Source organism: Calliphora vicina, chromosome 5, assembly GCF_958450345.1.
Source record: "Calliphora vicina chromosome 5, idCalVici1.1, whole genome shotgun sequence".
NCBI lineage: Eukaryota > Metazoa > Arthropoda > Insecta > Diptera > Calliphoridae > Calliphora > Calliphora vicina.
In genome coordinates this window covers 15,617,227-15,739,122 of record NC_088784.1, presented here as the reverse complement: position 1 = coordinate 15,739,122, position 121,896 = coordinate 15,617,227, and the positions used below count along the sequence as shown (strand labels likewise).

The window sequence follows — 121,896 nt, the reverse complement described above, 5'->3', positions numbered from 1 at the left end:
ATGACAAACTATATATACCCATCTCACGAAGGTGAAGGGTATAATAAAACTAAATATTTGTTTTCAATCATCCTAATTGAAATAAGTTTTTGAAACAAATAAATGAATTCAAATATTATTTATTTAGCGGTTACGTCTCCTTCATCAAATATTTGCCATGTGTGACCCTACTTTTGTGTTGTTTGCATATTAAGTTCGTTTAGCTGGACGTTTTTCTTTAATTTAATTTTATTTATTTCATAACATTATCTTTAAGCATAAGTTTACTGATTTCTCTTGTCTGTTTTTTTAAAATTAATAATTATAATAAAATAAGTATGTAAAAAAAAACTTAATTTAACATAAAGTAATTTAAATAAGTATTTTAAAAAAATGGCGTCTTTTTGTAATTCACTCCAAATGCATTTAATTCGAACGAACATTAATGCCGCCAAAACTACTTAAACATGTGGACAATTTGCTGCCATATTGGTAGGATAATTCACCCTTGCAAGCATAGGCGCCCAACTTATGGATGGCAGCATAATCGTAACAATCCACGGCATTATCATCATTACAATCTTGAGAGTATTTGCGCATGTAGTTCTGAATGGTGTTGGCAGCACAGTAGGGATCATTGACACAGTTGGCATAGGCTAAATAAAAAAAGGAAATTATTATTTTTTTAACTATATTGAATATTATATTAAAACTTACCAGTTTCAGAGGCAGGATCTTCATTGTTAATGGTCAGTTTACCGCCATCGGCCCAGTAAGCCCAGGTAATGCGGAACAGGCCACAGACACCACCGCCGCAATAGGCTGTTTGATTGCAGCCACTAATGGCCTCACAAATGCAACCCAAACAGACATCGGTGACGGGTTTTTCTAAAAAGAAAAAATAAATCATGAAAATACAACATAATTTAAATCAATTTCTTAAATATAAACAAAGAAAAATACAAAACCACAAGAATTTATAAGACAGAATAAGACTAGCTATATATTTAGATTAATAATGCGTGTTATCAGTTCAAAATTCCTCACGCGTTTCATAAAAATCTGTGGTTAAGAAAAAACCCTAGAAATTCTTTACTCATACTTTAGAAATATTCATTTGCATTTCTTATTTAAAATTTCTTTCACTTTTTTATTTCGTTTTTAATATTTTTCCATACAAGTTTATTTTCAATATAGAGTAGATACAATTGATTTCATATGATATTTTTAAAACGTTTCGTCATTTCATTTATCATCCATCTACTTGTTTTTGTATTTAATATTTCAAATATTCTCAAATAATATAATAAAACGTTTTAATTTATTTGTCACATTAAATCTGTATCTAATTATTTAAATGTCTGTATTTTATGAGGGATTTAAATCATATTAGAGGAATTTGAAATTCATTAACAAAAAAAAAATTAAATAAAACCTGCTTTGATTTGTCGTAACAAGAAAGCAATAACATTTTGAAAATATTTTCTTATTAATAAATTATTTGTTTGTTCAGAACAAAAAAATATAGAAATAAAGAACATGAAATAAACAAATTGAAACGTAAATACGTTTTTTAGGTCATTGAAAATTGATAACATTTTTAATTTGTTTAGCAAAAGTTTAAAAAGATAAGCTTGGATTCAATACTTTTCTATGAAGAATTACTAGGAAAAAATGTTTAATTTGAATTTCCTAGAAATCTTAAGATTTTCGATTAATTAATATAGCAATAAGTTAGATAATAGCTAACATATAAACCGGTAAGGTATCTGGAGGATTTTTAAATAGAATTTTACTAAATAGAAATCGACCCTAGAAGCTAGAAATTTAGCAAATAAAAACCCAAGATTGTACTAGAATTTGACTAAATAAAGCTGCATGATTAAAGCTAGAATTTGACTTAATAAAACATGACTTTTGTATCTAAAATTTGACTAATAAAAGAACCTCAATTTAAGCTAGAATTTGACCAAATACAGCAGCACTATTGGATCTAGAAGTTTACTAAATAATGCAGCAAAATTTAAGCTAAAAATATAACCACGATTGAAGCTAGATTCAGTCGAGAATTTGACTAAAAAACACGATTGAAGCTAGATTCCGTCCACAATTTGACTTAGTAAAGCAGCATGCTTTAGGCTAACATTTGATTAAATAAGGAACCGTGATTGAAGCTCGATTCCGGCTAGAGTTTGATTATAAAAAACAGCGTAATTGAAGCTGGATTCAGGCTAGAGTTTGACTAAATAAAGAACCACGATTGAAGCTAGATTCAGGCTTGACTATTATTAAAAAAAAGCGTCATGATTGACTCTGAATTCAGGCTAGAACTTGGTTAAAAAAGTAGCATGATTGAAGCTAGATTCAGGCTAAAATTTGATTAAATAAAGAACCACGATTGAAGCTTGATTGAATTTGATTAAATAAAGAATAACGATTAAAGCTAGATTCAGGCAAGAATTTGTAAAGCAGCACCATTGAAGCTGGATTCAGGCTTGAATTTTACTAAATAAAGAATTACGAATGAATCTATTTTCAGGCTACAATTTGACTTAGTAAAGCAGCTAGATTCAGGCCAGAATTTGACTTAGTGATGCAGCATGCTGTAGGCTAAAAATTGATTAAAAGAGGAACCGTGATTAAAGCTAGATTTAGGTTTGAATTTTACTTCATTAAGCAGCACGATTTAGGCTAGAATTTGATTGGAAAAAGCAGCATGATTGATGCTCGATTCAGGCTAGAGTTTGACTATAAAAAACAGCATAATTGAAGCTGGATTCAGGCTAGAGTTTGACTAAATAAAGAACCACGATTGAAACTAGATTCAGGCTTGACTATTATTAAAAAAAGTGTCATGATTGACTCTGAATTCATGCTAGAACTTGGTTAAAAAAGCAGCTTGATTGAAGCTATATTCAGGCTAAAATTTGATTAAATAAAGAACCACGATTGAAGCTTGATTTAATTTGATTAAATAAAGAACAACGATTAAAGCTAGATTCAGGCTAGAATTTGTAAAGCAGCACCATTGAAGCTGGATTCAGGCTTGAATTTTACTAAATAAAGATTCAGGCTAGAGTTTGACTAAATAAAGAACCAGGATTGAAACTAGATTCAGGCTTGACTATTATTAAAAAAAGCGTCATGATTGACTCTGAATTCAGGCTAGAACTTGATTAATAAAGCAGCATGATTGAAGCTAGATTCAGGCTAAAATTTGATTAAATAAAGAACCACGATTGAAGCTTGATTGAATTTGATTAAATGAAGAACCGCGATCAAAGCTAGATTCAGGCTAAAATTTGATTAAATAAAGATTAAGCTAGATTCTGGCTAGAATTTATAAAGCAGCACCATTGAAGCTGGATTCAGGCTTGAATTTTACTAAATAAAGAATGACGATTGAAGCTATTTTCAGGCTACAATTTGACTTAGTAAAGCAGCATGATTGAAGCTAGATTCAGGCCAGAATTTGACTTAGTAATGCAGCATGCTGTAGGCTAAAAATTTATTAAAAGAGGAACCATGATTAAAGCTGGATTCAGGCTAGAATTTTAAAGCTAGATTCAGGCTATAACTCGAATAAATAAAGAACCACGATTGAAGCAAAATTCTGGCTACAATTCGAATAAATAAAGGCTAAAATTTAATTAAATAAAGAACCACAATTGAAGCGAGATTCACGCTAGAATTTAATTAAATAAAGAACCACGATTGAAGCCAGATTCAGGATTGAATTAGACTAAATAAAGAACCACGATTGAAGCAAGATTAAGGCTAGAATTTAATTAAATAAAGAACCACGATTGAAGCAAGATTCAGGTTTGAATTAGATTAAATAAAGAACCACAATTGAAGCAAGATTAAGGCTAGAATTTAATTAAATAAAGAACCACGATTGAAGCCAGATTCCGGCTTGAATTAGACTAAATAAAGCAGCACGATTGAAGCCAGATTCAGGCTAGAATTTGACTAAATAAAGAACCACGATTGAAGCCAGATTCAGGCTAGAATTTGTTTGAAAAGAGCAGCATGATTGAAGCTAGATTCAGGCTAGAATTTGATTTATAAAGAACCATGATTGAAGCTAGATTCATGCTAAAATTTCGCTAAATAAATAACTACGATTGAAGTTTGATTTGAACTATATATAGGACTTGGATTGAAGCTAGAATTGTATTAAATAAATAACCACAATTGAAGCTCTAATTGTACTGTATAAAGAACTATGAACAAAACTGTTATTGTAAGACATAAATAAATTTAATTGAAGAATTAATTGGACTGTATAAAGATCCATAATTTAAGCTGGAATTCAACTGTATAAAGAACCATGATTGAGTCCGTAATTGTACTGTATAAAGAGCCATGATTGAGTCTGGAATTGGACTGTATAAAGAAACGAAATTGTACTGTATAAAGAAGATCTATTGAAGATGGAATTGAGCTGTATAAAGATCCATAATTGAAGCTGGAATTCAACTGTATAAAGAACCATGATTGAGTCCAGAATTGGCCTGTATTTAGAACCGTCATTGTACTGTATAAATAAGATCTATAGAAGATGGAATTAGGCTGTATAAAGATCCATAATTGAAGCTGGAATTCAACTGCATAAAGAATCATGATTGACTCTGGAATTGGACTGTATAAAGAACCGTAATTGTACTGTATAAAGAAGATCTATTCAAGATGGAATTAGGCTGTATAAAGATCCATAATTGAAGCTGGAATTCAACTGCATAAAGAACCATGATTGAGTCTGGAATTGGACTGTAAAATGAACCGTAATTGTACTGTATAAATAAGATATATTGAAGATGGAATTAAGCTGTATAAAGATCCATAATTGAAGCTGGATTTCGACTGCATAAAGAACCACGTTTGAAACTGTAATTGTACTGTATAAAGAACATCAATTGAAGAAGAAATTGAGCTGTATAAAGACTCATAATTTAAGTTGGAAATCAACAGTATAAAGAACCATAATTGAAACTGGAATTGGACTGTATTAAGAATCAAGATTGAAACCGTTTTGTACTGTATAAATAATATCTATTGAAGAAGGAATTGACTTGTATAAAGTAATATAATTTAAGCTGGGAGTCGACTGTATAAAGAACCATAAAAGAAGTTGGATTTGGACTGTATAAAGAACATCAATTGAAGAAGAAATTGAACTGTATGAAGATCCATAATTCAAGTTAAAATTCAAATGCATAAAGGACCACGACTGAAGCTTAAATTGTACTGTATAAATAATCAAAATTGAAACTGCAATTCTACTGTATAAAGAACTTCAATTGATGAAAGATTGAGCTGCATAAATATCCATAATTGAAGCTGGAATTGAACTGCATTAAGAACCGCGACTACGAAATTGGACTGTATAAAGATCCACAATTAAAACTGTAATTGTACTGTATAAATAACCTAAATTGAAGAAGGAATTGAACTGTATAAAAATCAATAATTGAAGCTGGAATTCAACTGCACAAAGAACTACGATTAAAGCTGGAACTGAACAGAATAGAGAACCACAATTGAAACTGTAATAGTACTGTATAAAGAACTTCAGTTGGAGAAGGAATTGAACTGTATAAAGAACCATAATTGAAGCTGGAATTGGACTGTAATTGTACTGTATAAAGAACAGCTATTGAAGAAGGAATTTAGCTGCATAAAGATACATAATTGAAGCTGGAATTGGACTGTGAATATAACTGTAACTGTAATTAAACTGTGTTAATAATCACGACTTAAGCTCGAATCGAACTGTATATATAACCACTATTAAAGCTGGAGTTGGACTGTGAAAAGAATTATGGTTGTATCTGGAATTGGATTGTATATCAAACCACGATTTAAGCAGGAATTGGAGTGTAAAAATATCCACAATTGAAGATGGAATTGGACTGTATAAAAATCATTTATTAAAGATAGAAATGGACTGTATGAAAAAACACTATTAAAGCTGTATAAAGAACCATGAATTAAGCTGAAATTGTACTGTATAAAAAAACCGCAATTGAAGCTTAAATTGAAGTTAGAATTTTCTAACTTTATAACCATTTCATAAACTATTCACTGTTTTAGAATATTAAGACAAATTAATTAGCTGTCATTTGAACTAAGCAACAATTTCGTGCTCGTATAACAAAAACTAAAAATACAAAACCAGACAAGCAATAAATCATTTAAGATTATCTACCAAAGTCATTAACTTTTATTACAATATATTGTGCCAAGCAATTGTTTAATTGTCAATATTGACGACAATTTCCCATTTAACATGTTTTTAGCTAAGTTGAATTGTAAGTAAGATCAATTGCATTTCCTGTCAATTTCTCAAGAGATATGAAAACAAACGCCTATATTTAAATTTAAATAACAGCTGAAGAGTAACTGCTTTAAAGAAACTTCAATTAAGTATCAATTCTCTAAACTACAGCTTATATGTATATTGAACGGCCCTGAACCCTAAACTACAATAAATAAATAAATAAAAAAATGAATGAATGAAAAATAAATATAGTTAGTTTCCTCATGTCTAAAGCAAACGACTGTTTGTAGAGGTTTTGCTACAAGGGAGTGAGTGAACAAGTCCCAGTATGATGAGTCTGTTTGTGATAATGAATTTGAAGCTGACAACCAACTAGTTTTGCAACATCCCAAGAATATTTTGCTAGCTAAAATTAACTGTTGTTTTTTTATATTTTATTAATGCTTTTTTTAAATCTTGTTTAAGTGTAAAAATAATCTAAAGATGAATCAATTTTGTAGCAGAGTTTTAAAGGTGGACTAGTTTGTTGGATTATTTTGAAATGAAATATGAATAAATTTTAATTGCTTTCATCATGGATGGAGGGAATTTTCAAAAACAATATTCTATGAAATGATTAATGATGGTGTTAAATTATGGGGAATAGTTTAAGGACATAAGCCAAGGTAAAAATTTAAAGGGGAAAATCATTTTTATGTTTGTCATTCAGTTTTTCCATTTGAGACCCCATAAATTATATGTTTTTGATCGTTTCAGAAAGCGGAATCAATATAACCATTTCCCTCTATCCGTCTGTATGTTGAAATCTAGTTTCCGTTGACCCCAAATAACTTACATGCTTGAATCATACATCAGTATATCCGTTATAGTCCCAGTTCGAATGCTGTTTAAAATTGAGAAAATCGGTTAACAAATGGCTGAGATATGAGCAAAAAACCACTACTACCTCGAATTTTGAACTTTTATTTATATCTGAATTACTTAGTCATTAATATAGACAATATGGATATCTAATGATAGATATTTTAAAGATCTTTCCAATGACATACATAACGACATAGTAATTCGAACCTGCAATGGGTTAAAATCGAGAAAAATATTTAAACCGAAATTTTTAAGCAAAAAAAATTTCAATCTAGCCCCCAAATAACTTACATACATGATTCAGACATCAATGTATCCGTTATAGTTCCGGTTTGGCTGCTATTTAAAACCGAGAAAATCGGTTAACAAATGGCTGAGTTATGAGCAAAAAACCACCACTACCTCGAATTTTGAACTTTTATTTATATCTGAATTACTTAGTCATTAATATAGACAATATGGATATCTAATGATAGATATTTTAAAGGCCTTTCCAATGACATATATAACGACATAATAATTCGGACCTACAATGGGTTAAAATTGGGAAAAATATTTTTTTAAACCGAGTTTTTTCAGTAAAAATTTTTTTTCAAAAAAAATATTTTCAATCTATCCCCAAACAACTTCCATACATTATTCATACATCAATGTATCTGCCATGGTCCCGATTCGGTTCTTATTTAAAATCGATAAAATCGGTTAACAAATGGCTGAGATATAAGCAAGTAATCACGACTACCTCGAATCTTGAACTTTTATTTACATCTGTTTTACTAAGTCATTAATATAGACAATATGGATATCTAATGATAGATATTTTAAAGACCTTTCCAATGACGTATATAACGCCATAGTAACACGGACCTACAATGGGTCAAAATCGGGAAAAATATTTTTTTTGAACCGAATTTATTCAACAAAAAAAAAATTTTTTAAAAAAATCAATCTAGCCCCCAAATAACTTCATAAATGATTCAGACATCAATGTATCTGCCATGGTCCCGCTTCGGTTCTTATTTAAAATCGAGAAAATCGGTTAACAAATGGCTGAGATATAAGCAAAAAACCACGACTACCTCGATTTTTGAACTTTTATTTATATCTGAATTACTAAGTCATTACTATAGACAATATGGATATCTAATGATAGATATTTAAAAGACCTTTCCAATGACATATATAACGACATAATAGTTCGGACCTACAATGGGTTAAAATCGGGAAAAACATTTTAAACCGAAATTTTTCAGCAAAAAAAAAAATTTTAAAAAAAAATTTCAATCTGGCCCCCAAATATCTTACATACATGATTCAGACATCAATGTATCCGCCATGGTCCCGCTTCGGTTCTTATTTAAAATCGAGAAAATCGGTTAACAAATGGCTGAGATATAAATAAAAAACCACGACTACCTCGATTATTGAACTTTTATTTATATCTGAATTAGTCATTAGTAATTCAGATAGACAATATGGATATCTAATGATAGATATTTTAAAGACCTTACCAATGACATATATAACGACATAGTAATTCGAACCTACAACGGCTTAAAATCGGGAAAAATATTTTTTAACCGGAATATTTTCAGCAAAAAAAAATTTCCAAAAAAATATTTTTAATCTAGCCCCCAAATAACTTACATACATGATTCATACATCGATGTATCCGCCATAGTCCCGATTCAGTTCTTCTTTAAAATCGGGAGAATCGGTTAACAAATGGCTGAGATATAAGCAAAAAACCACCACTACCTCGATTATTGAACTTTTATTTATATCTGAATTACTTAGTCATTAATATAGACAATATGGATATCTAATGATAGGTATTTTAAAGACCTTTCCAATGACATATATAACGTCTTAGTAACACGGACCTACAATGGGTCAAAATCGGAAAAAATACCAAGTTTTTTCAGCTTAAAATTTTTTTTCAAAAAAAAATAATGTTCAATCTTTATTTCGGCACAGCCGAACTCTTAATCTTTATTTTACTCAAACATAATGATAATTTTTAATTCTATCCAGCTATAAATTTCAGATCTGTGCTGGCTTCTTTCAACCAATCTTCATTAATTCTTTCCCCTTCCCCGTGTTGTATTTATTTTTGAAAATTTCTCACTACATTCTAAACAAATAAAATATAAACTTTATTGAAAAGTAAATTTAAACAATTTTTATTGATATTTTATTTATTTGTTTTTTTTTAGGAAAAAAACAAAATAAAAATGCAAACAATTTAAAACCAAAAAAAAAGATTGTTTGCATTTTGACTCACTCTTAACATAGCTGGCCAATTGTATGAATTTCAAAACTTTTTTTTTTCACATACAAATACTTTTTTCCATTATCAATGTAATAATAATAATAATAACACAATTGTTAAAATATAAACATTAACAATAACATGTCATGCATGTTAATTTAAATGAAATTTGCTTAAAAAAACCTCTAAAAATTATTAATAAACAAATCCCCCAAAACAATGTCATAATAGGATTCCAAATTATTAAAAAAAAAATACAACTAAAATTCAATTAAATCAAATTTCATTTCAAAGAAAAAATAATACCGTAAGTGAATATTATATTTCTTTTAAATAATCAGCTTATCTGCTACAAATTATAACATATAACATATGACCTATTTTTTTTTCAATTTCAATTTTTTGTTAAACAAATATGATTTCATCATTTCAATAACGTGAGTTTACTATCTCTATCTAGTCTTATGGTTTTTACACAACCCACACTTAATATTTCTAATATTTCATTATAAATTTAATTGATTGTTTGTAAGAATTAAAAAAATATCTAAAGTTCTTTAACCTTTATTGGTTACAAATCATTATAAATTTGAGATTTTTTAATTTATATTCTTTAAAAGAATATTCTTGGAAACTTTTACTTTATATGGAAAGTGTTTTAAAATCGTTAACATATTTTAGCATTATTAAATATACCCAGTAAACCAATATTGAAAGTAAGAAAAAAACTGAAAACTTTAACTCAGGGGCCAAATTACCGCATTCGTGATCGAATGAGCTATCGTATCGAAAAATGATTTCGATATCGAAATTATGATAAAATGTACTAAATTTCTTGCTCGATATCGAATGCCATAATCTCAAATAAGAAAATTACGATCAATTTTACTCTATATCGAATGCGGTAATTTCACCCCAGTATTTTAAAATTTAGAATTTTATTTCTCAGCTTAATATTGTCTTCCAGCAGTAAAAATCAGCAGTTTGTCAGGAGTAATAGTATGATAATGCAGTACATTAAATTTTTTAGGCCATATACTATTAAATTATTATAAACTAAAGCATACTTTTAGGCTGCTTTACAAACAAATTATTTCTAAATTTATTTCGAATTTTTTTAAAGTTTTTTGCGATTTTGATCTTAAAGATGAAGTTTTTTTGATTTTATATGTTCACCATTTCTGTTCTTTATGAGAAGGGCTACAACTTTGCCTCAAAGAGTAAATCAAAGTTCCAAACTGTTTGCAAGATATGAGCCTGTGAAAATTATCACTTTTTTGCAATAATTCTCAGGTAAATTCTCAGCGAGTTGTTAGGTTTTCCCTAATTAATTTGCCACGTAAAAAACATAATGTAGACATCAATGGATAGAAGATTTTGTCTACTTTCCAATAATGTATATAACTTTTGACAATGAACAAATTCATGGAACACTTTTTTGAAAAATATGACAAAAAATGCTTTTTAATGAGTTTTGGCATAGATACAAATTTTTCAAATTGAAATAACATTTTTGTTTATGAATATTTTGTAATGAAATTTTACACTTATATAGATTCTTATATTGAAAATGGAAAAATGAAAACAAATTTTGAAATTTGTAATCAGGAATACCGCAATTCCCAAAAAAGTATTGAAAAATTCCAAAAATGGATTTTTTTCGTTTTTTGGCTATAATATCCATACTAGGGGCGGGGTTATCGGAACCCTTTAAAAAATAATTAAGAACGTAGTGAGCCATCTAAAATAGATTATTATAATTTGATATTGACTATGCGATTTGAGAATTTTTGCTCTAAAGTTGAATTTTACATAAGAAATAGGTATTTTTTTAATGGACCTGGTCCCCTCGGTATCAAAAATTATAATTTTTTTTCCATTTAAAATATTTGATGTAATGTTAGCTTTTCAAAAAGTACAAATTCATTATACATCCTCTCAGAAATTTTTTAGATAACTTCAAAAGAATAAAAGTACTTTTTTCCCCAAAAAATAGCGAAAAAATCGCCTTTTTTATTTTTTAAATTCAAATGCATCTAACTTTGGACCAATTCTTTCTTTATTTGATATATACATCTGTTGTTAATCATATAAAAAAGTGGAGAAAATCGGGAAATATTTGGAACCACGGTCATCAAAAAAATGGAGTAGGGTGGGTAAAAATGTTGAAAATTTAATTTTCAAATGCAAATATCTCCTAAGCTATAAAAGATAATTGATAGCTACGACGAGGTTTTATATAGTGATCGATGAGAAGATTCTATATATGTAAGTTTTTTGAAAATGAACACAAACGAAGAAATAGGATAATTTTTAAAATTGAACATACCCAAGGTGTCCTACTTTAGGGACCCCTGGTCCCGCTCGTGGTGGGGTCATGAGGTCCAAATTCAACACTTAAACACGACAAAAACTTAAACACGACAAAACGACAACACTTCCTCTTTGCGCATGTGAAATTTCATTCAAATTGGACTAAGGGTTTAGAAGTTACAGATTTATTTCCATCTTTTTTTTCTCATACCACTTTCAGTGAAAGTTAGGAGATTTTTGAATGGTAGTAGGTTTTAATCTTAACATGGACCTAATACTTTTTACTGGGTTGATGAATTGATTAGCAGACAATTTTTTTTTGTGAATAAAATCCCCACAATCACAAAATTTCATTGCGATCAAATCAATTTCGTAAAATCTCAAATTATTTATTGTTGATGCACCAAATGTTGCCAAATACATCTTATTTTTTCCACTAGTAAAATTAATGTATTCAAAATCAACAACAAACTGAAAATTTACAGAAACTTGCCATTTTGTAATATATTTTTTTTGTACACTGCATTGCCGACTACTGCATTACCAAAGATGAAGCTAATTACAGCGAGTTATAACTTTTGAAGCCATTAATGATACTAATGGAAAAGATAAGTTATACATATTATATATCAATGTGTAGCAAATTATGTCTTCTTTTCAATAATTTATACAATTTTTAAGAATTAAAAAAATTATAAAAGACTTTTTGCAAAAATATGGAAATAAAAAATGTTAGCTGATTTTTTTTGAAAATTTTAATTTTTAAAATGCAATAAAAGTGTTGTTTATGAATTGTTTTGAATAAAACTTTATAGTTATATAAAAATTGTTCATCCAAATGCTAAATTGAAAAAGAATTTTCTTATTTATTATTGACAATCCTACAATTCCCAAAAAACTTTTCAAAATTTCCAAAATTGTGATTTTTTGGATTTTTGGATCTATTGAAGGCACCAAGTTCCGGGCTATGAAATCCCTTTGCACAATATTGAAGAAAATATTGGGTTATACAAAACAGATCTTAACTTTTTGAAAGCAGCTATGCGATTAGAGAAAATGTTGTCTAAAGTTGAAATTTATATAAAAAATTGGTCTACTTCGAAAGGCTCTGGACCAGACAGTAATACGAATTTTGATATTGTTTTGCTTTTTTAATATTTCCCGAAATGTTGTCTTTCAGAAAAATTCAAATACATAATTTATACTATTTTTATTTTCTGTATAATTTGAAATTAATTTAAGTATTTTTATCGAAAAAAAATGGCGAAAATACTCACTAGAGGTTTTTAAAAAATACTTTATAAGGAATATTAATAAATTTGCTGTTAATTCAAAAATAGACATTTCCCCTTTTTCACATGGTGCCCATTTTCAATACCGAACAAACCTTATAGCCGGACAGCTTCTTTCGTTTGGGCCATATCGTATTTTCAACAGACAGACAGATGGAAAGACGAACGGACATATTCAAATCGTACTGTACAACTTTTATTTAAACCCTTAAATAAAGGTAAAAATATTATAAAACTTTTCAAATGTGCATAGCAGTAGTATAACACTTTCAATTGTAACTATTATACGGTAAAAAACATGTCTATCCGTGTTAAAAATTATTGTTTTATGAATTGTAAATTATATAACAGTTAAAGTTCTAATAAAACAGTTTAATATATAACTGTTATACAAGTTAAAATAGAACTTTTGATATAAAACATTAGAACTTGTAATATAACACTTATACTGAGTATATTAACTATTAAAACTGTTTTTTTTTTTCAATAAAATTTGTAAAATTTAAATTTCGAATTGTATAACAGTTATAAATAAGCTTAAGAATTTGTGAGTAAACGAATCCTTTAAACGGCTTAAATTCATTATAAATTTAATATATTTTCCTATTGTTTAATTTAATAAAGATTTTGTAAGTATAACAGTTGTAAACATAACTGTTATAATGTAAATAATATCATTTTTACCTCGTTTGTCACAATTTTTACGTTAACAAAATAACAATTTAACTGTTATATGAAAGAAATTTATAAAAAATTCAAGTTTTTTGCAAATGTGCCCAACATTTTAATTGTTTTAATTGTATAACAGTTCAAATTATAAATGTTATAAAAAAAATTGTAAGTTTTTCTTTTTAAAAATAAATCTAGAATTAATTTATTGCATTGCATAACATTAACCTAGACAATTGGTTAATTGTTAAGTATAACAGTTTACAATAATATGTATTATAGTAAATTTGTTTGAATAATTAAAATCTATAATTTCTAATAATCAACTTTAAGCCTTTCACAATTATTAATTTTTCATTCATTAAACAATTTCCTAATTATTTAGCTAGTAAATATTTTTTCCATTATTAAGATTATTCTTAACGTCAGTACTTTAGCTGAGTGTAATTATGTTTATTAATAAAACTTCATGATTTTTTTAGTGTGAAAGATAGAAATCTTTTCAAATTACTTTAGAAAATCCGCTAATTGTATTCAAACATACAAACAAACACCGGTTAATTTGCACGGTATTGTTAATAATACTAGACAAACTATTATTCCCTATAATATTAACAATAATAAACAAATAAACAAAAAAATCTTAGAAACAAGTTTTTTTTTTCAAATACTAATAATATATATGATGAATAGAAAAAAAATAATAACAATAAAACATGCAAACTCAAATATACATAAATAAGTTAATAAAAAAAAACACGGATTTAATTGAAAAACGGAACCAGTAAATATTAAAGATTTGATTTGAAAAAAACCAAATACATAAGAATATTTAAGAAATTCTTAGAACACAATATATTTTAAAATAAACTTCTTGTTATTATAAATTGAAAAAACCCACACGGCTTATTTATTTGTTTATTTATTATAAATTAATTTATTTATTTAAATTTTATTTCTAAATAGGATTTATTTACCTGATATATCAGCCTGGGTTAAAGTAATCATAGCCACGGCAAACACACTGGCCAATAAACAGGTATACAATATTTTATTTGCCATTTTATTTAGTATTTTTTTTTTTAATAATATTTTTTTATAAATTTAAAATAAATAATTTAAAGTATAATAATAAAATTCTGTTGTTATATATAAAAAGCCTTGAGCTTATAAAGATGTTCACTGTTTGTTAAACTGATTAAAACTAATTTAAATGTTTTTTATACTAGAGATTTTTGTATGCTGGCAGCTTTGTGTTTAAGTAAACAGCTTTAATTTAAGCTTTAAGTTTAAAAATAACGTAAGAAAAGCTTTATTTAATATTTAATGCGGTTTTTAGTTTAGAAAACGAAAGAGTTAAGACACACGCTTGAAATAGAGTAAGAGGGAGAGAGAGAAAGACAATAGGGTAGAGATAAGTGTTACCAAGTTTTGAATATGAAAAATAACAGCAAATGGGAATAAATCTTGTAAACATGTAAGAAATTTAAAAAAAAAATTAGTTTTATGTATAAAAGTGATGAAAAAGTCGATGCGATCGTAACAAGGTATTATAGACTTATTTTTCGCTATAGATGAAGTATTTTCTATAGAATATCAAAATTTTTTTTCACCAACATTTTTTTTTTTTACAAAAACAATTCTTAACAAAATATTTCTTTTCCAAATTTTTTTTCATAAACAACATATTTTTAATAAAAATAAAACAATTCATCAAATATTTATTTTAATACTTATTTTCATAGCAATTGGACCAGAAAATCATGCTTTTATAAAAAAAAATGGATTCTGAACATAAATCATATTCTGTAATTATAAAATTGGTTGAGTGCTTTAATAAAATTATTGTAAATGCAAAAAGAAATAGAAATTGGACCAGAAAATCATGCTTTTATAAAAAAAAAATGGATTCTGAACATAAATCATATTCTGTAATTATAAAATTGGCTGAGTGCTTTAATAAAATTATTGTAAATGCAAAAAAATTAAGTAAAAAATCTAAAACAGGAGGTCGCAACCGAATTTTGTCACCAAAACAAGAATACCCCATTTATGCCTGCTACAGAGCAATAAAGGAGCTAAGTGTGTCCGCAAGTGTTGAAACTCTTCGTCGGGGATTGAGAGACAACAACTTGAAGACCTGGGGGTAGATTGTCCAAAAAACCGGCAAATTTAAAAAATAGGTTTCTGGTTTAACCGAAAAAGTGTGTTTTTGAAAAAACCGGTTTCGATTATTTTTATTTTATTTGATGGAAATTTAGCATTTTTGAAATCTTTATGCAATTATTTTATATCTTTTACGAAATATTGTCAAATGCTTCAATTTTCTATAAAATAAATCAATATTTTTAAAAATGGTATCAATGTTTTTCATAAATATGTTTGAATGAGCTTTAGAAAATATATTTCATTAAAACCGGTTAACCGTCTTACAAAAACCGGTTCGTCAAAAAACCGAAAAGTTAAAAAAACCGAAAAGTTACAAAGATGAAAAAACCGGTTGACCGGTTTTCGGTTTTGGATACTCTACCTGAGATACTCAGCTGAGAAATGGAGAAATGTTCTTTGGACAGATAAATTCAAAGTAGTTTTGTTTGGAGAAAAGGATCGCGTTCTTATCTCAGTGGACCCTCTAACGCTGAATTCAATCCAAAATTCACAACAAAAACTTGCAAAAAAAATGGTTTCAGGACAATAAAATAAACGCCAGCTCAGTCCTCAGATTTAAATCCAATCGAGAATTTTCGGAGATATAAATACCACCAACCAGTAATGAAACCTTGAGTATATTATTTTCTATAGAAATTTATGAGTATATCAATATTTTCCTTAAAAAATATTGTGTATAAGATTATTTTCTATAAAAATCGTGTTTTCTATTTCGATCAATTCTGTATGACTCAAATAATAATGTTTACAAACATTAAAATGAAGCTGACTAGGTAGTATTCAGGTATGTGATCATTTTGAAACCGAAAGAGTAATGAATTTTGTTCGATTTCAATTATAATTTTTATAGACCAATAAAAATCATTCCGTCCGGCCGAAGGAATTAATTTGAAGCCTAAACCTACACAATATCGTTCCAAATAACTGCATACGTGGCACTTCCTTAAAAAAAAGACTTTCACTTCCATATTTTAACTGCTAAAGACATCCCCACATACATATTATCAACAATAAAAACACAAATAGTTTTTGTTTTGCTCAAATTACTTTAAAAAAATCAATATCAAATCTTTATTAAAAAGTGCTGATGTTTTTCACACTTTTATTTAAACCACAGATATATATTTGTATACTGTGATTAAAACATATTTTTTTAATGACATGCTGTGTTAAATCATTTCTTAATCTCTTCAATAAACTGTTCTTTTATCTCCAGCTTAGATCTTGTTGAAGGCAGCAATATCAACGGATTGTACGAAATCCTCGAATTCCTCAATCTTTTCGGTCAACAAATCAATGGAAACTTTCTCATCTTCAATGACGCACATAATTTGCAATTTGTTGATACCATAGCCGACTGGCACCAATTTGGAGGCACCCCACAACAAACCGTCCATAACAATGGTGCGTACGTGATTTTCCATTTCCTTCATGTCGGTCTCATCATCCCAAGGCTTGACATCGAGCAACACGGAGGATTTGGCAATTAAGGCGGGTTTCTTGGATTTCTTAGCAGCATAGGCGGCTACACGTTCCTCACGGATCTTGGCAGCAGCAGCATCATCTTCTTCATCATCGGAGCCGAATAGATCGACATCGTCATCATCATCGGCAGCGGCTGCGGGAGCAGCAACGGTGGGTTTAGCACCGGCTACTTGTGGCAAGGCAGAACCACCCCAGGCAGCCTTTTCGCTGGCCTCGAAGGAGGCAATGTGGCGGTACCAACGTTGTACGTGTGCTACATCACCGGTGGGGGCCTTGCCTAAAGCCTCGAACACAGATAAATCAGCCTTGGAAGGTTCATAACTAGAATTCACAAGAAGAAAAAAACAAAATACAAGTTAATAAAATGCCGACGTGTGAAATCATTGTTTTATAGAACATAACCTCATTTATGTGATGGCATGTCTAGCGTAATTATTTTATACACTTACCCTTGGATGTAACTGTTGTCGGCCAAGAAATTGTTCAATTCCTTAAGACCTTGTGGGGTTTTAACATCACCGAAAGCCATTTTGTTTATATTTATTATTAAATTTACTTAAAAAACTTAAAATTAATCTGGTTCGTCAGCTAATATGCTTGCTGCTTGCAAAAAATTGACAACCGGAAAGAGACGAGCTTTTTAGAGATGATTTGCCAAGGCCAAATGCAAACTTGGCAGCACTAATTAAAATGTAATTGGCAACACGAAAAAAGGGAATAGGTAAATTAGCGTTTTTTGTACATGTAAAACAATGAAAATTAGGCACATGAAATAATGGTAAAGGAATTTATAATTTTTAAATAAAATATGTTCTTATTAGAATAGTTAATTAGAAAAATAATGGATAACTTATGCGGCTTTTATAATATTTCACAAATCTTTAATTTTTTTGATTTTGTTAAGCAAAATTAAATAACTATAATCTGATTATCAGTTTTTTTTTTATAATTTCAAACATAAATTTTACTAGGGGAAAATATAAAATATACAAATTATATATCAAAGTGTAGGAAATTTTGTTTACTTTTCAAAAATTTATGACATTTTTAATAACTTATTATTGCAAAAATAAGGAAACAAAATATTAGCTGATTTTTTTTTCGGAAATTTAAAATTTTTATAATGAATTTTACTTTTTTATTAATCTTTTTAATGAACTTTTACAGTTATATAAACATTTTTGATTAAAATGCAAAAGTGAAAAGATTAATTAGGATGTAATATTGAGAATTACCCAATTGACAAAAATGAAATTTTTTGAGATTTTTGTCTCTATTCAAGGTCAAGACGAAAATACAAAATATTTGAATAATATTGGGGCATACAAATTTTTTGAATACAGCTATGAGATTAGAGAAATTCGAAATTTTACTATACAAAATTAGGTTTATTCGCAGTAATACAAATTTTTAAATAATTGGAGCCCTTGAGACTCCACCCCCTTAGGCTTTAAAGTACAAATACAAATATTTAATTTTATTAAAATCGGACTTTCCGTTAAAAAATTTCAGATCCCTTTCCATTTTTTTTATTTTAAAATCCAAATTTACTGGATATATTTTAATTAAATTTGTTATTGCATAGTTGAGTTAAAAATTGTAATTCTCCTATTAAAACAACTGTATTTTTATTCAATTATTTACAAAAATCTAGTTGAGTTAAAAATTGTGATTCTCCTATTAAAACAACTATATTTCTTATTCAATTATTTCCACAAATCTAATTTTTTCCACTTATGGTGAGTTTATTTCACAAATACAACCCTGTCACCATTAACTCTACCACCGACATAAACTTGTCAGCACTTTTTTCGCATTTTAGAGGTGAACCAGTGGTGAAAAGAAAATCTACAAGAAGAAGCAAGAAATTTTCTGCTGTTTTGTATTAAAAGAAGGAGAAAAATTGCAAAAATATATAAAACTAATAATAAAAAACACAGTGTTTATGAAATATAACATATAATATATACAAAAAATACAATGAATATTTAAAATAAATTAAAAAGAATATATAAAAACGTTAAATTATACATACAAAAATTGGAAGAAAAAAAAAACGTAGGCCACGAAATAAAAAAAGTGCACAAAACGATACAAGAAAAAAATAGCAGCAGTGTAAAAAAAGGCTTTTTTTAAGCAAATATTACAACAAAAATCTTGTACGTATTCCTGGCTAATAATAAAAAAATAGTGAAAAAATATGGATTTATTAAAAAAGTTACAAAAAAAATAACAAAAAGTGTAAAAAATTATATATAAAATTAGTTTTTTTAAAACAAAATTCTAATTATTGCACATAAAGTAATGTAAAGTGAAAAATCCTAAGGATTTTTTTAAAGATTTCTAATATTTTAGTTTAAGTTTATCATTTTTGTAGAAATATAATTCTCTGGAGGATATGATACCTCCAGCATCACTATAGATGCTTGCGCTCTAAATCTGAAAAAAGGCCATTATAATTATTTTTTTTTCTTATTAAGAATAGAACAAATAAAATTGAGTGGAAACCAAAAAATAAGATGTTGGTTAAAGATGAATTCAACAAGAAAAATAATTCAACTATTATAGTTGAAATCTAATTTGAAGGTAATTTAATTTAAATATTTTTATTTGTTCGTCGTATTTTACGAGATAATGTATTTTTTGCTTGTCAAACCAAAAAAACAAATATAATTCTGCTGCGCAAAAAATTTAAGCTCTGCAACAGAAAATAACTTCAAACCTGTCACTTCACACAAACACATGCGATTCCTATGCGCATGATATCAAGCTCACCTCCTGGGTCATCAAGAATCTTCAAGCACCTATGGTAAATTTACATTAGTCGCTTGTCAAGCGACTTTCACGGCAGCGCTGCGTTTCACGGCAGAGCAAAGAAAAAACAAATGCAAAAAAACGACTGCTTTTAGTTACGAATAGGGGAGCAAAACATAATAATGTCAGAAAACGACATACTGTTGCCAGATTTGAGTGATATATCGGCCTTTTGGCGATTTTTTATTGTAAAAATTTGCTAATATTTCAGCCTTTTGTGGGCCGATCTTCCAGATTTTCAATAGTAACCGAACCAGAATCATATCTGAATAGCCGCATTTAGCCGTCTAATGCGGAACGAATGTTTAGCCAATATAAAATTAATATTGCCTTTCCCTGCTGTAGAGGCATGTTTAATAACAACATAACAACACTCTCTTTTCTTTTTTGTCTCCCTTTTCTTTTTTTTGTGAATGAGTGCATATTTTGTGTTTGTGTATTTCATGTGTTGTTGTTGTTTTAAGTGTGGGTGGTTAAAAATTGTACAATCAAGATGATAATGATGATGTTAGTTGACGTTTATTTAGTATTGTTGTTGGTTTTTGTGGTAAAGGTGGGCTAATACCATTACATTACATTATATTGTATGTATGTATTAATATTTATCACCGAATCGTAACTTTCTTTTTTGTTTTGTTTATGTGTTCTTTATTTTCCTTTTTCCTTAATTCCTTGTTCGATTGCGTGAGGATGCTGCTGTTTTTTTGTTTTTCCTTCGTTTCTATTTCCGCTCTCAACCTAGTTATTTCATCATATTTTCATATTTTTATTTGCGGTGTGATTAATCCTTGGTTTTAGTGTAGTTATGAGTTTTTGTTAATTTTTTTTAATGTTTATGTTTTTCGTTTAATTTATGACTTGTTTACCTTGATTTTCCAAGTTTAGAAAAAAGAATTGTGAAATTTGTTGTATGTGAATTTTTTTTTGTTTTATTTTAATTATGACGTCAAATAATTGTGAATAAATCGGGCAATAACAAAAAATTCTACAATATTTTTAAAAGAAAAGGGGAAGAAAAAGATTTCTGAGATATTTGACATATTTTCATTAGTTTAAAAATTAAGATGGTTAATATTATTTTGATAAATTTAATTTCGAAGATAAAAATTTGGAATTATGTATTTGGCAATTACATGTTCACCAGCTACCATAAATAAATATTCTAAATAGGTTGCTATTAAGTTTTGTATAAAATTTGCAATCAAAGATTTTAAATTCACCTATGCCCCTTGCTCCTTATTGAATTAATTCCTTTTATCATTCATTTACAAAATTTCCAATACATTTTCTAAGCTAAAGCTTCTTTATGGAGTAATGTAATTCCTTAATGAATCATTTATGTGTTCTTTAATTCAAAACTATAACAAAATTGCTTAATAAAATGTATTGAATGATTCCAGTTTTCTTCAATTCATCTTTATTACAAATTTTGTAAATGATTAAAAACCAAAAAATTTAATGAATTAAAATTTGGATTAGATTTTTTTACAAATTGAATTTATGAACTATGTCTATTTTGAATTAATTCTGCAATGAAGGAATTCTATTCAAATAAAAGTCTCTCTATGTAGCTAATGACATTTTTTGTAGGGACTGGTTTTATGGAATGAATTGCTGACATTTTTTATCTAGTGAATTATGTATAAACTGAATTAATTAATTCGAAACTTTGATTCTAAACAGCCAGTTCATAAGGAGTGAGATCGAAAAAACCTTAAAATTTTGAACCCAAGTAATATTTGATTTTTTTACAGTTACCTTTGAAAATTGTGTCAGTTATTATGTTTAATGTCAATTATGTTCATTTGTTGTTAATCTGCTTAAAATGAGTGACGAGAAAAAAGTGCGTACTGAAATTATTAAATATTTCAACAAATTAAAAATTGGCCAAACAATCAAAGGTCTGTCGTCAAACTGATTCCAATTTTATTATAGAGTATCGGGAGAACTTGTCCGTTGTCAGCGAATGGATGTTTAGTATCATGATCTTTCTAAAACCAATTAGTAGAAAGCATTTTCAATGGAGTTCCCAACACATCAGTGCTCGAACTATTTGGTACGAAAAGTTAAAGTCAATGCAGGTTTTTGTAAGTTGTAATAATAATTTCAATCAAATAAAAAAAAACAAATCTGTAAGTTTAGTGGTTTCTTTTTATACCCTTCACCTTCGTGAGAAGGGTATACATATATAAGTTTGTCATTCCGTTTGTAATTTCCACAATATAATTTTCCGACCCTATAAAGTATATATTCTGGATCTTTATAGATAGCGCAGTCGATTAATCCATGTCCGTCTGTCTGTCTGTCTTTTGAAATCAATTTATTGAAGACCCCAGATATCTTCGGGATCCAAATCTTTAATGATTCTGTCAGAGAAGTTTCATATTTAAAATCAGCAAAATCGGTCCACAAATGGCTGAGATATGAGGAAAAAACCAAGACAACCTCGATTTTTGACCTATATCTGGATTACTAAGTTATTAATATAGACAATATGGATTCTAATGATAGATATTTCAAAGACATTTGCAACGGCGTATATAAGACCATAGTAAGTTGGATCACAATGGGTCAAAATTTTTTAACCCGAATTTTTTTTTCACCAAAAAAAAATTTAAAAAACAAAAAATTTTAAAATTAAAAAGTTTAAAATAACAATTCGAAAAATAAAAATACAACTTTGGAAAAAAAAATTTTTGTTTACCTAAAAATATTTAAAATTTGTATTTTTAGCTCTCTTGTTTTTTTTATTACAGCTTCACAGCGATGTTGCATTGCAATTAAAGAATCTATCGTTTTCTTTTGAAATATTTTGCCATTCCTTTAAAAACGCATTTGAAAAAGCTTCCTTCATGGTTTACTTTTGAGTTCATATTTTACGATCTAAAATATTCCATAGGTTATCTATGTGATTGAGATCTGGCGATTGGGAAGGCCTCTTCAAAAAGCAGTTAACTCATTGGATTGAGGTAATCACTTGTGCTGGAATCTCCAGATTTGGTGTATATTTTCCTCAGCGTATGGATACATAACATCATTTTAGATGGATCTGTATCCCATAATTGTCATAGTAACTGTTATGATATGAAACGGAACCGTGCTCTGAAAAACAGACTCATGCCATAATATTGTCACTTCCAATATTATTTATCTTAGGGCAAATTGTCTACCATCACTGCCGTAATTTGTATTTGTATTCATCCGAAAAGAAAACTGTATTTTCTGTCTCGAAAAGTTTAAATATCCTTTAAAAAAAGTATACAAGCAGTACGTTTTTTATAAATAAGAGGTTTACGCTGCTTCTATCTATTCGAGAACTAATTTCCAATTTTAGATTATTGATAACCTCTCGGGCAGTAATTTTTTGTAAATTTCTTAGACTCTCTTGCTTTTAATTTAGCTTTTCTTGCAGTAGTTTTACGATGTATTCTTCCCAAATGTTGAGCTTTTACAGGACTTGTCTTACGATTTTTTTTTTATAATTTTTGAAACCGCTGATTTATTAATTGAATATTTATCACAGATAGTATTTTGCTTTAATCCAGCAATAAAATCGTTTTTTATATTGGTTTATAAATTTTCGCAATAAAAAAATCGAATTTTTTTTCGGTTTAAAAATATTTTTCCCGATTTTGATCTATTGCAGGTTCAACTTTCAGTTTTTCTATAGAAAAATTTGTATACAATAATATTTTTTATAGAAAAATTCAGTATAGCAGTGTTTTCTATGGAAAATCTTCATTTTAACAGTATTGTCTATTGAAAATCTTTAGTATAATAGTATTTTCTATAGAAAATCTTGTTTATAAAAGTTTTTTTGTAGAAAATCTTCAGTATACCAGTATTTTCTAAAAAAATCATCATTATAGTGAAAAAGTACTATTTGAATATTATATTGATAGTGAACATAAATATCACTTTTCCATTTCTGATTTACATACATTTTGTATTGTAAAGATTTAATATACATACATAACACAGTGCAACAGTGAAAAAAACACACGATCATGACTATATAGGTTCGACTCTACTACCAAAGGGTAGTAAAACCCTATACTCAGTTTGTCCATTTTGGTGACCGATTTTTTTTATGGGCCCACAAAGTTTCTGAAAATCAGTTGGGCCTCTAAAAAAGGTGTCATCAGTTTTTGGTTAACAGCTAATTCAGACTTTGTGATACGGCTTAACTTTATATGGCAATAATATAACTAAGATTCCGCCAAATAATTTTTGTTACAATTTTCTTCCAAAAAATAGCTTTTTCGTGCACTTTTGTTGAAAAAATATAGGAAAAAAAATTTTTTTTTTTACTTTTTTTAGAATTACTTCCAGGTTCTCCTAATTTTTCATTAACACTATTTAGGAAAGTTGTAGCTACGGTAAAGTTGAACAACACTTGAGAACATATCAATGCATTCTGAACGTGTCTAGTCACTCTAAATAGCACATAAAGATCACTTTGTACCTTAACAATTTTCGTTTTTACTATTTTTTTACGCTAAAACAAAGATTTTTTATTAAAATAGTATGATCAAGTCCACACTTCTATGTTGTGCTGTATTATTTTCTCGGCTGAGGTGTTCGGAATGGGGATCAGTGAGTGGACCCTCAATGTCACACATTTAAAAAAAAATCGCCAAAAAGCCATTTATGATCTGAATGAGCTGAAATTTAAAATGTAGATAGTCCTTGAGAAGATCTACAAAAATATGCTTTTAGCTGTAGGTATCTCTTTTAGTTCAAGAGATATTTAAGTTTAATTTTTTTTTTAAATTTTGCTCGATCTTTTTTTTTGTATTTTATATATGATGGGCCTACGAAAGGTCGAAATTTGTTTTTTATATACGACGTATATTTGCGATAAAATTCTAAAGAAAATAAAATCAACCTGATAACAATTATTTCGTCCCTATAAAAAGTTACACGCATCCAAAGTTGAAGCATCTTTTTATATATTTCAACTTTGTAGGCGTGTGTTTTTTAAGTTTTTTCCCAAAAAAGTCCCCATATTTTTTCTTTTATAAAAAACTAATTTTCTTCGTGGCTATACACATTTTTTTATGATCTGGAAAGAGAACTTAATGCAAAAACGTATAAAGTAAAATTTGACTAACTTAAGCGGACATTGTACCCCCCAGCCCTATCCAAACTTGGCAAATTTTGAAACAAAATTTTAGGTTTGAGTAAAAAATTCTAAAAACGCATAGCACCGATCCTCAAAAGCTCGTCATATTTGTATAGCCATATATATTGTTTATATACTTACAAAACGTTTTTACTATCTTACTGTAAATAACGTCAAAGTGGGCTATTTTTAAAAAAAACTCAGTTTTTGGAACACATTTCCCCGTTTTGGTAATTTCGATGTTTGAAAACAAAGAATGGCAACAGTAGTGATGCCATTGACTTAAGATCATTTAGATCTACATTACTTCCAAATTTTATTGTGATGTCTGTAACTGTTCAAATTTTACATTAATTCAATGTTTTTATTTTTCTTGATGGAAAATCACTATTTTATAATATAGTTAGTTTTTAAGGTAAAATACGTCCGAAAAAACTCAAACTTAATTCATTTCACTAAAATGTCAATCTCCAAGTCACAAGGTTTCCACCGATATCAAAAACTTATATAAAAAGCATATAATTACTCTTCAGAAGCTCCACAAACCATGCCCACTTTAAAAATGTTTAATGTTTTTTCATATCTTGTATCAAGCCGGTCTTGCGTGATCAAGATTGGATAAAGTGATGCGCCCGAATTATACCGATAATGATTTACCCATTCTTCGTTATTCCAGCACAATAGAGAAGTATACACTCGAGCATACATTTTTAACAAAAAATTTTAGTTTTAGAGTCGAAAAATAGTAAAAAACTAAAATTTTTAAGCTACAAAGTGATTTTTGACAGCTATTTAGAATGCCTAGATATGTTCGGATTGCATTGATATGTTCACAAGAGTTATTCAGATTTACCAGAGCTACAACTTTGCAAAATATTGTTATTGAAAAATTAATAGTCCCTGGAAGTTATTCTAAAAAAAGTAAAAAAAAAATTTTTCTTCCTATATTTTTTCAACAAAAGTGCACGAAAAAGCTATTTTTTGGAAACAGATTTTAACAAAATTTATTTGGCGGACTCTTAGCTATATTATTGGCATATAAAGTTAAGCCGTAACACAAAGTCTGAATTAGCTGTTAACCCAAAACTGATGACACCTTTTTTAGAGGGCCCACTGATTTTCAGAAACTTTGGGGGCCCATAAAAAAAAATCGGTCACCAAAATGGACAAACTGAGTATAGGGTTTTACTACCCTTTGGTAGTAGAGTCGAACCTATACTATAATGATCTTGTGTTTTTCCAAAAGTCTTCATTTGTTGCATAGTGTAATTATCTAAAAATAAAGCTACACGTATCAATGAATAAATCCAATTTTAACAAGTTGGAGAGCTACATTCGGCTGTGTCGAATCTTATATACACTTCACCAAATTATACTTCAAAATAAAAATTTTAAATATTTTTAGGTAAACTAAATTTATTTTTTTCGAATGTTTTTTTAAAATTTTTTTTCTTAAATTTTAAAATTTTTTTAATATTTCGCAAAAAAATACTTTTGGTGAAAAAAAATTCGGGTTAAAAAATATTTTTTCCGATTTTGACCCATTGTAGGTCCAACTTACTATCTTATATACGTCATTGCAAAGATGTTTGAAATATCTATGTATCATTAGATATCCATATTGTCTATATTAATGACTTAGTAATCTAGATATAGGTCAAAAATAGAGACAGACAGACGGACATTGCTTGATCGACTTCGCTATCTATAAGGATCCAGAATATATATACTTTATAGGGTCGGAAAATTATATTGTGGAAATTACAAACGGAATGACAAAATTATATACCCTTCTCACGAAGGTGAAGGCTATAAAAACAATGGTAACATACATACCTCTCAATACTAATCACAACACCTTTTACTTTTTTTCCTCACCAGTAAACAAATTTTACTCTTATCAATAAATAATTTAAAATCTAACAAAAAAACTAATAATAGTTTCAAAAAAAAACTACCCCCAACTCCCCCCTATCATTCATTAGCATAGACATGTTTAAGCATAAAAAAGAGTAAAACAAATGTCAGGATCTCACCTTAAGTGGAGCAAAAAAGCAAAACAAACAAAAAATAAATAAATTGAAAATAAAAACCTGTTTTTCATGCAACCCCCAAAAATATACACATACATATACATTTAATATACATACATATTATTAAACATTATTGTGGATAAATTTTTATTTTTTTACAGTTTTCTTTTGTTTACAGCTTCTTCTACTATAATTATAAAACTCTTAAATTGAGGCTTTTGTTTTTGCTGTTTTTTATGAGCTTTGTTGGAATACTCTCCTCATACATAAACGTTTGATTGAAACATTTCCGTTTCCGTTTTGCTATGTAATTTTCATAAAATAAGGAATTATACAAAGAATTTTATATTGTATTTTATTGTTGTTTTGTTTTATGTTCAGTTTATTTGCTCCAAATACTCTCTAACATATATTTAAACATACATACATATGTATATATACATACTTCTATATAAAATACCGTTTTAATTATGTATTTTTGTTTTCATGTCATTAAATGATTTTCCTGTTGCTTTATTTTTTTTCCTCATCTCTCTCTCTCTATCTCTCTCAATAAAATGTAACTATCACCCATTTGTGCCGTATTTTATAATGATATGAGAAATTGTTAACTATTTTTAGCTGGTTTATTAAATTATTTCATATTTGTTGTTGTACATACATATTATATATATATGTGAACAACATACATGGATTTTTTCCGTTAGTTGCTTGCATCTACTTACATTTTTATAATGTTTATATTTTTTTTCTATTTATTTTTTTCCAGTCTTTAATTTCCTTTTTTAATTAGATTTGCTGTGGCAATAATTAATAATGCATAGCCAAGCAATAATGTCAATAGACTCAACCTTCTTCTACTCCTTTGTATATTAAATTGCTGGCAACTACTATATGTTACAGAATAGAAAATTAAGTTTATTATAGATTGTGTAAAATATTATAGAGAAATAATATTGCTGGAAAATAAGATATTTTGAAAGAAATCAGAATGGAACGTTATATTTCCCTTTAATTAGGTCAAAGTTGGGCACTAAACACAAACGTTTTGAGTTAACAGAGAGACATATTCAATTTAAAATTATATTTTCACCACAATTATGGACAAAATGGACCAGGATAAATGAAATAATTGGCTTATATCCAACTGTTTTCTAAAATTTAGTTGCTATACAAATTCGACCCAATATCGTTCCGAATTTCTATTTATGTATATAAGTTATTAGAAAGGTATTTAAAATGTCTACCATTTGATATCCATATTGTTTATGTTTATGTTAATGACTTAATATTCCAAATGTTTCAAAAATGATAAAAAATAGGTGAATAGGTTAGGAGCTATGAAAAAACCCAGTTCAAAGAAAATAGTAAAAAAAGAAGGACAGAATATAAATATAGACAGGGATTCATATAGTCCCATTACCTAAAAATAGCCAGCCTTTTCCCCTGAAAAAGCTTAAAAGATTTAATAGATAATATCTAGCTATATTCCCCATCATGGACTCTTTCCCCAAGCCATTTTTGCCTGAGACTCTGTAATATAGGACAGTTACACAGAATTTGTTCCACTGTTTCAAGATTCTCAATATCCTAGCACAACCTACAGAAGTCCTGTGCTACCATAACCCATTTAGCAATGAAGGCTCCAATTGAGAAGTGCACTTCTTCTAAAGACCTGAGATTTTTCATATCTAACCCAATTAGTTGGCTAAAATAATCCTGGACACTCTACCATCCGTCCTACTACACCAAGAGTCCCTGGAATTGTTCGAAGATCAGCCTATAATAGTGGCATATAGGAGGTTTAATACCCACGTCCTAAACCCTGCCTGGCCAGTACATCTGTCATCTCATTTCCCTGTATGTTATTGTGTATAGTTCCATTAATGCTTCTAGAACTCTTTTACTCTTCTGCACTATGCTCGAGTGTGCCATATGGAATTTCAAAGCCCTCAGTGATGCCTGACTATATTCATAAATTGTCACTACAGAACCCTCTGAGCCCTTTCAAGTCCGTGGCTTTTCATATCGCTAGGATCTCTGCCTGGTAGACGCTGCTTTCCTCTTTGAGTCTGTATGACACTTTGATGTCCTCATCTACTACATAAACCCCGGTTCACGTGCCTGATGCTATTTTGGATCCATCTGTGAAAACTACACTCCTTCATACAGCTGTTTAGATCCTACCCACTCGTCCCTACTTGGAAACACAATTGGAGTTCAAATACCGAAGTCTAAAGTCGTTACCCTATTGCCCGAAATCCCAGTAGGGATTCTAGCCTGACGAATTAGATCTACCTCATACAAAATGTTCGGTCTTACCAGAGAACATTCAAAGAGTCTAAGCAAATTCCTAGCCGCCACACTTGCCGCATATTCCTCAATTGGCAGTAAGTTAAGGATTATATCCAATGCTGTCTGTGGTGTGCTACCGATGGCACCAGTTATGCCAATGGAAAAACATCTCTGAACTTTACAGAGTATCTTCCTATAACTTCTTTTTTCCAGTCCCTCCCAACAAACCTTGCAACCATAAGTAATAATGGGTCTTACAACATATGTGTAAATCCAGTTTACCATGCCTGGTCGTAGTCCCCAATTCTTACCAATAGTGTTCCTGCAGGTGTGTGAAAATAAACTTTCCCTTGATCAGAATCACAACGTCGTCCGCATAGGCAACTATGTTCCTACCTTTAGGTTCAAAGATATTGAGAGTAGAGTTCATATCAGGGAAGACAATACCGTAACCTGCTGTGTACCTCTGTTAACCCGTCGTCTTAGGCTTGAGTTGATAATCCTCACCAGGAACACCTTTACCCAGAGTTCAACAAACTATTCCCTTATTGCCTCTATCCTAATTTTATTAAAGGCTCCTTCTATATCAAAAAACACATCTATTATCTAAGCCGTGCTCAATGCAACCCACAACTTCATGCAGCGCACTATCCACTCCTACCCTTAAGGTAGGAGTGCTGAGCGTTGCTAATGAGGTTGGTATCTATATTGCTCCTAATATAAAGATCTATCAGTTGCCCAGACGTCGGGTTCAACCAAAGTAATCGCCCTCGCCTACACGGCTACTTTGGAGATCCTTCAAGAAGGGCCTTGCACATTATTGACCGATATGGATCAAAGTCGGCCGATGCCATAACAAGCGACGAAAAGCCTGCTCTGGACTGGGATAAGGATATAAATAATCCTTGCCGTCACAATGAGAGAGGCAAAGCAAGATTTACTACGGATTTTATAGCATCAAGCTGCACATCTACCGTGTTGAATCACACCCAGTAGCCGTTGACGTAACGATCATATATGATCCAGATCATGGTGAAGGTGATCCAAGTGAACCTTCACCACTCTAAAGCAGCTTCTGCTGCCCTGCTCCTACACATTGCTAAATATGGTGCCCCTGGTGGTCGTCCCTAATTTCAGTTACTGTACAACCAGGAAAGTGAGTTTCCATAAAAAGGGAGAGTGTCTCTGAGCTAAACTTCGTCCATGAGTCATGTATGTAAGTTATATATAGTCCTGCTTAGGTTGCAATTTAAAATCGAGAAAATCGGCCATAAATGCCTGAAACTACTTCGATTTTTTTAAACTATTTTTCACCACAAATTTCTGGTTGGCAATTTGGCAACACAAAATGATAGCTGCCAGTTGCTATCTGTTATACCATTTTGGAAACAGACAATGTACCATTAGAACCATTAGAAAACAACCAATATTAAGAAATGTTAGAAAATCTAAATGAAAAACAGTAAAATTTTACAGTATTAAAGAACTAATTTGTATTTTTTACTAAATTTATAGCTTGACAAGTTAAATTTTGTAACTGTAACAATTTAAGAAGTCCTTAGACCACAACAACAACAAATTTATCTTTATTTGACGAGAATACATATCTGTCATAAACATAGATGTAGGGTAGTTACCATTTATCGCAACCACTTAAAAATACTCGTTTGTTTTTCATCTTTTTTTATATTATTATATTGTTTCTTCTCCAATTCAATACAAAATATCTTGTCTGCCCTTAAAATCACATCCAGTCATAGTCAGTTTTATTGGTTGTTAACACAACAACACAGCACAACACCAGTCACATACTCGCACTTACATCATAACGTTCCTAGAGATTTGTATGCGATGACGAGTATGTTGTACGTAATATGTAGATGAGGACGATGACGGTGATGATGAGGATGGCAGTGATGATGAGGACGATGGTTAAAAGCTGCAGCAGTAGTACGGTTACCTTCATTGCTGCCACCTACATCCAATACTTGTAGCAAACCCAATACAACATGTCTCAATTTCCTTTTTTTTTAGTATCTTCGGGCATTGAAGCAGAAACAACATGTTTCACTTAGAGAACATTATAGAACATGTTCTCCATAAAGTGTTTGCTATCAAGTGTAGTGTGTTGGGTGTCTGTGGTTATATCCAAATGTGAAAGAAAGTTTAAAGGCGGCATTGTATTTAAAAAATAACAAACCATTGAGGTGTATACAACGTTGCTTCTTAAATTAATTATGGGGTTCGGTTATATTCTAAACGAAAAGTAAACAATTTCTTGTTTTTTTTTTTGCTCTCTCTCTTAATAAATAGTATAACAACAAATTTAAATACAAATTGGAAAAACAAGGAAACAGGAAGTTGTAACTTTAATGTCAGGCAAATAGATAAAAAGAAAGACAGACTGACTGTTAAACAAATCAAGAGAAAAACGCAAAGAGTAAAAAAGAAATACAGTGATGATTATTAAAAATTCAAATAAAGTAAAGGAAAATTGTGTTAATTTGTGACTATTTTAAGATTATTTTAACACTTTCCTTAATTTAACCTTAAATTGAGTTAGCTGTTTTCCATTGCCAACTAGTTTAAATTTTTGTGTTTATAAATTGTTTTAAAATAAATTGTTTTTTTTATTTAGTTCATGTAAAACCGCTTTTTTGTATTATATCAACGATTTTTTCTTTCTTTTTATTTATATTTTGTTCTTTTTTTTTAATATAAACAGCCATATTTGTTTGTTATTTAATGCGATTTCTTTTTGGCAATTGCTGTTAATTATTTGAATTATTTTCATTTGTACTTTTCTTTCTCATACATACAACCTACCTCCCACCACCTACCCCACTCTCTCCCACACACTCTCTTAGCATCTGTTGCCATCTTAAGCAAATGTTGCAAAGGTTCAAAAACATCTGTACTAAAAAAAAAAATAAAAAAACCAACATTTTATAACAAAAAAAAATACAAAAACTTATTAAAAAAAACGTGTTCGAAATAATAAATGTTATTGTTCATTTATAATGTGTGTTCAAAAAGAAAAAAATATGTATTTTATATAATAAAAATTATTGTTTTATTAAGAAAATAACAAAAATTCAATAATTAAAACAATAACTTGTTTAGAAGTTTTCGTAAACAAACGCCGCTCACACACATTTTCGAAAATTTCATAATTATATGCAGTAAACAAAAATAATAAATTCTCTAATAATGCACATTGTACAAATATATTTTTCTTTTAAAACAACTGTAATTTGCTGTAATTCAAATATAATTTTAGAATATTTTAAATTAAATTGACAACCATGTAATTGAAATTTGTGCAAAACAATTTAGCAAAGAAATATTTTAAAATAAATGTGAGTTACATGTTTTGTTCATATCAAAAAAGTATTGGGTGTATAACTTAAAAAATGCCGAATTCACAACAGATGGCGTATCTTTTGAACGCGGTTTTTGATTTTAATAACTTATATGTCATTTTGAAGGAAACATATCTGTAATTTACTCTCACTTAGTTATTGAACATTATAATGTAAACAAGAATGCATTTTTTTGCATCGAAAATGTGGATTTTTGTACCAACGAATCGTCATATACGGGAAGTTTTGCTTTACTTCTTTAATTTGAAAAAAGTTCGGCTGAAGCACACATTCCCAGCGATTGGGAATGTTACTACGTGCGAGAGATGGATTTTCCAGTTCAGAACCAGACAAAAAATATTGTTATCAAACTCAACAAGAGCTTGCAAAATCATTGGGACATACTCAAGCAGCAATTTCATAACGCTAGCGAGCATCAGGATTCATCCAAAAAGCAGGGAAATTGGGTACCATAGGTATTTAAGCCGATATACCTTGAAAGAAGATTTTGCATGGCGAAATTATGTTTGAACGCTATAAAAGATAATCGTTTTTGCACCAAATCATTACTTGTGATGACAAATGGATCCATTACGATAAGCCGAAGCGCTGCTGAACTGATTTATTTGAATCGAGCATTGGCTCGGCCACATGTTGCAATACTTGTTAAAAACTATTTAGAAGGAGGAGGTTGGGAAGTTTTGACTCATCCGCCTTATAGGCCAGACCTTGTACCGTTCGACTACTATTTGTTTCGATCGATGCAGAACGCTCGCTCTGAGATACGCTTCACTTCGGAAATGAGTATCCGAGATTTGCTTGATTCTTTCTTGGCCTCAAAAGCATCCATATGTAGCCAGAATGATGGGAAAGGTCATAGCTAACAATGTCCAATACTTTGAATAAGTTTATATTGTAAAAATTTGAAAAAATCCCGCATTTTTTAAGTTATACGCCCTCTACAAAATAACGATTAATAATTGAATCCTAAAATTAATAGCGAAGTATTTAAAACATTTTATATTTTCAATATTTAAAAGGAAATTTATGTATTGTTGAAGTTTGAAATGAAAAAAAAAATTTATGTTTGTAATTTCAACCTTTTTCATTTGCGACCCCATTAAGCAGATTCTGTTGAAATCAACTTTCCAAAGCACCCAAATAACTTTCATATATTATTGATACATCAATATATCCGCTATAGCCCAATTAAGATTGCTATTTAAAATCAAAAAAATCGGCCCACAAATGATTGAAATATAAGCAAAAACCCATGTCATCCAAAATTTTTTTAAGAAAAAAAATAATTTTAAAAATTTTTTTCACCTAAAATTTTTCCACAATATTTTTTTTACCATGAGATGTTCTTGTATTCGATTTAAATATACAGGGTGGGCAAATTTGAGTTTTCGAAACAAATTGACTGTTAAATGTTAAAATGAACAATAGATATTTTGTGGCACCATTTAGCTAATGTCCACATCAGTTTTCTGATGATCTTGTTCTCTTTATCAAAAGATAGTCCGAAATTATTTTCCAAAATTTCGCATGGGTTTAAATTCTTCGACTGGTCAAGCCTGCAAATAATGCAAAAGAGGACCCTCAAAATGGGGTTTATTTGTTGATATCTCTGTCAATATTAGTCTTTAAATTACATTATAATAAAGCGTTTAACTACTGTTTAGTTTCAACAATTGCCTAACATTTTTATTTTTAACTTAATGTTATCATACAATAAAAAACCGTGTCCAACCTCTGCAGGGAAATTAAAACACGATTTGTGTTTCTAAGCATGAGAATTAATAGTTTCAATTTAATACATATGACTTAATAATATTGATTAATTTATTTAATGATTCAACACCGTTCGATTTATTCTTGAAAGTGCAAAAATTGCATAGAAATAAATTTAAAAATAGCAAAAAAAAAAAAATTAAAACCACTCGTACAATACTAATAAAAACATTGACATTTGAAAGTAAAATTTATGTAATTTGTTTTGTTTTATTCTTTCCCTACTCTTTGAATCGCCTCTATAATATTTCTGTTTTTTTGTTTAATTTTTTGTAAAGGAAAGAAACATTTAAATACATTTATTTTTATATTTGCATTCTTTCTAATTACAGATAGAACAACAACAACCATAACAACAAGAAATATATACAGTTTGCAAAAAATAAACAACAATTGAGAAGAAGAAAAAAAAAGCAAACATAAACAAACAGCAAATAAAAACAACCTTAAAAAAAGAGGGCAACAACAAGAAGAAATAAAAAAACAACAAAATTATAAGGAGGAGGAAAACAAAAAAGAGTATTATAGTAGTGTAAACATTAAATAAACAAAAAAAGCTCTTAAATATACTTACAAAACGACATACCAAACTATAGAACTATAGAACATTTAGTTTTGTTTTTGTTTGGATTTGAAACGTGAAAAAAGGCAAATATCTTTCAGCAACAATAATAAAAACGTAAAGAACATCTAGCAACGGCCACTACTGCTGATACAATTCAGTAAAAAAAACTTGTATTAGAAAAGATATAGCAACAACAACAAGACAAAAAATCATACTAAATATGTATTAAAAACGAAAAGTATGTATTTAACAAAAACCTGTCAACGTAATACCAGCAAACGTAACATCATCATCATCAGCAGCAACAAACAGAGAATCACTAAAGAAAAGTATTCCTTTGATAGTCGACGTAAATCTACGTAAAACATCAAAAACAAAATACAAAAACAACTACATTAGGTCTTTATATAAAAATAGCCCAAGTCTATAAACAGCACGATAAAACACAGACCATAATATACAAATTTTTTGAAATTGAAAACTACACCAACAGCAACAAGAAAATTAACAAGTATCAGAAAGAAGGTGTTGTTGGAAGAATTTCATTTTCGCGTGCTCTCATTAGTGCATCATCTAATTTGATTGTTAAATAATTATTACCCCCTACACGTCGTTTTGTCTTGTAGTGCTCTCGACGTCGTCTTCGTCGTCGTCGTCATTGTCGTTAATAAACTCTGCTGCTACAACTTATTATTCTTCTTACACAGCAGAAAATTAAATATCCAAAACATACGCTAAAAGAATTATATTAACTACATACAACAAAACTATATTTGAAAAATAAACACTAACTAATACACTCTATTATAGAAAATTAGAGAATATATTGGAAAATAGAGAATACGATTTTTTTTTGGAAAGTTTGCTGCACAAGCAAACAAACCAACATACTCTTTTACGACAAGTGAATTCAAAGAAAGTAACAAAATATTTTCTTAAAACGGTTATTTTTATAAATTGAAAAAATTACAAATTTCAAAATGAAGCGTCGTAATGCCGATTGCGGCAAACTACGGAGACCTATAAAGCGTAACAAAATAACGGAAAGCATGTATGGCAGGTGAGTTTATGTACAAATGTCATGATAATTGACAAAATATTTAAAATCCATAATTTACTTGTCATCTAGAATGTTGTATATTTTCGAAATATTTGTAAAAGGAAACCAAATTTGATAGATATATTTAACAAGTATGAAAGCTTTATTTGGCTGTGGCGAATTTTTTATACTCTTCATCAAAGTATACTTTAAGATAAAGATTGAAAATATTTTTTGGTGAACAATTTTTTTTTTCAGAAAAAAAAATTATTTTTCCCGGTTACGACCCATTGTAGGTCCGAATTACTATGTCGTTATATACTTCGTTAGAAAGGTCTTTAAAATATCTATCATTAGATATCCATATTGTCTATATTAATGACATATTAATTCAGATAGACGTGTGTACGTAAAAATAGGTAAAAAAATCGAGGTAGTAGTGGTTTTTTGCTTATAGCTCGGCCATTTGTGGTTCGATTTCAAATAGCAATTGACCCGGGACTGTATGGGATATGTTGATGTATGATTCATGTTTGTAAGTTATTTGGAGGATACGGAATGTTGATTTCAACATACAGACGGACAGACAGACATGGCTATATCGACTCCGCTATTTATAACGATCCAAAATATACTTGAACTTGCTTCCAAATATCCCACAAAAAAATCATCTTTATTTTACAATTAATTAAACCCCTTTCTTTTCTATTGACCCTCTGACTTTAAAAATTTATTTTCAATTTGTTAATGTTTGCTAACTAACTAATAATTTCAAACAAAATATTTTTCTCTCAGCCACAATATTATAAACAAATCCATATATAGTGCTTTAAGTATATTCACACCTTATCAATTTGATCTACATAAAGTGAGTAACACAAGTATAATTATAATAATTAGTTTCATTTATAACCTATTTAAGGAACAATTAAAATTAGATCATCACTCAGCCAACATTATCGGTAGTAAAATAGAAAAGAATTTTTATTTTTATTTTCATTTCATTTGCTTGATCTTTAATATCAGACAAATTTATAATTGATGACACGAGTAAGATTTGGCTTATCTTGGAATGCTTAAGAAAATATTTAAATTTCTTTATAAACAAAATATTTACTTACTACTGTGTTATTTGGAAGAATATTTTTTTTTGTTTTTAAGAGTAACAAATTAAATAGGGTTTCATAGAATATTTAGAAGAAATTTTAATCAAATATTTTAGGTAACAATCTTACGAATTTTGCAGGATGAAATAAACAATGCAAAAGAATAAAGTTTAAACATGAAAGTTGCAAAATTGTTAATTATTGATTTTGTCCGTTTGTAACATATGGAAATATTGGTCGAAGAACCAAAAAGTATATATATCCTGAGCCCTCATAAGATTCTAAGACGATTTAGCTATGTCCGTCTGTATGTCCTTCTGTCTGTCTGTTGAAAACTCGATAGGTCCCAAACGTAAGGAGCTAGCTGTCTGAAATTTTCCACAAATACTTTCTGTTGATAAGGTTTGTTTGGTATTGAAATTTGTTCAAAAAAATTTCAATATTTTATTTTTGAAAATCAAATATAACTAAAAAATATTTAAATTTTGTCCATTAAGAAAAAATATTGTTGTTTATTATTAAAACCTATTCAAAATTATTTTTTGAGGAAAATATTTAAATAATTTTTCTTATAAAAAAAATTGTGAAGAATATTTTCAAAAATAAAATATTGAAATTTTATATAAACAATAAAAAAAAAATTTGAAGAATATTTTCAAAAATAAAATATTGAAATTTTATCTAAAAATAAAAAAAAAAATGTGAAGAATATTTTCAAAAATAAAATATTGAAATTTTATTTTTAAAATAAAGAGTTTTTTGTTCGATAGAAAAATTTTAAAAATTGTAAGTTTAAAAAAAAATATCTAAAAATTTTGGTTCGAAATATAATTAATGAAACTTTTTTGTTAGAATGAAAAATATTGAACACTTTTTCTTCGAAAGAAAAATATTGAACATTTTTTCATTTAATATATATTGATCATTATTTCTTCGAAATAAAAATATTAAAAATATTTTGTTGGGATGATAATATTGAAAATTTTTTGTTCGATGATAAATACATATGAATGTTTTTTAATAAATAAAAATTGAATAATAAAATTTTGTTTAATGAACAAATTTGAAATGTTTTGAAAATTTTTTCGAAAGAAATTATTGAATTTTTATCTGAAAAAAATAGAATATTGTTGTTGACTATTGTATAATATTGAATAGACACATAATATTGAGTAGACATAGAGGGGAAACTCTCCTGTCAAAGACCTAACTCAGTTGTCAGAAACCTAAGTGGTGAGAATGTATTTGTAGAAAAAACTATGTGAAAACAAAAACAACACTCGTATGTGTTATTATTTTGAGTAATTTTTTTGTTTGAGTTTTTTTCTAGTTTCAAAATTATTGAAAATTTGTTGTAATGAAAAATATCATACATTCTTTGTTCCAAAGATGAACAAATTTTTTCAGTAAAAAAAAACATTGAAAATGTTTTTGAATATTTGTTGTTTAAGAAAATTTTTGGTTTAAGAAAACCAATGAAAATGTTTTGTTCGAAAGAAAAATTTTGAAAATTTGTTCGAAAGACATATGGAAACTTTTTGTAAAGAATAATACTGAAAATTCGTTCAAAAGAAAAATATTAACCTTTTTCTAAAGAAAAAAATTCTAAATACCAATTTAAAAAAAAAATTGTTCTAAATGAAAAATATTAAACATTATTTGTTCGAAAGAAGAAAATTTTTTTTGGTAAAAAAAAATATTGAAAATGTTTTGAATTTTTTTCCGAAAGAAAATTATTGAATTTTTATCTGAAAAAAATCAAATATTGTTGTTGAATATTAAAACCATAGATTAAAACATTGAAAATTCGAAAGTTCGAAAGAAACATATGGCAACTTTTTTTTAAAGAAAAATATTAAAAATTTATCTAAACAATAAAGTATTGAAAAAAGTTTAAATACCAATTTAAAAAAAATATAATCTTTAATCTGTAACAATATATTTCCAAATACATACACCATTTAAATAATCATTTATTTTATAAACAAAACAAACTAAATCTACTTTTAATTGCTAATAAATAGACTTACTTATTGATCCATTAAAATCAACTAAATTTCATACCCTCATACTTAGTCAACAAGACGTGCATTATTTAAATACTTTAATGTATTGACATATTCTTTTTTTTATTTTTGTTTGTATGTGTATTTGTTAAACAAATGGCTTTTTATTAACTTGCACGGTTGGCCTTACATTCAAATAACCATTAAATATTTACCTAAAGCAAACAAATTATTGATACTAAAAGATTGATGCGACAGTGTCAAACCAAACCCAACCCCAATCTATACAACATTATGAACAAGACGAGTACATGTCTATACCGCTATATGTAACTTTTTATTAGTAAATTATTATTACATATTATTTATGTCGTTTTTTTTCGCTCTTTATATTTTTAGCACAACCGTATTGTATATGAAATTTTTGGTACTATGGGCAATTGTGATAACTGCAGATTTTATGTTTATGTTCCGTTTTGAATTTTTATGGCCCTTCTGGTTACTACTGCGCTCCGTACATGATTCATTTAAATACAAAGGATTGGTATGTAGCAATATTATTTACTAAAAATGTTTATTTTGAAACTTGAATTTGTAAATTTTCTTCTTTACTTATAGGCATTTTCGGTATTGTTTGTTTGTATTGCTATAACATCCGATTTGGTTTGTTTATTCTTTATACCAGTTAATTGGTTATTATTTGCCGCCAGTACATATGTTTGGGTACAATATGTCTGGCATACAGGTAATTAAAATAATTTTTGATTTATTTTATTTGTAAATTACAATTTCTAATATTGTGTATTGTTTTGTGTGATTTTTTTTTAAATAGATAAAGGCATTTGCTTGCCCACCATTATATTGTGGATGTTATTTGTATATTTAGAGGCTGGTATAAGATGGAAGGATAGCAGACATATGCCACATTTAGATTTATGTAGACCATTTGCAGCACACTGGTAAGCAAATAAAATATTTAATAAATTGAAAATAATCGCTCGGAGCAATTCAAAACAAAAATATTGAAAATTTTTTGTTCGAAAGGAAAATGTTGAAACATTTTTGTTCCATAGAACCTTTTTTATTCTAAATACAAATGTAACATTTTTTTATTGTAAAGAAAAATATTGAAAATGTTTGTTCGAAATAAATTATTGAAAATTTATTCGAAAGTAAAATAATGAAAATTTTTTATTCAAACGAAAAATATTGAAAATTTTTTGAAAGGAAAAATATTAACCATTTTTTTTATTAAAATTTTTGAACCGAAAAAAATATGGAAATTTTTTTCTTCGAATGAAAAATATTGAATTTTTTCTTCAAAAAAAAAAAAAAAATATGGAAAATGTTTGTTGTTTAAAATCATTGCAGAATCAACCAGGTACAATTATTAGAATGTTCTCAATAATAATTTCGCTAAAATGTCAAACAAAGGAAAATTTAAAATATCAAAATAAAATGTCTAAAAAAATAAAATTAATTCCGGTTTTGTTGAAAAAAATCAATTTGAAAATTTTATTTCTGAAAAAAAAATTATTTTACGAAATAAAAATGTGAAAAATTAATGTTTAATGCAAAAAGTTTCTAAAAACGCGCACAAATCAAATGAAAACATAAAGTGATAACATCCAGAGTTTGACGTTGTAGGGGTAAATATTGACAACCCTCTCTATTAATTGTACCTGGTTGATTCTGCCATGGTTTAAAATAAAATATTGAAAATTTATTGAAAAATAAAATAATTTACATTTTTTTTTATTAAAAAGAAAATATTGAACATTTTTTGTCCAAAAGAAAAATATTGAAAATTTGTTCGAAAGGAAAAAACAAACATTTTTTTATTCAAAAAAAAATATTGAAAATTTCTGACCCGAAATTTTTTATTTGTTCAAGGGAAAAAATATTAAAAATTTTTTATTTAAATTTTTTTGTTCGAATGAAAAATATTGACCATTTTTTGTTTTATAATTTTCTAAAAAAATCTTTTTACTGAAAATTTTTCTTTAGCAAAATTACTTAGATACTGAAACTTTATCATTGGAAAGAATTACTCCTTTGGAAAGTGTCTCTAAGTAACTTTTTATTTTTCTTTGGAATAAATGACTCAGTTACTGCATATTTTTCTTTGGCAATAATTGCTAAGATACTGAAAATTTTTCTTTAGAAAAAATTGGTCAAAATTGTTACTGACGAATACTGATATCTTTTTTGTTAACAGGATTAGGCTAGCTAGGTTGTTAAAAATAATAAAAATTTAAAATATTTTTAAAGAAAAACTATTCAAAATGTTTCTAAACCATATTTTTAATTTTTTTTTGAAAAAGAAAAAATATTGAAAATTTTTCTAAAAAAAATATTGAAATTTTTTTTTACACTCTTTTAATTAAAAATTGTTTTAAAGAAAGAAAACCATATTGAAAATTTTTATAAAAAAAATATTGTAAATTTTTTTTAAAAAAAAATATTGAAATTTGTTCTATAAAAAAAGTATTGAAAATTTGTCTAAAAAAAAAATATTGACAATTTTTCTAAAAAATATGTACAGAAAAATATTTTCAAATAAAAATTGAAAATATTTTTAAAGAAAAACTATTCAAAATGTTTCTAAACCATGTTTTTAATTTTTTTTTTGAAAAAGAAAAAATATTGAAAATTTTTCTAAAAAAAAAATATTGAAATTTTTTTTTACACTCTATTAATTAAAAATTGTTCTAAAGAAACAATATTGAAAATTTTTATAAAAAAAAATATTGTAAATTTTTTTTAAAAAAAAACTTTTTAAAGACAAAATATTGGAAATTCTTCTAATGAAAAATTATAGAAATTTTATCTAAAGAAATTAAATTGAAAATTTTTTTAAAAGAAAAAAATACTGAAATTGTTCAAAAAAAATTTTTCATTCAAAAATATTGAACTAAAAATATTGATATTCATATAAATATTTTATTTCATTAATGTGTTTTTATATTTTTAGCATTGGCTATCCAGTGGTTACATTAGGTTTTGGCTTCAAAAGCTATGTAGGCTATCGTATGCGGCAACGTAAACAACGGGAGGTCTCAAAAGAAAATGAATTTTATATGCAACTATTGCAACAAGCACTGCCACAAGAGGAACCCGCACCGTCTGAAGACACACAAACTTTGGTGGCCACAAATACTTCCAATACGAATGCCGTTGCTGCTGTAGTTGCAGCAGTTCATGGTAGTGGTGGTGGTGGCAGTGGCGGTAATGGTGCACAAAATCAACATATACATAATGGTAATACGACGTTAGCAACAGGAGCTTCTTTAACCGCCGCACATACACAAATATCAAATTCTATAGCTACAGCAAATGGTTCTGCTGTGGCCTTAGCACAAAATCAACAGCAGCTGCAACATCATCATCAGCATAATCATCATCAACAGCAGGAGCATCATCAGCAGCAGCAACATCACCAGCATCATACTAATAATCACAATGGTAACAGTTTTACAACAAATGGTACCGCTTCAATGGCTTCATCTGCTAATCTAACGGGTGTTGCCAACTCAAACTCCTCCTCCTCCTCTACTACTACTTCCTCCTCTACTTCTAATAATAACAATAATAATAATGCAACATCTTCTACGTCAGCCTCATATTTATCTACTACGCTAACAACAGCATCAACATCATCATCGTCTAATGATGATAAAAGCTATGTACAAATTGGTGGCGGTAGTGGTGGTAATTTTATATGTATTATAAATGCTTTAAAAATCTAAAATCAAAACAAAATTTCTCGCTTGATTATTTGTTTAATTTTGTTTTAAGTACAATATTTTATTTTTATCATGTAAATATAAATTTATGTAGAGCTTTTATTTGCCAGATATTTAATTTGAGTTTCCTAAAGAATTTCAAATATTTAACCATTTAAATTTAAATATTTTATAGCTTACACTCATATTTAAGGCATGCTTCTTTTTTTGAGTACATAGTTTATTATATTTTGCTAAAAATCAATATTGAATTTGTTTCTAATTTATTATCACAGTATCATCGAATGGTCATATAGGAGCAGCAGGCAGCGGAGGTGGCGGTAAAAACCATCGACGTAGTATGGATAAAGAAAATAAACACAAAGGTAGTTCATCGTCTAATCATAATAATCTAGCTGCTAGTGGTGGTGGTGGTGATAATGAAAGCCATACAAAAACCAACAACAAAAACAACAACTATCATCAATTGAATCAGGGCAATGAAAGCAATACACATCATCATCAGCAGCAGCAGCAACAACAAAATCATAACAACAATAATAAGGAAAAATCATCAGAATGGGATAATAATAGTTATCATCAACAGCCGCAGCAGCAGCAAAAAGATAAAGATAAACATGGTGAGTGAAACAGTCAAAAATATTTGCCTAAAAGCTATCAAATTGTTTCGTTACGAATCTGAGCATTTTTTTTAAAGAACATTTTTCACGAACTGATATATTTTGTTGGATAAAATCTTCAAGGAAACTAAGAAAGTAGTAGTAATGTCAGTAAGGCCTCTGATACACGGTTGTCTTACAAAGTTGTCAGTAAAATGTTCAATAAAAGTTTAACAACCATATGTTTAAACATAAGTTCTAATGGTTGTGTTAACCACTTTCTGAGCATTTTTCTGACAATCTGACAACCGTGTACACGTAGCTTAACTCAGAAATTTTTAAAATCTTATTAATTTTCTAAAAAATTGTCTTTATAATGATTTTTTTAAAAGCTTTTATTTACTTGCTGAAATTTGGCATCATGCATTCGTACTTATATTCGGAATTTATTTAAAGCTGTTACAATAACCTCTAGATCATGCATAAACCACCTGATGATGACAATTCAATATTTTTGTAGAAAATCATATAAATTTGGAAAATTCGAAATTACGTTCGAAATTTTTTAAAGCTGTTAAAATAATCTCAAAATCATGAGGATTCTCAAAAAAATAATTTTATTTTTATTTCAGGCCAATTTCTTACAATTTCCAATTTCGAACTAAAAAATTTTGAAAAAAATCTAAATTTTCATGATTTTTTCAATGTAGTTTCAGAATATAAGCTTTTCAAAAAAAGCTATTAAAATAATCTCTAGATCATGCGTAAACCTGGTAAAAATTCAATACTTTGTTTGAAAATTCTAAATAAAGTTCGATAATTCGAACTTTTGTTCGATAATTCGAACTTTTGTTCGATAATTCGAACTTTTGTTCGATAATTCGAACTTTTGTTCGATAATTCGAACTTTTGTTCGAACATTTTTTAAAGCTTTAAAAAATAATCTCTAAATCATGAGTATTCTTCAAAATCAAATAAATTTCGAAAATTTGAACTTATGTTCGAACAATTTTTAAAGCTCTTAAAATCTGGAGGATTTTTTAAAAAAAATAATATTAATTTTATTTGAGACCAATTTCTTAAAATTTTCAATTTCGAACTTTAAAATTTGGAAAAAAAAAATCAAAATTTTCATGCATTTTAAAATATAAAAAATAAATAATTGGGGTTGTCATAGAATCCAATCATTGTCTTAATCGGAGTGTTCTTAAAAATCAAATAAATTTCGAAAATTCGAACTTATGTTCGAAAAATTTTTAAAGCTGTTAAATTAATCTCATTTAATGGGGATTCTTAAAAACTAATTTTAGTTTATTTGATGCCACAATTTCTTACTTAAAAATTTGGAAAAAAATTCAAAATTTATATACATTTTAAAATATAAAACATAAATAATATATTTAAAGCTGTGAAAAGAATTACTAGATCATGCATAAACCAGATGACCATTCAATACTTTGCTAGAAAATTCGAAACAAAATTCTATAATTCGAACTTTTGTTAGAAATCTTTTTATTTTATATATGTAATTTAAAATAATCTCAAACTCATGAGGATTCTTAAAGAAATAATTTTAGTTTTATTTGAGGCCAATTTCTTACAATTTACAATTTCGAACTTTAAAATTTTGAAAAAAATCCAAATTTTCAAGCATTTACCAAGTAGTTTTTTAAAATATGTTCGAAACTTCGGAATATTCTAGCTCTAAAAAGAGCATAAATAAGCTCTAAAAAGAGCATAAATAAATAATAAATTAGTTTTTACATTTTAATTTCTCTCTTTCTTTTTAAAGAATCCCAATCAAAATCGAATAAAAAGTCGAATACTTCCACTGCGTCAACAACATATAATGTTAATGGCAATGTTAATTCGCATTTGGATACGGAAGATGTTGTAACCGTGGAACCGGTGGAGAAAACTAAAGGTAACAAATAAAATTTACTTTATATTTTCATTAAAACTTTATACAAATCAAACGATCTCTACAACTACTTATAGGACGCCGTAATCGTTCTAAGAAGGATAATGCTTCCAAAGACAATCACCATCATAACCACAATAATAATAATAACAACAACAACAACAACAGCAGTAGTAGCAACAATAACAACAATAATAATAATCATTCTCATACAAAAGACTCTTCTAACAAAGAGAATCATAATACAACTAAGGATACTCATCATAATCATCATCACAATTCCGATGCCTCATCGGTGTCCTCTTCCTCATCCAGCACATCGTCTTCTTCGTCGTCGGGTGTGTCCGGTAATTCGGCCACCTCAACCATATCTCATTTAGCTTCTAAGGTTGTCTCAAAGATCTGTGAAACGTGTCTTAAACTGGAGGCCGATGTGAAAAAATATCGCTCGGAAATCAGTCACATGAAACAGATCGAAAACGAGTTGAGACAAAAACTGGACACGAATATGACAACAAAATCCTGTTTGCAGGCCAAACAGAAAGAATGTGATGAATTGGAGAAACGTTTGCACGAATTGACCAACGCCCGACACAATGACATGATGCAATTACAGACCGTCGAACGACGCTTGGCCGAGGAGAGGCGGCAAAAACAATCGTTAGATGCTCAACTCAATAACGAGAAGAAGGCCCGTAAATTGGCCGAGGAGAAAGCATCACGCCCGGAGTGCAGCTCACAATGTAAACAGAGGAAACAACAGATGGAGGAGGAGATTAAACAGCTAAGACGTGATTTGAAAATGGCCGAAGATGCTAAACAAATGGCAGAGCAACATGGTCGTAAATGGGAACAAGAAGTCTGTATTGATATTTATATATATTTTGTGTTTTTCTTTTATTATTTATATTCTATTGTGTTTGGTTTAATTACAGCTTCGTATGTTTGAGCAAGAAATACGTAATCGTGATTCCATACAGCCCGGTACTGATGTATTAATGAACGCATTGGCCGCTATGCAAGATAAGAATTGCACATTGGAGAAAAATCTCTCGGCAGAGACGAGAGTTAAGCTGGACTTATTCTCAGCTCTGGGGGATGCCAAACGACAATTGGAAATATCAGAAAGTAAGTATTGTGTGCAAATAGGTATCTCTCGTGACAAAAACTTTCACAACTATTTTTCACCAACTTTTTTTCGTTTTTTTTTTCTTCATAAAAAAACATTATTTCTTAAACTCAATTTATTTTTATTCTATTAAGGCCTACGTCGCTCCAAGGAAGATGAGGTTCATGATCTTAAGGCAAAAATTGCACAACTATTAGCGGTCATGCCCACTGATACATTATGTTTGCCAGCCTGTAGCTCAACTGGTGCCAGTTCAATGCTACGCATGAATGATACTCCACCGCTACAGACTGGCCCAGGCCCAGCTTCCCCTATGCTAACCAGCCTTAGTGCAGCTCAAGCCCAACAACAATTAACAGGACGTGTTATTGTATCTGCTTCGGCATCCGATTATGTGCAACAAACTATGTCCGGAGAATATGTTGTTACCACACATGCACAACAGCAGCAGCAGCAGCAGCAACAACAGCAGCAGCAGCAACAACAACAGCATCAACAACAGCAGCATCAGCAACAACAGCATCAGCAACAGCAGCAGCATCATCAACAACAGCAGCATCAGCAACATCAACAACAGCAGCAACAGCAACATCAACAACAGCAGCAACAACAACAGCAGCAATGTGCCGGTGTTGTACCCGTTTCTGTGGCCACTTCGGTTTTAGTAACATGTCCTCAAGTTTCTAATGGCGTTGGCAATGCTAATGGTTCAAATTTAGATCCCAATGCTACAGTTTACACACCCAAAGCTGGTCCCAATAATAATGGGGGAAATGTTGTCGTTGTTGGTGGCTCCGGAGATGCCTGATGTATGTTTAATAAAAATGTCCATCAACATTTACAAAACAGTAGTAGACGTCATGTTTGAGATTATTTTAATTAAACGAAAAGAAAATGCAAACTAAACTACACATGAGTTAAAGTGTTTAAAAAAAAACAAAACAAATAAATGATTTGTAATTTTCAATATGAAATACTCTATTCCAAAGTCGTATACAGTTAATTTTTTTTTTCAAAAAATACTGTAACGGACACTGAGAATAAGATTTTGTTTTTCTTAGGGAAAAGAGTATATCAATATTGAATTAATAGCAAAATAAACAAAATACAATTATAAAACAAACTTAAAAGCAAAAAAACCAACATGATTACAACATGATGAATAACAAACAAAATATCTTATTGAAAAATAAATCACACACACACAAAAAAAAGAAAATAAAACAAAAAACACAAATTTGAAAAGAAATGAAATAAAAACTGCATTAAAAAAAACTAAATTATTTGAAATAGTTGTTTTCATGGAAAAAATATCTAAATGTCACATAAATGTTTAGTTTATATAGGTATCTACAGAAGTTTTGCTCCAAATAAGTTTTATGTATACGGAATTCATGTCACCAAATTTTGTAATGATCGGTCCACAATTAGTCATAGCTTCCATATAAGACTCGCTTCCGAAAATCACTTTAACGTGCATAAATCTCCTAACAATATTGGTATACACATAAAATTCAACATAAATAACTTTCATATATACATAAATCACAAGACCTAATTTCATGGTGATCGGTCCATAATTGGTCATAGCTTCCATATAAGGCTCAATTCCGAAAATCACTCACGAATATACATCATTTAATTAGAGTTACGAAATTGTACTTGAATTCAAATATAACGATTTTAACGTCTGATTCAAAGTTGCATAATGCTTTCAAATAGCAGTGCCCAAACTTTAACATATCTGTGGGCATTATTAACATCGAATAAAAGCTTTCAGTTGACCATTGATCGTAAGTATGGCAACGCTGTTTGCTGCGACCGTATATTCGAATATTCAGTTAAAGAACATTGTAGAAAGTACACCACAGATGGCGTATGTATTAGAAAGCTCTAGACAGTTAAAGAGCAATCTAGAATGCAGATGGCAGTGTTATAAATAGTGGCAGAGGTTGCAGTCGTGAGTGAGTTTATCAGAGACGCTTTTCGAATAAACATCAACTGAGTGCTGTGTTTTTCAAGTGAATTCGTGTACATTATAAAGTGTGTCTGTATTTCTGCGAATTTATAAACGTGTATAAAAAACATTGAGTGACTATTTAAATCTGTTGTTGTACATTTTAAATAAATAAAGAGTTGTTACAATATTCAAACTATGTATTTTCAAATTTGCAATCAAAAGTATCCGGTTTATTTAAAGGAAATAAACCAGCGTTTTAAAAAGGTTAAAACGTAACAGTATTATATGGTCGGGCTTACATACATACATTTGCCCAATTCACAATTGATGTCGTAGTGTTGTAGCATTGTACGTCATAAATATGTTTCAAACTAATTTTTCGAAACAAAAACAAATCATTAATAAAAAAAAATTACGACATACAACGATACAACTCTACGAAAGCAATTGTAAATTGGGAAATTATTTCTTGTTTATTTGAAAATTTACATGATTTTAAATTTTTATATTCATCTGAGCATGTTTACTTTTACAAGTCTATGAAGATTTCTCTATGTGTATTTTTCCGATAACTACAGCGATAATATTTTGTCATCGCTAACACATGGCTTGTGGGCAGAAATCAGCGCCGATCAAGTGTTAGGCTAGCGGCGGCTGACTCTCAACTGTTGGTGGCGGCTCAAAATCAGCTATATGCCGGCTAAAGAAAAATTGCTCAAATTAAAAATTTTAAAACTGAAATTCCGCAAATTTTATGAAATTACTTGGGAATTTATTGCAAAAACCGGCGGATATCTTTAGCTCTTATGAAAAACATTATTGGCGTCAACCGATTTTAAAATTCAACGGCGGCTATACTCAGCCGTTTTACAAAACGTTGGGCTTAGTTCTCTGCTTGTTATTATTTTGACAATTGGAAATATTTATTTTCAAGCTACTTGATTTATTTTGGTAATTTTACATAAATAAAACTTTTTTTTACAAATAATTGTAAAAAAAACTAATACAATGGCCCCAGCGATACCAGATAGGTGAGTTTTATTTAAATGCTTTAAGAAAACCTATTAAAACAATGCTTTTGTTTAAGGTGGAAGGATTACAAACCCGTTGGAGAGAAGATAGAAGGCACGCGATTCATTGCTTTTAAAGTGCCGTTAAAAGAGGTAAGTGCTTCCAATGAATAGTTAAGAATTTTCTTTAATTATTGTACTTCAATCTTATGGTAAATTTTTAAGATTTGACTATGTGGCATGATATGGTGGTTGTAAATTAAATTGTGTGTACATGTAAAATATGAAAGTATCTAGCTAGAACTCCTGAGGATTTCACAGCCTTTTCAAATGGAAAATTATTTTGTTGACTTAAATTAAAGCAGAGATATAAATTCCAGAATTTTAGAACCAATACATTTTGTTTTGATGCTGGGATTCCCCAAATTAAAAAAGAATGCAATAAATAAAACGTAAAAACCATATACATACATTTATCAAAATACTCATCAAGCCTATGATAGTATGTAGTGAAAATTATAATTATTTGTATACCCTTCACCATGAGTGGCAAGGGTATATATAAGTTTGTCATTCCGTTTGTAATTTCTACATTTTTCATTTGCGACCCCACAAATACATATATATATTCTGGATCATTATAGATAGCGGAGTCGATATAGCTATGTCCGTCTGGATGTTGAAATCAGCTATCCCTAGCCCCCAAATAACTAACATACATGATTCATACATTAATATATCCGCTATAAAATTACTATTAAAATAGATAAAACGGGTCCAGAAATGACTGAGATATAAGGAAGAAACCAGAACAACTATTTTTGGACTATTTTGATTTATATCTGGATTATTAATGGCCAGCCATAGCAATGTCGATTACTGAATCGAAAACCATTTTTTGACATGCATTTCCATATTACAATATGATTGGCTGCGCGGACTCTGACAATGTGATAAGGGTAATAGGATCGGTGGAGGTTTTTTTTATTTTAAATTACGGGACAAAATCCTACTTCAGGCTACTTAACTCTTGCACTGCTTTTTCACACGGAAATTAGCAGGTATCTTCTCGACATCTAGGTCAACCGGGGAATGCTATGTATCCCTAAACCGGGGAATGCTGTGTATCCCTAAGCGAAACATTCTAGGATAACGCTTATATGGATCCCTGGGCATGATGGAAATCAGTGTAATTGTATAGCAGACGAATTTACTTCTTTTTGTTTCCTTTATAATTGGAACACACTCTAGAAGACAGGGCCTACGATTCTGCCAATGGCCGGCTCTGGTATACTTAGAGGAACGTATCCTTGGAACACCATTCCTATTGTGTTTCTTAATCAGAGAATATGGTTGATTCTTTTGAGCAAAAAAATAAAATAAAACAAGTAAGAGTGCTATATTCGGCTGTTTAATTTTTTTGAAGTTGTTTTTTTTCATTTTATGGAAAAAAAATTTTCGATTGTCATTCGAATTTTTTTTTTTTTTTTTTGTAATTTAAAATTTTTTTTTTTTTAATTTTAAAAATTTTTTTTTTTTTGAAAAAAAAAAATCGGGTTAAAATTTTTTTTCCGATTTTGACCCATTGTAGGTCCAACTTACTATGGTCTTATATACGTCGTTGCAAATGTCTTTGAAATATCTATCATTAGATATCCATATTGTCTATATTAATGTCTTAGTAATCCAGATATAGGACAAAAATAGGTCAAAAATCGAGGTTGTCTTGGTTTTTTCCTCATATCTCAGCCATTTGTGGATCGATTTTGCTGATTTTAAATAGCAAAATTCTCGAAAGCATGTCTGACAGAATTATTGAAGATTTGGATCCCGAAGATATCTGGGGTCTTCAGAAAATTGATTTCAACAGACAGACAAACGGACATGGCTTAATCTACTCCGCTATCTATAAGGATCCAGAATATATATACTTTATAGGGTCGGAAATGAAAAATGTAGAAATTACAAACGGAATGACAAACTTATATATACCCTTCTCCCGAAGGTGAAGGGTATAAAAAGACCTAAGCTTTCTTTCTTTTGAGAAAAAAGGTCAAAAAAGTTTTTGATTTTGGAAAAAAATTTCCAATTTTTTTTTTATATAAAAAATCGAATTTTGTTCAGAAATATGAGTGATCACAGATCGAGATCTTTTTTTGGGAAATATGAGTGATCACAGATCGAGCTCCTTTTCTTAATTAAACGTTTATTGGCCTAGTTATTAGCGATTTTAGATATTGTAAGTTTTTATATAAAAAATCGATTTTTGGACAGAAATATGAGTGATCACAGATCGAGCTCTTTTTCTTGATTAAACGCTTATTGGCCAAGTTATTAGCGAATTTAGATATTTTGAGTTTTTATATAAAAAATCGATTTTTGGTCAGAAATATGAGTGATCACAGATCGAGTTCCTTTTCTTATTTAAACGCTTATTGGCCAAGTTATTATCGATTTAAGCTATTGTGAGTTTTTATAAAAGTAATCGAATTTTGCTCTGAAATATGATTGATCACAGATCGAGCTCCTTATCTTGATTAAACGTTTATTGGCCAAGTTTTTAGCGATTTTAGATATTTTGAGTTTTTATATAAAAAATCCAATTTTGGTCAGAAATATGAGTGATCACAGATCGAGCTCTTTTTTTTAATTAAACGCTTATTGGCCAAGTTATTAGCGAATTTAGATGTTTTGAGTTTTTATATAAAAAATCGATTTTTGTCAGAAATATCAGTGATCACAGATCGAGATCTTTTTTGATTAAACGCTTATTGGCCAAGTTATTATCGATTTAAATAAATCGAAAAAAGTGGGCGTAAAAGTGGGTTGGGCTATGACCAACATTTAAAAAAAAAATTTCTAAATCGGTCCGGCCGTTCTCTATTGATGCAATTACCAACGAACGACATTTGATTTTTATTTACATATATAGATATAGATTTCTTAATATTTTAAAAACCTACTAAAACATTAAATTATTTCCTTTTTTCCAGCACGTTTCAAACCATGTGGAGAGTGAAATTCGCTTAGATGGCAACATACTTTTAAAACAGATTCCAAATTTGGGTCTTATTATAGATCTAACTAATACCCATCGTTATTATGATCCCATCGTAAGTTTTTATTGATGAATATAAGAAAATATTTAATAAATTATTTTATGAAAATTTCTTTTAGATTTTTCAAAAGAAAGGTGTCAAACATATAAAATTAATGACACCAGGTAAGGAAACACCGCCTAAACGTCTGGCAGATGAGTAAGTTTGTTAAGAATATATGTATTTACAATGATTTTGTTGCTTTATTAAACTATTTCTGTTTCTAAAATTTCTTAGATTTAATATGATTGTTAAACACTTTATTGAAAGTAATACAGATAATGGTAAGTAAGCTATAAAATTTATTTTATAATATTTAAAATATTCATATTCTTTAGATAAATTGATTGGTGTCCATTGTACACATGGTGTAAATCGTACGGGTTATTATATATGCAACTATATGATTTCACATATGACTATCGAACCAAAGGACGCTTTGGAGAGTAAGTACATAATTCGATCTTTCTTATTTATAAATGATTATCGGATCCATAAGTTGTTTCGATGACAGTAGACTTGTTACAGGGGAAGAGTTTTTTAAATTAATAAATAATGATTACTATATCAGACAGCTGCATTGTTATATTGTATATTTTAACTAATTCTCTATACGTATGATCATTTAAACAGGATTTTCGAATGCACGTGGTCACAAAATTGAAAGAAACAATTACATTGATGATTTGCACAAACTCCTAAAAACTAATATACAAAATTCAACTATCGACAATTGGAGGGACAGAAATCCACAAAGTTTTAATCCAAACCAAAATTCAACTATCGACAATTGGAAGGATAGAAATCCACAAAATGTTAACCCAAACCAAAATTCAACTATCGACAATTGGAGGGACAGAAATCCACAAAATGTTTACCCAAACATGGACGAGCAAGCTGGAAGTTATAATCAAGGACAAAATAGCTATGGCAACGGATATGATAATTATAGAAGATCACCATCTCCACCACCCTTTTATCGACGACCAGGCCCACAGTATGACCCTTATTGCCGACCACCAGCGCTTGCAGTACAAGGCGTAGGCCAATTGAGAAGACCTACTGCTAAATCCTATCAGCCACCACGATTAGAAATAGATTATTATAGTATACGGCCCACGTATAGTAGTAACCAACATAATAGACATCGGCAGCGTATTGCACACAAGCGCAACGACAAGCCTAATGATTGTACAAAGTGATGCAAAATTATTGGATTCTTGTCTAAAACTTAACAAGATGTAAAATAACTATTTACATACATACATACATACATATTTATATGTGTAAAATGAAATTAAACCATTATTTAGCTATGATCATGTTTTGAGTTTCTTTTTTTTTGGATTCATATTTAATTTAAAATTTTGTTCTTAATTTTAAAAGTGACGGCAATTTCTATTTTTAAATAAATTGTAACAAGTTTACTTTATAAAAAGTAATTTGCAAACTGCTGGTTTTATTTATGCACAACGTTTAAGTTTAAGGGCCTGATTCAGAAACAAATTGTTGGCAACAGCCAAAAACCATAATTAATAATCTGGCAACCCCAGACTTTTTGAATTAAACGATATATTTTGTTCTCCTTTTTGTTATGTTAGTTCTTTATTTTACCTTGATTAATAAACATCGTTAATAGAATTAATAAATTGTTTTAATTATAATTGTACCAACGTACAATCATAACAGTGGCGACGAGGATTATTTTTTTTTAAAAAAGGAACTCACGTGAATCTCGGGAATGAATAATACACTGGAAAGTGTCATGACCAAACTGTTGGTGCAACAAAATGAGGCCGCATCGCGTCAGCAGAGTCTGATCGAATCACTTGCTAGTATGATACGGACATCATCGTTGGCAGACACTTCACAGACAGTTCCCAGTACGGGGCAGGAACAATTGATGGATGTATTGTCCAAAAGTATCAATGAGTTTTGTCATGATCCAGATTCGGAATTGTATTTTTCAAACTGGTACAGCCGTCACGAAGCACTTTTCTTAGAAGACGCCAAATCACTTGACGACGCATCGAAGGTTCGGCTAATTCTACGAAAATTGAACCAGCAAGTGTACGGAAAATATGCAGATTTTTTATTACCTAGGAAACCACATGATCTCAAATTCAATGAGACACTTACTACACTTTCCACATTGTTTGATCGACAAGAGTCGCTTTTCAACGTACGATATAATTGTCTTAAAAATGTGAAGGATGAAAATGAGGACTTCATTACGTATGCCGGTAGAGTGAATAAGTTATGTGAACGTTTCCAGAGTAATCAAATGACCTCGCAACAATTTAAATGTCTTATGTTTATAGTTGGATTACAATCACATGATTACATGGAGGTTCGTAGTAAACTTATATCCATGCTGGATAGGACCACTGACATTACGTTAGAGGGATTGACTACCGAAGTGCAACGTATGATGGTACTTAAAAACGACGTAAATCTGGTGGAGACACATACACCACAGGTTAATGCTGTATCTTACAGGAAATTTAAAGATCAACAAACCAGAAACAACGTACGCACTAAAGACGTTTCTGGTGAAGATAATAATGATGGCCCAACACGTCCTTGCTGGCAATGTGGATCAATGCATTATGTCAAAGATTGTTCCTATACACAACACGAATGCACAGAATGCGGTAAGATAGGTCACAAGGACGGTTATTGTAGGTGTTTTCGGGGACATAATACACAGAGACACGACAAAAAGCATCATGCATCGTATAAGCAATCACAACATAAAAAGGGAAAATACAACAACAACAGTGAACTGCGTACAAATGTTGTTACTGCTACACTAATACAGCCGCACATTGTAAAGGCAATTCACAATCATGTAGAACGACGCAAATTTGTAACAATCAGCATTGCACAGAAACAGATGAAACTTCAATTGGACACAGCAGCTGATATAACGATAATTTCGAAAGCAAATTGGATTATTATAGGCAAACCAGAATTGCAGAGATGTAAACAAAATGCTTCAGACGCTTCTAATAATTTAATACCTATAATTGGTGAGTTTGTAACGGAAGTACATCACAACGATCAAAGTCAGATTGCAACATTGTACGTTACAGAACTGGAAAATTTAAATGTGTTTGGTACCGATTTAATCGATAAGTTCAATTATTGGAGTGAACATTTGAATTTTATTTGTAATGCAATATCGGCAACTGGTCATAAGGAGGTTATTTTTAATGATATTAGGCAACAATTTCCTGAAGTACTTCAGGACAGAACCGGACATTGCACACAAATTAAATTAACATTACACGTCAAACCGAATTCAATACCGGTATTTAGACCAAAAAGGCCGGTGCCTTACGCGACACTTCAATTGGTTGAAGCCGAACTTAATAGATTGGAAACGGACGGTATAATCACACCTATAACACATTCTGATTGGGCTGCACCAATAGTTGTTGTACGTAAGCCGAACAACAAAATACGTATATGCGGTGATTACTCAACCGGATTGAATCAGTGTATGGAACCAAATTTTTATCCCTTACCACATGCGGACGAAATTTTTGCGAAGATGGCAAATTGTAAATATTTTAGTAAAATAGACCTTTCGGATGCGTACCTTCAATTTGAAGTCGATGAAAATTCAAAACAGCTACTGACAATCAACACACACAAGGGGCTCTACATTTTTAATCGATTGCCTCCAGGGGTAACATCAGCACCCGGAGCGTTCCAAAAGGCTATGGACACTATCCTAGCAGGACTTGATGGTGTTTTTGCATATTTGGACGATGTTATAATTGCCTCAACCACGGCACATGAAAACGCAATCAAGGTAAGGGAGGTAATAAAACGTTTTAAGGAACACGGCCTTACAATTCGCTGGGAAAAATGTGAAATTTTGGAATCATCAATAAAGTATCTTGGACATGTGATAGACAGCAAGGGCATTCACCCGGATCCTTCCAAGGTTGAATCAATTAGAAATATGCCACGCCCAAACAATGTGTCTGAACTTCGATCATTCTTAGGTGCCATTAATTATTATGGTAAGTTTATAAATTGTATGCGGGACATCCGTCAACCTCTGGATGATCTATTGAAGAATGAGGCAAAGTGGGAATGGACGAAGGAATGCGAGTCATCATTCCATGAATTTAAAAGATTACTACAATCCAACCTTTTGTTGACACACTACGATACCAAACTTCCTATTTTTGTTGCTGCGGACGCATCTACGGTCGGTATTGGGGCACAAATTTTCCACAAGATGCCAGATGGAACACAAAAGGCTATTTATCATGTTTCAAGGGCACTGACGTCAACGGAACAAAGGTATAGCCAGATAGAAAAGGAAGCATTGGCTTTGGTTTATGGATGTACGAAATTTCATCGTATGATTTATGGGCGTACTTTTACGTTATTGACGGACCATAAACCTCTACTTTCTATTTTCGGCTCTAAAAAGGGTATACCTACGCACACTGCAAATCGTTTGCAAAGATGGGCCCTTATCCTGATGAGTTATAATTTCGAAATTCAATATGTTAACACCAAGGAATTCGGAAATGTAGACATGCTTTCTCGCCTCATTAACAATCAACACCAAGACGAAGATTTTGTGGTAGCGGTTGTACAAACGGAGGATGATATACAATTTGTACTGCAAGACAACATTAAACACATACCAGTAACACAGAAAATGGTTCGTATCGCTACAAACAAGGATGCTACGCTACAGAAAATAATGGAATTTATACGAGATGGGTGGCCTGGCTCCCCGAAAATGATATCAACGGATACTGAACCTTTCTATAACCGTAGAGAATCTTTGTCTATTGTTGACAATTGTATTATGTCTGGCGACCGAGTGGTAATTCCACAGGTATTTCGCAAACGAATTTTAAGACAACTTCACAAGGGTCATCAAGGCGTTGAACGTATGAAGGGTCTCGCTAGGTCGTTCGTTTATTGGCCAAGAATCGATGCCGAAATTGCTGATTATGTTAAGCAGTGTAGAAATTGTGCAATGTCTGCAAAATCTCCAACAAAGGCCTTACTTAGTTCATGGCCGACACCAGATGAGGTTCTGGATCGCGTACACATCGATATTGCAGGACCATTGCGTGGTAAATACTATTTTATTTTGGTAGATGCTTTTTCTAAGTGGCCAGAGGTTGCACAGGTCTCTACAATTTCATCAAAGGAAATTACGAATCATGTTCATGAATTCATCAGTCGCTATGGTCAACCAAAAGTCATCGTGTCTGATAACGGAACTCAGTTCGTCAGCACAACTTTCAAATATTTTTGCGAAGAGAGAGGAATTCATCACATATGCACACCACCGTATCATCCCCAATCCAACGGTCAGGCAGAGCGGTTCGTGGATACGATAAAGAGGGCGCTTGAAAAATCATATTGTGATGACTTCCCAGACGACAAGGTCAACTTATTATATTTTCTATCACAATACAGGGCAACTCCCAACCCAAATGCACCGAATGGTAAAAGTCCTTCCGAATGTTTTATTGGTCGACGCCTTCAAATACCTTTGGACCTTTTAAAGCCATCACCAGCATCAGTTGGGAAGCGAAACACTGTTATGGAACAAGCTTACAATACGAAACATGGAGCGAAGATACGTTGTTTCAAGCCAGGCGATAAGGTTTATGCACGGGTCTTCAATAGGAATAAAATGTCATGGACATCCGGCGAGATAATAGAACGAGTTGGGGACGTAATCTACAATGTACTTTTATCCACACGAAGACGGAATACACTTATTAGATCTCACGTAAATCAGTTACGCGAGCGATTTTCGAATGAATTATCATTGCCTGATTCATACGAGCAATTAAATACGGCAGAAACGGTTGATACATACACTGAAGACGATACTGAAACATCGACAATGATTCCGGAGGTACCAACTGAAGTCGAACCGTATCGTAACCAGGAGCGTGACAATCTTTACGGTGTTGTCCAAAATTTGGAACCCCGAAAATCTACTCGAAATCATCGCGCTCCCAGACGTTACTCCCCATCTTGAAAAAGGGGAGATGTTGGCAACAGCCAAAAACCATAATTAATAATCTGGCAACCCCAGACTTTTTGAATTAAACGATATATTTTGTTCTCCTTTTTGTTATGTTAGTTCTTTATTTTACCTTGATTAATAAACATCGTTAATAGAATTAATAAATTGTTTTAATTATAATTGTACCAACGTACAATCATAACACAAATGAATCTTGTAAAAATTTCAAAGGGGATCTTAGGATTTTATTCAGAAAACCAATTAGAAACACGATTGGAAAACAATTTTTAAATTTTTGTTGTGTTTCTGAACATAGAAAAATATACATACATGGAGTGGAAACTCTAATGCCAAAGAACTAACTCAGTTGTTAAAAAACGTAAGCAGGTGAGAATGTACTAGTTTATATTGTTGGAATTTTTACAAGATTAATTTGCGATTCTCTAATGTACATAAATATGTATGTGCAGAGTGGGTAAATTTGAGTTTAGGTACTAAATTGGCAGAGGTTCGATCTTTTCACAAAATTTTGAAGCACAAAATGCTATCGTCCCCTCAATAAAACAATAGTGTATACGTATGTAAATTCTACTTCCATAAAGTGAAATTCAACTTCCACAAAGTGGGTCAAAAGATCAATTGAAATATTAGCGTATAATTGCATGTTTGAAATTTTTCATTAATAATTGTTAGTGTTTTGGTGTTTTAATTAGTTGTTACTCTGAATATAATTTCAAAGAATGCCAGAGCTGTAAATGAATCAATCATTTTTGAATTAATTCGCGAATCATTAACACAAAAAAATTAATTGATTTGATGAAAATTAATGAAATTAATTGATCAAATGAATTTGGTAAAAATTAATTGCAATTCATTTTCAATTCAAATGAATTGCAATTCATTTCCAATTCAAATGAATTTGTAGAATTCGTTTCTAATTCAAATGAATTGTACTTACAAAATCAATTCAAATGAGTTGGAAATGAATTGCTAATTCTTTTTTCTAATTCATTTGAATTAATTCAAAATGAATTCAAACGAATTGGAAATGAATTGCAATTCACTTTAGCAAATTCGTTTGAATTGGAAACGAATTGCAATTCATTTTACAGATTCATTTGAATTGAAAACGAATTGTAACTCATTTTTATAAATTCATTTGAATTGGATATGAATTGAAATTCATTTCTGCTTACTTCGTTTGAATTGATTCAAATTTCATTCAATTCTTTTTTGTTGTGAAAAGAATTAATTCAAAATTTAGCTAATTCGTAATGAATTAAAATCAAACAAGTAATAGAGCTATATTCTTATATAACCTTCACCAAATTATACTTCAAAATACAAATTTTAAATATTTTTAGGTAAACAAAATTTATTTTTTTTTCCAAAGTTGTTTTTTTTCATTTTTTGGAACAAAAATTTTCGAATTATTTTAAATTTTTAAAAAAATTTTTTAGTTTTTTAATTTTTTTTTTGGTGAAAAAAAAAAATCTGATTAAACAAATTATAAATGAAAAAAGGTGCATTTTATTTAAAACAAGTAAGGGAGCTACATATATTCGGATGTGCCCTTCACTAAATTATTCTTTAAAATAAAAATTTTAAATATTTTTGAGTAAACAAAATTAATTTTTTTTCAAAATTGTTTTTTAATTTTTAAAATTCTTTTTAAAAATTTTGAAAACTTTTTGAAATTTATTAGCGAAAAAAAATTTATGACAAAAACATTTTTTGTTGGTGAAAAAAATCGGATTAAAAAATATTTTTCACGAATTCGACACATTGTAGGTCCAATTTACTATTGTCATTTATACGTCGTTGCAAATGACTTTGAAATATCTATCATTATATATCAATATTGTCTATATTAATGACTTAGTAATCCAGATATAGATCATCTTTAAAGAGTCTGGTTTTCAGCAACATTATGTTTTAATAAAACATAAACAAGCCCCTTATAATGTTCCATAATAATAACAATATTTATTAAATTGCTATAAAATGTAATTTTTTTATTGAGATTTTCTGTGTTCATTTTTTTAGTATATTGTCTACAATTGTTATTACACTTACATACAACAAATAATTAATAAACATTAATAAAACAATATCATACATATAATAATATCTATAAAAAATATATGTATACATACGTATGTATATATATATATAGTAAAGGTAAATACATATTGTCGATAAGCCAATAAAAAGTCTAATTCCATGGGTTCCAATCTTATCAAATTGATTAATGCATATTGACTTTTGATTGGCCCTATCGACTTTATCTACACAAGCGTCCAATAAAAATTGCTTTGGTTTTTCAATGTTAAAAAATAGATGACAGTTATGATTGGCGGTTAATTAAACACCAAATAAAAACAAAAATAATTTAAAAATAATAAAAAAAAATTGAGATTACACAAGAATCAACAAAAAGAGATAAGTAAAATATAATAAGTAAAACTTAAAGGGAATGTGATGATTCTGAATTACTATAAACTAAAGTAAATTAACATAAAATACACAAATATTTAAAAATATTCACCAGCTGCCTTATAAACACGAGGACAATGCATTTCAGCCATTAAACAATAAGCACATTTTGTACCTACTCGTATGGGTTGTTTTATCGAATGTTTATTCCATATATGAGCCACAAACGAATTTTGTGTGCGTGTCATGGTTTGCTCTAATAGTTCGGGCTCAAAGAAATGCATCCATTGACGCCAGGGTATGGCATAGAATGCCTCTATGGGATATACCTTGAAACCCATGCAACGTTTAATATCCATCATTAGCTCAATGTTATCGGTACCGCAAACATTTTTTATCACCCTTGTAACAACACCGGGACCATTATTGCCCCAGTTGCTGCCATCGAAGGTTTGTTGGAAATTTTGCAAACACTGATAGGCGATTTCATGGCCAAAACCATCCGAATCAAAGTTCATAATACCAGCGGCTAAATGGGTATTTGATTCGGCGCCCGTGTAATTGGGTGGTAATTCTTCCATGGAACGCAGCATAACAATATCCATGTCCAGATAAGTGCCACCCCAACGCCAAAGGGTTAGATAACGCAAAAAATCGGATATGTGCGAGAGAACGTAGCTAGATAAAGGAAATTTAAAAGTGAAGAATAATGAAATAAATAAAACCGTTGAAATTTAATTAATAATTTGTTAAAGTTCTCAAAATAACACAAATTTGTTAACGATTCATTATAAAATTTTAAATAAAGCAAATTAAAATGTATTTTCATTGAAAATTGCACAACAATTTGCGCAAATTTGTCAATGTAGCTCAAATTTAAACACGATTTTTTTTAAAAAAATAAAATGAAGCAATTTTTAATGTTGTTTCCTTGAAAATTGCACACAAAATTGTGCAAATTTTTCGATATAATACAAATTTGTAAAAGAATTTATGAAACTCTTCTATAGAAGTAAAACAAATCTGCAAAAAACTCAAATTTGGCTACGGTACCGTAACCGAATTTATAAAAAATAGCGTTGCCTCTTAAATTACATCACCGTTTTTTTTCAAATAATTTTGTATTGTAAACGTAACCCCCATTTTAATTAAAATACGATCAAAATTAAAATACCGTTACCGCAATAAGCCAAAACATCGTTAAATTTTAACCGTTTCGGTAGCCAATCTTACACAAAAAATTTAAGAATTTTCAGTAGAACAAATCTTTACAAAAATGACTGAAAGTTTGTGCTAAAAAAAATATCCCCTGGAATTTGTGAAACTTAATGTATTTTAATGTAGCAAAAATTTGCGCAAATTACAAAAATGACTGAAAGTTTCTGCTAAAAAGAATCTCCTCTGGAATTTGTGAAACTTAATGTATTTTAATGTAGCAAAAATTTGCGCAAATTGCTCAATATGGAATAGATTTGCACAAAAATTCATTAAAGTTCATATACATAACGAATTTCACGCGAATTTTGGAAAATTGTCAATAATTTTCGACTTATTTGAGGTCCGTTTTAAATGATATCAAAACATTTGGGATCCAATAATTATTTTAGGAGATATTTAAGATTTTAGTGATTTAGGGATGTAAACAAGTTCTTGTTTGAAATGAATTCGAATAGAAAACAACAAAATATGTGGTTGTTTTTAAATTTATAAACAACGACAACATTTTGTGGTTGTATAAAAAACCACAGACATATGGAGAATATACATTACTTATTAATTAATTAATCTTTGACCATAGATAGGTGATATTGTGTGTAATCTAAAAGCAAACAAATGTTGTGCTTTTTTTTTATAAAAATGTTCGAAACAAATACCTAATACGCCTTACCTTGACTTAAATAACGCTCCATCCTTTAGCCAGTCATAGATGGGTGTATTGGCTGCATATGTCCATAAATTTAAATTTCTTAAATGTACATTATCATAGGCTAATATGGCATCTAGCAGAGCTTCGTTGCCCGTACTGCTACCGGTTCTATTGTGATACTTATAGCGAGGACTAGCAAACAGTACAAACACTTGTGAGTTGGGATTATGCAAGGCCGCCGATTCTATAGCACAAGCCTGCCTAGCATTTAGTTTAACCATATTCCAATGCAAGGCCTCTTTTAGCGCCTTATCAACGGATGATGATGATGATGATATTCGGGTTGTGTCTGATTGCATTTGGGGACAAGAGGTTTCATGAAAAAATATACTTTTACCTGGTGTTGGTTGTATTTTGGCCAGCAAAATATCGTCCAGTTTCTCCAAGCCCCAATCGGAGGAATCCTCATTATCGCTCTGCACTGCAGGATGGGAATCAACGAAACACAAACGTATGTCAGGTTTCTGATACAAAGTGAATATTACACCAATAATACACAATATCACAAGAAATAGAAACATAAATCGCAGACGAAAATTTACCAACATAAATTTTCCCAATAGTTTTTGGAATTTTATAAAATTCATCATTGAAAAATATCTAGTCCTGTAAGGTGGTTTTATTATGGTTAGTGGTGGTAGTTTTATTTTTATCACAAATTTCCGATAAAAAGCTACATAATTTTAATTCAGCGTAAATTTGTTTTATTAGAATACAATATGATGTATTCTTCTTCTTTGTTATTTTTGTATTCATAAAACATTAATCGCACACCATTTACAACGCACTTTTAAATCACCACTTCTTCTTCATTCAACGAACTTTTGTCAACTAATTTTTTGTGGTAAATGGCGAGTAAAAAGTAATTCTGCTCTCTCTCAAAAAACAAATTCTGCGACAGAAAACTCTTCAAACAGTCATACAACGAGTCACGTGAAATCCTTACCTGTCCGACGAGTAAGAAATCCCTGCTTAATAGTGTTTGTCAAACCGTCATGTAAATTAGATGGGGTGTTTGACGAGTCTGTTTGACAAACATGAATCATGTTCGCTGCCGTTCCAATAGTTTCCAGTCGTGGAAATCTTGAAAAACAAATACAAAATACAGCTCTGTATTCGCCACTGCCACCACCTGGTAGAATCTGGCATCCCAAAAATCGACTGTTGTTTATAAACAAAAAATGTCAACACAATGTTGTATTTTTAAGTAGTAAGCACTGGTAACCCTTAAACAGCTGTTGCTGCTTCTTCTTGGTTTAATTTTTTCTTCTTTATTTTCTCTTTTTTGTTTCTCAGTTAATAAAGAAGAAAACAAAACAACACGTGCGGGCACTTTGTGGGAAAAAGTCATTTTTTTTACAATTTTGTGTTATTTGTGGATTTTGTATTAATTTTAGCTGGAATTTAAACGAAACCTCTTAGAAAAACGTATACATAGTGTGGAAATTTCTTTAAATTATGGCTGTGGAAGTAAATAATAAAAGGAAACGAAAACACGATGAGAGTGCTCCTCAAGAAGATGAAGGTGCTGAGGTGGTGCCCAAAAAGCAAACCAAGAAATCATTGACTCCCAAAAAAGATAAAATCAAGAAAAAGGAAAAAAATGCAGAAGAGCCTATGGATGAGTCGCAACAGGATTCCGGATTTGATAACGAGGAGAAAGATATAAAATTTTCCAAAGATTTCAAAATGATGGAATTCCGTACCAAATTGCGAGGGGATAAGTTTATAACAGGTAAGATTATAAATTAATATTTTTAGATGCAATTGTCATTAATATTAAATACTTTTTCTTTTAGAATTAAGACATTTCCTGCACCTTTGTCACAGCCGACCCAAAACCATTGCTAAATACATAGAGAAACGTGGTAAACCTTTAGAATTTGCTGAGGCCTTAGAGCGTGTCGATAAGACTAATGTTTTACACATTGCTTACATTTGTGAGGCCCTCCAAATGGTCGTAATGGAAATTCTTGGCCATCACCCCAATCACATGGAATCGGCAGTATCGGCTTCTCGTTACTTTCTAAAATCGCATGGCCCACTGTTGGAATTGCTTTTGAAATCAGCTCAACTTAATCATCGTAAAGTAGCACTAAAACTCTTAACAGCCATTGTGTGTGTAGAGCCTCAATTGGGTCGCCAGGTGTTGTCCTCCTATGACATTCTGTCCAATGTGAAAAGTATTACACAATTTCTTTCGCACTCACAATTCGAAGTGCAACAGCAGAAGCAACAACAACAACAACAGTTCGATCAAGATTTCGAATCCGTACGCAAATGTTTCATACATTTTGTTCTGTCCTATTTAGTGGATGGCAATACTTTGCTTATACGCAACATTTTAGATCGTGGCTCTCTTATAAGGGCATTAGCTGCTGGCCTGGTTTACGATGATTCCGTTACAGTTTGTGTGGTTTTGAGCACTCTTAAGAAATATGTGCTTGAATGTCCGGAGATTTCCAAAACCAAAAAGATTCATGTCTTTGATTTGGCTTGTTGTAAGTCATTTGTTAACTTGTACGATTGGAAGGGACCTCGCGTTTTTGCTGCTAACCTATCGGGTAAAAAGAGGGCGGATAAGAGTGAAATTGCTGGCCAAATGGAACATTTAATAAATCCCCAGGAGAAGGAAGCTGTATCAAAGGCGGTACATGAATTTATGTTAGTTTTGTTGACATCCAGAAAATTTGGTATCACATTTGATTCCATCAAGTTTTTCCGCCAGAAACATAATACTATACAAGGTGAATATTAAAAAAAGTACAATTGTTGTGTAAATATAAATGTATGTGACATAATTTTCTGTTTGTAGTGGATATGATGTCTGACATAATTTTGTTTTCTTTAGAAGAAATTGCGTCTGACATAATGGACTATATTTCATAAGAATTATGTCTGACATAATTTTCCTGTTTTTTTTTAGAAAAATTTGTGTCTGACATAACTTTTTTTCTTTAGACAAATTTATGTCTGACATAATTTTTTTTCTTTAATAAAATTTTGTCCTACATCATTTTTTTCTTTAGAAAAATTTATTTTCTCGACAGAAATGTATGTGTGACATTGTTTTCTTTCTTTTTTTTGAAAATATATTTCTGACATATTTTTCTCATAATAAAAATTATGTCTGACATAAATTTCTTTAGTAGAAATAATTTTCTTTCCTTAGAAAAAATTAATTTTCTACCTTAAGTAGAAGACAGGTCAGACATAATTTTCTTTCTTTAGTAGAAATTATGTCTAATATAATTTTCTTTCTTTTGGTAAAAATTTATGTCTGACATAATTTTCATGGTTTAGAAAAACTTTCGTCTAACATTATTTTCTTTTCGAAAAAAATATGTGTGAAAGAATTTTCTTTCCTTAAAAATATTTATATCTGACATAATTTTCTTTCTTTTGAAAAAAATATGTCTGACATAATTTTCTTTCTTTAGAAATTTTTATGTCTGACAATTTTATGTTTGATATAAATTTCTTTCGAAAAAAAGTTCAGACATATTTATGTCTGCTTAATTGCTTTATTTAAAAAATATAACATTTTTTTTTGCTTCTCCCCTTTTACAGGTCAAATTATTGGCTATATACACATCCCCTGGTCCAATGAACGCAAAACGGATTTGGTTATGAAGATACTAGAATCCTGTCCCGATCTTTTCCGTAACACTGTTAGACATTTTGCGGGCATTATAAATCCCTTACGCACGCCAGCACGTCATTGGTTTGACGCGGCCGAATTCTTAACAAAAACCATAACAGCCTGTCATCCAAGCCATCTAAAAGGAGCCTTGGATAAAATTACCTTAACCGATTTTTCATTTTGGATTAAAGATATCTGTTTGCCCTTGGAATCATTGGTGCACATTAATGGTAACAAGTTTTTGACGCATAAAAGTTTTGCACACCGTTTGGCCACCAATCGCTTACTGCTGGCCATGTTCCAACAATATACCCACTATGTAGAGATTATAAATCAAAGAGAGAAAAATAAAAGCTCTAATTCCTTGAGACGTTTCAAATTTGATATACTCAATCATTTATTAATGAATTTCCCCACTATGGAAAATATTTTGTTGTCCTTGAATAAATCTATAGAATTAAAGGACCTGGGAGAGGTGGATGTTTTGGCTCATTTGGATATAGCTTTGGATTTGGTATTGATTTTATGCCAAGAAAATCGCACTTTCGTTAATAAAACTTCAGTTATATTGGATTATTTGGAGTTGCTAAGGCCTTTGTATGCCCAAGACGAAGAGGAGGAGGAGGCCGCTAAGGTGGAGGCTAAGACCAAAAGTAATATTCAATTGGAAATGAAGGCTATAAAGACCATATTGTGGTTGTTCCCTAAAGCTTTGGAGCCACAAAAGGAACGTTTCAGCAGTGTTTTAAGATCATTTATTAAGGCTTTTGTTTATGGGCAGCCTGAAGTAAGTCGTGAGGCTGGTGCTTTGCTAAGAAGTATATTTAAAAATACGGGTATTTTTGAATCGGGTGAACTGGAAATTGATTTATGGCTGGAGGCTTTAAGATTTGTGGATGTGGAGACCGTTCATGAGGTGTCTCAAGTGTTTAATGAAGTTTTAAAGGTGGGTTTGTCTGGCTTAATACGCTTTTTTTTAAAGATTTATTTGATTGTGTTTCTTTGGTTTTAGGTCACCAAAGCTGAAGTTGAACTACCCAAATCGATAGAAGCGGCCACCAACACCGAAAATTTAAACTCTTTGTTCTCCAACATTGAAAAAGGTTTATCCGTGCAGGCCTATGTGGAAACTTTAAGCATTAGCAAGTTGATGCCTTTAATCTACAAAGGCGTGGAAATAACACCTGAGTTAAGCAAATATTTGGAAATTGTCTGCTTTTTAATGTTCCATTATTATCCCTCTGCGGAAAATGTCTTGTCACTGTACAAACAGAATTTCAAGGACATGTTGCCCTACATGAAAAGCTGGCTATCTAAGGAAACTACTAAAGAAAAACAGCTAGTTATTTTGGCAGGCCAAACTATAATACCCTGCCTTAAAGATGTGCAAACTTTAGTACTGAGTGGCCAAAAAGATTTTGAGCAAATTTTCGAAAGTAAATCCCAAGATGATGTTTGTGAATTTGAGTTTAAGGGAAATATGAAAAAGTTTTCTTGTCTCGTGCAAAATCCTCATCTTTTAATGATTTATATACAACATGTGCTGTTTGATATACAACAATTGCAGGAGAAACAAATGTTATCGCAACAGCAGTCAGAAAGATCAGCTGAATTTGTGACCACATGTTTGGATATGATTTTGAAGTTTCCCTCTAAAGAAGAGAAACCTTTAAGTGATGAACATGATTCACTAGACAATGAATTGTTTATACACAAATTGCTAAAATACATTTATGGCGTTAGACTGCATAGTGTCAAGACCAATGAATTGATTTCGGCTGAAAATATTACGGATTCTTTTAAAAATTATCTAATTTTCCTTAATTTAATAACGGAACACTGCCACAACATGGAAAACTTTGATGTGTATGCCGAGAATTTCAAATTGAAATTGGTTAAGGCCGTGGCCATTTCTTTGAACAATAAGAACCAGGTGAAAACTATGTCTCATCACTTTGAAGAGTTTATTAATCTATTCAAAGTCTTCCAATTGTCCGCCGAACACTGTGTGGAAATCCTAAATTTACTAGTGGATAATTTAACCTACAAAGACTTTTTCCTAGAGGAAAATAATAATCAGAAAACCATTTATTATTCCTTAATGGTGGCCGTGCTGCAGCGTTTAGCTGATCTAAAGAAATCTGTTAAATGTCCGCAAATTGTTAAGAAGTTTGCTAAAATCTATTGTAATTTCTTTAAAAAACTATCGGGAGACTTTAATGTGGAACTTTTGGAAGAGTCTTTTTACAATTTCCTGCAAATAAATCATCAGTTTATTAAAGAATTGGACAGCAAGTTCTTTGAGTCGTTTTTCAAAGAAAGAAAATTAACAAAATCCTGCATTAAATTGGCGGCCTTGGTGTTTGAACGTCATAGCAACTATGATTTAATATTCAAGGAACATTTGGAACAGCATATGGATAAAAAGGAACTCATGTATCCATTAATAGATTTGGCTTTTAAGAAAAATCTAGAGCTAGATCCCTCAGTGTTGCAGAAGGTCTATCAGAATTATAAAAATGGTTTCATGAGAACCATTGAGAAACCTTTAAAGGCCGGCATGATTTACAAGGAACATGTCGAGACCAGTTTGAAACTCATAGAACTCTGCATGCCCTTAACAGAGTGTAAGGATTTCTGCAACAAACAGTTTAAATTTGAGCACATAGAAACCTATCAATTGAGAACCATATACAAGATCTATGAAAAAGCTTTCCTGAACAATGAGCTAAAACAAAAATCTTCGATATTTGTCAACTATATCATGTTGCAAGTGCAAATGTTGTCGTTGGATTTGAAAATGCAAAAGTTAAATGAAGAAAAATTACAATTAATAAGCTATCAAGTGCAAGAGTGGTTTAAATATGGCTGGCAGTTGAATAAATCGTTAGAGGAAAATCTTAAAGAGGGTGAAGATACTAAAGAGAAAGAATTTTCTCCAGATTTCTCGAAACTTTTGAAATCCCAACAGTGGCTGCAGTTTTGTAAATCATGCTTAAAGTCCGGCATGCATATCAACGAATCGGATGTGGAAATTGATGTTAATGACAAATTCAATGGTTTGTTATTACAGCTATTGGCCTTTTTGTCAGACAATTTGTATACCGACTACTCGGAGGAGTGTGCAGATTCTACCGCAAATACCGAATGTGGCCAGTTATATGAAATGATCTTTACTCATTCCAAATTCCATGACATTGTCTTAACAAAACCCTCACAATCACAGGTTAAAACCCAGGTTTTACATTTGTTATATGTGATGGCCAAAAAGGCACCGTCTTCTCTGCAAGGCACACAAATTCCTGTTATCCTGGGAGCCTATCAAGCCAAATTGTATATTTCCGATCGTTATTGTTTGGCTTTGTTGAATTTGTTTGAATACTATGACTGTGGTTTGGCTAAATACAGACCTTTTATTTGGGGTGAAAGTGCCATAGCATTCTATGCCCTCAAGGCCGCCGATGAGGAAAGAGCCAAGTTGACGCAACAGGAAACCTCCATACAACAGGTCATGTCTTTGGTAGATCGCCAAGTGTGTGAATACACCATAGATAATTTCCCCATATGGCGTAAATTGGACACTTTGCAACAACTGCCCGAACAACAGTTTGAGAATCCTTTTGTCAAAGCCTGGCAGTTTGGAGCCAACGGTCTGGAACAAAAACTTGAACTAGGAATAACGGAAATAAATGAGAGTGAAATGCGTTTGTGTCCCAAGCGCTCGGACATCTTTGAGCAATGTTATGATCCTGCCTTTTTTGTGCCGCTTATGTCTATGTGTTTTTCAAACGAGGCTTATGCTCATCCCGCTAGACCCGTGCAAAATGGTCTGTTGGCCTTAACCTTTGCGTCCTTATCGGCTCAGGACAAGGAACTGCGCCAGGCTGCAGGCTGTGTGCAATTACGCTACCGCCAACACTTTGAAAACAGTAAATTCTTTGAGAAACCTTTATGGGTACAAACCTATGAAAATCTGCAATCAGGTCTTAACGATTTAAGGAACTCCTGGATGAAACATAAAACTAACTCGGGTACCCCCAGAGTTCCCTATATTTCGGGTTTATTTGTGGCCAAAACATTTAATCTCACCACTGATCCTACACATTTGCTGTACAAACAACTAACCATGTATTTGCGGCTCAAGGAAAGTTTCAATTTCCAATGCATACCCGAATTCAATGTGCTATTCTATTCTCCCGAAGTGGAGCACCAGGAATTCAGACAATTCATAGTGGAGGTCATAAAGCATGGCATTAAGTCCAGCTCCGATTTGTTTTTACTAGTCTCCACCAATACCTTCAAAGTGTTAATGGGTTTCTATGGCAGTACCATGTCCACTTTGGAATTAAATCTACAAATACTATCGGTATTTTCAACTTGTGTCAAAATACCAGCCTCCTCTAAAATAATGTTAGAGCATATAGGCCTAATACCCTGGTTAAGTTCCATTATTACCTCCATAGAGTTCTATCAGTTTGATGTTATCGAGGGTCTCATTAGCATAATCAACAATCTATGGTATGCGGTAAAGGCCAATGAAAAAGAGTTCCACAACTACTCGCACATTTTACTAGAAATGCATCGTTTAATTTTACAACTTATACCGCTAATATCGCCCCGTATTTCCTCCAATAATTTCGGTAAATTAATGAACATACTTAACAAGACCTGTCTACACACTACACAATATCTGGCCATGTCTGCTGAGCAACTAAGCAAACTGTTGTCTTGTGCTGAAAAACATTTTGGCACTTTGGTATTGCCTTTGGAGTCGATTTATGAAAATGGTGGCATGGGCTGTTCTACGTGGCAAGAATATTGTAAGCTGCTCCATAGCCAGCAAGTGGATAGTAAGGCCATATTGGCTTTGTCCAGTTTAAGATCTTATATTATTTCTTGGTGGTCTAGCCATAATGTTAAGGTAGCAACTGAGGAGGCCAACAATAGTTTAATCAAATGTTAATGTGGATCTACCAGATGTTGATGTATTTCTTTTTGAGATGTAATAATTTAGGATTTTATTTTATTATGTTTTATTTTTGTAAATTGAAAAAAAGAAAGAAAATAATAAAGTACAATAATTATTGTTAATTTTAATTAAATAAAAAAAAAAGGATTTTTTACTAAAAATTTGAAATTTTCCCCTGTAAGAAAAAAAATTTCCTTTTAAAGGAAATATTATATTTTGCATGATTTTAATTCCAAAATTAAAAGATTATATTAAATTTATGGTTAATATTAAATTTCTATAGAGTTTTTTAAAATTTCCTCAGAATGAAAAATTTCCCTTAGAGGGAAATTTTTATTTTACATCAAACGAACATACATTTTATTGCAATTCATTGTATTCGTGTCTAAAATTAAATTTCTAAACTAAAATTGAAAATTTCCCTTTAAGGGAAATTTTTGTTTTCCACAATTTTAACTACAAAATTAATAGATTTTATTAAATTTATTGTTAATATTATATTTTTATAGAACTTTTGAAAATTTCCTCAGAATAAAAAAATTTCCCTTTAAGGAAATTTTTGTTTTACAATATTTGAACATACATTTTATTGTAATCTATTGTATTTATGACTAATATTAAATTTCTTAACTAAAACTGAAAATTTCCCTTGAAAGAAAAAATTTCCCTATAAGGGAAATATTTATTTTGTTTAAATCGAACATACATTTTATTGCAATTTATTGTATTCATGGCTAATATCAAATTTCTAAACTAAAATTGAAAATTTCCCTTGATAGAAAAAATTTCCTTTTAAGGGAAATTTTTGTTTTCCACAATTTTAACTCCAAAATTAATAGATTTTATTAAATTTATTGTTAGTATTAAATTTCTATACAATTTTTGAAATTTTCCATAGAAAGAAAAAATTTCCCTTTAAGGGAAATTTTTATTTTATAAATTTTCAAAATATGTTAGAGTGTTTTATTATTTTTAGGCTCAACTTTAAATTTTTAAACAAATATTGAAAATTTCCCTTGATTCACAAAATTTCCCCTTAAGGGAAATTTTAATTTTAAATGATTTTAACCCTAATGTTACTTAATTTTATTAAATTCATTGTTAATATTAAATTTTTATACAATTTTTAAAAATTTCCCAAGAAGAAGAAAATTTCCCTTTAAGGGAAATTTTTTATTTACATGAATTTTACACTAATGTTAGTAAATATTGTTACATTTGTTGTTAATATTAATTTTCTATATAGTTTTTGAAAATTTCCCTAGAATAAAAAATTTGCCTTGCTTTTACTCATGAGAAAATTATATGTATGTATGTTCGAGTGTGGGTACCAATTTAACACTTTCTTAAATTGAAATGTTTTCAATGTACTTGCAAATCCTCTATTTAAAATGTTGCCAACAACTAAATGTTTAGTTTACACATACAAAACTACAACAACGTAATAAAATTGGCAAAATACGCAAATCTTCAAATAAGTGTTAAGAGCATACAAATACATACATACATGCACACTGATACACTAACAATTTACAGAAAAAAAACAGCAACAGAAAAAAAAGAATTCAATCCCTACCATTAAAATCCCTAAACGACATTTACGATTTGAAATAGAATATACGATATATGAAATAAAAAAAAAACAACAAATACCAGCCAAAAACAACAATAACTGTGAATGAGTTTTATAGAGAAAGAGTGTGTGTATTTTCGAGTATTTGTACCCATATAAGGCACTTAACAACACTAAAGCAGCCAGGGGAAAGGAAGAGCAACTAAACCCTGATATTCGAACAAAATAATACAAAAAACTAGGTACAATGATATGAAAACTCTATAACAATGCAATAAAATGCAATTGAACAACGTTTATCCAAGGGAACAACAATAGAGGAATATTGTTCAGTTTTTTTTTCATTATTATCATATTTTTTTTTGGTTGAGTATATATAAATGCAAGCAAGGGAACACACCATAAGTATGTTCATACATTTTTGCTAGCATAAATTATGGAGCAAATGGAACATGGCTTAGTTTGGCACAAAAACTATATAAGTATTGATAAAATATTTATGTGGAATAAATGGTTTTAGATGATTTTATATGATGACATACTAAGCGTATGGGTAATGAATATGGCAAGTGTAAGAATTTTTTATTAATCATACGTTAGAGGAGACTTAAATGGGGAAATTTAACAAAATATTAAAGAAGTTAATTTCTCTTTTAGAGAAAATTGGATTTTTTTTTTATAATTTTGTAGAAAATAAGAATATAAAAGGGGTGGAATAAAATGCAATCGGAGGTAGATCAATTTTTTGTAAAATAAAAATTTAAGATTTTTTTTATAGAAATAAAGAATATACAAGAAATATAGTGAAATGATATTAAAATGTTGGTAATATTTTTCAAAATAAAAATTTCCCATAAAGGGAATTTGTTTTTATTTTAGGGAAATTTTTAAATTTTGTTTAGAAATTTAAAATTCTACATAAAGACAATAGAAAACAATGAAATTTATGTTAAATTTTTCAAAATAAAAATTCCCCTTGGAGGTAAAATTAAGAATATACAAGGGGTGGAATAAAATGCAATCGGAGGTAGATCATTTTTTTGTAAAATAAAAATTTCCCTAAAAGGGAATTTTTTTGGACAAGGGAAATTTAAGAATTTTTTTTTAAATAAATAATGAATATAGTGAAATGATATTAAAATGTTGGTAATATTTTTCAAAATAAAAATTTCCCTGACAGGGAATTTTTTTGGACATGGGAAATTTAGGATTTTTTTATAGAAATAAAGAATATACAAGAAATATAGTGAAATTATATTTAAATTTTGGTAAAATTTTTCAAAATAAAAATTTCCCTTAAAGGGAAATTTTTAAATTTTTCTTTAGATATTTAAAATTCTCTATTCTTACAATAGAAAACAATAAAATTTATGTTAAATTTTTCAAAATAAAAATTCCCCTTGAAGGAAATTTTTTTTAGTCTAGGAAATTTTCAAAAATTTTATAGTTGTGAAATATTAACAATGAATTTATTAAAATTTAGTTATATTAGGCTTGTAATCCTGTAAAATAAAAAATTCTCTCAAAGGGAAATTTTGTGAATCTAGGGAAATTTTCCATTTTTCTTTTAGAAATTTAATATTGGTAAAATAAAAAGGGAAATTTTACATAATTTTGTAGAAAAGAATAAAATACAATCTAATGTAGACTAATTTTTTATAAAATAAAAATTTCCCTTAAAGGGAATTTTGTTTGAACAAGGAAATTTAAGTTTTTTTATATAGAAATAAAGAATATACAAGAAATCACTATATTTCTTGTATATTCTTTATTTCTATTAATGTTAAAATTTTGGTAATATTTTTCAAAATAAAAATGTCCCTTAAAGGGAAATTTTTTTATTCTAGGGAAATTTTTAAATTTTGTTTAGTAATTCAAAATTAACCTTATATACAATGAAACACAATAAAATTTATTTTAAAATTTTCAAAATAAAAATTCCCCTTGAAGGGAAATTTTTTTTAGTCTAGGGAAATTTTCAAAAAATTTATACTAGTGAAATATTAGCAATGAATTTATTAAAATTTAGTTATATTAGGTTTGTAATCATGTAAAACAAAAAATTCTCTCAAAGGGAAATAATGTTAAAATTTTGGTAATATTTTTCAAAATAAAAATTTGCCTTAAAGGGAATTTTTTTTTCCTAGCTTAAGTTACCCATTATTAAATAAGGAGTGAGATCGAAAAATTCTTAACATACATATATGTTTATAAAAAAGAAACCACTAAACTTACAGCTTTAATTTTTTTTTTATTTGATTGAAATTATTATTACAATTTACAAAAAAAATTATTTTTATAGTTTTAATCACTAGTGATGAAATTTTGAACCTTTTTCGGAAACCCTTCCATTAGCGTTTTTATAGTGCTTTCTGTCACTTTGCTCGAACATGTAGTCCATCTCCGTTTAAAATCTACCACACTTTTGGACACCTTTTTTGTACTCTTCAATTCTCTTTTAACAAGAGCCCAATATCTCTCCACTGGCCTTAGCTCCGGGCAGTTTGGAGGATTTGCCTCTCTTGGTACAAATACCACATTATTGTTCTTGTACCACTCAAGGGCTTGTTTGCCATAGTGACAGGATGCCAAGTCAGGCCAAAAATAAGTGGACACATTATGAAGTCTTATGAATGGAAGCAGCCTTTTTTGTAAACATTCCTTGATGTAAATTTCGGTATTTATAGAGCCCGTTGTAACAAATGAGTGGCTTCTTTTGCCGCAACTGCATATTGCTTGCCATACCAAGAACTTTCTGGGAAATTTTGTCTGCTTTTGGGTCCTAAACTTTTCTTCAACATTCCCTCGAGCATCAGCAACATAAAATTTTTGACCTGGAAGTTGCGAAAAATCTGCCAGAACATACGTTTCGTCATCCATTATGCAGCAAGAATATTTTTTTATAAAACTTGACTTCAATTTCCGTGCTCTGTTTTTGGCCTCTAAATTTTTAGTAGCGTTCCTGTCAGGAACTTTTTGAGCCTTGTATGTTTTTAAACCTGCATTAGCTTTAACTTTTCGTACCAAATAGTCCGAGCACTGAGCTAACCGGGCTGCTTTCCTACCGGATGTGTTGGGAGCTCTTTTGAAAATGCGTTCTATTTTTTTGGCTTTAGAAACATCATGTGGACCATTCCTTCTACCTGAACCAGGTTTTCTATCAACTGACAAGTTCTCCCGGTACTGTTTAATAACATTGGAAACAGTTTGACGGCAGACCTTTGTATGCTTGGCCAACTTTTTGTAAGACCAAGTTGGGTTTTGTTGAAAATATTTAATAATTTCAGTACGCACTTTTTTCTGGTCACTCATTTTAATAAGATTAACAAAAAAATTAATATAATTGACATTACACATAATAACTGACATGTTTTTCAAAGGTAACTTGATCAAAAAAAAATTCAAATAATACTTGGGTTAAAAAATGTAATGAAAAACGTGTGTTAAGAATTTTTCGATCTCACTCCTTACAACTGCTTTTAAACAAAATAAATATTTAATAATAGTGTCTGTTATGGTTACAAATAAAACACCCATTTCATGTTTAGTTATCGTCATCATCATTTGCATCAACATCACAACATTTACCAACATAAAGATTTTAATTATTTTCAAACAACTCTGCAAAAGATTTTACAAAACAATTAGTCAAATCACAGGGACTTTACGATTACTTACATAGACTTTTAAAGCAAACACTCAAACATTCACAATATACGAGTACATAGCCAGTATTTTGAAAACGAACATATTATTATAAGTTTTACAAATTGTTGTACTAACAATACAATAGCAACAACAACAGCAATATTTAAATACATTTATTTTAAATAAACATTTGTTAGACTATAAGTTTATATTTATATGAATCTATTAAAAACATTTACCCTAAATATTTATGCAGCAGCCAGGCTGGAATATACATGTATATTTGAAAATATCTACACAACTACCACTTTTAGTCTATAACTACTCGATAGTGAAGAGTATGTTTGAAAAAAAAACAGCAGCAACTATAACAAGAATTTTAAGAATAAAGTGACGCACAGTGGCTTAAAACTCAATAAATGTTAATAAAAATAATTGGTTATGAAACTTGGAATATTTGTCTTTATTTAAAGGGGTAGTTAAGAATTTTGTTTTCAAAGACTTCAAATTCAAATACTCAGTGTGTAATAATGTATTGTGTTTAATACATTTTTCGGAGATTTCAACGAGATTAAACGATTTTTTAAGTAAAAAAAACAATCTTCGAAATATTTTTTTAAAATTTTTTTCACTTTTTTAAAAACGTCAACAGCAAAAAAGGCTTGAATGAGTAGATACAAAAATGGTAAAATTTTAACTTTTGTTTTTAAACATTTTTAAGTAAAATTATAAATTTTTTTTGTCCACATAATTAATAATAACTCAAAAATTGTTAGTCCGATATTATTAAAATAAATTTAGAAAAATTACAATTTACATAACCTTTTGGCCGTCTATATATTGCGTTTCAATCGGCTCAGTAGTTACGGAGTTATAATAAAAAATTGAAGCAAAAAATATTTTGTACGTGAAAATATAAACGGCTCAGTAGTTACGGAGTTATAATAAAAAATTTAAGCAAAAAATATTTTGTACGTGAAAATATAAATTTTTTTTGTTTAAAAAAATCATGAAAAATCGAAAACGGCAGAAAGTTATCAGATTTGTTCATTTATCGCAAAGCCAAATGTAATAGGAACAAAGTGAGATATTGATCATAAAAATCGATGGATTATTTTCGAATTTATTCACAATTAAGTGAATTCGCTGATTTTCACAAAATTTTAGTATTTTGTTTGATATACATAAAATTTAGTAGTTAATGTTCTTCTTTCGATTGATTGAATTTTAAAAACATTTTCCCCGTACTATGTACAAATTTTCACATATATATTGTGTTTTAATCGGCTCAGTAGTTTTGGAGTTATAATAATAAATTGAAGCAAAAAATTAATTTTTTACGTGAAAATAGCAAATTTTTTTGATTTAAAAAATCATGAAAAATCTAAAACGGCAGAAATTGATGAGATTTATTACTTCATCGCAAAGAAACATGTAATAGGAACGAAATAAAATATTGATCATGAAAATCGATTCATTCTTTTCGAATTTATTCACAATTAAGTGAATTCGGTCATTTTCACAAAATTTTTGTTTTTTGTTCGATAAACATAAAATTTAATAGTTAATGTACTTCTTTCGATTGATTGAATTTTGAATACATTTTTCCCATGCTGTGTACAAATTTTCATATATATATTGCGTTTCAATTGGCTCAATAGTTTCGGAGTTATAATAACAATTTGAAGCAAAAAATAATATTTTTTACATGAAAATAGATTTTTTTTTTGTTTTAAAAAATCATGAAAAATCGAAAACGTCAGAAATTTATCAGATTACTTACTTTATCGCAAAGTCATATGTAATAGGAACAAAATGAGATATTTATCATAAAAATTTATGGATTATTTTCGAATTTATTTACAATTAAGTGAATTTGCTCATTTTCTAAAAATTTTAGTTTTTTGCTTGATATACATAAAATTTAGTAGTTAATATTCTTCTTTCGGTTAATTGAATTTTGAAAACATTTTTCCCTTGCTATGTACAAATTTTCATATATGTATTGCTTTTCCTTTGGCTCAGTAGTTTAGGAATTATGATAACAATTTGAAGAAAAAAAAATTTTTTAAGTGAAAAAAGCAAATTTATTTTGTTTTAAAAAATCATGAAAAATCGTAAACAGCAAAAATTGTTCAGATTTATTACTTTATCGCAAAGCCACATGTAATAGGAACAAAATGAAATATTGATTATAAAAATTGATGGATTATTTTCGAATTTATTCACAATTAAGTGAATTTGCTCATTTTCATAAAATTTTTGTTTTTTGTTCGATAAACATAAAATTTAATAGTTAATGTTCTTCTTTCGATTAATTGAATTTTGAAAACATTTTTCCCATGCTGTGTTTAAATTTTCACATATATATTGCGTTTCAATTGGCTCAATAGTTTCGGAGTTATAATAACAAATTGAAGCAAAAAATATATTTTTCATTTGAAAATAGAAAATTTGTTTCTTTTAAAAAAATCATAAAAAATCGTAAACAGCTAAAATTGTTCAGATTTATTACTTTATCGCTAAGCCACATGTAATAGGAACAAAATTAAATATTGATCATAAAAATTGATGGATTATTTTCGAATTTATTCACAATTAAGTGAATTTGCTCATTTTCTAAAAATTTTAGTTTTTTCCTTGATATACATAAAATTTAGTAGTTAATATTCTTCTTTCGATTAATTGAATTTTGAAAACATTTTCACCTTGCTATGTACAAATTTTCACATATGTAGCTTTTCCATTGGCTCAGTAGTTTAGGAGTTATAATAACAATTTGAAAAAAAAAAAATTTTAAGTGAAAAAAGCAAATTTTTTGTTTTAAAAAATCATGAAAAATATAAAACGGCGGAAATGGTTCAGATTTATTACTTTATCACAAAGCCATATGTAATAGGATCAAAATGAGTTATTGATCAAAATAATTGATGAATTATTTTCGAATTTATTCACAATTAAGTGAATTCGCTCATTTTCACAAAATTTTATTTTTTTGTTTGATATACATAAAATAGTGTAGTTAATGTGATAAAGCAATAAATCTGAACAATTTCTGCCGTTTTCGATTTTTCATGATTTTTTAAAAACAAAAAAAGGTAGCTATTTTCACGTAAAAAATATATTTTTTGCTTCTAATACTCCGAAACTACTGAGCCGATTAAAACGCAATATATATGGGGGATTTCATGTCAAGTGAACCAACTTTTAAAATCGATGTCTTCCGATCGGGATGAAATTTGCAAAAAGTTTAGTTATATTGGATAATTCAGACACAATTTTTCAACAAGATCGATGGAGAACTCTCTGAGTTAGGTTTTTTTCTCATCCATGTAACTTAGCAAAATGTGTCCCAAATAGTTTCTTCAATATTTCTTGAAAAAAATTTAAAAAAATAAAATTTTTTTCCCCGAAAAATCCCATTTTTTAAAATGGAACCTATTTTTCTCAAAAGAAAGCTTAGATATTTACCTTGAAGACCTATTTGGTAGCTTACTTAGTTCTATTGGATAATTCAGACACAATTTTTCAAAAAGATCGGTGGATAACTCTCTGAGTTAGGTTTTTTTCTCATCCATGTAACTTAGCAAAATGTGTCCCTTTTTTTAATTTTTTTTGCTCAAAATAAAGTTTACATATTTTCATTTAAGACTTATTTGGTCGATTGGTGGGATGCGAGTGTGATATCTATAAAAATAAATATTTTGTAACTCAAGACATAAAATGTTTCACTTTTTTTTTTGCAAAATCAAACTTTTTTCCAAAATGGGCCCTTTTTATACCCTTCACCTTCGTGAGAAGGGTATATGTATATAAGTTTGTCATTCCGTTTGTATTTCTACATTTTTCATTTCCGACCCTATAAAGTATATATATTCTGGATCCTTATAGATAGCGGAGTCGATTAAGCCATGTCCGTCTGTCTGTTGAAATCAATTTTCTGAAGACCCCAGATATCTTCGGGATCCAAATCTTCAATAATTCTGTCAGACATGCTTTCTAGAAGTTTGCTATTTAAAATCAGCAAAATCGGTCCATAAATAACGGAGATATGAGCAAAAAACCGAGACAACCTCGATTTTTGACCTATTTTTGATCTATATCTCGATTACTAAGTCATTAATATAGACAAAATGGATATCTAATGATAGATATTTCAAAGTCCATTGCAACGATGTAGATAAGGCTATAGTAAGTTGGACCTACAATGGGTCAAAATCGGGAAAAATATTTTTTAACCCGAATTTTTTTTTCATCAAAAATTTTTTTTGTCATACATTTTTTTTCCAAAAAAAATTTAAAAACTAAAAATAAAATATTAAAAATTTTTTTTTTTTAAAAAATTGGAAAAAAAAAATTTTTAAAAAAATTAAAAAACAATTTCAAAAAAAAAAATTAAATTTTGTTTACCTAAAAATATTTAAAAAAATTTATTTTGAAGTATAATTTGGTGAAGGGTATATAAGATTCGGCACAGCCGAATATAGCTGTCTTACTTGTTTTAATTTATGTTTCTTAAAAGAAAAAGAACATCGGAGGAACCCTTTTTGAGTTATCATTAAATATGTGGATTAAGTTTTCCTCTATGTTATACAAAATGTATTACAAATTAGTGTTCTCGTTTAAATCTTTCTTTATCTATTACCATTTCTAATTTTTAATACACCCCACTGTGTGTCGCATTGTTATTTTATATGCTGTCACAGTGCTCTTATGTTATGGTGATAAAAATATATAAAACAAAAACATTCCAACAAACACATGCAAAAAGAAACACTTACACAAACACTGCCATAAGAAAATCCCAAAAACAATCACACTTACTCTCTCTTGCTCACTCTAAAAACAATATATACAGTTATCAAGTAGAAATAACGGCAAAAATCCAACAACAACAAAAATAACATGCAAGAGTGAGTGAGTGAGTGAGTAAGCAAAGAAACATAAACAAGGCAAAAGCAAAATAGAAAAACAAAAGCAAAAAAACAGTGTAGCATAAATAAGTAGAGCATGAGTTTTAAATCAAAAATTGCTAACAGCACAATTTACCATTATGATAATAAAAGTGTGGATAGTGTGTTTGTGTATGTTGTGTGAGAGTTTATAACAGTGTTCATATGAGTTTGTATTTCATACACTATAGAGTCTAACAACAACAACAACAAATAATAGTAATCATGGCAGAAACAGAAGCAAAAAAAACATGAAGAGAGTAAATGGATTCATGTTGATGTTACAAATTAAAATAAATGTCTCTGTTTTTAAGTAGACATCTTTGTCGGTGTGTATGTGGATATGTGCTTTAGCATATGCCTGTCTGTGTGTTTGTTGTACTTATTAGCATTTTACAATATTTTACATTATTCACTAAATTGTAGACATTCTATTTTAAAAGTCTTTAAAGATTTATTTACTATTTTAACTATCATGTTAAGTTTTGCTATTAATTTAAAAAAGGGGCAGTTTAGTTTGATTTAATTTATTTTAAAAACATACGAAATTTATATTGCAATAACAAGAATGAATGAATGAATTAGAATAAAAATTTAATTTGTTTTATAATAATGTTTCCAAAAATGGTAATAGAGAGTTAGATTAATGAACAAATAGTTTATGTTTTTCATTTAAAATAACTTACAAATTAATCTCTACACATTTTTCTCCATTTAATGTGCGTATGATTAATATTTTGAAAAATTATTAATCATACGTCTGGTAAATGTGGCTTTGCAGTAAATGTTTTTTCAAAATATTAATCATACGTCTGGTAAATGTAGCTTTGCAGTAAATGTTCTTTTCTGAAGTTTTTTTCACATAGCTTTCAAACGAACTATATAATATTTTGGTATCATTTGTCAGGTGGATTGAAAGGCGCTTCAAACCGTATAAAACAATGTTCGAGAATATCTAATCATCGATTTTTGAAGTTCTATTTGTTCTAATATCTTTAATTCATAGAGAATAAATCATAATTGTTTGAATTTATAAAGCAATTGATTTAGTAAAACGGACGAAATGTTAGTGTAGAAAATTTTTATGAGTTTTTAAAAAATTTTTGGGTGAATTTCATAAAAAATCTAAATCTATTAAATAGATATTCAAAACACAGAATAATTAGCAATGTTCTGCATTTTGATAACTTTCTAAAGTAAACGTATCACCTTTATTGCTTAATTTTGCTTATAGCTAAACAAATATGAAAATTGAAACAATATTTTGTTAAAATTAAAATTTTTCAAATATTTTTCACACAAATTATTTTTGGCACCTAAATTTTAGGTGACAAAAACACATAAGTTTGCCATTCCATTTGTAATTTCTACATTTTTCATTTGCGATCTCACAAAGTATATATATTATGGATCGTTATAGATAGCGGAATCTATATAGCCATGTATGTTAAAATCAACTTTCCGTAGTCCCCAAATTACTTACAAACATTATTGATACATCAATATATCGGGAATTCTCCCGGCTCAGTAGCTATTTAAAATCGAGAAAATTTTTTTTTGTTTATCAATTTCTGGATTACTGGATTAATAAAAAGTTATCTAATAATAGATATTTCAAAGTCCATTGCAACGATGTTCTTAAAGCTATATGCATATAGTAAATTGGTCCTACAATGGGTCAAAATCTGGAAAAGTATTTTTTATACCCGAATTTTTTTTCCACGAAAAAATTTTTTTGAATTAATAGAAAAAAAAAATATTTTTTAAATTAAAAAAAAAAAAATTTGAAAAAAAAATTCAAAAACTTTTTTTAAAGAAAGGAAAATTTCTTTTTTTTAAAATATTTTTTTAAAGAAAGGAAAATTTCTTTTTTTTTAAATTTCCTTTTTTTTTGAAAAGTTTTTGAATTTTTTTTTAAATTTATTAGTATTTTTTATCAAAGGTTTATAAAACAAAATTTCCATACAAAATTTGATCTATAAACCTTTGATAAATTTAAAAATTGTTTATGTTATTGTTTCGGTCAAAAAATTAGAAATTTGTTTTTGGAATTTTTTTCACCTAAAAATTTTTTATTTTAAAGTATAATTTGGTGAAGGGTATTCCTTTATTTTTAGGTGAAAAAAATTCCAAAAACAAATTTCAAATTTTTTGACCGAAAAAAATTTTATGCAAAAAAATATTTTAATTTTTAAATTTTTGTTTTTTTCAAAATTTTATTTAATTTTTAAAAAAAATTATTAGTGAAAGAAAATTGTATGAGAATTTTTTTTTTTTTGTGAAAAAAAATTCGAGTTAAAAAATAATTTTTCAGGCTATATACATCCGAATATAGTTCTATTACTTGTTATAATTAAAATTGGTGTTTGTTTTTTTGTTTTGTATTCATCTTAGTTGTATTTTTTGAGTAAAAAATTCCAGAGACAAAATTCTCGGTATAAAAACCCTTTTTGCTATTTTGCTAATATGTAGCTCCAAATAAATACATACTTATTTACTTCTCATAGTTTAAATAATCCAAAATTTTGGTGAAAATGTATGGCCTCATTTTGTATCTTCAAACGAATTTTCGTTTGCGTTTCCTTTTGGAACGATATTTGCGTTTCAAGTAAATTTTTTGATGTGGTACCAAGTTTGAAAACATCGTTTATGTCAACTTTCTGCCAAATAAATTAAATTATTTTTATTTATTTTCAAACAAATAAAATTTATTAAAAAAAATTTGAAATGTTTGATTGTTTTTTACATTTATTTGGATATATTTTGTTATATTTTGTAAGTATGAAAAGAAAAAAAAAAAACATTCTCAAAAAAGAGTTTTTTCTTTGAAAATTGAAAAATCAATGAAAAATGTATTGAAACGAATAAAAATTCTCAACCATGATGTAATAAGTAAGGTGAGAGCGTTTCGACAACAAACACAATATTTCTTGCTGGCATAAGTTTTGTCAAATAAAAAATAAACAAATTTTATTTTGGCATCTTTTAGAATTTTTTAATAGGATTTTTATTTTTTAAGTTCAATTTTATTGATACTCACCTGATTATTTTGTATCTTTTATTTATTATTTTTATTAACGTTGATTTTAGCAAAATTTTGCTTCAAAATGTTGCTTTTCAGAATTAAAGAGATTTAAATTTTTGTTAGAATTTTTAAATTTATTATTTTTAATGTCAATACACAATATAAATAATCTTTGACAAAACCGTTACCAATGTAAACACAAAGCTTTTGTTATTTTTGCATATTAACTAAAAAACGGCCGTTAAATTTAAATTATATTTGAAAAAGAACAACGGATTAATAGTGCTTTATCCAAATTTCATTATATTAAATCTTTTTATTCACATTCTCATTCATGCTTTTGATTTAAAAATTTTTTTCTTTGAAAATACAATTTATTAAATTTTCAAAATAAATTCAGTTTGACAAAACTTAAGCTCTTTCAAAATAGATAAATAAAAATCAGCTGTGTTGTTGATTTCACCTTACTTAGTGCATCCTGGGAAAATCAGTGTTTAAAAAACTAGACTACAAGTAGCAGTAGCAACGAAAAAACACAAGTAGTCTAGTTAAAAAATTTATAAAAACTCGGAGTCAATAATTACTACTACTACCTTCACATTTTGGTAGCAGTAGTTGTAGTAGTACTAATAAAAGAAAAATTTAAAAGTAGCAGAGTAATTTATTTTCTAATGCTACCTTAAAAAAGAAAAAGTTTTGATGTAACAGTCATTAGTTTTTTATTAATTCTGCTACTATTAAAATTTAGTAGTAATAGATGTAGCAGTTAAGGTAGTAGAAGAAGTAGCAGTTGAAGTAGCAGCTAGGTAGCAATAAAATAAGTCAAAAATAAAAATCTTCAGCCAAAAAAGTATATTATGTGTTGTTGTTGTGAATGTATATTTGTGTAAGTTGGTCGTGTTGTAAACAAAAGTTCGGCTTTTTTGTTATACACACAGAAAACACGATCGAATAAATCGAATAATTCTTTCAAACTCTCTCAAAACAAAAACAACACACAGTGTTTAATTCTGTCAATTTTGGTGTTATGACTGAAGATTTTCTTTTTTGACTACTTTTATTGCTACCTTAACTGCTGCATCAACTGCTACTTTACTGCTACCTTAAAAATTAAAACTCGTTATAGAGCAGTAGCAATGATTTGTATTTTTATGCTACTATCCATTTACAATTCATGTTTTATTACTACTGCTCTGTTAAGAGTTTTATATTTTGAAGGTAGCAGTAGTTTTAAAAAAACAAGAAAACGAAAAAAGGCAAATGCTACTACTACCGCTACATACACTTTTACACTTTATGAAAATTCAAAAATTACAAATTTTTTCGAAAAAAACGTTTCGTTACGTCTTACAAAATTAGGGCATTAGAAAATTTTGGGAAATCTTGTAAGTAATGGGATATCTCGTAATGCCATTCGATATGCTTTTTGGAAGACCTTTCTTATGATATAAAAACTTTGTATTGTTGATTTGAAATATTGCATTTAAAAGATGAGTATGAGTAATTTTTAAACAAAAATATTAATCATACGAAAATTGCTTAACTAATGCCATTTAATATGTGACTTTTAAAGTGAATTCATATGTTGAAAAATATTATGATTATACTTAATGATACCACATTTATTAGACGTATGAGTAGTTTTTGAAAAATATTAATCATACGTCCATTATATTATTCTTCTGTTTTTTTACTAAACATTTTTTCGTATCTTATTAAAAATTAAAATTTTAAATTTTTAAAATTATTTTCTTAATTATATATATTAGTATTTTTATGTTTATTAAATTTTTATTATTAAAATTTCTCTTTATATTCAAATTGTTAATAAATAATTTATATTAAAAATGAAAATCAAATAAACATCACACAACACAAAAAATTAAAATGCCCTTAAGCACTTTACGCCCCATAAAGGAAACTAATCAAAAAATCTTAAAAAGTAACTAAAAATGAGGGAAAAAAATATCTCTTCAAAATTATTATAAAATTTATTTTCTAAACGCACTTACACACAAACGCTCACACTATAACAATTTTTTTTTAACTTCCGTTAAAACCGCAAATTTTCTATATGTGTATGTAATAGTATGCATGAGTGACATTTGTTTACGGACATGTATGTAGTTATTTGTTTATACACTCTCTCTCTCTCTCTGTCTCTCTCTGAACATACATTGCGGTTGAATGTGTCAAGGCTTATTTCCGTCAGTAACGGATGTGTTTGTCTGTAACGCCTTCGGACTTGTTTTTGTGCGAAAACACAAAGATACACATACAAACATGAGTAGTATTATTGTTATTATTACTGATGTTGTTGTTGTTAGTGTTGTTTGAATTGTACCAGTGTGGTTAACAAAAATGAGCGTATTATGTAAATATTATACAAAAAGTAGAAAAAAAAAAATAAATAAATATATTTACATGTTGTAGTTCTTTTGATGCTTTTGATTTCATGTTTTGATTCATTGTACCAGAGAACTGACAAACACACTGCAGCTTATTATAAATTTTCCTCTTTTTTTTGTTTGCTGCTGCTGCTGCTAATGTTTAATGTTTTATGTGTCTGTGTTAACTTGTTTACATAGTTTGATGCCTATTTCTAACTAGTTTTTCATATTTTTTCATTTTACTTTAGTTTATTTCAATGGGGTTTTCAATATAATGTTCATATATATGAATGTTGAAAAAATAATGTTCTTTGCTTATAAACTATACATTCAGTTTCTCATTTATTTATTTATTTATGTATGTTAGCAGCCATTCATTCATTCATTTTAACACAAACAAGTTTTCCATTATTTTTTTTTATTCAGCTTTCTTTGCTGTTTAGTGTAGTTGGTTTTTCTAAAGAATCCTTGCTTTAGGCAAGGTTTGTTTTTATGTTACAAAAAAAAAAAAAATGGAAATTTCTCAAAAATTTCACACTTCCAAAGAAATTTAAATTAAAGTCTGTCATAGTAAAAGAAAAACTTTGAAGTTATTTTTTTTTCTGGTTTAAAAATGTAAATTAATATGACCAAATAGTTTTTGTATGGATCAGGGGCAAATTAGCTTGATAAATATTTATTTACTAGATGTATGAGCAATTTTTTGGAAAGATTCTAACCTGGACAATAAATACGACAATAAACTTGACTATAAACCCGGCTATAGACTCGACTATAGACCCGACTACAGACTCGACTATAGACTCAACTACTGACTCGTATATAGGCTCGAATATAGACTCAACAGTAGACTCGAATATAGACTCGACTATAGAATCGACTATAGACTCGACTCGATTATAGAGTCGAATATAGACTCGACTCGATTATAGACTCCACTATAGACTCGAAGATAGACTCGAAGATAGACTCGACTATAGACTCGACTCGATTATAGACTCGACTCTATTATAGAGTCGAATATAGACTCGACTCGATTATAGACTCCACTATAGACTCGAAGATAGACTCGACTATAGACTCGACTCGATTATAGACTCGACTATAGACTCGACTAAAGACTCGACTAAAGACTCTATTATAGACTCGACTCGACTATAGACTCGACTATAGACTCGACTATAGACTCGACTATAGACTCGACTATAGACTCGACTATAGACTCGACTATAGACTCGACTATAGACTCGACTATAGACTCGACTATAGACTCGACTATAGACTCGACTATAGACTCGACTATAGACTCGACTATAGACTCGACTATAGACTCGACTATAGACTCGACTATAGACTCGATTATAGACTCGACAATAGACTCGACTATAGACTCGACTATAGACTCGACTATAGACTCGACTATGGACTGGACTATAGACTGTACTATAGACTGGACTATAGACTCGACTATAGACTCGTCTAAAGACTCATAAATAGACTGGACTATAGACTCGACTATAGACTCGACTATAGACTCGACTATAGACTCGACTATAGACTCGACTATAGACTCGACTATAGACTCGACTATAGACTCGACTATAGACTCGACTATAGACTCGACTATAGACTCGACTATAGACTCGACTATAGACTCGACTATAGACTCGACTATAGACTCGACTATAGACTCGACTGTAGACTCGACTATAGACTCGACTATAGACTCGACTGTAGACTCGACTATAGACTCGACTATAGACTCGACAGTAGACTCGACAGTAGACTCGACAGTAGACTCGACTATAGACTCGACTATAGACTCGACTATAGACTCGACTATAGACTCGACTATAGACTCGACTATAGACTCGACTATAGACTCGACTATAGACTCGACTATAGACTCGACTATAGACTCGACTATAGACTCGACTATAGACTCGACTATAGACTCGACTATAGACTCGACTATAGACTCGACTATAGACTCGACTATAGACTCGACTATAGACTCGACTATAGACTCGACTATAGACTCGACTATAGACTCGACTATAGACTCGACTATAGACTCGACTATAGACTCGACTATAGACTCGACTATAGACTCGACTATAGACTCGACTATAGACTCGACTATAGACTCGACTATAGACTCGACTATAGACTCGACTATAGACTCGACTATAGACTCGACTATAGACTCGACAATAGACTCGACAGTAGACTCGACTATAGACTCGACTCGACTATAGACTCGACTCGACTATAGACTCGACTATAGACTCGACTTTAGACTCGACTATAGACTCGACTATAGACTCGACTATAGACTCGACTATAGACTCGACTATAGACTCGACTATAGACTCGACTATAGACTCGACTGTAGACTCGACTATAGACTCGACTATAGACTCGACTATAGACTCGACTGTAGACTCGACTATAGTCTCGACTATAGACTCGACTGTAGAGTCGACTATAGACTCAACTATAGACTCGACTATAGACTCGACTATAGACTCGACTATAGACTCGACTATAGACTCGACTATAGACTCGACTATAGACTCGACTATAGACTCGACTATAGTCTCGACTATAGACTCGACTATAGACTCGACTATAGTCTCGACTATAGACTCGACTATAGTCTCGACTATAGACTCGACTATAGACTCGACTATAGACTCGACTATAGACTCGACTATAGACTCGACTATAGACTCGACTATAGACTCGACTATAGACTGGACTATAGACTCGACTATAGATTCTGGACTATAGAATTTTTCGATCTTAACTACACACTATTTTATGGTATCTTCTGCAGACTTTTATTATTTTCTTTAAGTTATCAAAATATTGATTGAATTGTGTTTCATTTGCCAACAATGAAAATTTGCATTCAAAATGACTTCCTCGACCAACAATTAATTATGAACAATGAATTATTTCAATTAAGCTGGAAAAAAATAGCAACAAAATGAAGAAATTAAATGAAAATTTTCCACATCAACATAAAAACTTATTATAATGTCAAATGGAATAAATAAAGAAAACAAAATCAAGATACAAATCAGCACAACTATTGAAATACATTACAAAACAAAACAAAAAAAAAAGCTTAAATAAATGACCAAAAATTGCTCAAAAGGCCAAAAAATAAAAACATTTGCATACGCAGTAGAAAATTTACTTGGCACACTCTACAATTTAAATGTAATTTTAACGTTCTTTTTCGATTTTGAAACGTAACAAAGGGAATGGTTGTATGTCGTCATGTTGGCACTCAGCATTGCATAAGAACAAACAACTCGTAATTACCATCAAATGGTCATTTGTCAGGCTGTCAAAAAGTGGGCTGAAGTAGAGCGAGCCAACAAGAAACACGAATTTTTTTTTGTATTTCTTACTTTATTTTTTATAACGCATTGTTGCATGATTTTTTTCTTTGCTATGTCCGTTCACTCCTCTTTCCATACGCCAAAATATACACGCTGTCATATGTACACTCACACACACATTTTTGATCGAGTAGCTTTTATCGTGGTTGGCAAAAAAAAAAAGCAAACGGAAACGGAAATGTTACCCTGCTTTAATATAAGATTTGAGCAAAAAAACCAACGTTTAAAAATGCCCTTTCTGTGGCCCAGGCCAGGGCAAACAAATATAAATTTATGATTTGTTGTTGCTGTCGTTCTCAACACGCATTATTGTGCTTTAAGAAAATTAAATATAATTTTATAGTAAAAACATTATAAGGCCCAGAAACAGTAAGAGTAAACCAGGCGAATAACTACCAACTAAAATTGTATATAATTTATTTGTTACTGGCCGTATAAATGTTTGGTGTTTATGTTAAGCAATTCATCAAAAGAAGCATAAAAAAACAGTGGCAGTCTCCTTCAAATGTCTTCAAAGAAGTTTTAATGTGAGGAGGGAACAGGGAGTTGCTAAGAATAGAAATAGTAATATAATTATGTTGGCTGAAACGAATGAGAAACATGCTATAGTAACTTTGTGTAAAGTAGACAGAGTTTCTGTCTAGATTATACAGAGTTACTGTCTAGATTAGACAGAGTTTCTGTCTAGATTAGACAGAGTTTCTGTCTAGATTAGACAGAGTTTCTGTCTAGATTAGACAGAGTTTCTGTCTAGATTAGACAGAGTTTCTGTCTAGATTAGACAGAGTTTCTGTCTAGATTAGACAGTGTTTCTGTCTAGATTAGACAGTGTTTCTGTCTAGATTAGACAGTGTTTCTGTCTAGATTAGACAGAGTTTCTGTCTAGATTAGACAGAGTTTCTGTCTAGATTAGACAGAGTTTCTGTCTAGATTAGACAGAGTTTCTGTCTAGATTAGACAGAGTTTCTGTCTAGATTAGACAGAGTTTCTGTCTAGATTAGACAGAGTTTCTGTCTAGATTAGACAGAGTTTCTGTCTAGATTAGACAGAGTTTCTGTCTAGATTAGACAGAGTTTCTGTCTAGATTAGACAGAGTTTCTGTCTAGATTAGACAGAGTTTCTGTCTAGATTAGACAGAGTTTCTGTCTAGATTAGACAGAGTTTCTGTCTAGAGTAGACAGAGTTTCTGTCTAGAGTAGACAGAGTTTCTGTCTAGAGTAGACAGAGTTTCTGTCTAGAGTAGACAGAGTTTCTGTCTAGAGTAGACAGAGTTTCTGTCTAGAGTAGACAGAGTTTCTGTCTAGAGTAGACAGAGTTTCTGTCTAGAGTAGACAGAGTTTCTGTCTAGAGTAGACAGAGTTTCTGTCTAGAGTAGACAGAGTTTCTGTCTAGAGTAGACAGAGTTTCTGTCTAGAGTAGACAGAGTTTCTGTCTAGAGTAGACATAGTTTCTTTCTAGAGTAGACAGAGTTTCTGTCTAGAGTAGACAGAGTTTCTGTCTAGAGTAGACAGAGTTTCTGTCTAGAGTAGACAGAGTTTCTGTCTAGAGTAGACATAGTTTCTGTCTAGAGTAGACAGAGTTTCTGTCTAGAGTAGACATAGTTTCTGTCTAGAGTAGACATAGTTTCTGTCTAGAGTAGACAGAGTTTCTGTCTAGAGTAGACAGAGTTTCTGTCTAGAGTAGACAGAGTTTCTGTCTAGAGTAGACAGAGTTTCTGTCTAGAGTAGACAGAGTTTCTGTCTAGAGTAGACAGAGTTTCTGTCTAGAGAAGACAGAGTTTCTGTATAGAGTAGACAGAGTTTCTGTCTAGAGTAGACAGAGTTTCTGTCTAGAGTAGACAGAGTTTCTGTCTAGAGTAGACAGAGTATCTGTCTAGAGTAGACAGAGTTTCTGTCTAGAGTAGACAGAGTTTCTGTCTAGAGTAGACAGAGTTTCTGTCTAGAGTAGACAGAGTTTCTGTCTAGAGTAGACAGAGTATCTGTCTAGAGTAGACAGAGTTTCTGTCTAGAGTAGACAGAGTTTCTGTCTAGAGTAAACAGAGTTTCTGTCTAGAGTAGACAGAGTTTCTGTCTAGAGTAGACAGAGTTTCTGTCTAGAGTAGACATAGTTTCTGTCTAGAGTAGACAGAGTTTCTGTCTAGAGTAGACAGAGTTTCTGTCTGACACTATCTGCATATTATTGTCAGAGATTTTGTGATTTTGTTACATAGTGTCTAAAAAACCCAAATTTCATAAAAAATTTAAAAAAAAACGGAAGTAAGTAGGAGCTATGTTAGCCACCACCATTATAAGTATTCACAACAATATCATTATATTAGTGTTGGCAGCATTATGTGTTTATTGTGGGTCATTTATTATATTTACAGCAACAACAACATAAACATCCTCATCATATACAACAAATATCACATATTTTCCTCTGTTTTTAGACATTCTGTCGGTAAATGTTTGAAATTATATATATTTTTTCCATTTGGTTACGGCCTGTTTAATAACGGTATGAAATGGAAAACAACTTTATGATTATTTCGGTAAAATGTTTTGGAAATTTATAGTTGGAAATAAAATTAAACAAAGATTCAAGTCGTTTAGCTCGAAAATGTATAAATATAATTTATTATGTCTATTAAAAGCAGAAGGAGTAATAGATTTTTATTTTCTATAAAAAAACAAGTAATAATATTAAGTATTATAGATATTAAGGCATCTAATGGATACATATCTGTGGATATACATATTGTATCAAATAGAAATGAATAGGAAAAGATTCTTGAAACATGTGTCACCATCATTGTCTAATCATTATAGTCATTTAAATGTAAATTACTGTAATGATTTTATATTGAGATTGTTTTAGCGTTTTGCTATTTTATTACGATATAGTTTTATTATTTTGGTCTGTTATAGTTCTGTTCTAGTTCTAGTTCTGTTCTAGTTCTGTTCTAGTTCTGTTCTAGTTCTGTTCTAGTTCTGTTCTAGTTCTGTTCTAGTTCTGTTCTAGTTCTGTTCTAGTTCTGTTCTGTTCTAGTTCTGTTCTGTTCTGTTCTGTTCTGTTCTGTTCTGTTCTGTTCTGTTCTGTTCTGTTCTGTTCTGTTCTGTTCTGTTCTGTTCTGTTCTGTTCTGTTCTGTTCTGTTCTGTTCTAGTTCTGTTCTGTTCTAGTTCTGTTCTGTTCTAGTTCTGTTCTAGTTCTGTTCTAGTTCTGTTCTAGTTCTGTTCTAGTTCTGTTCTAGTTCTGTTCTAGTTCTGTTCTAGTTCTGTTCTAGTTCTGTTCTAGTTCTGTTCTAGTTCTGTTCTAGTTCTGTTCTAGTTCTGTTCTAGTTCTGTTCTAGTTCTGTTCTAGTTCTGTTCTAGTTCTGTTCTAGTTCTGTTCTAGTTCTGTTCTAGTTCTGTTCTAGTTCTGTTCTAGTTCTGTTCTAGTTCTGTTCTAGTTCTGTTCTAGTTCTGTTCTAGTTCTGTTCTAGTTCTGTTCTAGTTCTGTTCTAGTTCTGTTCTAGTTCTGTTCTAGTTCTGTTCTAGTTCTGTTCTAGTTCTGTTCTAGTTCTGTTCTAGTTCTGTTCTAGTTCTGTTCTAGTTCTGTTCTAGTTCTGTTCTAGTTCTGTTCTAGTTCTGTTCTAGTTCTGTTCTAGTTCTGTTCTAGTTCTGTTCTAGTTCTGTTCTAGTTCTGTTCTAGTTCTGTTCTAGTTCTGTTCTAGTTCTGTTCTAGTTCTGTTCTAGTTCTGTTCTAGTTCTGTTCTAGTTCTGTTCTAGTTCTGTTCTAGTTCTGTTCTAGTTCTGTTCTAGTTCTGTTCTAGTTCTGTTCTAGTTCTGTTCTAGTTCTGTTCTAGTTCTGTTCTAGTTCTGTTCTAGTTCTGTTCTAGTTCTGTTCTAGTTCTGTTCTAGTTCTAGTTCTAGTTCTGTTCTAGTTCTGTTCTAGTTCTGTTCTAGTTCTGTTCTAGTTCTGTTCTAGTTCTGTTCTAGTTCTGTTCTAGTTCTGTTCTAGTTCTGTTCTAGTTCTGTTCTAGTTCTGTTCTAGTTCTGTTCTAGTTCTGTTCTAGTTCTGTTCTAGTTCTGTTCTAGTTCTGTTCTAGTTCTGTTCTAGTTCTGTTCTAGTTCTGTTCTAGTTCTGTTCTAGTTCTGTTCTAGTTCTGTTCTAGTTCTGTTCTAGTTCTGTTCTAGTTCTGTTCTAGTTCTGTTCTAGTTCTGTTCTAGTTCTGTTCTAGTTCTGTTCTAGTTCTGTTCTAGTTCTGTTCTAGTTCTGTTCTAGTTCTGTTCTAGTTCTGTTCTAGTTCTGTTCTAGTTCTGTTCTAGTTCTGTTCTAGTTCTGTTCTAGTTCTGTTCTAGTTCTGTTCTAGTTCTGTTCTAGTTCTGTTCTAGTTCTGTTCTAGTTCTGTTCTAGTTCTGTTCTAGTTCTGTTCTAGTTCTGTTCTAGTTCTGTTCTAGTTCTGTTCTAGTTCTGTTCTAGTTCTGTTCTAGTTCTGTTCTAGTTCTGTTCTAGTTCTGTTCTAGTTCTGTTCTAGTTCTGTTCTAGTTCTGTTCTAGTTCTGTTCTAGTTCTGTTCTAGTTCTGTTCTAGTTCTGTTCTAGTTCTGTTCTAGTTCTGTTCTAGTTCTGTTCTAGTTCTGTTCTAGTTCTGTTCTAGTTCTGTTCTAGTTCTGTTCTAGTTCTGTTCTAGTTCTAGTTCTAGTTCTGTTCTAGTTCTGTTCTAGTTCTGTTCTAGTTCTGTTCTAGTTCTGTTCTAGTTCTGTTCTAGTTCTGTTCTAGTTCTGTTCTAGTTCTGTTCTAGTTCTGTTCTAGTTCTGTTCTAGTTCTGTTCTAGTTCTGTTCTAGTTCTGTTCTAGTTCTGTTCTAGTTCTGTTCTAGTTCTGTTCTAGTTCTGTTCTAGTTCTGTTCTAGTTCTGTTCTAGTTCTGTTCTAGTTCTGTTCTAGTTCTGTTCTAGTTCTGTTCTAGTTCTGTTCTAGTTCTGTTCTAGTTCTGTTCTAGTTCTGTTCTAGTTCTGTTCTAGTTCTGTTCTAGTTCTGTTCTAGTTCTGTTCTAGTTCTGTTCTAGTTCTGTTCTAGTTCTGTTCTAGTTCTGTTCTAGTTCTGTTCTAGTTCTGTTCTAGTTCTGTTCTAGTTCTGTTCTAGTTCTGTTCTAGTTCTGTTCTAGTTCTGTTCTAGTTCTGTTCTAGTTCTGTTCTAGTTCTGTTCTAGTTCTGTTCTAGTTCTGTTCTAGTTCTGTTCTAGTTCTGTTCTAGTTCTGTTCTAGTTCTGTTCTAGTTCTGTTCTAGTTCTGTTCTAGTTCTGTTCTAGTTCTGTTCTAGTTCTGTTCTAGTTCTGTTTTAGTTCTGTTTTAGTTCTGTTCTAGTTCTGTTCTAGTTCTGTTCTAGTTCTGTTCTAGTTCTGTTCTAGTTCTGTTCTAGTTCTGTTCTAGTTCTGTTCTAGTTCTGTTCTAGTTCTGTTCTAGTTCTGTTCTAATTCTGTTCTAATTCTGTTCTAATTCTGTTCTATTTCTATTCAGGGTCTTTCAAACTTTAAGTCAGTATAAATTCCTACAACTGCTTACTTTTTTTGTTACAAAAACCAATTTCCATGTAAACAACTCTTTACTGTTTCATTTGTTTGTTTATTTGTTTTGCATTCCCTAACGAAGTAGTTACTGGCAGAGGTCGAAGTACTGTGCGTTCCTTAAACTTGTATTTAAACAACACTATTATAGTTTTGTCTTGTTGATGACTACTGGCGGCTGTAAGTTTTTTTCTATTCTGCTGTTTTTTTTTCCGTTTGTCATGTCACTGACAATGGGTTGTTGCAGTAGTTTGATTGCATAAAAAAAACCTAGTGTAGGTCCATAATAATGTGTCTGTCTTTGGTATTTTTGTTTTGTATGTCTATCTGTTAACTGACTAAACTGTGAGTGAGTAACGATGGCTAAGGACTAGTCAGCAAATCAGCCAACCAAAGGAACTCCATGTACTGGCATCAGCAAATAACATGCAAAACACTGACATTTAAGTGTCACAGCATCACTTTAATAAATATCAAACATGTTGCAAGTCTCAGTTTTTTTTGTTCCTAGTTTTTGTTTGCAGTCTTGCTGCTGTCTCCTGGTATTTGTTTGTGTATTTACATTTATTTATTAGACATGGCTGATGTATTTTCCAAAATGCCATAAATGTTTACAATAGGAGGTAATTTGTTTAAATAGAAATAAATATGTGAAATTTTAATGTATGTAGATTGGATAAGCAAAAATATTGAAAAGTATTTTTTTAATTTTTGCTTTAAATAAATTTTAAATTCTGTTGCTGCCTTAATGACACAAAAAGTCCAGACACAGACAGATATTTAGCTACTAAAAACATGATCTTAATAATTGAAAAATTTTACCCAAAAAACTCCTTTCAAATACGAAATATTACCATGGTTACAAACTAAACATTAACCCAGCTTAATAAGACTCAAAAAACAAAAAACCCAGGCAACAAAACAAAGCTGTTTTTGTTTTTCTTGTGCAACATTAAGAGGCATGGCATACATAACCCAATCAAAATCTATGGAAAATCTTAAAACAAAAATGCTTAATCACCATTGAAGCTTAAGCTGGTTAAAAAGAATGGGGTTAGGAGGAAGCTCTGCTAGGAAATCCAATACCTACCTACACATGTACAAAGTTAAGGCAGTTTTAATAATCAATGCTGATGATATTCTTCCATAAACATCACATTTCTATTGTCAGGTAAAATTCAGCAAAATAGAGAAAAGTACACAAAACACAGTAATAACTACACTGCTATTTCTAAATATAACCGGATGCATTCATTTTAATAACCTCCTTTGTCTAACAAGTTCATGTCCTGTTTTTCAACTCACATACATTCCTGTGAGTCCAAGTTTTTATATTGTACTTCCATACAGCAGCAAGTATTTGCTGTTGTCTTGTCTTGTCCTGCCTGCCAGCATAAATATTCAGTATTGCATGAAGGAGGTTTATTTTTTTGTGTTAAAATTTCTAAAATTTAGTTTGTGTTGCAGTGTGTTGTGAAATGTATTTTGTGTTGCTCATATTTGAGGTTGTTTGCAGTATGTCTGCTGGATGGATTTTGTTGTTATAATCAATCATATTGTTTACAATGCACAATTGGCTAAAACTGCTTGTGCTTAAGACTACAGCCAAAGAAGGAAAAATGGTAAAATTTGTTGAATTGGAAAATTTTTGCAGTTCTTGAACAAAATTTGTGCAAAAGGAGCACAGATTTATTTAAAAACTTCGTACTATTTCAATTAATAGTCAAACTAATTAGAAAAAAAAATTTTCTCAGATTTTGTGCAATATTTAATAAAAGTTTGTGCAGTTTTTGCACAATTTTATTTAGAAAAAATATGCCATTTCAGTTAATGTACAAACTAACTAAAAAGAAAATGTTTGCATACATTTTGAGCAATATTTAATACAAATTTGTGCAGTTTTTGAACAAACTTTGCGCAAATATGCACAGTTTCATTTAGAAAAAGGATGCTATTTCAATTAATGACAAAATTAACTAAAAAAAAATTTGCTCAGATTTTGTGCAATATTTAATGAAAATTTGTGCAGTTTTAGAAAAAAAATTGTGCAAAAAGCATAGTTTTGATTAAAAAATGTGAACTATATCAATTAATGACCAAACTAACTGAATAGAAAATATTTGCTTAGATTTTACAAATATTTAATACAAATTTGTGCAGTTTTTGAACAAGATTTGCGCAAATAAGCACAGTTTTATTTAGAAAAAGTATGCCATTTCAGTTAGTGTACAAATTAACTAAAAATAAAATGTTTGCATAGATTTTGTGCAGTATTTAATACAAATTTGTGCAGTTTCTGAAGAAAATTTGCGCAAATAAGCACAGTTTTATTTAGAAAGCGTATAATATTTCAACTAACTAAAAAAATATTTGCTAAGATTTTATGCAATATTTAGTAAAAATTTGTGCAGTTTTTGAATAAAATTTGCACAAAATAAATAAATTTGTTCTTTAAAAAATTATGTCATTTCAATTAGTGACCCAACTAACTGAAAAGAAAATGGTTGGTTAGATTTTGTGCAATATTTAATACAAATTTGTGCAGTTTTTGACAAAAAAATTTGCGCAAGTAAGAACAGTTTTATTTGGAAAACGTATGTTATTTAATTTAAAAAAAAATATTGTCTCAGATTTTGAGCAATACTTAACAAAACTTTTGTGCAGTTTTTGAACAAAATTTGCGCAAAAAAGCACAGATTTCTTTTCAAAAAGTATGCCATTTTAGTTAGTGACAAACTAACTAAAAAGAAAATGTTTGCTTAGATTTTGTGCAATATTTAATACGAATTTGTGCAGTTTTTGAACGAAATTTGTGCAAATAAGCACAGTTTTATTTAGAGCATAAAATTTGCGCAAATAAGTACTTTTTTATTTAGAAAACGTATGATATTTGAATTAGTTGCAATTTTTTGACAAAATTTGCACAAAACCTTTACAGTTTTGTTTCAAAAACGCATGATATTTCAATTTATGAACAAGACAACTAAAAAAATATTTGCTCAGATTTTGTGCAATATTTAGTCAAAATTTGTGCAGTTTTTGAATAAAATTTGCACAAAATAAATTAAATTTTTCTTTAAAAAATCATGTCATTTCAATTAGTGACTAAACTAATTGAAAATAAAATATTTACTTAGATTTTGAGACTTATTTAATTTAAATTTGTGCAGTTTTAGAAAACAAATTGCGCAAATAAGCACAGTTTTATTTAAAAAAGGTACTAAATTTAAATTAATAAGCAAACTAAATAAAAAAATATTTTCTCAGATTTTGTGGAATATTAAATAAAAATTTGTGCAGTTTTTGAACAAAATTTGCGCAAAAGAGCACAGTTTTTTAAAAAAATTATGTCATTTTAATTAGTAACTGAAAATTTTCAAGATTTTTACTCAGATTTTGAGACATATTTAATACAAATTTGTGCAGTTTTTGAACAAAATTTGCGCAAATAATCACAGTTTTAGTTAGAAAGCATATGAAATATCAATTAATGACTAAACTAACTAAAAAAATATTTGCTTTTGTGCAAATTTAATAAAATTTGCGCAGTTTTTGAACAAAATTTGAGCAAAAGAGCTTAGTTTTCTTTTCAAAACTTATGCCATTTCAATTAGTGTCCAAAGTAACTGAAAAGAAATGGGTTGCTTAGATTTTGAGACAAATTTAATACAAATTTGTGCAGTTTTTGAATAAAAATTTGCGCAAAAAAGCAAAGTTTTGCTGAAAAAGCATATGCTATATCAATTAATGACCAAACTAACTAAAAAAATGTTTTGTTGAGTTACTGATCAAGATTTTAGTTTAGAAAATGTTTCGTTAAGTTACTAATCACGATTTTTTTTTTTAGAAAATTAGTTATCGATCAAGTATTTGGTTTAGATAAGTTTTTCGTTGAGTTATTTATAAAGATTTTTGTTTAGAATTTTTATCATTATGTTTGGAATCAAGATTTTTGTTTAGAAAATGTTTCGTTAAGAATATGTTAATGTCTGATTGATATTCTAATCACGATTTTTTTTTGAAAAATATTTCGTTGAGCTATTGATCAACATTGTTTTTTGAAAATACTTTGATGAGTTAATAATCAAGATTTTTGTAAAGAAAATATTTCTATAAGTTACTAATCACGATCATGGTGATCATAGGTCATGGTTCGTTGAGTTACTGATCAAGTTTTTAGTTTAGAAAATTTTACATTGAGTTACAAAACAAAATTCTTGTTAAAAAAATGCTTCGTAGAGCTACTATTGACTTAATAATAATGATTTTTGTTTAAAAAATCTTTCGTTCAGTTAATGTACTGCCCATTTTATTGCTTAGTTTTTAAGTTTTTCATTGAATATTTTTGCTCGAGTGTTTCTCCATTTAATCCTTCTGCTGTATTTGTTTTTATTTTACATTTATTTTCTCTTTAACTGCTTTGACTCTAAACTCTGTGCAGTTTTTGCTTTTGTCATAGTTGTTAGTTGCTATATGGCCAAAAAAAGACATTAGAACTTCAGACTAAAATTGTTAAACTCTAACAACAAGCATTTACTGCATCTCCGTTTAACAAGTGAAAACTTCCGTTTTTTGTTTTAACAACTCTCCTATCCTATTCTTGCCACACCAGCTGCTGGGTGCTAAGAAAAATATTTCGTTTTCATTTCTTTTACTTGGTCTGCTGGACAAACAATATGAACGAGTTGTGCAACGAGTTTTCTCATAAGGGTCATACACGTTGTTAATACTGTTATAACCTCCCAGTGGCCAGTTATTGTTGTTGTAGTTGCTGTTGTTTGTATAATAACCATAGACGTTTGCTCAAGCTTGCAGTCTGTGGTAGTTGCTGTGAGCAGGGTATTTTTTTGTGGTTTTAGCATGTGGTTTTTAAAGGTTTTTTCTAAGGACTTCTTTGCAAATATCTTGTTTTCCCAAACACCTACAAACACCAGCACCTGCTTGTAACTTACATAGAGAGATAGAGAGAGGGAGTAAGAGAGTTAGAGGGAAGAGTATAACTGTGTTTACCTTTTACTAATACTTATAAAGGTTTGGGGTTTCTGTGTGTTGAGTTTAACGGAAGTTGTCGTTTTTAACAACAAACTGCAACTGTAAACTATGGATAATGAGTAAACCGGAAGTTTTTCTTGTTATTTTTGTTCCTGTTATTTTTTGCACTCTCTTTTGCAACCACAAACATTTTAAACGTATTTCTCCGTTGGTATAAAGGTGTGAGTATTAAAGAATTTTGTTGTTGCCAGTTGTCAGTCTGCTGGTTATGATCCCATGCATATGTCTGGCTGTATGTTTAAGTGTAAGTTTAGATTACAGTAATTGTTGGTGTTGGTGGGAAATTGTATTTCTTTAAGAGGTCAATGTGAAAAGTTTTTTTTAAATTTAATGAAAATACTTTAACTTATAAAGATATTTTCAAGCAGGCCTCGTATACATAACACAGTTTGTGTAGTTGTAATCAAGGTTTATTACATTGTTCATCTAGTTTTTTTTTTCTACACAAACTTTTTTTGACTGCTCCTGGTCTTTTCCCTTAGAAAATCATTCTCTATAGTTTCTTATTTGTTTGCTTGTTGGAAAGTTTTCTTCCATATAAAGTCCTTGTAAGTTTTTCTATTTTAGTTTCTTAATATTTATGATTTTTTTTTCCAAAAATCCAAAATAACATAAACTTGCATTTAAAGGGAGTTTCGTTTAAGTTTTTTTTTCTTCATTTCTTAGTTTTGTAATATTTTTTTTTTATACGGAAATTGTTATACATTTTACTTGATTTGTTTGCAGGGTGGGTTGGAAACAACAACATGAAAACTCGTTAAAAAGTACAACGTGTTTTATACTTTTATTTTGAGGGGGAAGAGGATGTAAGTAATGATTATAATTTGAGTGAAAATAGGAACATTAAATGAAGAAATTTAGTTTTTAAGAAACAAAAATGTTTAATAATTGGAAGCTATCTTAACGATAATAATAGAACAGTAACTGATTTCTAAAGAAAACAGCTTGAATAGTCGATCGACAAATTTTATACAGTAAAATGTTCAAGGAGAAACTGATAGAGACACAATTTTCTAATGAAATCTACTCGATCAGTAAATGATCGACACAATTTTCTAAAGAAAATTACTCGATCAGTAAATGATCGACACAATTTTCTAAAGAAAACTACTCGATCAGTAAATGATCGACACAATTTTCTAAAGAAAATTACTCGATCAGTAACTGATCGACACAATTTTCTAAAGAAAATTACTCGATCAGTAACTGATCGACACAATTTTCTAAAGAAAATTACTCGATCAGTAACTGATCGACACAATTTTCTAAAGAAAATTACTCGATCAGTAACTGATCGACACAATTTTCTAAAGAAAATTACTCGATCAGTAACTGATCGACACAATTTTCTAAAGAAAATTACTCGATCAGTAACTGATCGACACAATTTTCTAAAGAAAATTACTCGATCAGTAACTGATCGACACAATTTTCTAAAGAAAATTACTCGATCAGTAACTGATCGACACAATTTTCTAAAGAAAATTACTCGATCAGTAACTGATCGACATAATTTTCTAAAGAAAATTACTCGATCAGTAACTGATCGACACAATTTTCTAAAGAAAATTACTCGATCAGTAACTGATCGACACAATTTTCTAAAGAAAATTACTCGATAAGTAACTGATCGACACAACATTCTAAAGAAAATTACTCGATCAGTAACTGATCGACACAATTTTCTAAAGAAAATTACTCGATCAGTAACTGATCGAAACAATGTTCTAAAGAAAATTACACTATCAGTAATTGATCGAAACAATGTTCTAAAGAAAATTACACGATCAGTAACTGATCGAAACAAGGTTCTAAAGAAAATTACACGATCAGTAACTGATCGAAACAAGGTTCTAAAGAAAATTACACGATCAGTAACTGATAGAAACAATGTTCTAAAGAAAATTATTCGATCAGTAAATTATCGACACAATTTTCTAAAGAAAATTATTCGATCAGTAACTGATCGACACAATTTTCTAAAGAAAATTATTCGATCAGTAAATGATCGACACAATTTTCTAAAGAAAATTATTCGATCAGTAACTGATCGACACAATTTTCTAAAGAAAATTACTCGATCAGTAACTGATCGACACAATTTTCTAAAGAAAATTACTCGATCAGTAACTGATCGACACAATTTTCTAAAGAAAATTACTCGATCAGTAACTGATCGACACAATTTTCTAAAGAAAATTACTCGATCAGTAACTGATCGACACAATTTTCTAAAGAAAATTACTCGATCAGTAACTGATCGACACAATTTTCTAAAGAAAATTACTCGATCAGTAACTGATCGACACAATTTTCTAAAGAAAATTACTCGATCAGTAACTGATCGACACAATTTTCTAAAGAAAATTACTCGATCAGTAACTGATCGACACAATTTTCTAAAGAAAATTACTCGATCAGTAACTGATCGACACAATTTTCTAAAGAAAATTACTCGATCAGTAACTGATCGACACAATTTTCTAAAGAAAATTACTCGATCAGTAACTGATCGACACAATTTTCTAAAGAAAATTACTCGATCAGTAACTGATCGACACAATTTTCTAAAGAAAATTACTCGATCAGTAACTGATCGACACAATTTTCTAAAGAAAATTACTCGATCAGTAACTGATCGACACAATTTTCTAAAGAAAATTATACGATCAGTAACTGATCGACACAATTTTCTAAAGAAAATTATACGATCAGTAACTGATCGACACAATTTTCTAAAGAAAATTATACGATCAGTAACTGATCGACACAATTTTCTAAAGAAAATTATACGATCAGTAACTGATCGACACAATTTTCTAAAGAAAATTATACGATCAGTAACTGATCGACACAATTTTCTAAAGAAAATTATACGATCAGTAACTGATCGACACAATTTTCTAAAGAAAATTATACGATCAGTAACTGATCGACACAATTTTCTAAAGAAAATTATACGATCAGTAACTGATCGACACAATTTTCTAAAGAAAATTATACGATCAGTAACTGATCGACACAATTTTCTAAAGAAAATTATACGATCAGTAACTGATCGACACAATTTTCTAAAGAAAATTATACGATCAGTAACTGATCGACACAATTTTCTAAAGAAAATTATACGATCAGTAACTGATCGACACAATTTTCTAAAGAAAATTATACGATCAGTAACTGATCGACACAATTTTCTAAAGAAAATTACTCGATCAGTAACTGATCGACACAATTTTCTAAAGAAAATTACTCGATCAGTAACTGATCGACACAATTTTCTAAAGAAAATTACTCGATCAGTAACTGATCGACACAATTTTCTAAAGAAAATTACTCGATCAGTAACTGATCGACACAATTTTCTAATGAAAAATAATCGATCAGTTACAGATTGACAAAATTTCTGAAGAAAAATAATCGATCAGTAACTGATCGACAAAATTTTCTAAAAACAAATAATCGATCAGTAACTGTTCGATACCAATTTCAAATGAAAAATGCTTGACACAATTTTCTAAAGAATAATAATTGATCAGTTACTGATTAAGACGTTTTCTCGATTAATGACCAATGTCTTATTCAAGTTTCTTTAGCTAAAAGGTATTATGTGATTTTTTTCTCTAACATTGACCACTGTACAGTGACAAGTTGTAATAAATTAATTAAAAATATATGCAAGCTTTTAATAAACTAAACAAACATTTAAAAATTACCTTAAAAGACTATTTAGAAACTTTTACTAGCACTTTTCTTCTCTTGCTACTCAAACAAAATGTTATTTATTAACAATTTAGTTAAAGACTTTGTACCTGAGTACTTTACTACTATCTGGCTACTAACTCTTTCTATATAGATTGTAAATTGCCCTTGAGTATAGAAAGTAAGTAACAATTTTTCTATAAAAAAATTTTGAAAAAAAAACAAAAGAAAAAGTTTTTCTTTTAATTTTTTGTTTGAACTTGTTTTGTTTTTGCTTTTGAAATATTTTTGTTTAGCCAACAACTAACAACCATTGGCAAAATTTTTATAGCTTTTATCTAGTTATTGTTCTAGAGAAGAGATTTGTTGTTATTGTTGTTTGCCAGTGGCAAAATGCATGCAGCAGTAGCAACAACAATGGCAGAGTAATAAGTTAAACTAAAAATATAATAATAGCAACAATAAAAGCGATCGACAGTGGAGTTGGGAAACAGACAAAGAGTAAACAAATTCACTCTTATCGCCGATGTATGGGAATAATTTACGAGTTTGTATTAGTTATTCACGTTGTAGTTTAAAGTGAGAAAAAATTTAAATATTTTGATTGTCATATATTGAGCAGATTGCCAGTTTAGTTATCATTTATTTTTTCAGCAATTATTATTAATTTGAGCCCACTTTGCGTTGTACTAGCATATCAAAAGAACCTCGATAAATTTTAACATATACATCATCAACACATGCAGATAAATTGTTGTTACAATACACTTAGATCGCGAACATCGGCATTGCATGAATATGAACAGAAAATAAGAATGTTGTATTCGAATGTATCGAATTGTATATTGCCACCAGTGTAAAGACGAAGATACAAGCTATGATCCTAGAGACTAGACTACAGAAGAGAATAGATATGATCCTAGAGACGAGACTAGAGACGAGACTAGAGACGAGACTAGAGACGAGACTAGATACGAGACTAGAGACGAGACGAGACTAGAGACGAGACTAGAGACGAGACTAGATACGAGACTAGATACGAGACTAGAGACGAGACTAGAGACGAGACGTGACTAGAGACGTGACTAGAGACGAGACGAGACTAGAGACGATATCATATACGAGAGTAGAGCCGAGACTAGAACCGAAATTAGATACTAGAGGTGAGACTAGATCCGAGGCTATAGACGAGACTAGAGACGAGACTAGAGACGAGACTAGAGACGAGACTAGAGACGAGACTAGAGACGAGACTAGAGACGAGACTAGAGACGAGACTAGAGACGAGACTAGAGACCAGACTAGAGACCAGACTAGAGACCAGACTAGAGACCAGACTAGAGACCAGACTAGAGACCAGACTAGAGACGAGACTAGAGACGAGACTAGAGACGATATTAGAGACGAGACGAGACTAGAAACGAGACTAGAGACGAGACTAGATACGAGACTAGATACGAGACTAGAGACGAGACTAGAGACGAGACTAGAAACGAGACTAGAGACGAGACTAGAGACGAGACTAGAGACGAGACTAGAGACGAGACTAGAGACCAGACTAGAGACGAGACTAGAGACGAGACTAGAGACGAGACTAGAGACGAGACTAGAGACGAGACTAGAGACGAGACTAGAAACGAGACTAGAGACGAGACTAGAGACGAGACTACAGACAAGACTATAGACGAGACTAGAGACAAGACTAGAGATGAGACTAGAGACGAGACTAGAGACGAGACTAGAGACGAGACTAGAGACGAGACTAGAGACGAGACTAGAGACGAGACTAGAGACGAGACTAGAGACGAGACTAGAGACGAGACTAGAGACGAGACTAGAGACGAGACTAGAGACGAGACTAGAGACGAGACTAGAGACGAGACTAGAGACGAGACTAGAGACGAGACTAGAGACGAGACTAGAGACGAGACTAGAGACGAGACTAGAGACGAGACTAGAGACGAGACTAGAGACGAGACTAGAGACGAGACTAGAGACGAGACTAGAGACGAGACTAGAGACGAGACTAGAGACGAGACTAGAGACGAGACTAGAGACGAGACTAGAGACGAGACTAGAGACGAGACTAGAGACGAGACTAGAGACGAGACTAGAGACGAGACTAGAGACGAGACTAGAGACGAGACTAGAGACGAGACTAGAGACGAGACTAGAGACGAGACTAGAGACGAGACTAGAGACGAGACTAGAGACGAGACTAGAGACCAGACTAGAGACCAGACTAGAGACGAGACTAGAGATGAGACTAGAGACGAGACTAGAGACGAGACTAGAGACGAGACTAGATACGAGACTAGAGACGAGACTAGAGACGAGACTAGAGACGAGACTAGAGACGAGACTAGATATGAGACTAGAGACGAGACTAGAGACGAGACTAGAGACCAGACTAGAGACCAGACTAGAGACGAGACTAGAGATGAGACTAGAGACGAGACTAGAGACGAGACTAGAGACGAGACTAGAGACGAGACTAGAGACGAGACTAGAGACGAGACTAGAGACGAGACTAGAGACCAGACTAGAGACCAGACTAGAGACCAGACTAGAGACGAGAGTAGAGACGAGACTAGAGACGATATTAGAGTCGAGACGAGACTAGAAACGAGACTAGAGACGAGACTACAGACAAGACTATAGACGAGACTAGAGACAAGACTAGAGGCAAGACTAGAGACGAGACTAGAGACGAGACTAGAGACGAGACTAGAGACGAGACTAGAGACGAGACTAGAGTCGAGACTAGAGACGAGACTAGTGACGAGACTAGAGACGAGACTAGAGGCGAGACTAGAGACGATATTAGACACCAGATAAGACTAGAATAAATATAAGGGTACTAAGAACGGCAATAGAGAAGATATTACGACGAGATTAAGACAATTCTGGAGACGATACTATAGATTGGACTAGAGATGAAATTATAAACGAGACTATAGATGGGATAGATGGTAGACGAGACTGTGGACAGGACGTAGACGAGAGTATAGATGACAGTTTGATATACCAGAATTTGAAACCAAGACGTTGATAGATGAGACTACAGATGTCACCTTTTTAGACGAAGCTTTGAAGCCGAGACTATCTTAGAAGAGACTTTGATAAACGGGACTTTGATAGATGAGATTTTGATAGACGTGATTTTGAAGCCGTGATATTGACAGAAGAGACTTTGATAGACTAGACTTTTAAGAAGAGACTTTGATAGATGATACTTTGATATACGTGACTTTGAAAGAAGAGCTTTGTACAAGTAACTCTGTATACGAAAAAACGAGATTATATATGAGAATAGAGATGATTATACAGACGAGTCAAGACATGAGAATTTGAAAGGCTATCGACAAGAGACAAGAGTATCAACGATACTATAGAAGAGACTATTGACGAGACTATTAACGATGCTATAGATGATACTATAACGAGACTAGAAACGAGCCTAAAAAACGAGATTATATACGAGAATAGAGACCGTAGATTTTGATAGAAGAGACTCTGATACTATAGATAACACATTGATAGACTAGACTTTTAAGTTGAGTCCTTTTAAGAAGATACTTTGATAGACGAAACTATAACTGAAAACAATTGACAAACTGAAATTAATAAATTTTTAGTACAAAGTGAATTTTTTTTCAATACAATTTATCTTGAAAGACAATATAACCCTAAATGTAATTGGAACATTGTAGACCTAGGTGTATCTAGTCATTGTATTGTTTGATAGTTTTTCAGTTACTATTTTTTTATTGCTATTAAATAAAACTTTAAACAGAAAACTGCTTAAAAAAGCGTGTACGAAAAACTGAACAAAATAAGGTTTTTTCTGACAGCATTTGTTTTATGTTTTATTTTTTTTTGTTGGTTGGTATTCAGCTAACAAAATGGTTTTACGATCATAAACTCATAAAGTTCGTATTGTGCAACACTTTACCACAAAAGTGCAACAAAGTGCAAGCAATTGTACACACAAACTGAAAATATAAAACAGCAACAATATTTGGAAACTACAAAAAAGACAAAAATTAAAATAAGAGTGGCCAAAGATGGTTAGAAGCAAGAAGTTTTTACTGCACTTTTAAATATTTTTTTAAAATAGATGGATTATTGGCCAAAGTTTGGATATAAAAGCGACAGATACATTTTTTAATAAAATTTCTGAAATTTCAAGAATTTTGGAATATATGGCTACTCTAAACCTTAGTATGTAACATTTTACATCTATAGTACATTTACATTTTCCTTTTGCAAAAAACTACCACAATTTAAGCAACTGTATTTTATTATGTTTTATTTTAAACGCTCACAAAGTATTGTGTATTGTACGAGTTTTGGAAAAGTTTTTTTTTTTTTGGTTTTTTGTAGCCAATTGGGTTAACCCTTTTAGAATAAAACTAAACTAAAAAAGTCGTCCTTTCCGCTTTCCTTTATGCATTTGCTTTGTGTCTCTAGTGTGTACGAGGGTAATAAAAACCAAATCCTTGGCTTGTGGTGAAAAATAACTACGCGCAAATATAGTTTTTTTTCCATATTGCAAAATGCAAAAGATTTAGCTTTGTTTAAGCTTTAAAGTGGATTTTTTTTTTTGGGTTATAGGAGTAGTATTGGAGACGGCTTTTTGCAAAAGGTTTTGGCAATTAACTTTTTGGTGATAAGGGCAATTTTAGTGATTTATTTAGCGGGAATGTTGAGGAATTCCGAGCAGCACTTATTTTTCTTTTCACACTTTATTTTATAAAATTTATTTAGAGACTTAAAGAAGAAAATTTTAGTGACTTTTAAAACAAGACCTTGATAGAAAAGAATTTGTTTTAAGATACTTTTAAGAGAGAGTAGTGGATAGACGAGACTTTAATCAACGATATTGTAAAATATACTGTAGACGAGGCTATCGCCGAGACTAGAAACGAAACTAGAGACGACACTAAAAACGGGACTAGAAATGAGACTAGAGACGAGACTAGAGACGAGACTAGAAATGAGACTAGAGACGAGACTAGAGACGAGACTAGAGACGAGACTAGAGACGAGACTAGAGACGAGACTAGATACGAGTCTAGAGACGAGACAAGAGACGAGACTAGACTAGAGACGAGACTAGAGACGGGACTAGAGACGAAACTAGAGACAAGACTAGAAACGAGACTAGAGACGAGACTAGAGACGAGACTAGAGACGAGACTAGAGACGAGACTAGAGACGAGACTAGAGACGAGACTAGAGACGAGACTAGAGACGAGACTAGAGACGAGACTAGAGACGAGACTAGAGACGAGACTAGAGACGAGACTAGAGACGAGACTAGAGACGAGACTAGAGACGAGACTAGAGACGAGACTAGAGACGAGACTAGAGACGAGACTAGAGACTAGACTAGAGACGAGACTAGAGACGAGACTAGAGACGAGACTAGAGACGAGACTAGAGACGAGACTAGAGACGAGACTAGAGACGAGACTAGAGACGAGACTAGAGACGAGACTAGAGACGAGACTAGAGACGAGACTAGAGACGAGACTAGAGACGAGACTAGAGACGAGACTAGAGACGAGACTAGAGACGAGACTAGAGACGAGACTAGAGACGAGACTAGAGACGAGACTAGAGACGAGACTAGAGACGAGACTAGAGACGAGACTAGAGACGAGACTAGAGACGAGACTAGAGACGAGACTAGAGACGAGACTAGAGACGAGACTAGAGACGAGACTAGAGACGAGACTAGAGACGAGACTAGAGACGAGACTAGAGACGAGACTAGAGACGAGACTAGAGACGAGACTAGAGACGAGACTAGAGACGAGACTAGAGACGAGACTAGAGACGAGACTAGAGACGAGACTAGAGACGAGACTAGAGACGAGACTAGAGACGAGACTAGAGACGAGACTAGAGACGAGACTAGAGACGAGACTAGAGACGAGACTAGAGACGAGACTAGAGACGAGACTAGAGACGAGACTAGAGACGAGACTAGAGACGAGACTAGAGACGAGACTAGAGACGAGACTAGAGACGAGACTAGAGACGAAACTAGAGACGAAACTATAGGCGAGACTAGATACGATGGAATAGGCTATCGACGAGACTATAAATGGAATTATATACGAGAACAGAAAAGATACTTGAAAAGATTCTAGATACGAGACTATTGATGAGAGTAGAAACTATAAAAAATACAACAGAAGAGACTATAGATTAGAATAGAAACATGTCTAGAAGCGACGAGAAACAATACAAAAAGATACTAGAGAAGACTCAAGAGGCGGGACTACAGATGAGACTAAAGGCGAGACTGTGATGAGGGCAATTTTGAAGAAAATTATTTTACTGATTTTTTTAGCGGCAAAATTGAGGAATTCTGAACAGCATTTTTTCCACTTTTATTTATCAAATTTATTTAAAGACTCAAATAAAAAAATGTTAACCTTAAGTGACCTAAATATTGGCATGACAAGGTAGTTCTAACGATTAACATTTTTCCCATAAATCCATCACTAGCTTTCAACAAATAAACCCCAAACTTTAGTTTATAACTTCCCCCTCTCGGTCTCCCCCTACCTTTAGCGGCCTGTACATTCACTAAATAAATTTTCTTATACCAAAAAAAAAAGCAACTAACTTCTGCAGCAACAAATTCCCTCACGCAATTTGTAAACTACCTTGTTGCCAGACATCAGCAACCTTCATCTGTTTAAGCAGTAAAAACAGGAATGCAGAAATTCTGTTCCCTTACCTAACAGTTAGTTAAGATTTAACCAACAGATAAACGAAACTAAACTAAACTCAACTAAACTGTATGTTGTAGTAATTTCACATTGAGAAAGATTTAAGCAACCATGAAATTAAAGACTTTCTACTCTAGCAATCAAACATCCCTCTCCACCATCTCCAAACTAAACAAACCCAGCCAAAAATATACAAGTAAGTAGCATAAGGAATATTTCAAACCCCGTAAGGAATAATACAGTAACTAAAACAAAACTGAAAAACAGGAAAGACAAAAAAAAACCCACAAAGTCATTGTGTGCATTGCTGCGCAGTAAATTTTCACAAAATTCAAGAAGCAAATTAGCAAACAAATCTTTAAATAGAAAAAATTCGTATAAACGAAAATAACATTTAGCATACATGCGGTATTAAAACAGACCAGGAAAGGCATAGCAATACAGAGGGTAGTTCCTTTGAAGGCTGCTGAAAAGGAAGTGAGCATATGTTTTTGCTTCGTAGTTTGTTTGGACGTTAAACAAATTGTTAAAATTACTGCACCCAAAGGTGTAATTGAATTCAGCGTACAAATAACATTGTGAAACTAAAATAATAAAATTGTAGTCTAGTTATTTTAATAGACAAAATAAAAGAGAATTTAAATTAACGATATGATTAATATGAGTACACACAAGGAAATTAAACATTTAAAGAAAAAATTAAACAAAGTTTGTAAAAGAGAGAAATTATTTGTTCTAGTTCTGTTCTAGTTCTGTTCTAGTTCTGTTCTAGTTCTGTTCTAGTTCTGTTCTGTTCTGTTCTGTTCTGTTCTGTTCTGTTCTGTTCTAGTTCTGTTCTGTTCTGTTCTGTTCTAGTTCTGTTCTAGTTCTGTTCTAGTTCTGTTCTAGTTCTGTTCTAGTTCTGTTCTAGTTCTGTTCTAGTTCTGTTCTAGTTCTGTTCTAGTTCTGTTCTAGTTCTGTTCTAGTTCTGTTCTAGTTCTGTTCTAGTTCTGTTCTAGTTCTGTTCTAGTTCTGTTCTAGTTCTGTTCTAGTTCTGTTCTAGTTCTGTTCTAGTTCTGTTCTAGTTCTGTTCTAGTTCTGTTCTAGTTCTGTTCTAGTTCTGTTCTAGTTCTGTTCTAGTTCTGTTCTAGTTCTGTTCTAGTTCTGTTCTAGTTCTGTTCTAGTTCTGTTCTAGTTCTGTTCTAGTTCTGTTCTAGTTCTGTTCTAGTTCTGTTCTAGTTCTGTTCTGTTCTAGTTCTGTTCTAGTTCTGTTCTAGTTCTGTTCTAGTTCTGTTCTAGTTCTGTTCTAGTTCTGTTCTAGTTCTGTTCTAGTTCTGTTCTAGTTCTGTTCTAGTTCTGTTCTAGTTCTGTTCTGTTCTGTTCTAGTTCTGTTCTAGTTCTGTTCTAGTTCTGTTCTAGTTCTGTTCTAGTTCTGTTCTAGTTCTGTTCTAGTTCTGTTCTAGTTCTGTTCTAGTTCTGTTCTAGTTCTGTTCTAGTTCTGTTCTAGTTCTGTTCTAGTTCTGTTCTAGTTCTGTTCTAGTTCTGTTCTAGTTCTGTTCTAGTTCTGTTCTAGTTCTGTTCTAGTTCTGTTCTAGTTCTGTTCTAGTTCTGTTCTAGTTCTGTTCTAGTTCTGTTCTGTTCTGTTCTAGTTCTGTTCTGTTCTAGTTCTGTTCTAGTTCTGTTCTAGTTCTGTTCTAGTTCTGTTCTAGTTCTGTTCTAGTTCTGTTCTAGTTCTGTTCTAGTTCTGTTCTAGTTCTGTTCTAGTTCTGTTCTAGTTCTGTTCTAGTTCTGTTCTAGTTCTGTTCTAGTTCTGTTCTAGTTCTGTTCTAGTTCTGTTCTAGTTCTGTTCTAGTTCTGTTCTAGTTCTGTTCTAGTTCTGTTCTAGTTCTGTTCTAGTTCTGTTCTAGTTCTGTTCTAGTTCTGTTCTAGTTCTGTTCTAGTTCTGTTCTAGTTCTGTTCTAGTTCTGTTCTAGTTCTGTTCTAGTTCTGTTCTAGTTCTGTTCTAGTTCTGTTCTAGTTCTGTTCTAGTTCTGTTCTAGTTCTGTTCTAGTTCTGTTCTAGTTCTGTTCTAGTTCTGTTCTAGTTCTGTTCTAGTTCTGTTCTAGTTCTGTTCTAGTTCTGTTCTAGTTCTGTTCTAGTTCTGTTCTAGTTCTGTTCTAGTTCTGTTCTAGTTCTGTTCTAGTTCTGTTCTAGTTCTGTTCTAGTTCTGTTCTAGTTCTGTTCTAGTTCTGTTCTAGTTCTGTTCTAGTTCTGTTCTAGTTCTGTTCTAGTTCTGTTCTAGTTCTGTTCTAGTTCTGTTCTAGTTCTAGTTCTGTTCTAGTTCTGTTCTAGTTCTGTTCTAGTTCTGTTCTAGTTCTGTTCTAGTTCTGTTCTAGTTCTGTTCTAGTTCTGTTCTAGTTCTGTTCTAGTTCTGTTCTAGTTCTGTTCTAGTTCTGTTCTAGTTCTGTTCTAGTTCTGTTCTAGTTCTGTTCTAGTTCTGTTCTAGTTCTGTTCTAGTTCTGTTCTAGTTCTGTTCTAGTTCTGTTCTAGTTCTGTTCTAGTTCTGTTCTAGTTCTGTTCTAGTTCTGTTCTAGTTCTGTTCTAGTTCTGTTCTAGTTCTGTTCTAGTTCTGTTCTAGTTCTGTTCTAGTTCTGTTCTAGTTCTGTTCTAGTTCTGTTCTAGTTCTGTTCTAGTTCTGTTCTAGTTCTGTTCTAGTTCTGTTCTAGTTCTGTTCTAGTTCTGTTCTAGTTCTGTTCTAGTTCTGTTCTAGTTCTGTTCTAGTTCTGTTCTAGTTCTGTTCTAGTTCTGTTCTAGTTCTGTTCTAGTTCTGTTCTAGTTCTGTTCTAGTTCTGTTCTAGTTCTGTTCTAGTTCTGTTCTAGTTCTGTTCTAGTTCTGTTCTAGTTCTGTTCTAGTTCTGTTCTAGTTCTGTTCTAGTTCTGTTCTAGTTCTGTTCTAGTTCTGTTCTAGTTCTGTTCTAGTTCTGTTCTAGTTCTGTTCTAGTTCTGTTCTAGTTCTGTTCTAGTTCTGTTCTAGTTCTGTTCTAGTTCTGTTCTAGTTCTGTTCTAGTTCTGTTCTAGTTCTGTTCTAGTTCTGTTCTAGTTCTGTTCTAGTTCTGTTCTAGTTCTGTTCTAGTTCTGTTCTAGTTCTGTTCTAGTTCTGTTCTAGTTCTGTTCTAGTTCTGTTCTAGTTCTGTTCTAGTTCTGTTCTAGTTCTGTTCTAGTTCTGTTCTAGTTCTGTTCTAGTTCTGTTCTAGTTCTGTTCTAGTTCTGTTCTAGTTCTGTTCTAGTTCTGTTCTAGTTCTGTTCTAGTTCTGTTCTAGTTCTGTTCTAGTTCTGTTCTAGTTCTGTTCTAGTTCTGTTCTAGTTCTGTTCTAGTTCTGTTCTAGTTCTGTTCTAGTTCTGTTCTAGTTCTGTTCTAGTTCTGTTCTAGTTCTGTTCTAGTTCTGTTCTAGTTCTGTTCTAGTTCTGTTCTAGTTCTGTTCTAGTTCTGTTCTAGTTCTGTTCTAGTTCTGTTCTAGTTCTGTTCTAGTTCTGTTCTAGTTCTGTTCTAGTTCTGTTCTAGTTCTGTTCTAGTTCTGTTCTAGTTCTGTTCTAGTTCTGTTCTAGTTCTGTTCTGTTCTAGTTCTGTTCTAGTTCTGTTCTAGTTCTGTTCTAGTTCTGTTCTAGTTCTGTTCTAGTTCTGTTCTGTTCTAGTTCTGTTCTAGTTCTGTTCTAGTTCTGTTCTAGTTCTGTTCTAGTTCTGTTCTGTTCTAGTTCTGTTCTAGTTCTGTTCTAGTTCTGTTCTAGTTCTGTTCTAGTTCTGTTCTAGTTCTGTTCTAGTTCTGTTCTAGTTCTGTTCTAGTTCTGTTCTAGTTCTGTTCTAGTTCTGTTCTAGTTCTGTTCTAGTTCTGTTCTAGTTCTGTTCTAGTTCTGTTCTAGTTCTGTTCTAGTTCTGTTCTAGTTCTGTTCTAGTTCTGTTCTAGTTCTGTTCTAGTTCTGTTCTAGTTCTGTTCTAGTTCTGTTCTAGTTCTGTTCTAGTTCTGTTCTAGTTCTGTTCTAGTTCTGTTCTAGTTCTGTTCTAGTTCTGTTCTAGTTCTGTTCTAGTTCTGTTCTAGTTCTGTTCTAGTTCTGTTCTAGTTCTGTTCTAGTTCTGTTCTAGTTCTGTTCTAGTTCTGTTCTAGTTCTGTTCTGTTCTAGTTCTGTTCTAGTTCTGTTCTAGTTCTGTTCTAGTTCTGTTCTAGTTCTGTTCTAGTTCTGTTCTAGTTCTGTTCTAGTTCTGTTCTAGTTCTGTTCTAGTTCTGTTCTAGTTCTGTTCTAGTTCTGTTCTAGTTCTGTTCTAGTTCTGTTCTAGTTCTGTTCTAGTTCTGTTCTAGTTCTGTTCTAGTTCTGTTCTAGTTCTGTTCTAGTTCTGTTCTAGTTCTGTTCTAGTTCTGTTCTAGTTCTGTTCTAGTTCTGTTCTAGTTCTGTTCTAGTTCTGTTCTAGTTCTGTTCTAGTTCTGTTCTAGTTCTGTTCTAGTTCTGTTCTAGTTCTGTTCTAGTTCTGTTCTAGTTCTGTTCTAGTTCTGTTCTAGTTCTGTTCTAGTTCTGTTCTAGTTCTGTTCTAGTTCTGTTCTAGTTCTGTTCTAGTTCTGTTCTAGTTCTGTTCTAGTTCTGTTCTAGTTCTGTTCTAGTTCTGTTCTAGTTCTGTTCTAGTTCTGTTCTAGTTCTGTTCTAGTTCTGTTCTAGTTCTGTTCTAGTTCTGTTCTAGTTCTGTTCTAGTTCTGTTCTAGTTCTGTTCTAGTTCTGTTCTAGTTCTGTTCTAGTTCTGTTCTAGTTCTGTTCTAGTTCTGTTCTAGTTCTGTTCTAGTTCTGTTCTAGTTCTGTTCTAGTTCTGTTCTAGTTCTGTTCTAGTTCTGTTCTAGTTCTGTTCTAGTTCTGTTCTAGTTCTGTTCTAGTTCTGTTCTAGTTCTGTTCTAGTTCTGTTCTAGTTCTGTTCTAGTTCTGTTCTAGTTCTGTTCTAGTTCTGTTCTAGTTCTGTTCTAGTTCTGTTCTAGTTCTGTTCTAGTTCTGTTCTAGTTCTGTTCTAGTTCTGTTCTAGTTCTGTTCTAGTTCTGTTCTAGTTCTGTTCTAGTTCTGTTCTAGTTCTGTTCTAGTTCTGTTCTAGTTCTGTTCTAGTTCTGTTCTAGTTCTGTTCTAGTTCTGTTCTAGTTCTGTTCTAGTTCTGTTCTAGTTCTGTTCTAGTTCTGTTCTAGTTCTGTTCTAGTTCTGTTCTAGTTCTGTTCTAGTTCTGTTCTAGTTCTGTTCTATTTCTGTTCTAGTTCTGTTCTAGTTCTGTTCTAGTTCTGTTCTAGTTCTGTTCTAGTTCTATTCTAGTTCTATTCTAGTTCTGTTCTAGTTCTGTTCTAGTTCTGTTCTAGTTCTGTTCTAGTTCTGTTCTAGTTCTGTTCTAGTTCTGTTCTAGTTCTGTTCTAGTTCTGTTCTAGTTATGTTCTAGTTCTGTTCTAGTTCTGTTCTAGTTCTGTTCTAGTTCTGTTCTAGTTCTGTTCTAGTTCTGTTCGACTACAAAAAATGTTTTTCTTTTTTCATAAATATTTAAAAAAAATCTGTCTCACATTTAAGATCTTGAAAAATGCTGAAAATAGAACATTCCCATTTTCTACTTAAACTTGAACCAGAAAACATAATAAACCTTCTGTAAATACTATTTTCAAGAGTATTTCTTTATTTCTTTTTCACTGGAACAATCCATAAGTATTTATTGAAGTGTACTTAATGAAAATAAAAATAGAATGTTGCATATTCTACAATTTGAAAAGAAAAATACATAATAAAGTTGTTTTCGGTATTTAAACAAAAATTCATAATAATGTTCATGTATTCATGTATTTATAGAGAAAAATAACATAAAAACATATCAAATAATAAAATAAATATTGTGGTTATTTTGAAGACTTGCAAATTGTGTTCAAGCACTTGAGCAAGTATGAGAAATAAACAAAACCAAGTAGATTTTAATAATAAACGTTATTTTATTGAATATTCTTGGGTAAATAAGAAATGTTTATTTTAAAACGGTAGAAGAGAAAAGAATTTATAGGTTATTGGTTAAATAAAAATAGAATTATAATATTTCTACTTAAAAAATCTTTGTGTTTTTTCGAAAGAGGTATATTTAAATTAGCAGTAAAGAATATTCCGAAATTTGTGTGCTAAACATTTGAATTCTAACCACAATATGCCCCTAGTGCTTTACTGTTGAGTGTAATAAAATAGCAATAACATTTTTTGCATTACAAGTGCTTTTCCAAAACTACCAACCAACCAACCAACACATAAAAAAGTTACTTAATAAAACGTTAAAATTCAAATGAATATCGAGATAAATTAATATATGTAGCTGCCCTGGATGACTGACTGCTCAGTTGTAACCAACCATTATTACTTTGTTGCAGACATTGCTCTAATCTTATGAATAATTTTCATTTAAATGAAAAAAAAAATTATGAAATGAAATGAAAGAAAAACATTTCTAAAAAAATTTTGATATGCTAAAAAAGGAAAGAAAGAAAACGTAATTTAACCTTGCCACTACTAACTATAGATAAAGTCTGTGTAACTACTAACTGCATCAGCAAAAGCACCAACAACTCAGTGCTAGAGAGCAGCTAAACAAGAAAAAAAGAAAACCCAGCAGTTGTAATCTGAAAGACGATAAATAATCAATATCTGACGAGGCGAGTAAAAGTCATCATGTTTGTGTATGTCCCCTAAGGTCGCACCATGATGATGACGATGCTGATGATGATAATGTTGCAAACTGCTAATGCTGTTCAGTGGTGGTGTTATGTTGCTATTGTCTTTGCTCTTCATGATATTACTGCTGTTGTCGTTATTTTATTGAAAGCTTAATGGTCACATCAGCAACAGTATAAGGCATGAGCATCAGCAACAGCGAGACTAAATGAAAGAGCAACTAAAAGTAACAGCACCAGACAGACAGCTAGCCAGCATCAGTTAACTGTTTGCCATAAGGTGACTGCTAAAACAAGCAGATATGGTTTTTTAAAAGCAAAGATGTTTAAAAGAATGAATTATTCAATAGAACTAGAACAGAACTAGAACTAGAACAGAACTAGAACAGAACTAGAACAGAACAGAACTAGAACAGAACTAGAACAGAACTAGAACAGAACTAGAACAGAACTAGAACAGAACTAGAACAGAACTAGAACAGAACTAGAACAGAACTAGAACAGAACTAGAACAGAACTAGAACAGAACTAGAACAGAACTAGAACAGAACTAGAACAGAACTAGAACAGAACTAGAACAGAACTAGAACAGAACTAGAACAGAACTAGAACAGAACTAGAACAGAACTAGAACAGAACTAGAACAGAACTAGAACAGAACTAGAACAGAACTAGAACAGAACTAGAACAGAACTAGAACAGAACTAGAACAGAACTAGAACAGAACTAGAACAGAACTAGAACAGAACTAGAACAGAACTAGAACAGAACTAGAACAGAACTAGAACAGAACTAGAACAGAACTAGAACAGAACTAGAACAGAACTAGAACAGAACTAGAACAGAACTAGAACAGAACTAGAACAGAACTAGAACAGAACTAGAACAGAACTAGAACAGAACTAGAACAGAACTAGAACAGAACTAGAACAGAACTAGAACAGAACTAGAACAGAACTAGAACAGAACTAGAACAGAACTAGAACAGAACTAGAACAGAACTAGAACAGAACTAGAACATAACTAGAACAGAACTAGAACAGAACTAGAACAGAACTAGAACATAACTAGAACAGAACTAGAACAGAACTAGAACAGAACTAGAACAGAACTAGAACAGAACTAGAACAGAACTAGAACAGAACTAGAACAGAACTAGAACAGAACTAGAACAGAACTAGAACAGAACTAGAACAGAACTAGAACAGAACTAGAACAGAACTAGAACAGAACTAGAACAGAACTAGAACAGAACTAGAACAGAACTAGAACAGAACTAGAACAGAACTAGAACAGAACTAGAACAGAACTAGAACAGAACTAGAACAGAACTAGAACAGAACTAGAACAGAACTAGAACAGAACTAGAACAGAACTAGAACAGAACTAGAACAGAACTAGAACAGAACTAGAACAGAACTAGAACAGAACTAGAACAGAACTAGAACAGAACTAGAACAGAACTAGAACAGAACTAGAACAGAACTAGAACAGAACTAGAACAGAACTAGAACAGAACTAGAACAGAACTAGAACAGAACTAGAACAGAACTAGAACAGAACTAGAACAGAACTAGAACAGAACTAGAACAGAACTAGAACAGAACTAGAACAGAACTAGAACAGAACTAGAACAGAACTAGAACAGAACTAGAACAGAACTAGAACAGAACTAGAACAGAACTAGAACAGAACTAGAACAGAACTAGAACTAGAACAGAACTAGAACTAGAACAGAACTAGAACAGAACTAGAACAGAACTAGAACAGAACTAGAACAGAACTAGAACAGAACTAGAACAGAACTAGAACAGAACTAGAACAGAACTAGAACAGAACTAGAACAGAACTAGAACAGAACTAGAACAGAACAAGAACAGAACTAGAACAGAACTAGAACAGAACTAGAACAGAACTAGAACAGAACTAGAACAGAACTAGAACAGAACTAGAACAGAACTAGAACAGAACTAGAACAGAACTAGAACAGAACTAGAACAGAACTAGAACAGAACTAGAACAGAACTAGAACAGAACTAGAACAGAACTAGAACAGAACTAGAACAGAACTAGAACAGAACTAGAACAGAACTAGAACAGAACTAGAACAGAACTAGAACTAAAGTAGAACTTATATAGTTCTTCAATTCATTCCTTTTACCTTCTGCTCTCTTCACATACACACCTTATTTGCTTCTTATTTGGCTGCACTGCTGCTTGCTGTAACATTTTGGAGTTTTAGCTGTTGACTGTTGCCACAAGACGACAGACAGCCCATTGAAAAGTGTAAAGGCATGAGTAACCCCCAACAATGATGACGATGATGATGACAAAAACAGCAACAACAACAATTAAAGTATAACATCAAACAGAGAAAAAAGAGAGCCACAGCTGCAGTTAAAACATTTTGGTGTCATAACTACAAATTGAAGTCAATGATTTATTGCTTTGGGAAATTGTGGTTAAACTAAACTGTAAAAAAAGTCAACGAAATGTAAAAAAAAAAAATATGAAAACGTAAAAATAAAGTGGAAAAAATAAAATAAAGCATAAAAAGGAGAGGAGTATGACTCCAATAATGTAGCAATACTAATATGCAAACGAATATGTAAGGAATGGGGGCAGGTTTGCTAGTATATTTGCTATCTATAGCTATGTGGGGACGTGTGTGTGTCTGAATTTAAAATACATCTAGATACATAATCATCATTATTCATTCGTTCGTTCGTTCCTAGGTTTGTTCATGTGAGCAAAGGGATTCCAAGTAGTCTGGAGTTGGCTGTTGTTAAATGTCACTTGACTTCATCTACTACTACTGCTGTTGCTTTTTGGTTTTTTGGTTTGTATCGTATTGTTTTGTGTTTTTCTGGTGTAACTTACAATTAAAAGATCTGTCAGATTGAAGTTTTTTATGTACTTTTTGTTTCTTTTGCTGATTCTTGAAATATTGTCATGTTGAATTTTTTAAAATAATGTTTATTGGTGGCTGGAGCTAGTCAAGGTTAAAGTGGAAATGTTATGACTGTTAAGTTAAGTACAAGGTTAATAGCAGACAACGTATCAGTTTAATTATGATTGAAATTGAAAAAGCTAAATGATTTATAATTAATCCTTATCGACTACAAAGAGTTTATTTTTAAATCTCAAATACTTTGTCTCAAAAATAATAATAATTGACTTACGTCACTCTCAAAATTGTTTAAATCTCAAACTGTCTAAGAATCTTAAGTTCTTTAAAAATAACCATTAAATTGCTTTCAATATTTCAAACATA

General features: G+C 30.6%; 6 protein-coding genes across 8 annotated transcripts; 3 read left to right on the top strand and 3 right to left on the bottom strand.

Moving 5' to 3' along the window:
• Window positions 1-210: 210 nt before the first annotated feature.
• LOC135960165 (lysozyme-like) lies at window positions 211-14,811 on the bottom strand. Its single transcript, XM_065511393.1, has 3 exons — window positions 14,650-14,811; window positions 697-867; window positions 211-635 (listed from the first exon to the last, which is right to left on the bottom strand). The coding sequence occupies exons 1-3, from the start codon at window positions 14,732-14,734 to the stop codon at window positions 406-408; spliced, it is 486 nt and encodes a 161-aa protein (XP_065367465.1). The 5' UTR covers window positions 14,735-14,811; the 3' UTR covers window positions 211-405.
• Window positions 14,812-16,867: 2,056 nt separating this feature from the next.
• On the bottom strand, window positions 16,868-17,974 carry eEF1beta (elongation factor 1-beta). The gene is made up of 2 exons (XM_065511534.1): window positions 17,776-17,974; window positions 16,868-17,647 (listed from the first exon to the last, which is right to left on the bottom strand). Exons 1-2 carry the CDS (start codon window positions 17,853-17,855, stop codon window positions 17,059-17,061), a joined length of 669 nt encoding a protein of 222 aa, XP_065367606.1. The 5' UTR covers window positions 17,856-17,974; the 3' UTR covers window positions 16,868-17,058.
• Window positions 17,975-19,152: 1,178 nt separating this feature from the next.
• Window positions 19,153-48,140, top strand: LOC135959671 (macoilin). Of its 3 annotated transcripts, none has more exons than XM_065510677.1 (11): window positions 19,153-19,485; window positions 35,082-36,374; window positions 39,865-40,009; window positions 40,084-40,210; window positions 40,298-40,424; window positions 42,440-42,930; window positions 43,487-43,831; window positions 45,603-45,734; window positions 45,809-46,590; window positions 46,667-46,859; window positions 46,995-48,140. In XM_065510677.1, exons 2-11 carry the CDS (start codon window positions 36,295-36,297, stop codon window positions 47,666-47,668), a joined length of 3,096 nt encoding a protein of 1,031 aa, XP_065366749.1. In that variant the 5' UTR covers window positions 19,153-19,485; window positions 35,082-36,294; the 3' UTR covers window positions 47,669-48,140. The 3 variants fall into 3 exon arrangements, with proteins under 3 accessions (XP_065366749.1, XP_065366746.1, XP_065366747.1); XM_065510674.1 differs by having other exon boundaries at window positions 42,440-43,176; XM_065510675.1 differs by lacking the exon at window positions 19,153-19,485 and adding an exon at window positions 19,771-19,912 and having other exon boundaries at window positions 42,440-43,176.
• Window positions 48,141-49,719: 1,579 nt separating this feature from the next.
• Window positions 49,720-54,370, top strand: LOC135961673 (RNA/RNP complex-1-interacting phosphatase). The gene is made up of 7 exons (XM_065513212.1): window positions 49,720-49,851; window positions 49,908-49,983; window positions 52,824-52,943; window positions 53,008-53,087; window positions 53,166-53,212; window positions 53,267-53,374; window positions 53,562-54,370. The coding sequence occupies exons 1-7, from the start codon at window positions 49,829-49,831 to the stop codon at window positions 54,128-54,130; spliced, it is 1,023 nt and encodes a 340-aa protein (XP_065369284.1). The 5' UTR covers window positions 49,720-49,828; the 3' UTR covers window positions 54,131-54,370.
• A 6,568-nt stretch (window positions 54,371-60,938) lies between these two features.
• Window positions 60,939-64,133, bottom strand: alpha4GT1 (alpha1,4-galactosyltransferase 1). Its single transcript, XM_065510555.1, has 2 exons — window positions 63,278-64,133; window positions 60,939-62,067 (listed from the first exon to the last, which is right to left on the bottom strand). The coding sequence occupies exons 1-2, from the start codon at window positions 63,904-63,906 to the stop codon at window positions 61,488-61,490; spliced, it is 1,209 nt and encodes a 402-aa protein (XP_065366627.1). The 5' UTR covers window positions 63,907-64,133; the 3' UTR covers window positions 60,939-61,487.
• Window positions 64,134-64,683: 550 nt separating this feature from the next.
• Window positions 64,684-72,072, top strand: LOC135959593 (uncharacterized). The gene is made up of 4 exons (XM_065510554.1): window positions 64,684-65,051; window positions 65,116-66,063; window positions 66,887-67,905; window positions 67,972-72,072. The coding sequence occupies exons 1-4, from the start codon at window positions 64,775-64,777 to the stop codon at window positions 71,920-71,922; spliced, it is 6,195 nt and encodes a 2,064-aa protein (XP_065366626.1). The 5' UTR covers window positions 64,684-64,774; the 3' UTR covers window positions 71,923-72,072.
• Window positions 72,073-121,896: the final 49,824 nt, after the last annotated feature.

Bases quoted from the DNA above. Each gene is read 5' to 3' on its own strand.
- LOC135959593 (XM_065510554.1), top strand. From the start codon at position 64,775: ATGGCTGTGGAAGTAAATAATAAAAGGAAACGAAAACACGATGAGAGT. The intron at 66,064-66,886 runs GTGAATATTAAA...CCCCTTTTACAG, and splicing joins GAAACATAATACTATACAAG to GTCAAATTATTGGCTATATA. The intron at 67,906-67,971 runs GTGGGTTTGTCT...CTTTGGTTTTAG, and splicing joins TGTTTAATGAAGTTTTAAAG to GTCACCAAAGCTGAAGTTGA.
- alpha4GT1 (XM_065510555.1), bottom strand. From the start codon at position 63,906: ATGATGAATTTTATAAAATTCCAAAAACTATTGGGAAAATTTATGTTG. The intron at 62,068-63,277 runs GTAAGGCGTATT...TCCTTTATCTAG, and splicing joins GGAGCGTTATTTAAGTCAAG to CTACGTTCTCTCGCACATAT.
- LOC135959671 (XM_065510674.1), top strand. From the start codon at position 36,295: ATGAAGCGTCGTAATGCCGATTGCGGCAAACTACGGAGACCTATAAAG. The intron at 43,832-45,602 runs GTGAGTGAAACA...TTCTTTTTAAAG, and splicing joins AAAAGATAAAGATAAACATG to AATCCCAATCAAAATCGAAT. The intron at 46,860-46,994 runs GTAAGTATTGTG...TATTCTATTAAG, and splicing joins ACAATTGGAAATATCAGAAA to GCCTACGTCGCTCCAAGGAA.
- LOC135961673 (XM_065513212.1), top strand. From the start codon at position 49,829: ATGGCCCCAGCGATACCAGATAG. The intron at 49,852-49,907 runs GTGAGTTTTATT...CTTTTGTTTAAG, and splicing joins GCCCCAGCGATACCAGATAG to GTGGAAGGATTACAAACCCG. The intron at 53,088-53,165 runs GTAAGTTTGTTA...AAAATTTCTTAG, and splicing joins CCTAAACGTCTGGCAGATGA to ATTTAATATGATTGTTAAAC.
- eEF1beta (XM_065511534.1), bottom strand. From the start codon at position 17,855: ATGGCTTTCGGTGATGTTAAAACCCCACAAGGTCTTAAGGAATTGAAC. The intron at 17,648-17,775 runs GTAAGTGTATAA...TGTGAATTCTAG, and splicing joins GACAACAGTTACATCCAAGG to TTATGAACCTTCCAAGGCTG.
- LOC135960165 (XM_065511393.1), bottom strand. From the start codon at position 14,734: ATGGCAAATAAAATATTGTATACCTGTTTATTGGCCAGTGTGTTTGCC. The intron at 868-14,649 runs GTAAATAAATCC...TTTTCTTTTTAG, and splicing joins AACCCAGGCTGATATATCAG to AAAAACCCGTCACCGATGTC. The intron at 636-696 runs GTAAGTTTTAAT...TTTTTTATTTAG, and splicing joins AGATCCTGCCTCTGAAACTG to CCTATGCCAACTGTGTCAAT.